General features: G+C 31.8%; 8 protein-coding genes and 1 pseudogene across 21 annotated transcripts; 6 read left to right on the top strand and 3 right to left on the bottom strand.

Annotated features, from left to right (window-relative positions):
* Positions 1-6795: 6795 nt before the first annotated feature.
* LOC129304252 (uncharacterized) lies at positions 6796-8021 on the top strand. The gene is made up of 2 exons (XM_054943952.1): positions 6796-7308; positions 7402-8021. Exons 1-2 carry the CDS (start codon positions 7157-7159, stop codon positions 7781-7783), a joined length of 534 nt encoding a protein of 177 aa, XP_054799927.1. The 5' UTR covers positions 6796-7156; the 3' UTR covers positions 7784-8021.
* Positions 8022-30879: 22858 nt separating this feature from the next.
* Positions 30880-33067, top strand: LOC129304113 (protein phosphatase 2C 37-like). Its single transcript, XM_054943757.1, has 4 exons — positions 30880-31570; positions 31672-31986; positions 32230-32335; positions 32434-33067. Exons 1-4 carry the CDS (start codon positions 31070-31072, stop codon positions 32790-32792), a joined length of 1281 nt encoding a protein of 426 aa, XP_054799732.1. The 5' UTR covers positions 30880-31069; the 3' UTR covers positions 32793-33067.
* An 8113-nt stretch (positions 33068-41180) lies between these two features.
* LOC129303567 (protein HESO1) lies at positions 41181-48635 on the bottom strand. 6 transcript variants are annotated; one of them, XM_054942960.1, is made up of 10 exons: positions 48226-48635; positions 47745-47892; positions 46748-47041; positions 45040-45204; positions 44491-44669; positions 44318-44413; positions 43879-43948; positions 42350-42477; positions 42055-42165; positions 41181-41806 (listed from the first exon to the last, which is right to left on the bottom strand). In XM_054942960.1, exons 3-10 carry the CDS (start codon positions 46884-46886, stop codon positions 41387-41389), a joined length of 1308 nt encoding a protein of 435 aa, XP_054798935.1. In that variant the 5' UTR covers positions 46887-47041; positions 47745-47892; positions 48226-48635; the 3' UTR covers positions 41181-41386. The 6 variants fall into 6 exon arrangements, with proteins under 6 accessions (XP_054798935.1, XP_054798933.1, XP_054798936.1 ...); XM_054942958.1 differs by lacking the exon at positions 47745-47892 and having other exon boundaries at positions 48212-48635; XM_054942961.1 differs by lacking the exon at positions 47745-47892 and having other exon boundaries at positions 46748-46850; positions 48212-48635.
* An 8063-nt stretch (positions 48636-56698) lies between these two features.
* LOC129303126 (probable methyltransferase PMT11) lies at positions 56699-62318 on the bottom strand. Its single transcript, XM_054942201.1, has 9 exons — positions 61450-62318; positions 61054-61203; positions 60700-60970; positions 60141-60251; positions 59361-59520; positions 58226-58483; positions 58016-58138; positions 57727-57804; positions 56699-57272 (listed from the first exon to the last, which is right to left on the bottom strand). The coding sequence occupies exons 1-9, from the start codon at positions 62119-62121 to the stop codon at positions 57065-57067; spliced, it is 2031 nt and encodes a 676-aa protein (XP_054798176.1). The 5' UTR covers positions 62122-62318; the 3' UTR covers positions 56699-57064.
* Positions 62319-66341: 4023 nt separating this feature from the next.
* On the top strand, positions 66342-71732 carry LOC129299324 (BTB/POZ and MATH domain-containing protein 3-like; annotated as a pseudogene).
* Positions 71733-83550: 11818 nt separating this feature from the next.
* On the top strand, positions 83551-89936 carry LOC129303202 (ultraviolet-B receptor UVR8). 5 transcript variants are annotated; one of them, XM_054942337.1, is made up of 11 exons: positions 83556-83969; positions 84838-84914; positions 85002-85086; positions 85365-85496; positions 85671-85892; positions 86041-86277; positions 86721-86764; positions 87917-88099; positions 88412-88502; positions 89182-89225; positions 89416-89936. In XM_054942337.1, the coding sequence occupies exons 1-11, from the start codon at positions 83759-83761 to the stop codon at positions 89536-89538; spliced, it is 1449 nt and encodes a 482-aa protein (XP_054798312.1). In that variant the 5' UTR covers positions 83556-83758; the 3' UTR covers positions 89539-89936. The 5 variants fall into 5 exon arrangements, with proteins under 5 accessions (XP_054798317.1, XP_054798312.1, XP_054798313.1 ...); XM_054942338.1 differs by having other exon boundaries at positions 83558-83969; positions 84841-84914; XM_054942339.1 differs by having other exon boundaries at positions 83558-83969; positions 86047-86277.
* A 13791-nt stretch (positions 89937-103727) lies between these two features.
* Positions 103728-107294, top strand: LOC129302876 (mannose-1-phosphate guanylyltransferase 1). 5 transcript variants are annotated; one of them, XM_054941760.1, is made up of 6 exons: positions 103734-103887; positions 105006-105096; positions 105230-105357; positions 105898-105960; positions 106042-106281; positions 106369-107294. In XM_054941760.1, the coding sequence occupies exons 3-6, from the start codon at positions 105247-105249 to the stop codon at positions 107038-107040; spliced, it is 1086 nt and encodes a 361-aa protein (XP_054797735.1). In that variant the 5' UTR covers positions 103734-103887; positions 105006-105096; positions 105230-105246; the 3' UTR covers positions 107041-107294. The 5 variants fall into 5 exon arrangements, with proteins under 5 accessions (XP_054797734.1, XP_054797735.1, XP_054797736.1 ...); XM_054941761.1 differs by having other exon boundaries at positions 103742-103887; positions 105019-105096; XM_054941762.1 differs by having other exon boundaries at positions 103757-103887; positions 104920-105096.
* A 2351-nt stretch (positions 107295-109645) lies between these two features.
* LOC129302878 (uncharacterized protein At2g39795, mitochondrial-like) lies at positions 109646-111400 on the top strand. Its single transcript, XM_054941764.1, has 3 exons — positions 109646-109968; positions 110620-110963; positions 111115-111400. The coding sequence occupies exons 1-3, from the start codon at positions 109702-109704 to the stop codon at positions 111272-111274; spliced, it is 771 nt and encodes a 256-aa protein (XP_054797739.1). The 5' UTR covers positions 109646-109701; the 3' UTR covers positions 111275-111400.
* Positions 111401-114068: 2668 nt separating this feature from the next.
* LOC129302913 (delta-1-pyrroline-5-carboxylate synthase) lies at positions 114069-124015 on the bottom strand. The gene is made up of 20 exons (XM_054941817.1): positions 123738-124015; positions 123276-123347; positions 123050-123153; positions 122819-122921; positions 122452-122613; positions 121343-121620; positions 120694-120844; positions 120420-120584; positions 120231-120308; positions 119678-119767; positions 117844-117930; positions 117641-117727; positions 117443-117539; positions 117217-117320; positions 117031-117106; positions 115636-115786; positions 115412-115480; positions 115122-115188; positions 114970-115040; positions 114069-114394 (listed from the first exon to the last, which is right to left on the bottom strand). The coding sequence occupies exons 1-20, from the start codon at positions 123795-123797 to the stop codon at positions 114322-114324; spliced, it is 2145 nt and encodes a 714-aa protein (XP_054797792.1). The 5' UTR covers positions 123798-124015; the 3' UTR covers positions 114069-114321.
* Between the last annotated feature and the right edge of the window lie 3730 nt (positions 124016-127745).

Here is a 127745-nt window from a genome sequence, read left to right as displayed (position 1 = left end):
TTTTTAATAAATTTTATCAAGATCTAACTGTCATTATTTTTTTCTAAATCTTTACTGTTGTCCTTTCTTTATATTTTCATTATGGTATGGGTTCATTGTGCAATCTAGCTAATGTATAAAAAGCTTCAATTACAGCAACTAGGTTTTACTTTGATGAACTGATGATTATGAAGAGAGTTTACTTTGATGAAATGATGATTATGAAGAGAGTTTGACTCTTGCGTGCGATATGATCAAAAGGATAGTTAACCTAATATCCTCTTATTGAGAGTTAAAATTCCATCTTAATCTAGGAAATCCTAATTTACCAGTGACGATACTTCCAGTAATCAAAATATTATAATTCTGGCCAAAAAATAATCAAAATTTATAATTAAGTGGGATAGCATAAGAACAAATTAAACCTCGCTCAAGGAAATAATATCATTACTTAGACTAACCAACTATATATAACTATTGATGATGATATATAATAATTAATCAAAGATTAATATATGAAGCTAGTTAGCTAGCTAGGTATTAAGTCCTATATTAGAGGGATTTGGAAAGAGTCTTGAATTTATAAGCAAGTATACTACACATCCCACTAAGCTATTCAATAGGCCACTTGTGATGAAGGTGTCACAGATTGGCTTGAAGAATTATCACATCTCACATTAAAAAAACTTAAGAAAGGCCCTAAATATGTAAGTAAGTGTGTTATATACCCTACTAAACTAGCTTTTGGGGGAGAGAGTATAATAACCTCTCACATAGGTATGGCTTGACAAGTCAAAAGTTTGAAATTAATTAATGATGATATACTTGTTGTATATTGATTGGCTTTGAATTGGAAATATTCTGCTACACGAGCATAAATACAAGAGTGATACGTCCATTTGTTTTATGTCATCGACTTAAAAGGATCACTTGTCAAGATTAATGAATTGTGGCCTTTGTAGTGTGTACCATATATAGGATTAGGAATAATTAAGATTTAATAGATTGACAAGTTTCATATGAAGTTAGCTCCTAGCTAGCTTAGTCTGATTTAGTCAGACCAGTTCAAGGAAATGGTCGTTCTCAATTAATTAATTAATTAATTAATTAATCAATGTGCCATTTGCCATAATATTCCTTCTATGAACAAAAGTCCACTAAGGATATGAAAACGGACAAGAACTAGCTTTTGCCAACTTTATAAGTTGACTATTGTGCTTCTGATGTTACAGATAACAAAATTTGAAAACATAAATAAACATTAATCACACTGATCATGAGCATTTTAAGCTTTTTGCATTATTGTGAGTATATATATTGGATAACTACTATTAACTAGACAATTAATTAGTGACACATAGAAAGATTCCTTTTGATAACAAAACTAAATTTGAAAACATAAACATTAATCACACTGACGAACGTTTTTTCTTGCATGATATCAAGGTTTTTTTATGATTGACTAATCTAGAACAATAATTTTTTAATTATTTCAAGTAAGGATCGCAAAGAAATGAAATATTAGTAGTAGATTAATTTTAGTTTCAATTTCTGTCCCGTTCATTTTCTTATTATTATTGTTTTATTCTTTTTTACCCTAATCTGGCAAAGTTTTTTTCTTTAGAAAAATTATGTATAGATTTTAGGTAATTAAATTAATTACTTATAATCTTCTGAATTTAACTTATATATTACTGATAGATCATCTAAAGAATTTGTACGTAAAAACATGCAGGTGGATAAGTTGTAAATTTTAAAATTTGACTTGTACACATGATATATAGGGGAACTTGTAAAAAATTTTCCCCTCATTTCATGGTTTAGGGTTTAATTAGATTTTTTTTTCACAAATCCTCTTGCGATATTTATTAGTCAAACCTAAAAAATTAAAATTTATCATGTATGTTTTTACACAATTTCTCCAAAAATCTTGTTAGTGTTAAAACAAATCTAGAGGACTTATTAGTAGATAAGTTTCTTATATATGACTCAACGGTAATTGCCCTTTTGTTTCTTTTTACATCCAAATTTCAATTTAAGATTTACCCGTATTTCTTAGATACTCATGTATTGACCCTTCCAAGCGTGCCACATCTCATAACATATTAAAATATAATTTTTATTTCAAATGAATCCACACGCATATTTTAACAAGAATTTTATATTAATAATTTGACTTAACGCTCCAATTCTAAACCAAATCACTTAAAGATTTTGATTCAATTATCATCATTGATGATTCTTATAGATTTATAGTATAAAAGATACAAGATTGCTCTCCAGGTTACCTTACCAAATACATTGAAGCTCATATTTATTTTTATTTTTTCAAAATTTGAATAAGATACTAATTAACTTTATATCCAGTTTAGGTTAAATAGAATCATCGGGGTGTCAAGCATGATGCTTTTTTTTTTTTTTGTGTGAGGGCATGCAACCAATTTTGTTCAAAATATTGAGTGAAATTTAGTCACCAATCATCATTAATTTGAAGTTAATTTTTTTTCACTCGTTAATAAGCCTAAAGTGATACTACTCCGTTTATATTTGTCACAAAAATTATCATTTTTTACTTATTTTTTATATAAGCAGAATCACATATTTCAATATTTATTAAATATTTTTTAAATGATCCTTTATAATTTATATTAATAAAAAATAATTAATGTATGCTTATATTGATTAATATAAGATATTTCAATCTAATTTTTTTATTTTTAAATATAATTATTATAATTAATTAATTTTTTTAAACTGTACGCTAAAAATTTTTTCTTTTGTGTATAAAAACAGAAAGTATACGTGTGAGGTACGTAAAAACTAAAAAGCTAAAAGAGTCTGTGCGACTTTATGAATGACACATGCAAAAGTTGAAAGGTGCCGTTGAAAATGATTAATGATTGTACTATATTTATAAACATACATGAATAAATATATATATATATGTGTGTGTGTGTGTGCAGACCATAAGGAAAGGAATCACCGCAATACTTCGAAATAGCAGACGCATACAAGTTTCCAACAGTATTTATCTCCCTCTCTCTCTATATATATATTTAACTTCTTACTTTTCTTTATCCTTTATTTTTTGCCCTTTATTATTTGCTCTTGGCCAACGTACAAAACAGCATGTACATGCCTTTATATTATTCTCCTACTTCTTCTATCTTTGGTGGCTTCTAAATACAAAGCCAAGAGAAGGAAGAGACAAAATAGACGCGCCTTATAAATATAATACTGTACTGGAACAGAAACAGTAGGCATAAATTTAATGCTCAAATTATTGTTATGTGTGTGTGAGAGTAAAATACCATGACACCCGCTCTATTTTATCTTAATTACAGATACCTCCCTTCAATTTTTGAAAACAATACAAACCTCTTCTATTTAGAACTGTTACAAAATACAAATCTCTCCTCTATTTTTAAGATTTCATTTTCATTTACCCAAATATTAGTTAATTATTAACTTATATATGTTGGATCAAAATACATCTTTTCATATAAATGTTCTCCAGAAAATATTTAATTACCCCAAAAAATTAATGCATATATTTTTACTATTTTATTTTTATTTTAAATTTTTAATTGTATAAACACATTTATTTAGAAACTTAAAAAAATAAATTTTTAAGTTAAAATAATATTTCAAAATTAAATAAAAATTTTTCCAAAAATTAAATAAGGTTTTAATATAATAAACTACTTATATAATTTATGTTTATTTTAAAAAAAATTTAACTTTAACACAATTTTTAAATTATTTGTTTGAATATCGATATGCTTAATTGCTTAAAGTTTTTAAAATTTGGAGAGAGATCGTAGACATATAAAATATAGGGTAAATAAATAATTTTAAAATTTTCAGCATAATTCCAGATAAAAATTTAAGTATTTTAGAGTTTTTAACGAAATATTCTTAACAATGTTAAAAAATTGAACTACGATATAAGTTTTGAAAACAAAGAAAAGGTTCCTGTAATTTTGACAATATAAAAGAGAGGTAATAGTATATTTTTCCTTTATTTGTGTGGAAAACAAAGAGAAAACAGTGCAAGAGAATATGTGGAAGAGGAAATGACAAGTAAGACCTAAAAAAAGATTAATGTTAAATTAAGATTTTTTAAAGATTGTAGAGTACTTAAACATGGGAGAAGGAATAATAAATTTTGGAACACTTGTCATGAAAAGATCCTAACTTGATATCAATGTTTGTGTAAGGTGCTTATTAGTCATTCTCCTTACGTGGAAATTGTGGATTTACACAAAAGCTCACATCTCATATAATATAATAATTATGCTTACTCACCTTCTTTTACATTAAATTTTTATCAAATGTCAGTAAAACAAATAATATAAGAGAAAGATATGGATAACAATATTCATTAAAACATTAAATCACATAACTTGTTACATTTAAAACCAAAATAGCATGACAATGATTTAAAGTTAATTATTGAGTTACATCAATCACAATTACAAATGTACAACTTAAATTGAAGTATACATAAGATATAATATATCATAATAATAATTACAAGTGACATCTAAGTTACAACAGCAATAACGACAAATAAGTTAGGTACAACATCAAGTTATTGTTGTTCTTCTTTAATTGAGATGTTTGAAGCTATTGACTCTTCTGAAAATAAAATAAAAAACATGATATAAATAAAAATTATTAAATAGATTGATATAAAAATAAATTATAATTATACAATTAATATATTTAAAATAGATTACCTTATACTGTTTACTTTGTATCATTAAAATTATTAGTATAAAAAATTTTAATTTTAAATAGGGATTTCAAATATTAAAATTATAATTAATATAAGAATAAATTATATATAATTAATACTTTCCCTATTAAATAATGTAAGATATTTTTAATTGAATATAGTTACTTATCTTCAAACTAACACTATCTTCATAGGGACACTTTAAAAACACTAAAATATTTTACATTTTTAAACATCCAACCTCTTAAAAATGCATTATATATTTTAATGGATGGAGTATATTTAGTACATATTTTTAAAATAAAAAATAATACACACACACACACACACATAAAATATTTGGGATGAGATGGGACCTTCGGAGGGCAATCCCATCTTCCGCCTCGTCCTATCCCATCGTAAACCCCTCTCTATATCATCCCACAAAGTCCCATCTTTTTTAGGTTAAGAAAAATTTGTCCTGATACCAAGATAAACCAAGTCGATTGAGTTGAGTGTAAGGAAAAATTATTGTCAAAGTATATATAATCACTATATAGATATGCCTCCCATCTGCATTATTGTGATTACTCACTATGCTCTATTTATACTATAAAGAATAGCGCTGGGCAAACAGGTTACATGCCAATCGACGGGCTAGCTTGCACGAGCTAACATTTTTGCGGGTTAGGTTGGGCCAACCCGCCAGATATAACGGGTTAAAAAATTCAACCCAACTTATTTTCTAGTGGACTAACCAACCCGTGGGTTGGCCTGCAAAAATTATCAATTTTTTTAATAATTTAAAATTTATATAATATAAATATCTATGTATATATTTATTTATTTCATATTTTAAAGCAAATTATCAATTTAAAAACTTATAAATAAATAAAATAAATATAAAATTCAACCAAGCAAATTTATTTTGCTAGATTTTTACTATCAATCATCTTCTCGTCTAAGTGTGCTATCTTTGTCACTAAGAAAAAAATTTGAATATAAACTCATATTATTTTCTTAGTGAATTCATATTTATAATTTTAATCAATAGATCTTATTAATAAATAATATATATTCAAAATATTTCTATAAAAACTAATAAATCATCTTCACAAACTATAACAAAAATTTTATTTGCAAATTATAAAAAGAATTTACACTATATTTTAAATGTAAAGAACATATTTGAGAGTCATAAATTATATATTTAAAAAATATTATCATTATTATAGATTTATAAAAGATATAATGTAATTAAAAAATAAAAAAATTTAAAATATGCTAACCTATGGGCCAGCTCGTTTTAAAAAATGCGCCGATTTTTTCAACCCAACCCGTCAAATTGTACGAGTTAAACGGGTTAGTCCACTGGCTCAACCCGTTTTTCCAACTCTAATAAAGAGGAAAAATTTTTTAACTTATTATTTTACTTTATATTGTCATTCCATTCAATTTTAACAACAAATTTTATCATTCTACTTTCATTAAATGTTAGGAAAAAAAGAAAATATGCTGTTAAAGAATATATATTTAATAAAAGTAAAAAATAAAAACTTATTAAATTTTCAAACAATGTTAATGATTTTTAATATTTTTTTATTTCGGTAAAATATGTTAGCTGTAACTTGTACTCCCTCTGTCTTAAATTATAAGATAATATTTGAGACAAGATTATGCATACTAATAAAGCTCAATAATAACATTCCACAACCTTATTTTTTCAAAAAAAAAAAAAAGTAAACATCTCAATTCTCAAAATGTCCTTCGCTTAGTATAATTTTAAATCTACACACCCAATTATTACATTACAATTATATCTATTCTTTCTCCTCTTAAAAGGTAATATAGAAAAGTATGATTAATAAAATTTTATTTTAATCAAATTATTTTATATTTTAAAATTATGAAATATCTTCAAAGTTGTTTTATCATTTAGAATTGAGGAAATAAATAGGATGGGAGAAAGTAATTGAGATGATCTGATGGAACCATGTCTGTGTTTTGTGTGTGTTTGTAGGGTTGGTGGAAGCCCCTAGAAAACCAGTTTCTATCATATATACTGAATTTTCTTAATTACGATGTGAATACAAGACTTCTCTCTCATTCGTGTGATGCGAGACAGATGCTTCATTAATGGCCCCACTGTATACATTTCCAAAAATAAAGCAATTAATTAAGATTGAGCCTCTCTAGCAAGCAAACCCAACGAAGAACCAACAGTAGTATGGTTCACTAGAAAAGCCAAAAGAGACGCAAAGCTTATTGCTACAACACCACCACACCTTTTCGTTTCTTATTCTGCCGTCTTCAGCTTTTTCATTCCCCATCTCTCTCAGCATATGTAGCTACAATACACTCTTAAGTTGCTTTCATTTATTCAATTCCTCTCCATCTATTTTTTCCTATATAAAGCTTCCTTCATCAAACCTGGTTCTTGCCTTCACCTTGAGAATCATGGAGGGATTTCATCCTCATCATCACCTTCATCATCATCAGTACTTGATGTGGCTCAAGAGGAAGCAAATGTTAAAGTCACATATCGAAGCAGCCACGTCTTGGGGAGAGAGGGCTTTTATTGCAGAGGACGCAGCTAGGATACTTGGTGGGTACGTATGGCCTCCCAGATCTTACTCTTGTAGTTTCTGCAAAAGAGAGTTCAGGTCTGCTCAAGCTCTTGGCGGTCACATGAATGTTCACAGGAGGGATAGAGCTAGGCTCAAGCAGAGCCAAGGTGGTGGTGGTGCTAGTGTTCCTCATCTTCATCATCATTATCAGAACGTTAATGATTGTAAGGGATCTTCTGATTCAGAGGTAATCGAGGTCAACGGAAGGGAAGAAGATTATGTTGAAACAGACTTGTCCGTGGGATTACTACCTGCAGCTGATGAAGATGCTTTGAGTTGTAAGAGACCTAAGACTTCCAATATTTCTTCGGTACAGCTTCCTGTCTTCATCAAGCCATTCTCATCAAACGATCACGCGGCAGGCCTGGTATTCCAATCTGCAGAAATGGTAATTGGAGTTAAGAAGCCTAAAATGGAAGATTTGGATCTTGAACTCAGGCTGGGGAAAGTTAAGTGATGTTATATTAGTGCTACACTTCACATTAGGTTGTGCTGGTGATGCTATATAGTGATGCAATTCCCCATCTAGTATCTAACTTTCTGTTTTTGTTTTTTCTTATCCTTTTCTATCAATTTGAGGTCTATGTGGGTTTTTTTTTTTTTTAATTGCCAAAAGGTCTATGTGGGTTGATACTCTGAAATCTTGATTTCCCAAACTAAACCTGAATGGAATGACAAGGTTTACTTTCCGGAAATGTTTGCAGACTCTTTCTATTTTCAGTTCTCACTCATCATATCTATCTATATATATATATTGTTTCTTGTACGTTCATATTATAGAGTTGTTTTCTCTTTTCTGCTTCTGAGCATAGAATCAAGGGCATGGTAACTGCTCACAGATCAGTGACGGCAAAAGACAAAGGAATAGAACGAGTTAGTAATACAACTAAAAAGGCTGGATATGACTTTCCAGCTCATCTCACATGTGTAAATTGTTTGAAAATATAATGAAGTATTGAAGTCGACAACTCTGATTGATCCGCTAGCTAGGGTTTCCAAATAGAAAGAGATGCCAGCCAAGAAAGATGAGCAAAGATATATGATCTTCAAGAATCAGAAACCCAAGACGGAAATTTTTTTTTTAATGTATATATTGTGAAACCAAGTGGAGAGATTTTTTTTCAATTTTTTTTTTTTTAAACTATAAAGTGAGAGATTTCTCTCAAGTCTTGTCTTATCTTCTGTTTTTCAAGTACAGTTCACGCCAAGAAGTTACGATACCCGCAGTTAACTGCTAGTTTAACAAGTTCAGACAGAAATATCAGAAAAGTGATCAAAAAGGAGGGAACTTTGACTGTAGGATAAAGAACTGACAGTATGCACATGACAATTAAAAGTCATTTCAGCTATACATCTCTGTGTGTGTAGATATATTCCAGAAAACTAACAGTCTCTACACAGAATGAATGACCCGCGTGTACAGGTGTATGTACTGCGTACTACGTTCCCATTGCAAATTGCCATTATCAAATATGCACATGCTAGCTGACTTCGTTCCAATCCCTTCCGATCCGTTGTTTTCTACAATTTTCTCCTATGACACTTCCAAAATTCGACCAACTACAGGGAAACAAATTGAATGTATATATGTGTATATATATATAATATCAAGAGTACAGAAATATAAATTTATAGCTGGTTCGGCATAGAGAGGACATACATAATATCACATCATTGACTTGATTCCCAAGCCGTTGTTGTTACCATTGGCACGAAGCACGCATATACACATGTTGTATAATTGGATGCTCAAACAGATAATTACAAAAGAATGTCGAGTTTAGCGGATTATACAATGACCTAATCAAGTGTACATGATGTTGAAATGAATGTTTCTGATGGTAATTAATAGCATATCCAGTTGAGTGAATTTCATCTGTGTAGCTGTTAAGAATTTCTCTTATTACACCGGCCAAAGGCCTCAACCAACAAACTAGGTAGGAGCCTAAAAATGTCCATATATTCATTATGTTTCGAAGCTCGAGACTTTTCTTCTTATAGTAATATCAAAAACTGTTATTAGCTAGCCACCTTATATTATGTGAGACCGACGGTTCGTCGAGAATACACGGCGACGTCACACTACTGTCTGTTTCTTCAATCTTTCTCTGTAAGGAAATCTGATGAAACATCTGTTTTGACTTAATGTTCTTCTCATCAGCTTGCAGAGAGAAACAACAACAGAGGGGCATTCCTTTGTGTAAATGGAATTAATAAATTCCTCTTCCCAAAATATTTTCCTATTATGGCCCCTGACCGTATGAGTTTACTTCTCCTCTAACTCTACCTGGGTCCACATAGACACATACGGGAGAAAGAGTGATTAATGCAGCAGATAGAAAGTGGGGATTAATTAGATAGTCTGATTCTGAGAGTGTATCTTATGTGGGCAGCTCACAGATTTAGTCAGGGAGCTCACATGGGGCATGATGATGTGTACTAAGCTTTCGATGTCTCCGTGGGGGTATCGATAATGGGAGAGGAATTCAGATACGAGAATGAGGAATTGAGGATATATATGTCATGTATCAGTTGGTTTGGCAAGTTTTGTTTCTTTATTTGGGTCGCTTTGAAGAATGAAGAGGATATGGAGTACTTGTCGAAGTAGACCGAAGGTTTGGTCTCTATCTACAGCTAGCTAGGCCAGAGAGAGCAGTTCAGATCAGCGAAGGCCCAGAGGTGGGGTTTGACAAATGCAGCAATTCCGAGCTAGCTAGCACGTGTGTGTGTAGATATTAATTAGAGCTTTGAATTGTGAAAACAACTTTACAGACATTTCGTCATATAATTAATCTGCATATTGGGGTAGTGAAAGACACCTTGACACACGCGCACGCACACATGAATGACAGACCCTTCACGAGCTTCTTCTTCTTCTTCCTCCTCCTGCCTTTTCAATCTCAAATTCCTAGAACCTCCAATGAGAATCTGGTTTCATTTTTTGTTCGTTTGACAAGAAGGAAAAAGGGTTAAAGCAAGCACGCACACACGTATGTAGATGCATGTTCTGGATATCCGGAACCAATATTTATCGTTTCGTTAGCGTTTTGCATAAAGAAGCAACTGGTATAAATCCTACACCTGTCCTCTTCCACGTAACGCCAATGTGCATTGATCCAGGGCTCGAACTCAAAATCTCTAGTCTTTCAGTTTAGCGGTTATTATCCTTTACCAATTGAATCAAAAGTCCTGGGTTTTTTTCATTAAACTTGAGTATTCCTGATTCAATAGAGCTAGGAATAAATTACACTTGATGGGCTACTTGTTTTAGTCTTTTTGAGGGCTTATGTTTGAAAAATCAAAAAAATGTAATGTAACTGAGCTTTTAAGCTCAGCCCATTTAAGGCCCAAAAAGACATGTTCGAACTGTCCATTTTTTAACCAGCAAAAAATAAAATATTTTCAATTTCGAAGCTAAATTTAAGCTTTAGAATATATGTTTGTAATTTAAAATAAAACATTTATATTACTTATTTTTTTATTTTTGAACATTATAATTTATATTTTTAAAAAAAGTATGTAATATTATAATGTAAAAATTAAATTCTTCAAAAATAAAAAAGGATTTATAGGTCCAACCTTAAGCCTGATCAATAAGGGTCAAGGTTAAAAAAATGATCAATTTTAAAATAAACAGGGTTTTTGGACCTAAGTCAATATAAGACAAGCTTGCCCATTTACCAATTTAGATATTTAGGCTAGCCCAAAAATCTGAAATGTTAGGTTTAGGTTTAATTATATAAGGTTTTATATATATATATATATATATATTCGAGATGTTTTAAGCCTGGTCTAATAAGTTTGGCTGAATAAGCTCACCTCATCTGAATCACGGGCTCTATGCATGTTAGCTCTTGAGAGAGGTAAATTACATCACCAACAACCCAAAAGTCGGCATATAAATTCCAGAATAATAGGGTGAGAAGGAAATTAACTTTTATAGAGTTAACAGTTAAGAGCCGACTGATTATTCTGTTTTCTTTCTTTCTTTGTGTTAAAATTTTTTTGTAAGGTTAGAAAACAAATACAGTATATGATTTATTGATAAATTAGCACACAGATGGGTGGTTCTAATTTACATTTATGGGCTTGTTCACCAATGTAACTTTCTTTTGCTTCTAGTTAATCAGCTAATGTGGCAGTTAAGGTACTGCCAACTGAATATTAACACGTATTCCCAAATGACAGCGGGCATATGAGATTTTTGTGGTAGTTGGGCCTTGCTTTGTAGGCCCAAAAAATGGAATGGGTTAAAACCTTTATTGGGCCGAGGGTTGAAGCCTGCTTTAATGCTGTGTATGAGTCACGCAAAATCTCCTAAATATCTGTCGGGCTTTGCCCTCTTAGGTCCAAAAAAAAAAAAAAATCTCCTGCATAATCATATAAATTATTAATTTCTCAATTTTTTTATCATGATTAATTTCTCAATTTTTTATTTGGTAGTAATTACAAATTATTTTTTTGATCAGAATATTTCAATATATAATTTTAATAAAATATATATCATTACATGATTTGATTGAAAATATACCATTATTCATGTCATGTGATCATGCTTGTCAAACTCATGAATCAATAGAGATGTAAACTCAAATTTTTAAACTCGTAAAAGTTTATCTCTATTAATAAATAGACATTCAAAATATAAAATTAAATAATTAAAATATAAAGTATAACTCTAATTTAATTTAAATATATTTATAATATAAATCATTAAAATTAAATTCATCTACATTGATAGATTATCATGTTCAAATTGGAAATCTAAAAATAGGACAACTTATTTTTTGTTTTCAATTTTATTAACATTAGTTTTTGAGATTTTTTTTGAACTAGGTCCTGTTACTTCCATGAATTAGTTTCTACACAGTATATACCTAACTAGCTCAACTTGGTAAAAAAAAAATTGGCAAATTTAGCAAGTTTAATTGAGTTTTTAAATTTCTAAATTTATGAGTGAGTTGATGTAATTTTATAAATTAGAAATGTAAAAATGATAAACTCTCAAAAAGTCAACTTGCAAGTTTAACCAAATTTACATTTAATATGAATTTATGATTGAGTTATCATAATTTTGTAAAATAGAAATATAAAATTGATAAATTTAGATAGTTAACTTTAGAATCTGACAACAATGTATTTAATTAAGATATTTTATTCTAAATAAATTCTATACTAATCATCATTATAGTAATACATTTATTTTATTTTATTATTAAGAAATTTCAACAATATAATATTTTAATTGGATAATTTGATGGTGTATAATATAAATGTAATTAGCTTTATATACTTAACATACTTATATACAATTAAATTATAACAAATATATCTTAATATGTTAATAAAATTAATAAAAAATTATTATAAAAAATAATCTATATAAAATTCACACATTTTAATTTAATTAAGAACAAGTATAATAAATATATAAGGTTGAGTATATAATTCTTTTTCATGTCTATGTGTGAAAGAAAATACTGGCTGTTGGTTTTGAATAACACATAATCTTATTATTTAGGAGTGGGAAATAATAATAGCTTCCCATTTTGTGGGGGTTAATATTTAAAATTTAAATGGTATATTGTATTAGTCAGTGAGATGTGTATTATTTTGTTCTTGTGACATGTGTGAGAGAGAAGGAAGAAAAAAATGAAGAATCTCCCGAAAAATCGCAAGGAGAAGATTGTTTGGGAACATGCCAGCTCGTGTTTCATTTTAGCGTAAAGACCTGGACAGCCACGAAACGTGTCGTAGCTTGGAGGGACGCTGTCAATTTCATGTTGACTTCCGCCACCATGCCTGATTAATCGGCAACACCTTTCTATGCTTATGTTCATTCGGGAAATGCTTACTGAGTCAACTTTTTTTGCTGCTAATAATTACAATTAGGAGACTGAAACTACAAGAGAATCAAGAGAGAGAGAGGGAGAGACACCCAGTTTTAATTTCCACAGCAGATTTTGGGTGAATTTGGAGAAAGATTGGCATACTTGGTTTTGTCATCAGCAAAAATTTGAAAACATTTTATAATAAAAAATATATAGAGGGCACATGGACTGCCGAACTGCTTGGCGTCTGACAATAAAATTGGAATTGCCAATCTTAAATGAAACAGGAAGAAGGTTTAAAAATAGTCTGGGAAAATGATTTTTTTTGGATTTGCGCTTTTATATTAAAAATTTTTATATTAAAAATTTTATATTAAAAATAATTAATATTTTTATATTTTTATATATTTTTATATTAAAAATTTTTATTCCAAACTAATTAATGATTTTTAAATTAACATTGTCTTTTTGGATTTGCGCTTCCTTAATAGTTATTTCATTTAAAAAATATATAAGTTAATTTATTCATTATGAACACTTTAAAAAAATTAATTACACATTGAAAAATTTAAAACACCTTACATTTTTTAAAATCACTCAAAAAATACTTTATATTTTTTTGAGGGAGGAATTACCAAGTGATTTGTTTGGAGAAATAATAATCCCCGAAATAAATCCAACCTTTCCCAATTGACCCCCAAAAAACAATGAATGAATGAAGCTGGCAGAGATGGAATATCAAATAGGACATTGAGTGGTTGAGGACAAGTCAAATAATTTCACAGAACAATATATTCATTAATTTTTTTTTCGTAAGGGAAAAAAGAAAAGAATTAAAGGCGGCCAGTGGTTAGGTTAAGGAAAGCTATTACATGGATTTATTTGTTAAAAAAATTCCAAGTATGTTAATTACATATCCATGTTCATCTCCATTCTTTGTGAAACAGGTTATAAAATCATAGTTCAAATCACAAGACTATTATTAAAATTCTAGAGGTAAAAAAACATTATTTATGTTATATTTGGTTAATTATCAAGCTGGGATTTGAAACTGAAAAGTAAGGTTGGTGGCAAAATTTATATTGGGATAAAAATTGGGCTCAAATAGCTTTTGGATTCAAATGATGGTGGGTGGAAGTAACTTTTTACGTGCCTCAACTCCGATCCAGTTTTAATTTCCGCAGCAGATTTTGGGTGAATTTGGAGAAAGAGTGGCACACTTGGCTTTGTCATCAGCAAAATTTGAAAACATTTTATAATAAAAAATATATAGAGGGCACATGGATTTGCGGAACTGCTTGGCGTCTGGGAATAAAATTGGAATTGCCAATCTTAAATGAAACAGGAAGAAGGTTTAAAAATAGTCAGGGAAAATAATTTTTTTTGAAAAAAAAAAAGCTCTTTAAAATATGTAAATCACATTGATTTCTTACAAAATGTGATAATTCTTCTCAAAGCTTTAAAATCTTTTGTAAAATGACTATAAGCCTCCAATTAAAATAAAAAAAATGAGTGAGTAATTACACAATTTACAAAGCAGGGCTTGTTATTTGTTACTCCTTCCATCCCTGTATATAAAATATTTTTAATAAAATCACATAGATTAATGAAAGTTAATTATTTAATTAAAAGTATAGTAATATTTTAATTTTATCCTTAATTATCATAAATAAAAATAAATTTATTTTTAAAATAAATTAATGAGAGTATTTATTTTTTTTTAATTTAATAAAAATATAATAATCCATTCATTAAAAAATATATCAATAATATCTTATATTTAAGAATAAAAAAATAATATAAAAAATTTTTATATATAAAAACAAAGAAAGTATCTTGTTTTAGTCATGAATAAAAAAAATTAGTCACTATTTAAATTAAAATAATCGTATTAATAACACTCGAAGGTATTATAATCATTATATAAAAGATATTAATATAAAAAATAATGGAGGAACGATGATATTCGAGTGAAGAAGCGGCGCTTGGATTAGAGAGGAAGAAGGGAAGTCACAAAAACGCATTGGAAATTGGAATAGTGAGGTAGGGAAGGGGGGAGAGAGATATTTGTTGAAAAAGAGGAAGGGGGACACGTGGAAGATGACTGTATCAACTCATCATTTCATTCCTCCTCCTCCACCTATTCCCCTCTTTTTACTCTCTCCCTTGGACTCCTCATTACACTGCTCGCTTTCATTTCTCCAAAGCAAATTAGAGGCTCAGATGCTAAAGCTATGGGATCTGCTGCTACTTATTTATACCACTTGACTATGTAAGATTATTAGTATACTGATCACTTGCCATCTATTATTCAAGGCATGCACCAATTAGACTATTCTGCTCCATTTACTTTTCAAATTGTCCCTCCCTCCTAAATCTTAAGAAATTATTTCACCTAAATTAATTTACAATATAAGGTACTTTAGTAATTTTAGATTTTTTTTAAAAAAAATTTAATCTCTATATTAATTAATGTGAGCTAAAAAATATAAATTAACGAATTACACTTTTCTCTCACCTCGTCATGAAGGATACAAGAGTAAAAGAAGATATGTTCCTTTTTTATTAAAGATATGTTATTTTTTTATGAAAATAAAAATAACTACTTATTTTAGTGTGTAAGATATTAAATATGGTTAAAAGTAGTGATATATTATACTCCCTCCATCACAAATTATAAGACGCTTTTAAAAAAATCTTTCCGTTTCAAAATATAAAACACTTTAAGTAAATTAAGGTTTTATTAAATATATTAAATTTAATATTATCTTTTCTCTCTCTATAATTAATTTTTATTTTCTTTTAATATATTAAATGATAGATATTTTTAAAATTTATATTTTTATTTTAAAAAATAAAATTATTAAATATATTTAATAAAATTTATTGATATATAAAATTTTATTTAAAAATATTTTATAATTTAAAATGAAAGGAGTAATTTGAAATGGACACAAAAATGAGAAGTTGGCGGTTGTTGGCAATGGGAAAGGGAAAGAGGCGAGAGGAAAACCAAGTACTACACGTGGAGAAGAGGGATGATCACCCGCAGCGTGCCAGCTTTTCTTCTTCTTCTTTATTTATTTATTTATTTATTTATTTATTTATTTTTTTGCCCAACTGTTGGCTAAAATTTTTAGGTTGAATTAATAAATTTTAAAATTTTTATTGATTATAATAAAATTTGTTAGAAGTAATTTTTAAATAGAATTAGAGAAGTTCTGTTTAAGAAGAATGTTCGTGAATTTTTTTAAATATGTTCTGTATTTTAAATTAATATTAATTGATAAAAAATGTGTTATACTATAAATAGAAGTAGAGCAATGATTCAAGCTAAGCTCAAAAATTTTTAAGATTGAGCCTAAAAATTTGAAAGATTTTATTTACTTTAGGCTTATTGGGGGTGCTCAAATAAATGCAAAAAAATTTAAGTGAAGCATGGGTCTAAATACCTGAATTTTTTTTATTATTAATAAAATAAGAACAAAAATTGAAAATATTAATTTTTTTAAAATAAAAATTGAAATTACATAATAAAATAAAAAAATAATATCTAACAATTTGAGTATTCAAGCCAGCCTGAAAGCTTGAGATTTTAAGCTGAACTTAGTTATATAAGTTTATATATTTGAGTGTTTTAAACTCTGTCCAAATAAACCTAATTCAAATTATATCCAACTTCTAAGCCTCTTAAATATCATTCTAGGGTTCAATTTTTGGAAGTATGTATAAATTACTTGAAACAAGATAATCCCTTAAACGGTATTCAAATTTTTCAAAGAATTAATCTCATAGTTACCGGCTGTGGGAATACTTAGATCAATAAAAAAACAAATAGATCCAACTTGCCTAAATTAATGGCTCTATATTAATAAAAATACTCATTCAAAACTATGAGATATTTTTTGAGGAGTTAGATGTTTAAAAATGTTAGGCATTTTTAATTTTTTGAGGTGTAATTATTGTCTTTTTTTAAAAAATGTTCCTATTGATAATGATTTTATATTTAATATAGGATGTTTAATAAAAATAAATATAAAAAGATAAAGTTAATTAAAAAATAGATAATTATTTTATTATATAGTAAAATTTAATTAAAAATAATTTATATTTTTAAATGAGAGTATTTTTTTATTACGCTGCGGTGTTTGAATGAGAAGGTGCTTCTGCCATCCTCAATGGCTCCTTCCCGTCCTGCTGCGGCATGTAAATCAGTAATCACATTTCACGTCCCGGACGACTGTCTCATCTTTTTCACCCACTTTGAGGGAACATGTAGACGGAGTCACGCGTTGTTCAGTGCCATCAGGTGAACTTGGAAAATTTTATTTCATTTCATCGAATTTGTTGGGAATAGCACGAATAATAAAGGAAAAAAAATAAATAGAATAAAATAATTAGAAATTATAAAAAAATTTAGAAAAAATGATAAAAATAACAGAAAATTTAATGTAAGAAAACCTCGAATATCAATGATAAAAAACTCACAGGCAGAGCAAAAAATTACGAATTATAATAATTATCTTTACTATGGATAATGGAGAAATAAAATAAATATAGAACTTCTCATCCGTTATAAATGTTAATTTTAAATAATAATAATAAATATTTTTTAAAATTTTAAATAGACATATGATAATCTCAACAACCTTCCTTCGAACTCCAATTTAATAATACCCGTCATTGTTAAATAGTTCCAAAGGTAATCAAATGCTGCAAATATCAATTAAGCCCAAGCAATATTCAAACCTATCATTTTTAGTCAAATGAATAGCACTATTGTTGTCACATAAAAACATTGATGGGTAACACCAAGTTCAATAGCAAAACCTTGCAATCAAATAGTTTCCTTTATATTTTCAGTTGCTGTTATATACTTTGCTCCAATTGAAAATAATGCATAAATATATTGAAGAGATGCTTTCCAACTAATAGAAAAGCAATAAAAGGTAAAAATATAAGTAGAAAGAAACTTTCTTCCATCAAAATCATGGCTTTGATTAAAGTCAGTAAAACCAACATTATTAGATACAACCTTATGCCTATCAAACTCAAGACCAACATCGAAAGTATCTTTCAAATAATAGATGATCCATTTAACAGCATCCCAATAACCCTCTTCAAGACTGTACATGTATTTGCTTATCACATTCACTACTTATACACGACCAGATCTAGTACACACCATAGCATACACAAGACTACCAACAACACTTGCATAAGGAACTCTTGACATTTTCTTAATGTTCTTTTTGAAATTTGTGCAAAGATTATTAGATATTTGAAAATGAGTAACAAGAGAAGCAAACACAGGTTCACACTAACTCGTATTAAATCAATCAAATACTTTCAAAATATATTTCTTTTGAGATACAAACAATTTATCAACTTGATAATCTGTATAAATTTTCATGTCAATAATTTTTTTTTACTATACTAATGTTATTCATATCAAACTTCCTATTGAGTTGTTGTTTCAATTTGTCAATAAAAGATTTTTTTTTGAAGCAACAAGTATATCATTGTCATAGAGCAACTGATACAAGAAGGACTCATGAGAATATGATTTAAAATAAACACAATTATCATTTTTTTTTGTTAAAGCCTTGCCTAATCATAAAAGCAACAAACATTTTATACCACTACCTAGAAACTTGTTTTAAACCATATAAAAATTTCTTTAAGTAACAAACACAATGTTTCTTTTCAAGAATCACAAATTCCTGAAGTTGCTTCAAATCACCTCATTGAGTTCTCAATATAAAAATGCTATTTTAACACCAAGTTGCTCTAACTTGAATTTAAACAAAGCAACAAATGTAAAAGCACACGGATAGAGATATGATGAACAACTAAAGAAAAAATTTCATAAAACTCCACACCTTTTCTTTCATTACATCCTTAAATAACTAACTGTACATTTTACCTTATATCTTCAACCCTAAGGATACCATCTTTCTTTTTGTGCATCCATTTACAACTTAAAGTTTACATCAGTTTCAAGTATCATTCTTGTGGAAACTTTCAATTTTTTCATTCATTGCTAGTAATCATTTAGATGAAATAGCATAAGAAATAGTTTTATAAGAACCAAAAGGCTCAACACCTTTAAGGATCTCTTGCACAATAGAAAATACACACTCAACTAATTCATCATCAGCGTATGAGGCAAGCCTTTTAATATCCCTCCTTGGACAATCTTGAGTAATAAAATATTCTTGCCCTTGATGGATAAAAGAAGTGGTACTTGTAATATCATTATATATTTGATCATGACTTCTTCCACTAAAGGCAAATTCTATAATAGAGAAAAGAAGTGGTGGCTTTCACCTCTAACTTCAACTTTTCACTAGTATTATGCCTATTACTAGCACCAGTAAAAGGAAAAAACACAAGAATTTTTTTCATAAGAAAATAATACATTTTCATTAAATGTAACATCTTTACTAAGAATAATCTTCTTTATACTAGAGTCAGAACACCATAGTCGATATCCTTTTAATTCAAGTGCATATATAACAAATATATATATTTTAGCTTTTGGAGCTCTTTTACCTCATTAACATATACATATATAGGACACCAAAGATTCTTAAATTATAATGATTAATAGAGTTACCTGATCAAAACTCTTCTAGAACCAAGTAGTAATATGTGAGGCAAATGATTGACCAAATAATATGCAGTGGATGTAGCTCCAATCCATAAATCATGTCAATACCATAACCCAGCATTAGAGAGCATACAATGTGCTCTCTCAAATAGAATCTTGTTAATACGTCATGCAACATTATTTTGATGATAACTTTATGCAAAATGTTTTATGTCTAGGAAGGCCATTATTAGCACAAAACTTAGCAAAATCATTTTCATAAAACTCTAACTCATTTTCTATTCTCAACTTCTTAATCTTTCTTCTTGTTTGATTATCAACAACAAAAATTTAATTTTGGAAATAAAAGAAGGCTTCGTTTTTACGCTTGAGAAAATAAACTCAAAATTTAAAAAAATAGCCATCAATAATGGTTATCATATAATGACATCCTTTAATAGAAGGATATTTTGAAGGTTCCCACAAATTAGAATGTATATAGACAAGAATACTTTTAATGTTACGAGTTGCAATAGAGAAATTAAATTTTTTCTATTTCACAAAAACACAACGCTCGCAAAACTCCAATGCACAAGTACTTTGACTACATAACAAACATTTGTTACTTAAAATATTCATACATTCCTCGTTCATATACCCAATCGCATGTGCCATAGTTTGGTAGTGTGAGAATCATTAAGCATGAATTTTGAAACAGTCACTGAACCTATAACAGCAAAACCTTGCAAAGCATATAGAACACCATGACTATTACCTTTCATATAAAGCAAAAAACCTTTGGAAACTTTAAGAATTTCACACTTAGCTGAATACTTATACCCTTAAAATTTAAAAGTATCCAAGGAGATTATTTTTTTTTCTCTTAGGAACATAACAGATATCAAAAAGATTTTAACAATAACATCATGAGTCTTGATTTGCACCGTACTAATTCTTAAAATTTTATGTTCATTATCACCACTCATCAAAGCAATACCATAGTCAACAGGTTCAAAAGTGGTAAATTAATCTTTATGAAGATATGTATGAAAAGTATAGGCAAAATCAAGAATCCAAACAGTTCTATTCATCCTATCAATAGAGGAAACAAACATCAAAACATCATCATTTGATGAGAGATCTCATGACCTAGTTTCTTGCAATAATTACAAGTCTTATTGTTGTTGTTGGATTTATGTCTCTTGAACTTAAATCTAGATTTTTTTGGTACTTTTTTTTATCACTTCTCCCCCTCACATTCAAACCTTCACCTTTGTCCTCCAAACGAACTTCAAGATCAAACTTTTTTTTTTCAACAATATATTAGATTTTATTTCTTCCAAGGTTAAGAAGTATGAATTTCTGTATAGGATAATTTCTTTAAAATGTTCGTAAGAAGGAGGCAATAAGACAACCAACAAAAAAAACCTTATCCTCATCTTCAATTTTGACATCAATATTTTCTAAATCCATAGTAATGGAATTAAATTCATCAAGATAAGGATGAATAGAAGTATCTTTAACCATATGAATTATATATAGCCGTTCTTTGAGATGGAGCTTATTTGCTAAATTTTTTGTCATATAGAGAGATTCCAACTTTAGCCACAATCACTATTAGAAAAATGAAATTTTTCATTTTTCATAGTTAAATTGCATTTTAATGAGGGATTTTATCTCTCACTAAATTCATAACTAAAAAAAGGCTCGTTAAATTTAGCGAGAAATTATATTTTTCTTGAGGGATTTAGCGAGGGATTCAATCCCTCGCTAAAATTAGCTAGGGACCGAATCCCTTGCTAATTTCTCTTTAATACTATTCAAAATTTGATAACTTTAAAGAGGAATTAATCCCTCATTAATCCCTCGCTAAATATGCCTATATTTAAAAATAATTATGCCACATCACCCGTCATGTGTGATGTCAACTTGTGACATGTCACCAATAATCTCGTGCCTTATCAATCACCATGTCACCTACCGTCTTGCGCCTCTCACCCACCACATGTGCGATGACTTATGACACGTTATTATCCACATTGCGTCATGTCACTTGCTCCTTATTATATCATATATTCATCATGTTTATGCTAAAGTCAAGGCTTAAACCCTTGATCTCATACCTTTCAAGTCTTATACTCTTCTTCCTTGTCAATTGAACTAAAAGGCACCCGTAGTCATTACATAAGAAATTAAATATGTATATATATTATTTAACTACATAAATATATCAAATATATATTATAAAAATACACACGTATACATATTAAATTTTATTTTTAATTATTAATATGTTAAAAATATTTATATTTCATTTAAATTATTCTTTATATTATATTTTTAATAAAATATTATTTTATTAATGAAAATCAACTTAAAATAAATAAAATATTAAATAATTTTATTATGAATATTTTAGTTAATTTTAAAATTTAATTATTATTTTTAAATGAAAATAATTAAATATATAATTAAAATTATTGTCAAAAGTTAATTTTTTTTTTGCAGTAATTAGTTAGGGATAGAATTCTTCACTAATTATCTTATTTTAAAGAGGAATTAACAACCCTCATTATTTTTCTCGTTAATTATTTTATTTTAGAGAGGGATTGACAATCCCTCACTTTTTTCCTCACTAATATTCTTATTTTAAAAAGGAATTGGTAGTCATTCTCTTATTTTAGAGAAGGATTGACAGTCTCTCACTAATTTCCTTGCTAATTTTAAGTCAAGCTACGAAATCAACATATCTTACTAATTTTCACTCTAATTTGATATTTTAGAGAGGAATAGATAATCATTTGCTAATTTACATTTTTTTAGTAGTGAATGAAGCCATGCTAGTCTCATTAACTATTTCTCATATATCCTTCTTGGCATAGTTGAATGCCAGACTTTGTAAAAGTAGATGTCATAAAAAAATTTTAATTGAGAACCTAAGACCGCTTATGAAAGATATAATAAGCAAAAATAAATAGGATAAAATAATTAAAAATTATGTAGAAATTAGAAAAAATGATAAAAATTATATAAGAAATTTAACGGGAAAAACTCCAATGTGAAGGATAAAAAACTCATGGGCAATGAGCACAAATTTCACTATAAAAAATGAGAATTATAATAATTATTTTTATTATGAGTAATAGGGAAATAAGATACACATACAAAGCTTTTCATTTGCTAAAAATATTATCTTTGATAATAATAGGTATATTCTAAAATCTCAAATAGAGATATCATAAATTTATATGAAGATAATATATAAAAATAATCACAAAAGATTATAAAAATTTGAGTTATAATTTTAGTAATATTATATGTGATTGGAAATTAAATAATACTTGTGCTTATAACTGCGCCTATATTAAGATAAGATAACATCTATGTGAATTACGACCCATTTGTTTAAGATTAAAAAATAAATATTTTTTAGGTAGTTTAGAGATTTTATAGAAAGAGATTTATCTTGTAATGATTTTATAAAAAATATATATTATTTTATATTTAGTTACAATAATAAAAAGTGATATTTAATTAGTTATCTACAAATTTTATGTTATCTTCCTTCTTTTTTATAAAAATAATTTTTATTATATTATTTTAAAATTTTATGATATTATTGCATATTTCACTTTTTTAAAATACTCTATTTCATCAATCGCATTTAATTATTTATAAAAGTTACTTTTAAATTAAAAATTTTCTATTTTTTAATTTTTATTGCTTTTAAAAATTTAAATAATATATTATAATAACATACAAAATAATTTAAAAAAATAAATAATTTTTTTATGAAATAAACTAAATCAAATGGGGGTTAATAAGCTCATGATGATATGGGCACTACTGTTCATGACTGGAGTCATGTGCATATGTATGACCCCTCATCAACTTTCGCCTTTTCCATTGTATTAAGAAAAGGGGCAAAATGTGAGTCCCTATTATTGCAGAGTTTCAAAAGTAGGTCATTTTACTTTACAACTTATTTATGTCGCATATTTTGAAATATATATTTCGTTCAATTCATAATATAAAGAGTTTTCATATAAATAAATTTTCTATTTTCATAAAAATATATATTATTTTATATTTTATTTTTAATTTTAATTATTGATATATTTTATAATGAGTAAGAGATATATTTATATAAATTTTGAAATCAATAGGTATAAGGAGTAAAATGAAAATTCTTTTATATATATTATGTTGCTGAGAGTTTAAACTAAAATTAGTTAAAAAGAATTATTTATATTTTGAATTAGAGGGAATATAACATTAATTAGTAGAATAATTTTTTATAAATCATTAGAATAAAATAAATTAAAATAAATTAATAGTAAAAACATTAAAATATTCCTGAAAAAGAAAAATACTTAAAAAAATTATAATTTTAATAAATAAAATACATGATGAGACAGCAAGCACAGGAATTTTGCCTCTTCCAAAGTACGCGTGTCCTAATTAACGAATATTTCCCTCTTCTATTCTTCGCACGTAGCCGTGTACGTTGCGCCTTCTCGTTGGACATGCCTACTTACTTCCTCAAGTCCCTCTCCTTTTTTTGATTTTGTTTTATAAATCGTTCTCACTCTTTTAATACTTCCTCGATTTTAAATTATAAAAAAAATTTATATAAAATTTTACATATTAATAAATTTTATTAAATACATTTAATAATTTTATTTTTTAAAAAATAAAAATAATTTTTTTAAAATATTTATTTTTTAATATATTGAAAAGAGAAGTGATAGAAATTAATTATAGAAAAAAAAGAATAATATCAAAATTGATATATTTAATAAAATTTTAATCTACTCAAAATATATTATATTTTAAAATGAAAAAAGTCCTTTAAAAGTTTCATATAATTTAGGACGGAAGGAGTATAATAAATTAATAATAAAAAGAAAATTATATACAGAAGCTCCATATATTAATCAGTTGTTTCTAAACTAAATTATGATTTTTTTCTCAATTTTAATTCAAGTTATATAAATAATTTCGTTAATCTTTAAAACTTGATAAAATATTTAAATTTTAATTTTCTGCGAACAAATCTCTCAAAATAATTATTCTATTACTTCTTTTTTTTAACAGCTTATTATTCTGTTACTTCACTGTTAGAGTTTAATGTATTATTGATCAAATACTTCTTCAAACCTTACTTTCTTTAGAACAGCATTCTTCAAACTTTAGGTTTCGTGTACGGAGCCCCTTATTCCTTGAGTTGTATATAGATGAACTCCTTGCCATATGATATTATTTCAGTAAAATAGTGGACAATTTAACAATAAAAAAGGTTATTAGCATGAATATAAAAAAATTAGGAAATTGCAAAATTTTAAAAATTAGAGGTCATTTTGACATGATTCAAAACTGTATCCTGCACCACCATGGAAAAACTTTAAAAAATAAAAAGTCAATTAAAAGAAATATATACACCTAATGCAAAAATAATTTATCACCACTATTGCAAATTGATCATCAAAGGAAAACATAGTAACATTTTTTAATTAAATAGCAACCATGTGAGATTCCAATGATTAGCTCTCCCTCCTTCCCCTAAATCTAGTCAAAGATATATACATGCATACGCACACACACATTGTGTGTGTTTGTGTGTGTTATTTATTTACATGAATTGCACTTTTAATGACACGTTGGTCTCCATATCCAAACAAATCTCTTCAAAGTAAACCAAAGAAATTGGCTTGATGGCTCATACATGCACGCATCTATATTTGACAGATGTGTATATAATGGCCCCATACAGCCAGCTAATCAGGGTTTCCAAGAATAGATCATCCAGTGAACGAATCATTTAAAGAAAATAATTAATTATAGAAAGTTTGAATCAATTCCTTACGTCATAAATCGACGCTACGTTGGAAAATTAAACAAATCAATATCTATTGATCTTGATTTATCATCTTCCTAATCCTTTCTCCTATGACATTATTATGGTCTTGCCTTGCTTGCTGGGATTCCTTGACAGAAACATTAGTTATCTTTTCCTGCAACAGAAATTCCAAAATATCAGTAGCATTTAGATGAAACATGCAGGGAATAATATCCTTTATTTTTTCCCCTGTGAAATTATGAATTGATTAATCTTGACGAAGGAACAAGACCCGCACCTTACGGAACACTAATTTGTAAACATATTTTTATACGTATAATTAATTAATATTTTTTACGCACCAACAGTATTAGTACTAGTATATTTTAAACACGGATCAATTAGAAGATATATAATGACATGTATGATAAGTTTCACTTTTTTATTTCATTTTTAATGATTCTTCAAATCCAAGTATCCAACCCATCACATGTAAGATAAATAAAAGGGAAATGTGTAAAATACTCAAAAAAAGTTCATATAAGAGCTTCTAGTATTTTTAAGTTAATAATAATACATGAATACCCATTAAATTTATAAAAAAATACTAACATTCCCCAATATGTTAAAATTATGCAATGTTGACCGTTAAATTTTAATAACAGTTAACGTCTGACCGCCGAGCTATTGTAATGGACTTAAGAAGGTTAATTTTTTTAATATAAAATTAATGGATTCATACCCATAAACTAATACTGTATATTGTTGGTTCAATGATGTAAGAAGCTCTTTGAAAAAAAAATCTCAAATATTTGTAGACCTTAAGACTCCGTTTGGTTGGGCGGGAGGGGAGAGGCCTCCCCTCCCCTCCCCTCCAAAGCCTCCCTTTTAAATTGGGGGGAAACTCCCCTCCCCTCCCCCTCTCCCTCCTCCTCCCTCAAACCAAACAGACCCTAACTCGTGGCTGGAGCTTACCTCTTCTCTCCGTCTTTATGAGTGTCTCTCTATGAGGGGCTGCTTAACCATTGTGAATAACGTTTTTAATCTTAGAGGCAATCACTTAGCAAGTTGATCCGGTGAGTCATTGAATTACTCATCAAGATACGATTTATAAAGCATGTGTTTTCGAATTCGGCTTCTGCGCCTGGCAGTTCCCATCTTTACTCACCCTGTTTAGATGAGATATTGCGTCATGATCTATCCCTTTGTTTTGTTTTTCATTCTGTTGCTTTATGCTTTGTGTTTTTCCTTGATTGGTTCGTTTCTATGTTGCTGCTACTGTATCAGATTGATTTAGCTTCTTAAAGCTAATGAATATATCTGCTTCTTTGGCAAAAAAATTTCCAACCCATCAAAATTTTCGTTGACCAGGACAATACCACATCCTTTCTTTTGGAGAAAAAGAAATGATTTCCCCCCATCAAGATTGATTAAAATACTAATATTTGTTAATGTGTGGTTCATAAACCAAAATTTGTCGCTATTAATTTCAACCCACGATTTATTTAATTATTTATGCATATCACTTTTTAGGAATGATTAGTCTCGCCACACATTTAATTTCACTTTCAATTAAAATAGAAATGACACCGATGCCTTGTCATATCGGAAAACGATGTGAAAAATCAACTCATTATTAATCATCAAATATATATATTTTAAATCAGGTAGATATTTTAGTGAGACGATCACTCACACATGGCATGCCTTCCCCGAGATCGAAATATGAATCGAACTATTCTATTCCCTTAATTAATTAAAACAATGGCAAGACCTTCCACAATCCACGTACACACACACACACACTGAATTAAAGAACTATTATTTAGCTTTACAAACTGATAAGTTATTGGCGATGGTTTTTTTCCTTTATCGTTCTGCTATTCGAAGTTTTTAATCTAGTTGAGAACTTACATGCATCTCTTCAGGCATATATAGGACTCCAACTCAAGATTTTTTCATTAAATGAGAATGAGTTTCTAATCAGTTGATCCAAGTGGCCGGTGATTATGATTGTTTTCTATTTTCACGTTGAGGGTATGTAAGAGCCGTCGAGTGGCATGACCCCATGTGGTTCACTGGTGACTAATAATTTATAATTATGGCATAAGTTACGTTCGTTAACGCTAATTAAATAATTAAGAGGGAGGCGGGGCGGGCGATATAGGAATGTGATTACGTGGAGTTAGGTGTGTTAATTACGGGGACAGGTGTCAGGGGGCGAGGAAATCAGAGAAATGTGGGGGGCTATTTCGGGATTATAATAATTGGAGTGGTTTATTATTATTTACAGCCGGACGACAAAAATATATGGAAATTGCAAAAGAGGGGTCGCGGGGGTGGGGTGGGTTTGGCGGGGAGGTAACACGAACGCTTTCGGCTCCACGTAGATAGTGGCCACGTGTCGGGGAAGCAGTAATGGGGAGCTCAGATATTCTGCAAGCGTCAATCGGTTTTGACATGCGGTCCCACACGTGTCCAAATCTCGCTTGTTACGACGATCGCTTTCATTGGACAACTGGAACGGGCGGAATAAAGCGAACCCTCTCTCACCAGTCTGGTTTCCAACTTCCACGCGCTCCCTCTGTTCACGCTCCTCTTTTCTCTGTTTTTGTTTTTTAAATTATAAATATAAATATAAATAAAGTACAGGTGTTGAGAGAGGAAGGGCACGTGTCAGGGTAGCCTCCATCAAATGCATCCTCAATTTTTTCATGATCCCTGCGAATGGGACTAGCAACTCTTAGGGCTGCACAAAGGACTGGACAGCACTGGACTTCACCCTAACCCGAAGTCCGGTCTCTTTTATGAAAAAGACTGGGTTAGGTAACCCGTAGTCCAGTCTTGTCCAGTGATAACCCGAAGATTAACAGGACCGGACTTGGTCCATAGGACTGGGAGACTGGTCCTGTCAGTCCAGTACTCACTCAGCTTTTTTTCCCTCTTTTTATTCTATGAGAGTCAATAATATATTCCAACATAATAAACTCAATTAAGATAGTAAAAATACTTATAATAATAATAAATCCATAATAATTTCTAACAATAAGAAAAAAAATATTTTTGTTATAGTCTAAATTATTTAAATTTATAAACTTTAATAAAAACAGTACTCAAAAAATTCAACAACACTATATTACAATAACAATTTAGAAACAAACTTAATAAATCTTTATGCAATCATCTCCTTAGCATCAATTACACTTTAAACATTTGTCAAAAATAAATTAATTATAATTATAATAAAAAAAATTAATAGGACTGGACTGGACCAAGTGGTCCGGATGCCTGGTCTCTTGTCCAGTCCAACCCGAAAAAATAGTCTGGTCTTTTTAGTCCTTTTGGTCCTGAAGGACCAGTGACTATACAGACCGAACAAGACTGAGACCATCTCGGGTTGGACTGGACCAGACAGGACTGGGAGACTTTTGCACAGCCCTAGCAACTCTATATGACTCACATGGGAGGTGGGAAATGAAATACAAAGCAACTTAAAATAATAAAATCAAGATTTTTTAAATAAAAATTTTATTTTACGGTATAAAAAATTATTTTCATTTCATAGTTAAAAAATTAATGCTCCCTCCACCTTGAAGCAACTCTCAAAAGATTGAGAGATATAATTATTTAGTTAAAAGTAATAAATTTCTCAATAGATATAAATTGAGCTCGTTCTCTTTTTTTCCTAATTAATTAATGTGAAGACATCTTTATTAATATGCATTTTTTTTCAAAAAAATAATAATAAACACAATGGACAGTTTGAGAAAATGTCTCATAAAAAGGAATCGCTCGGAGTTGCAAAAAGGTTTATATAATTGAAAACGAAGGAGCATTATTCTACGTTTTGATTCTTTCGAGATTAAACGATTATTAAAATTAAAATATTTGAAAAAAATCAGCTAAATTGAATTTAAATTGTTGGAAATTATTTATTTTAATTGAATGAATTTCTTTAACAGAATGATGATAAACATGGAAGTTAGACAAAAAAAAATTCAATTGAAATTCAAAATATTGCCAATAACACGTTTTTAAAGATCTGATATAAATATTTTTATTTATTTTTTACATGATTGCATTTATTTTCGCTTTTTCTGGTAAATCAATAGCTTTCTTCTTCTTCTCCCCCCCGGGGACCTTGTTTATCCTGCTTTGCTTGATAAATTTCATGTCATAATTCATACTAAAGAAGATTAAACATGAACGACACACACAAACAAAAAGTATAAGCAAAAAATATTTTATGGTTATGATTAATCTTGAAATTCAACTTGTTTAAATTTTGTCATTTTAAAAAATCCAAAAACAAAACCAGGAAAAATGGACACAAACAATGGATTTTTTTTTTAAAAACTGAAGGCAATAACCACTAATAATAATAATAATAATAATATAAAGACAATCTGAGCACAAAAAAAGGAACAAAACGAACAATACCAACACAGGGATCCCATTTCTTAGAAGATCGAATAGAGATATAAGATGTTGATTTATCAACCCACCTAGGAGAGAACATTAAAGCCATTATATTGAGAAAAGTAACCAGTAACCACTACTGTGTTTCTCGTCCTTTTTAATTTATTCTTATTCTCTTAAGGTCATCAAATCATATTACTAACGAATATCCATAACAAAATCTCTCAACAAGAAACCACGCAATTACTCTCAAATACAAAAGTTTTAAAATGTCAACAGAACGGGTAACCGGGGGGGAAAGGAATTCTGAAGGCGCGTGTTCTGTCCATCCACGGAAGTGAACGTGGAGACCAGAATCAAACAGGAATCTCGTATTTGACGATCGTGCCACGTGGTGACATTTTCGGACGAGTGTCATAAGAGACCTTTAAAAGAAAAAAAAAAAGAAAGAAAACGGGAAAAAAGGAGGGAAAATTGCGAGCGAGAGAGAGAGAGAGAGAGAGAGAGAGAGAAGGGGTGGGGGGAGGGAGTGAAACGATTGTGGGGAGTGAGAGAGGCGGGGTAGTCTTGAGGACCACATGCGTGTCAGAAAAGGAAGAACATTTCAATCAAGCGTGGTGCGAAATGATTGGGCCACGTACCCCAAAAACGAAAAAGCACTACACGTGGTTGAATTTTGATCAGCTTGTGATGCCACGGACGGTGCAGATTGCGTCTTGGTATTCAATCGTTCGACGTCATACCAACTGTATCTGTCGGATCATGCCCGTGACGGTGACGGGCAGCCTGCCCGTGATGAAATGTGGCCCCCAGGTGAATTTGCTAGCCCTCCCCCCTCTCCCTAGAAAAGCTTCTGCCCCGCCCATTTCAATGGGTCTTTCCATCCAGCTCTCAACGGATCTCCTTCTCTCTCAGTTCTCTGTGGCCCTTTCGGCTTTTCAATTCTACTCCTACTTCTGTTTCTGCTTTTGATTAATCCTTGAAGATCTTATTATTTTGAGCTCGGAATTTTGTGTGGGTTTTTCCCCCCCTTGTTGCTTGGTCTATTTGGCGTGTTTTGGGATGGCTGGGATATGCTGCGGTGTTGTTGGAGAAGGTGAGACCCCAACTCCAATTGAGCCGGGCCGACCCTCTCGGCGCCGGAGGTTGGATATAGTGCCTTTAAAACTCATGGCTGACATGGCCGTGCCGCTGCCCGAGACTAGCTTGAAGCGCCAGAAGCTGGATCTCTCTGCTAGTTCTCAGACGCAACCAAGAGACTGCGTAAACGCGGTGGAGAATTGTAAATCTAGCGGTGTTGAGAAGGAAGAAGAACAGAACGAGGAGGAACACAAAGGGGACGAAGCTCCGTCGAGGGTTTCTTCGTTAAATTCAAGTGCTACAAAAGAGTGTGATAATGAGAGTATTAACGAGTGTCCAAAGTTTGGGGTTACATCGGTTTGTGGTAGGAGGAGGGACATGGAAGATGCGGTTTCAGTTCGTCCTTCGTTCTGCCAAGAACAGGGTCAAAATCGGAATGAGCTTCACTACTTCGGTGTGTTCGACGGCCATGGTTGCTCTCATGTAAATACTTTTTCCGTCGAAATTGACTGGCTCTTAATTGTTTTAGTAGTCGATCCATCTGGTTCTTCTGGTTCTTAGTTTGGTTTCGTTTGTTCGAACAGGTTGCGACGATCTGTAAGGATAGGTTGCATGATATTGTGAAGGAAGAGGTCGGTGGAGCGCGAGAGGATTTGGAATGGAAGTCTACGATGGAACAGAGTTTCGCTCGGATGGACGAGGAGGTGCAGAACTGGAGCCAGAGCAACCAGAACTCCACCTGCAGGTGCGAGCTTCAGACACCTCACTGCGACGCTGTTGGATCTACCGCGGTTGTTGCCGTTGTTACGCCGGATAAGGTCATCGTCTCCAACTGCGGCGACTCCCGCGCCGTTCTCTGCCGAAACGGCGTCGCCATCCCCCTCTCGTCCGATCACAAGGTGGGTTTTAATCTTGCCAGTATTTAAACGGAAATAAAAGAAAGGTTAATCTTTGGATTCTTGTATGATATTCAAATTCCCGGTGACGCGCTGGGATTCGGAAACTTGGAACTGTGTTATTGCAAACCGATTCGTTGGCGCGTCGCGGCACGCGCAAATCATTTGATTTGATGGTGCCTCGTTCCTTCCGTCACGCTTTCTTAGAATCGCGCGTGCTGATTTCGCTGATTTCCGTTTTTGCAGCCCGACCGACCCGACGAGTTGCTCCGAGTTCAAGCCGCTGGAGGACGGGTCATTTACTGGGACGGTCCTAGGGTTCTCGGAGTCTTGGCAATGTCCAGAGCCATAGGTGAGCGAGATTACTCGTTGGCACCCAATCGCAAAAATCGTTGCATTTTAGTATATCTGAACTTGAAATCCCAATTAACTAAACGCTCTTATGTGCAGGCGATAATTATCTAAAACCGTACGTGATATCGGAGCCGGAGGTGACGGTGACGGAGCGGACAGACGAGGACGAGTGTTTGATACTTGCCAGTGACGGGCTGTGGGACGTGGTATCAAACGACACCGCATGCGGGGTCGTACGGATGTGCCTGAAGGTGCAGAAACCGCCGTCGCCTCCAAGATCGCCGGGAAGCGACGTGGCGGTGTACTCCGCCGTGGATGGTTCGGACAAGGCTTGCTCGGACGCATCCATCTTGCTGACTAAGCTAGCTCTGGCCCGGCATAGCACGGACAATGTGAGCGTGGTGGTGGTGGATTTGAGGAGAGAGAAACCAGGCGACGATGGGAACAATAATTAAAAACAGATCAAACGGAGGATAACGAAAAACCGAACTTAAGAAACCCATTTGGAAACCAAAGCATGAAGGGAGAGAGATCAGAAAGAATTGTGACGAGAAGGTGAAGGAGAATGGAAGTGAGATAAGAAATTTCAGAATTGTAACATTTGGAAAAATGAGCAAATGATTACAGGAAATTGTAGGTTAGTGAAAATCGCAGTGTCAACAAAGCCTTCAAAATCAGCGGTTGACACGCTTTTATTTGTCTATATATATATATATATATTTGAGCTCTATATGATTGGATTTTCTCTTGCACTGTGTCTGATTTTTTGAAGCAAAATCTGGGTTTTAACATTTGATGTCTTTTTTCCCAGTTGCTAAATATCTTGTGCTTCTCCGGTTAATTTCAAAGTATCAAGTCGTAAAATGAAAAGCGCTCGAGGGAAAAAACTAGTAACTCTTAATATCTCCGTGCCTCCCCATTTTTCTGGGAGTCTTTTCAAGATTTTCTAAAATTGAGGCCTGTACATCATTTGAGGGTGAGATAAATCATCGGAAACTTTGATTTTTTTAGTGGAAAAGGCTGTGGCCATGACAACGACGAAGACATCCAACCTTTTCTTTTAATATATGGAAAGAAATAAACAACATAAATTATTTTGGGGAGTAATTTGGGAAATTATCATGGCGCGGGGCCGTAGGACAGCAGGCAAGAAAACAGAAGCAAGTATTCTGCTCCTGAACACACCGCCAGCATCATCTTATGTACACTACTTTTCAGGTACATGAAGCTGTAACTATGCATGGCCCAAAATATATATATATATAGATATATACACGTACATCTTTTTTTGTTTCAAAAAAAAAAAAGAAAATTCAGCAAAACCTCTCACTCAACATAATTTCAGTTAACTTTTTAAATAATTGAGTGGCTGAAATAAAATTAAAGAGATAATACAAATGATCTTATTCTTCTTGATAAAGTTAAAGCATGAACAATTGATGGATGAGAAATAAATAATTGATGCAAATAAAATATATACTCATTAATAATATATTAATATTATGAATTTGTAACTCTTCTTTCATCTCATCTTTTCTATATGGGCTATTCCTATATCTTGTTTCACCACGGAGGCAATAACAATAAGATCATTTTAAGTTTGTTCTTTGATTTTATTTCAATCGCTGCAAATGTAAAATGAAATTTTAGAGTTTTGTAAATTTTGGCTAAAATTATGTTGCGTTTAGGGAATTGACTGAAAAAATCCTATTTTCTTGACGCAAGGAATATGTTTCACTGTCTGTCTCAAAGTATTGAGAACAAATAATAAATATCTTTTAATTAAATTACTATGGGCAAAAAGAGTGATATTCAAATTTAGAACTTTACATATATTATCTGCATATATTATTATTATTATTAAATAAGAAAATACAAACATAATACTGGATTTAACTTTAGTGTACGAGAACTATTCTTATTATACAATTTTTTTATGCATGGCAAGAAGTTTGATGTAAATTATAAGTACAGTATAATTATAGCGACTTTTATTTATACGTATAAATACTTAGTTTGCAAGTTGCCAAAAAAAAAATAACGACATCAAAATGATGAGACTTTAGAGGGCGTGGCTTTAAAATTGTTCACAAAATTTAATTTTTTAATCAAAATGTAGTGGAGATTTAAAATTTTTAGTTTCAGTTAAAATAATATATCACTGTGTTTTTGGCCCATTTTTGCAAAAATGACGGACACAGGTGTCGCATGTCCAACTAGAAGACGGACATAAAATTTGATGACCAAGCTCTTTAGTTTGGGACCCCCTTGAGTTTTGAGGCATATCGATGAATACTAATTTGTTATTTGGGTCCCATCATTTTCTTCCTTTCTTTTCCATTTTTCCCTTTTCTTTCTAGAATTTATAAAAAAATATTTATATTTCAAATAAAATGTAATTCAAAATAGAGTTCACTCTGTTTATAATGCATTGCATAGATAATATGATTCATTACATTTTCTGGGAGTAAATTACCATTTTTTTAATTTCAAAATTTTATTTACACGGAACTATTAAAAAAATAACACTCCTTCTACTTTTATTTTGAACCAAAGCAAAAAAAGATGAACAAATTTTCTTAACAAAAACAAAAAACAAAAATGGAGGGGTTTAGATTGAGACAGGGAAGAGAAGAGAAGAGAAAGAGTTGGGGGGGTCACGTCCCAGAAAAGAAAAGAGGAGGACACGTTGCATTTAGTGTCAACATCTCTTAGCTGGACTCTCAGATTTCCTCAGATTTTATGCTTCTTTCCTCTGGCCCCACCTCCCCCTTTTTTTGTGTTTTTTTTAAAATATAAATATATGATATTTAGTATGATGGTCATAATTCCTTTGAGTGAGATTAATTATTAAACTGGTTTTTACCCCTTCTTCTCTTCAAAGCCATTCATATTATCTCTCTCATTTGTCAACATGAATTAGAACAAGCATGAGAGAGAGAGAGAGAGAGAGAGAGCAGTCTCTCGTGCTGACCTTAACAAAAGTGTTCACATTTACATTTAGTTTACAATCATATTTTTGGAATAAAATTACCTCTTACTCTGTCCTATACTCTTTTAATTTTATATATAAATTACTATCAACATATTTTATCAATATTAAAAAAATTTTAAAATTTATTAACTCTATCTTAAAATTTAATAAATTATTAACTTTTATTTCTATTAAATATACATACTTCAATAACATATTTTCTCTCTCTAATATTCAATAAAAAATAAAAAAAATTGTTATGAGAATTTAATGACGTAGCTTGTAAATAGGATCAAAAAAATCCTTCTTTCTATCCTATAAATAGGACTAGAGAGAATATTATTTATAAAAAAAGAGAGAGAAGATTTTGTTTGCCCTATTTATAAATCATTTCATTAAATTTTTATTATAATTTTTTTATTTAACCTCTATTGAATATTAAAAAGAAAAAATATATTCTTAAAATATGTATACTTAATAAAAGTAAAAAAATTTTAATAGAAATAAAATTAAAAAATTATTAAATATTTAGAGAAAGTTAATAATTTTTTAAAAATTTTAATTTTAATAAAATATATTAAAAGAAAGTTATAAATAAAACTATAAAAGTATATAAGAGGATATATGAGCTGAATAAAAGAAACATTATATCCCCACCATCCTTGACCAAACGCAATTCCTTGACTCAATTCTCCTTGTTGCTGACATCCATTATCTTCCCCAGATTGGAAAACACCACCATGTGTCTGATGGGAGCACCTTATTCTCTTCACACACACACACACACACATTTATAAATATCAAAATTATTAAGTTCATATTTTCCATGGATGATCTAAATTTAAATGAAATATCAATGTACGAAAAAATGTGTCACTATCACTTTTTCACGACAATTTTAATTTGAACAGATTATTTGAGGTGACATGGATGATGGCCCAAAAATATAAAATGAAAATAGGGATAGCCCAGATAATGAAAGTGGTGTGAAATATAAGCAGTGGTGTGATAATTTTTCTTTTTTTGAAAAAAAAAAAAGGGTGATATTTAGTGAAGAATCCATAAAAAAGCCAATTTAATTGCTTTTGGGGCGGTATTATTAGAGAAGATCCTGAGGAGAACAAAATCAGACAGAAGGGGGTGGAGCTTGTCCCACAAAATACTCTCATCAATCATCATAATAGATTCTCATCAACTCAACACTTTTCTTATTAGTCAATCCCTACATCTATGTGTACTTCGACATGGCCATATATGTTCCCATTATGTCCATCTCATAGCTCTACTCTGCCATAATTTCCTCCACAAGCAACCATTTTCAAAATTTCATCAACTTCTCTTATTCAAAAATTACATACCTTACATGTAATAACTTTCTTTAATTTTAAAGAGAAAATGGACACCATAAATGTTACTCATATAATAAGAGACTGTGTTATCTTAATTATTAGTTTTGAATTTGAATCCCGAATATAAAGCTGTGTTAAATATTAATTGGGAGAGTTTTGTCACTCTTGTGGTGCTTTTTGACTTAACCAAAATTAATTAAAATCCAATGTAACCTTGAGGTGCCAAACTCAATTAATGCAGGCAAAATTCTATAATTAATGTAGCATAATACACATTTCCATCTAAATTTTGACATAAAAAGTGAAAGAGGACTGGTATGGGCATTTGAGTTTGATCTAGTAATCAAGAATTTAAATGGAGAGGATATGTGAAACTATGTATGTAATGAAAGATAGTTCTCTCTAAGAAATTTGTCAAAGAAGAGGAAAATAATTTCCCATTAAAATATCAATATTTCCACCAATATTACAATAACAAAGCATAAATTAATATAAATACTAGAATTTATAACAAGTCTCATTGTTCACAAGTCAGGAATAATATTATGCTCTTATCTTTCTCCATATAATTCACTGAAAAATGTATTTAGTTATAATTAAATGAATTTTACTACATATATGGAAGCAAGCAGTCACTTTCTAAGCAAAAACTTGACATGAGAAGCCACTGAGCTTGGAAACAAAATAAAGACTCTTAACAATTGGTTTAACTTTAGCGGCTAATCTGGTTATGTCTCAAAAAAAAAAATGATGTTCAATTTTGATGTGATAGAATTTAAGTAGGTTAATGCGTTAATCAAGCCAAGCACGGAATCAACCCCATCTCATCAAATTTTCTGCATTGGCCACACAATAATAATGGGATGAGCATTTCTCAATTCAATAATTTCATGCCCTATCTTCTACACCTAATTGCTTTCTTCCCAAGTGTCCCAATCACCAAACCCCACAGATACATCAAAGCTTCTGATGCAACTTTGAAGATTTGGAATTTGGAATATTTATTTATGTTAAAAATTAAATTATTATATTTTATATTCCATTTATCTTAATTTATAAGACATTTTTTGAAATGACTTGGTGTCTTAAAATTAGAATTGTACAAAAGTCTTCCGGTCCAATTTGACCCAATTTGACCCAAGATAGTCTTGTCCTGTCCGTTCTGTATAAACATTGGTCCTTTAAGATTAAAAAAACTGAAAAGATTAGACTATTTTGTCAAGTTAAACTGGACAGGACACTGGACATTTAAATCACTTGGTCTAGTTCTGTCCTATTAATTTATTTAATATAATTATAATTAATTTATTTTTAAAAAATGCTTCAAGTATAATTGACATTAAGAAGATGAATGTATGAAGATTTATTGAATTTTTTTATAAATTATTGTTGCAATGAAGTGTTGTTTAAGTTTGTTGATTATTGTTTTTGTTAAAGTTATAAATTTAAATTATTTAGCTTGTAATTGAAATATTTTTTTCTTATTGTTGGAAATTATTATAGATTTATTATGATTATAAGTGTTTTATTATCTTAATTGGATTTATTTGGTTGAAATGGATTATCATCTCTCATAAAGGAAAAGGAAAAAAAATAGTTAAGTAAATACTGGACTAATAGGATCAATCTTATAGTTTTATAGACCAAGTCCAGTCTTATTAATTTTCAGGTTATCACTGGATAAAACCGAATTATAGGTTTCCTAACCTAGTCTTTCTTAAGAAAAAGATTAGACTTTGGGTTAGGTTGAAATCTAGTATCGTCCAATCCTTTGTATAGCCCTAGTTAAAATATAAGACAATTTGAAAAAGATAAAGTTTCATTAATGATGACTATTATAATATGAACCCTCGTTATTTCACTTGTTATTACAATATAGAAAGATTAAAATTGTAAATTATATTTAATAAACTTTATTGATATATATAATTTTATTAAAAAATTGTTTTATAAATTGAGATCAAGGAAATATTAATTAAGTGTCATAGGCAGCCTCAATGTTCACATATGTTTTTGCCCCCTTTGAAAGTTGAGGTGAAAAAGTTAAAAGAAGTGGGAACCATTGAGTGTGCCTTGATTCTTTTTTTATGCCAAAATATGTCTTGATTCCAAAAACATATTTAGTGTTACCAATTCGTTCAGCCACAAGTTTTGCAAAGGGATTAAAAAGCGTATATTACAAAGTCCACATGAATTTTAAAGGTCATAAATGTATAATAACCACTCCCTCCGATCATAAATACAGAGCAAATTTTTAAAACTCTATTTGATCTTAAACATAGATTAACGATGTGACAGACTGATAGATAAACTTTTTAGAACATTAGCCCTCCTTAACTACAAGAAGTTGTTGGGACATGCTTTTGTAATTTCCAAACAGCCTTTCATTATGGTCATTAATTTCAATAAAATATAAAATTTAAGAGTCACGTATACTATCACCTTTTAGAAATTGTGAAATCAGTTAACTTTTACTTATAATTTAAATAAGAAGAATGCTAGAGTGCTATGGAAAAATTGAAAAAATTATGGCCTGTTTGGTTCATTGAATCAGAGAAAATGTAATGTAATTTAAAAATAGAGAATGAAATATTATGTAATGATAATTACATGTGTTTGTTTGGTATGTTATAAGATAAATACAATTTTTCTAAGAAAAAAATAACAAAAGAATCATGAAATGTCCGTTTTACCCCAAACCACAAAAAAAAAAAAAAATTCCCACTCATCTTCCTCCCTTTCCCAGTGATGGCTCTTCGGCAACATCACGCTCAATCTGGAAAATCAACCCCTTATGCCAGTACAAACCACACAAATCAACATAATCAAGCCAAAAAACCAACCATCTGAAAAATAAAACCAAAGATAACGAGGAATGGAGGAAGATGTGGATGAGGAGATGGGATATGAGAATGGTGGTGTGAGAGGGCGGCGGCAAGGTAGGCTTCATACTGGTGGCGTCATGATCGGCTTTAGACAGATGATCTGTCTTCGACACGGCAGTAGTGAAAATGAGTTGAAGGAATTCTCAACAGAATGATTTGTCTTTCACGACTGCTAGTGCCGTTCTCGCATCCTTGACGGAATCCCCTGAAGGCTGAAGCTTCATCGTTGTTCTCATTCTCGTCTGCTCGAAGGAGGCTAAATATGGGTGGACTGATAGAGGAGCTGATGCGCGATGCTGAGAATGGAGGGATGGTGGCGGCAAGGGAGGAGGGAGGCGAGTTCAAAGGTGGAAGGAGGGTGAAGAAGAAGAGAGGGATATTTGAGTAAATTGGTGGATGGGAATGGGGATTACGTAGGTTTTTTGATGTAATCCCTATTACCACATCTAATGTAATTGGGATCATTATGTAATGACTTTTACAAGTAAAATGTCAACCAAACAGTTTGTTGATGAGAATTGCATCAGGATTATATGTAATCCTCTTACATTTAATCCAACCAAACGACCCATTAGAAGCTATCCACTGTGTGTGTCATAGAGATTATCCATAAGGAATAATGTTGGAAGGGACATGTGGGGAATAATAATTGAAAGGCATTATATTTGATTATATTCATAAAAAAAAAGTAGAAGATGATCATGTCTCAACAGATTGAGACCATTTGACGAACTGTATTGATTAACAGAATCAGATTCTATGCATGTCAAGCCCTACACGTTTTCCATTTTCTTTATTGACAAGGATCCCATGGAAATGGAATACTTCATCATTCTGATTCCATTGATTTCAATGTTTAACAAAGAAATTTGTTTAAAATTTAAAAAACAACCCATTTTGTTAGCATTAAATCAGTCATAATCAATTATTTGCCGTTCTTGTTTCTTTTTTAACCATCAGGATTCAGGCATCAGCATTGTAGTCTTGCGCATTGAGATTTTTTATCCCGTCCCATTACTTCCATATAGTTTTATTATTATCAGAAATATTTATATTTTTAAAGAACTATATTTGTTTTTAATTTTTATTTGGTAATGCAATTTTATTTGTTTTCAATCTGAACTTTAGAACATACAAAACAATTCACCCTAACCTAACTTAAAATTAAAAGGACTACTAAAAAAAAATTGAAGGACCATGGGTGTCTATTTTAAGACCCAAAAAAATCACGGGCCTATGATGGCAGTCCTTAACTCTTTTTTGAGCTGATACTCTTCGGCTTCTATTGGGCGTTTGACACTTTTTTGGTCTAAGTCCATTAAGCGCATTTTATAGCATTCTCTAATAAATTATGAATTTTAGAATAAATTACTATTAAGAATATGCTTTTTCTCATCAATATTTGATTAGAGAAAAAGACGTGATGAAAAATCAATAACATGCTTTATACATATTTTTTTTGCCAGATTCTTTATAAATCAGAAGCTTACTTTTTAAAAAAAAAAAAAAATTCCTCCATGCTATGTTTGCTTACAGAACATAACATCATCTTTGTGGCCATTAGTCTTTTAGATTTGCTTAACTTACCATTCTATCTCAAGTAGATTTCTTCGGAAGCCATTTTGTTTCAATTAATTCTTTCAAGTTGTAAATCCAAGATTCATGAAAATACGCTTTAGTGTGTTATGTCCAAGGAACGACATGAAAAGATAAATAGAAACAACAAATTAGAAATAAGCCAGCTCATAGATTAAGCGACAAAAGATCTCATTCAAAAGAAAAACCCAAAGGGTTACCAGCAATACGGATTCCTGACTCTCCCTTGCAAGCAATTCACCACTTTATCGGGTCTTCTGCCTCCATATCTGCTGGCGTTGAGGTGCCTGAACATGTCCTCTTGAAGTATTATTGGAGGATGCTTCCTGATTCACGTGCACAAAATGGCGGTTGCTGTGTTGGGGCCTATGCACCATGGCTCTTGATGGCATCGGCCCTTGCGGCCAGATTGTGCCATGATGGCGGGGTGGTGTTTGTGGCGAGATTGCCTGATGATAGTACCCACCGCTGTAACCTTGGTTGTTAGAAACTCTCATAAACTGAGCTACATGTGGTGGTACTAATTCCCTTATCAGGGAACCTCGACTTGCATTCACTGAAGTAAGGCTGCGGTGTGTCGACTTGAAAGCCTCGGCTATCTTCGTAAGTTGTCCTTTGCTGACAGACCTTGCAGAATTTACCGGCTGCTCCAGAGGATCCTCAATCTAATCAACCAAAGGGCAGGAACAGTATCATCAGCACAGCAGTAGAAAATATGCATGTGATATTTAAGTGCTAGTCATATTCACTTCTCCACAGGAACACTAGTGTGAGATATCAAGTGCTACACATCGGCATTCCAATCGACCAGTGAAGCATCTCTGGGGACTAAATCATTGGACCATACTTCCATAGAAGGCTTTGTATCAGGAAAGAAGAAAGAAAATAAATGTCTAAGCAAAAGGAACATTACAAATATGGCAAAAGTCTTGGGCTGCCATCTCGTGTTGTTATTTATCAGCTCCCACTGTCCATTATAAGTGCAGATTCCCTCCAATTCTGCCTTGGAATTGATATCACTAAACTGCAGAAAATATCCAAATATGATTAAATCAGAGATATCACCAAAAGAGATGTTCTATGAGGAAATGAACTCATATCAAGCTTCATCAACTAAACCATGTACAATGAATGAAATTTACACAAGAGTATCAGTAAAAATTATCACTGTAAGGGAAAGATATAAAACCATGGAAATGACCATTTACCTTTTCTAGGAATTCGATGAAAAGTTCAGACAAAGGTTTCCTATTAATTGGTCTGGGCCTGTTTGATAAAAACTTTATGTTATTCTGACATGTTTCTTCAATAAGTTTCTCAGCATCAGCCCTAACACCTGGAATGCATCAAGGAAAAGGTCATAACAGTCTACACATGTAACTAGACAGTAGAAAAATATCAAATCAGTTTTAGTCTATACAGGTAACATGACAAGTCTAAGTTACATGCTTCTTTAAGATATCAAAAAATTACCAATCTCCACGCACATTTCAAAATTTCAAAGAAAAGATAGGAGATAACTTGATGCTCAAATGCAGATTTTTCAAAAGGCTCAGAAAAACCTTCATAGTTTGCATCCCATGTGCAGTGTGTCCTAAATCCATCTCGATTAGAAAATGGTCTTATCATTGATGGTGGAGGGATCGACCTAATTGTAACTCAAGCATGTTAGTCATACTGGAATCTTTTTTTTTTTTTTTACCTGAAAATACTGGAATCTATTAAAACAAACAGATTAACAAAGTCAGGTGGGTGTATTGTTTCATAAAAAGACGTTTTCCTGTGCACAGGAGGTGGGAGATCTAGGTGTAAAAACACAAGCAAATATGACCAATTAAGGGAAGCGAGCTCCAAGATCTTGCTTTCTCTAGAACTTCTCCCCCAAGGGGTAGAAGATGATGATAGAAGAGAAGAGAAGATCAGAAGAGAGCTAGGGGCTTGAATAAGAGTGAGTGCTAGCATGCCCCTTGAGATTTGACATTGGCTAGTGCTCAAGATGATTCAGTAGGCTAATAGCCAGAGGTTCAAACACCAATGACTAAGGAGTAAGTTTGTTTGGTAGCCATGCTGCACTACTTTTTTTTTCCACCATGCCCCCAACAGAGCTGCACTCAAACAACATTAGAATTTTCTTGCAGGATAAAAGAGTATAGGCTGGTAAACAAGAAACCGCCTAAGTGCATTGGCTTTATTAGGGTTATTCCTATTCATGAATAGCCACCAACAATTAACAGGTGCTTCGTGCCTCTTTCATATTCAATTTTTGCGAGCCCCAATGATTAGGAAAAATAGAGACTTTAAACAACAGGGAAACTTGCCCATGAGCCTGTGGCATGCCACTTTGTCATCAGAGCTGAGTGTTCATCAACACTAAATGTAATCTATCTCCATAACAAATACTAGCTGCAGTCCCCCCAGAACCAATATATGGTCCATTTCATGAAACATGTGGAAAATCTCAGTTCTTCAAAGTCATTTCTAGAACAAAATCTCACAAGTGCAGTGTTCAAGCAAATGCAAGGAGAGAAGTAGCTGCAGGAGCATGTTGAACTCTAACACTGCAGTAAGTTGCCTACATTCACAAAAAATTTCAATATTTTGTATGGATGGATATGCCCTGAACATCCAAGAGGTAAGTTTATTTAGCTTCTGAGCAAGACGTTCAGCTTACACAAAAATCACCTTAAAATATAGACAAACAAAAGAGAATAATGCTAAGATTAAACATGTAATGTACCTCTAAGATCATCAGCAATATTGCCAGGGTATATATCTTTAAGTGGGGGTAAAATTGCAGGAATACATGTCTGAAATTGACAGAAAAAATTGCAAGCATAAGAAGGACAGAGATCCATATATTGATTTTGAGGGAAAAAAAAATAGCTGCAAAAGAAACGAGCTTAATGTGGATTTGGAAACTCTTATTTGATAACATATCATCATACAGAATTGGACAACTAGGATAATGCTACTATCATTTTTTGTATCATTATGAAAGTGAAGGCGCTATCACATCATAGGAACTGCAGTTCATATTATTAGATGCAAAAGAAAGTATACATGACATTCTTGTGAACTGTCTGAAAAGTGAACATGAGACACGCATGGAAACTTTCAGCAAAACACATTCAGATTAATGAACACTGGCATCAATAATAAATTGTTGTGATAAATACCTGAAAATGAAATATCACAAGTAAACTGAGGGAATAGGAATTGAAAGTTCCAGTTTTTGAGTTATTGATTTTATGCACTTTGGCCCATTCCTTGACCTACACAAACTAGAAAGAGAAAATCAAACAGCAGCATTTCATCTAATGAAAATCATTACAATACCACAACACTGTACCAGTAAAACCATATCATGAAAGCGACTATCCATCATGCTGATCCACAGTAAAACCTTGGACTTCATTTGACCCAGCAGGTTATCAATTGAAATATCACAAGATATGCCCTGACGGTTACTTCTAAATTTTAAAATGGGAACCCGTGCATGGGAGATGAACTGCAAGCTGCTACAGCCACCTGTAAATTATTGTTATTAAAAAATAAACCGAGTGTACTAAATAAACTAGCAAGTTTCATATGTCCCTCGCTGCTTTACTATAATAACAGATGTTGTATCATTTCTCATCACAAGCAGGAAGAAAGGTATGGTAAACAAGTAAGCATTAGAAACAGAATGACAAGATAGAATTTTTTTTCTTCAGTTCCAGAAGCATAGTTTAATTTTACTCCCTTTCCTTAAGCAGCTAACTAGAGAAAACATATACGATGATCTAAATGGTCAGAATTTTAGAATGGGAGAAAAATTGTCAAACAAGCAAGCTAAAAGAGAAATATGTCTACTAAACAATTAACAAAGTGACAAGAGCTCCAAGTGAAAGAAATTCACCTTTTATCCTTAAAGCTCTTAGAAGATCCCCCAATAACATTTGTTTGCGTTTTTTCCCAGCAGAAGAAATATGCGAACCATTTGGTAGCTCAATTGAAATATCCAAATCACTCCATCGTGTGAAGAGATTTGACACAAATGATCCAAATGGCTCAACAGTTGCTCCTGCTTCACAAGTGAAATAATATAAGTACCACTACCCATATTATCATAACCAGTAAAAATAATTGCCAAAGAAACCTGTAAAAATAGGTGTTTGGCCATTAATATAGGATATATCATACAAATTGCCCCTACATATGCATAGGTGGAAACAGTCATCAGTTTCTTCAAAGGGCCATAAATATTTGGTACTTGATGGAGACTTAGGCCTAAGTCCTACATAGAGAAGCATGGAATGCTATTTGGGGCATTAAGCGAGTTAGTTCCCCACCTCAATAACTAGCTTTTGGGAGGGATTGTCCTATCAAATTTGAATGTTAACACCCATCAATTGGTATCAATGATAGTGGCCAATAGTTCTAGAAAGGGAAATCTACAACAGACTTTGAGTTCTGACTAACAAAGGATTTTGATTGGCGACAGATTTGAGTGAAGTGTTCACTAAGCGAAGTATTGCAGAGTGCAGCTACTTTGTAAGGGAGGTTCCTCATCCCATTTAAGTACTCATCAATACACATGAAAGACAAAAAGGAAATGGTGTGCCTAAAAATTATTGCATACTGTGAACCTTACAAAACAAATATGGTCTCATTTGCTTTTGCCTTCGGGTGAGGGAAACAAATAATTTTATAATTACAATCCTGCATAAGTAGCAGAACCTTAACATAGCTTGCAGATACTTCAGGATATAGAAACAACCATAACAATGATGGGTAATGTGTTTGTGTTTATGAGCAACCTAGATTTTAGAAAAGTTTCCAAGAAGTAGAAGAAAACTGTTTATCATTTTGACAGGCTTGATGACCAAAATGTTAATTCAGCCCAAAAGTCCTATTCCAAGAGAAACAAGATGAAGGCAATAAAAGGAGGGGATAAATCAATTCAGAAGTGTTTTCCTTGGAAGAGATTCTAGCCCTTAGAAAGCTAGAAACAATCAGTCAATGCCCTTAGTTTGCTTTCTGTGTGTGCTCTCACTGTTTAGCTTAGTGTCTTTATGGAAGGTTAATACCCAAGTAGTTTGATCCTTTGCATGTCGTATGTCCTGTATTTTTCTGGTGTTTATATACATACATATATATACATATGAAGAAGTGGGGTTTCAGCTTAAGCTCTTCTGTGATGTTTCTATCCTGTGCCCAAAACTCTTTTTGAGCCCTATCAAATTGGTGTCAAAGCAGTAGGATTCCATGGCTAATACTGGAATGAAGGCAGAATAGGGATTTTGGTGTAGGGCATGGTAGGTATCAAGAGATAGCTGAGTTTGAGAAGTCGGTAGACAGACTCACCACTCATGTGTTGGTGGCTGAAAGAGATTAAGTTATGGCAGAAGTCCAAACTTCAACTCCAGCAGGGAGTAATTACAAATAGAAAATGTATCTTATTGCAAGGAGAGCCCCTCCAATATAATGGATTATTCAACAAATAAATGTTTTAACTGTTTTTTTCTTACTTTTCTTCAGGATTAACATGGTAGGGATGCAAGTCCTAAACAAAAAGAATTTTGGGAGGGTGTTGAGCAGAGACAAAGCTTAAAAGTAAAATTCACCTCTAAAGTTCTCCACAGATTCAACAACTCTTCGTAAATCCTCAACAATCTCAAGCCGCACCACCCAATCTTCATGTAAGGGCGTGATCACCTTAATTATATCCTTCAGAACATGATCCAAGACAATATGTCCACTCATTTTTGTCACTTAGGTCCCAAAGAAATATCAGTAGCAATGATATGCAGCACTAAATGTAAAATATGAAGGCACAAGGATAACAATCTATGAGCTTAAGCATCCGGGAGCATTTTATGACAGCACATCCTTGACAGCCATAAAGAAGCAAATATGACCTGATAATGACATAATTTTCATAAAGTTAAGGAATGCACTTTGTAAATCTCTTACACACAACATTGAGTTAATTAAGTACACAAGAATTCATACAGCAGATACTTACATCACAAAGATATCAGCACTATAACTAACAAGTACAATTTGGATTTAGTGACTTGTCTATATGCACCCTTTGTCCCGACTTTAAAGGGATGTTTGGAACTGGTTTGTCAGTTACTCCAATATAAATACCTGAACTTGTGATCCAGTGTTTGGTATGTGTGACAAGCTATTAAAAAAAAAAATCATTGAAAAGGTACATAGGTGATACAAGAATCTAAATTGTGGAAACTTATATTTCCAGGTATTTGATACTAGGGATGTCTTACATACCAGAGTAAAAATTGTTAAAGAATTACTTTTCTAACAATCAACCTTAGATATTCCATGGACTAGAAGAACTCGAAAGAAAACGCAATTCATAAAAGACTACTGCTACAAGAATATACAAAAGAATGGAGCATGTTCCCACTTCTACAACAATTTAGTCAGATCATATCAAGGCAGCACTAAGGTATGAATATAAAGCCACAGAGTCCACAACCATCTATGTAGGTTCCATGCAGTACGTCCACATCATCAATATCCGAATTGACAGTAAGTTTGAAATATATGTGATCATACAGACATGCCAATAGAAATCAATTATGGCTTCCTTACACTGCACAGGACAGCACATCATGCAATCCTTCCTTTCATTATGCTTGCATGCCAGTGGGCAGGAACAGTTTTTGGGAGAAGAACTGATTCTAAAATCATTAGCGCGCAGTAACAAGAAGATCCCCCCCTTTTTTTGGGTGTATTGATCCTGTCTCATGTGGGGATTTGTAAGTTTCGTCAACGAAAATTAGCAGAAAAGTTCAAGCAATATTTCAGAAGTCAGCCTCTCTAATCTCCCACACTAACTCGACGTGCTAAAGAAAGTTCGAGATTCAAGAACTTCACATAAATATTTCCACATTGTCGTTTCTCAACACAGCGACCGAAATCCATTAATCAATAACCACAAAGAACCGGATACAGAAGCCAAATAATCATCACCCAGGCTTTTTTATTAAAAAACAAAGAGAAGAAGAAGAAATAACAACCAGCCAACGAAATAGGGAGAAAGTTGAGAGAGAGGATACCGAAGAGAACGCACAATCAAGTAACTTCACCGGCATTATTCAGAATTTAGCCACTTTTGCAGGAAAATCTGACGATTCTTCAGGTGGGAAAGGCCGAAAAAATCAAGTGAGGCTCCTCGTACTCGTGTTGTTTTTATACTGAGTGAGAGAGGAAGCAACTTTGCTGGGAGTGAGTACATAGTAACAGTTGGTATAACTTAGTCGCAGGGGTTTTCTTTCTATTGGACAGAGAAAAGGGCAAAAAGTAGAACTGGGTCCATGTGAGTCGACGCTTTAGATTTATCAACTATCAACTATCAACTACATTACCAGAGTACGCTGGTTTTCTGGAAATTCTACTTCAAACCGAGAGAGATGAAATGAAAGAGCGGAGAAGTGAGGACAGACCTGAGACCTGTGTCGGAGATTAGGGTCTGAGGAGTGAGATGTGTGCAATGAAATGAAAAATGAAAAATGAAAAATTAGTAAATGCGTACAGCCGTAAATAATGATGAATCTACTAAATTTTTTTATTACATTATGAATCAACGACTTTTTTATTTTTTGGGCCAGCGTGATAATTATAAATTACATACTAATAACTTCTAAAATTTAAAATGGACAAAAGAGCAAAATAATCCTAGGACTTTTCTTCCAAGAACACTTGAGATCCAATTTTTTTTTAGGTGTAATGTAGCCTCAAAAGTTTCAAACAGTGTAATGTTACCCTGTCATAATGTTGACTAATAGTTGACCATTAATTTAACTTTAACTATTAAGTTGGCAACCATGTGGCATTTTTAAAAATTAAAAGAAAAAACAGATCCTTTATGTCTAAGACAACAAGAAAATTTACAAGTCACACTAGAGGAATCCACTTTAAAACTACCCAATTGCGTGGAAAGAAATTGCTTCAAAAAAAGAGCAAGTAGGCAAAATTGTGAACTTAGATCTAATAAGCAGGCCAGCAAAATGTGAACCTATATTGAACAAGCAAGAAAGCAAAATTAAAGCATGGCAATTCAAATACAAGTTCTTTCTCACTAAATTTGTAACCCACATAAGCAAATACAATCTTCAAGTCATCAATAGATCCTTGCCCAAAATATGTTAGCATCCTCTACATTTCTCTGATTTGAAGCTAATTAAACTCAATCAATCTTCACTCGAATCATGCTCATGGACATTTCTCCATCATAACCCAGGATCAAAGGTGTTGAGCGACAAACAAGTTTTAATCATTATCTTCATCGATGCAACTGCTTTGCCTTTATCACCATACTTTGCACGACATTCTTGGTTCCTTCATCACCATCTTTACGAATATGATCCTAACAAGCTTGAAGGGAAGAAGTGAAAGGGGAGTCAGCCATCATCATTAGGGTAGGAAGAATGGGTTAAAGAAAAGGATGAAGGTTTACAAACGGGATCTGGATTTGCAAGAGGAAGAGGAAGAAGAACGAGGCAGGAGAGGAAGGCAAATATGATCTAGGTTAGGAGAGGAGTGAAAGGGCAAAGGTGAGGATTAAAGAGAGCCAACTAGATCTAATGAAAACCTTGACCAGCAAGAAGAAGATCAAAGGGGCACTTTTGGTGGAGAGAAAAGCGCTATTGGCCACTGTGAAAGGGAAAAGAGGCTTGGCAAATTCAAAAAAAGAGAGGCAACACCTGAGTTTAGTTCTTGATAGATTGAAGGTGTAACATCCTAAAAAATTTAACTTAAAGTTAATTATGTTATTAAAGATAAATTAGATAATTGAGAGCTAATTTGGATTAAAATATAATATACGAATGGCTAATAGGTATATTGAACCCTGATTAGGACTTAAAATTAGACCTTTGGTGGTACTGGGTCATATTTGGGCCCAATTAGATGGACCATGTTCGGAACTTTAATTTTTGGTCTTTGGCCGACATTAAAAGTCTCTTAGCTGCAATTAAAACTCAATTTTTAAGCCTCTAGATCTACATTTCAGCTCAAAAAATTCAAGTTAAGTGGGAGTTCGAAAGTGAATGAGGAGAGCTCTATTAGGGTTCGTTGTAGGCATGTAATTGAGTCTATTTAGATCTTCTAATCACTTGGGTAAGGGCATACAACACTTCTCTTCCTCTCTTATACATTTTTATCACTGTTTTTGGATAATTTTTTGGGAATCCAAAAATAGGTTGTGACTTTGCCTAAAATTCTAACTTTAATGGGATTAATGAGTGTTTATTTAAGTGTTTAACCTTTGGGTTATGATTTTATTGATGTTTTAGGATTTTAAAGTAGGGTTTGGAGTAAACCATTAAGCTAATTAATTAAGCCAAAGGGGTTATGAGTTATTAATGGTGTTAATTAGACTAATGAGAGTCTAAATAAACTAATGAACCTAAATATAGATTTGGTTATGGGTAGATGAACATAATAAAATTTTTGAATTTAGCCTCTGATTATAGTTAATTAAAGATAATTAGTTATTAATGACTATTAATATGTTTGATTGTAAATTGATCATTATTGGTTCTATTAAGCTTATTGGAGGCTTCGTATGATATTCATGGTTACTCTTATTTGGTAAACTAAGAGTTGAGATAACTGAAAATTTAATTATAATATATAATTGTGCATGTATTTACATTTTAAGCATTATCATAGATGACTTGAAATAAGCAAAATGAGCTCATGAATGAATATGTTAATTTTCAACTATTAGCCAAATATGAACTATTAGCTAAATATAGATGTATATGATATTAGAACATGAAATGTTAAGCCTAAATTGACTATGACATGAATGTGTGTTAGCATGATGAGTGATTGTAATTGATGATATTTAAAGAGTCATAATAAGCCTGCATATTTATGATGAAATGCTTGGTGATTATGTCTATATAGATGTTGTGTGGTATTTGAAATATGAATTGTGGGTTTGGATTAGCTATAAGTTAATTTTATGATGATCTATTGTAAATTATGATATGGTGTGGACTATAATAAGCATGCAATTTTTAAAAAATTATGAGGATGATGAATTATTATGATATACATGAGTTTAAATTCACATATGTTGATGAACTTGCATGATCATAATGGGTAGGAGTTCACCCTAATTATAAAGGGATTATGATAGAAAATCCACGTGGTATAGCCTCTACTGAGTTTGCACACAGTGGTTGGCATACTTTATTACTTTATGTGCTTAATATTACCAGCAACCTATGGGTGTGGCATAAGATGGGCATAATGCTTGGTATCATCGATCTTGGATTAAACGGTGTGGGTTAGGCACTTATGACACCTCAAAATTTGAGTAGGGGAATCCATAGTCTGAGAGTAAATATGTGAGCCTTTAGCTAGGTAACCCTTCATAATTGAAAAATAGGGCTAGTCTAGTCACTTGAGCTAGACCTATATAAGATAATAACTCATAGATTCGATCAGATGATATAAGGAGTGGTATAAGGCGGTTACATTTAATCATGCAAAATACATTATAAAGATGCATTATGAATAATGTTGGCTTGCTTTATATGATACTAAATTCTTAATTGTTGTGAATGCCATACTTTAATATGCTTGATTAAATACTTGGTTACTGAGATATTTATCTCACTTTCATAGTTTAATGTTTACAAGGGAGGATCAAGCTAAGAGCAAAGGGGAGGCCTCTGAAGCTAGAGATTGAGTAATCAATTACAATGTCTCTAGTTTTATCTTTTTTATGTAATTTAATTATAATATTTCCTAACTAGGAGTCTTTCATATTAACTTATATTTATTTGAAGTCTACTTGCATTTGGAATTTAAACATTGCATTTAGTCATTTTTGGATTGTCTTGGCTATGGAAAGGTCCAAATCCTTAATTTGACCACTGTATTGTGCCAAAATAGTTTGAACAAGTATATCTTGATAAGTTAGATAAGTTTAACATGCTTTGAGTGATTGTTTAGCTTGAATGTAAATAATTGCACTGTCACCCCCTTATTATGTGCCTTATGATGGTTGGGTGGTCAATTCTTGTATTTAGATTTGTTTGATAATTGTGACTATTTAGATAAGTATATTAGGACTTATTGAGTATGGTTCAAGCCCTTGTGTGGGCTAATGACTTATGATTTGAGACTTGGATGCTTGGCTGATGGTTTAGAGGTAAAAATGTGAAATTATGGTTTCAGGTGTCTAAATTCTTCATCTGATGTCAAATTAACCTAAAACAAAATCATTCATTAGATTATAAAATTATTGATGTGTAGGCTCTTGAATTGCCTTAATTGGAGGTCCAAGTCAAAAGTTATGCTCATCGAAAGTTCATGGTTATGGAGCTGTCATGACAATTGCTGTTACATCTTTGGCTGTAGCTTATGAATTGTTGGCTGTAGCCAAAGGAGTGGCCAAGACCATTTGCCTACAGCCAAAATGGAATTGGCTGCAGTCAAATCTTTTTTGAAAGTGTCAGCCGTAGCTTAATCTGCTCTAGCCGTAGCTAAGTGCCTTTGTTAAGTAAAAATGACTCTTTTGACTTTATTTTGATTTGTTTTCAACTCTAAATGCTTTTCATGCTTTTCAAATACTTTTTACTTTGATGTATAATGGTTGATATTCTAAACTTAGTTTTCTAATTAAATGATTTATAGAATTTCATCTCTATAAGATTTTCTTACCTAGCCTATTTGAATTTTTACATACCCAAAGTTAATTCTTTTCTTTCCATGACATCTTTTATTATTAAATTAATTATAAATATCATGTTAGCTCTACCTTAAGGTTAAGTATGTCATAATTATGTGTTGTAGAAATGGAAGTTTTATAGAAGGGGTTTGGAGAAGATGAATAGTATGGACAATTTATTCAAGACGATTGACAGCCCTATAAATGATTGATCTAAAGTAGAGAGAAAACCAATGTTCTTGGGTTTGATTCTGGACAATTGAAGAAGATGAAGACCACATGTACTTGCTTTTTTTTTTTGAAATGTTACATGACAAGTCAAGTCAATTAGACGTTCAACAAACAATCAATTATAACAGTAGGGTGACATTGCACAAATTTTAAAAACTTCTAGGGTGACATTGCACTTAAAAAAGGTCTAGGATATCATGTGCCCTTAAAGAAAAAAGTTTCAAGATATTTTTGCCTTTTTGTCCATTTTAAATCAATCAATATATCTATAAAAATGATAAAAAAAGATAATATCATTTTTTATCATTGCTTATATTATAAATAATGTGACCAATGTTATAGACCATTTTTTTTTAATAAAGGCCATAGTATAACCGTGCAAACTGCAAAGAGACTAAGGTTTTATCATATCTAAAGCCATGAGACTTTTACAATCAGGGGCAAGTTATCAAAGATGAAAATATCCAAATCTTTATAAGATATCTTATAGGCTAGTAGATTAATGTATTTGTTGGTTTTCCTATAGATATGATCAAAAGCAATAATTCAATCTCTTATTATGATATCTCTGATATTCTTATGATTACGGAGAGGGGATGGGTATCATAGCAGCTGTTATCAATAAGTAATAAAGCCTTCATGGAATTTGAGTAGACATTAAGTTTGGAAAGTTTCTCATTATAGCAAAGGTTGAGACTTTCTAAAATTCCCAATAGCTCAGTTGTTATGCTAGAGTAATACTCAAGACTATTGAAAAATCCTTCAATCTCATATCTCTTGTTATCTCTAGTAATGCCTCCATAAGCAGCATCATCATTAGTATCAATTGAGCAATTAATGTCAAGTCTAACCTAACTAGATTCAAGAAGACTCTATTTAACTTCATATCTATTGTCTCTTTTACTCAATTAGTTGATCTTAGATTAAAGCTTTAGGTCATTCATTATTTGTTGAGTGCAGGAGAAGGCAATTTTGCTTTCCAGAATATCATCTTTAAAGTAGATCTTCTTGCATCTTATCTTATAGACTTTGAAAACACAAGAATCCATCAAGATTATCCAAATGGTTTAAACAACTAGATATGATAAAACAAAAAATCAATAGTTCAAAAAATGATGGTGCGAAGTTGATCTAGCCATTAGCCTTGGAGTCATGTTTATTTGTATTAGGCTTATTTAGATTAGATTTACAATATCCAAACAAATTTAAAAATTTCATTTAACCAAGTTTAACCTTAACACCTAAGCCTTTTAAATTTATTTGGGTTGACCCGAATATTTAAATTATTAAATATTATTTTATTTTATTTTTTGAGTCAATTTTAATTTTTATCATAAAAATTAAAATTTATTGAGCAACATAACATTACAATGCACTTTTTTTCCTATTCTTATTAAAGTGATGTCAAGCATTGAAAGAGTGAAAATAAAAACATATAAAGTAAGCTCATGTATTTATTTTTTCTTAATATTTTTAAAAAATATTCAAAACAAATTAAACAGTTATTAGAACATTAAAATCTTATATAGGAGTATGAACTAGGCGTTTGGGAGAAAATTTGTGAGTACTAATAAAAGTTGATGCGAATGTTAATTTCAATTTATTAATAATTAAAAAGATTTTTGATGTTTGGGCTAAGCCTATCCAAATTTAGACTTGGTCTAGATTTTTTTTGAGCGTACTCGTGTTAACTTGTCAGGCACCCAATTAACGGCTCAATCCTCTTTGTGAAAACAGCATGTTAAGTTGAACTGTTAAAAGAAAAAAATAGATAGATACATAGATAAAATGTTAGTCTAAACATTTTGATGAGCTCATTTACAAGTTAAACCCGCAACTGCCATCACAAGAAGGAGCGTGAAGGGTGTGACGAAGCATAACTTGATGCATGGATAGTTGCAGCTAAATGTATGAGAGTAATGTGGGTATTGCCGGATCCAAATTCTCTTAGAAGCGCCTTTCCTCAGCATCCCTTGGCATCTCAAATCTCAGCTCTCTGATAAATATCTAATGTCTTATATTATGTCACATCATCTAATATAAAATAATTTTATTTTAAAAATTAATTCTTTTGTTAAATTGACTTTTTATTTCATTTTTTATTTTTAAAACTTCTTTTAAAAAATTACCCTATATATTTTCACAAAAAAAACTTATAGTTCGACTTATTCAAACTTTAATTTGACTTATTTAATAAAAATTTGTTTAAAAAAAATATACAAGGTAAGTTAAACTGTAAGCAAATATTTACAGTTTGGCTTATTCAAACTTTGGTATAATTTATTTAATAAAAATCTATTTAAATAAATTTACATAATAAGTCATATTGTAAGCAAATACTTATAGTTTGGTTTATTCAAACTCTGGCCTGATCTATTTAATAAAAATTTATTTAACAATTTTCTAGAACAAATTAAAAGAATTAATTTTTAAAATAAAATTGTTTTTACCTGAGATGATGTGCAAAATATGGGACATTAGATATGTATCGGCGTGCTGAGATTTGGGATGTTGAGATGGCGCTTCTGAGAGGATCTGAATCCGGGTGTTGCCATACATGCCTTGTTTGTAGTTTGGTAGGCATTTCTCCCCCACTAACCTAAAAATAAAAACGGCGTCTTAAAAATTATAAACAATTTATAGCTATAGTAAACATAATATTCTTCGCAGCTGATTGGTTAGGCATCAGTCTCATCTTCTGAATAAAAATAAAATTAAAATTTACTATTATACAAATTTCAAAAGCTAATAAGATTTACTGTTAAATTTCAAAAGTTACTCTCTTCGTTAAAAAATATAAGGCACTTTTTGAGGAGTTAGATGCTAAAAAATGTAAGGTATTTTCAACATTTTGAAGTGTAATAATTGCCTTTTTTTTCAAAAATATTCTTATTGATAATCACTTTATATTTATTGTAGAGTATTTAATAGGGAGAAATATAAAAAGATAAGATTAGTTTAAAAGTAGGTAACTACTTTTGATAAGTAAAATTCAATTAAAAATGTCTTACATTATATAAAGATGCAACGTCTACATGCTATAAACAGTTCAACTGCTCTCAAGATTTGCGTAAATTGATGGATCCTCTATAATTAGTTAATTACGAACAAATGATATCTTCAGTGTTGAGATTTGAATTGCAACTTGCAATCCATAATCACTGTCATGCAATGAGGTGTGACAAGCATGATTTGGGGGACAAAAAGGAATTCGACTAACCGGTTTGACTAGAAAACTAGTAAATTAATGTCTACTAACTAGTCTATTCCTGGAAATGGAGAAAACTTGAAATTGACGGAAACCCATGAACCAATTGAACCAGTTATACTTCTTAGCTATGCTTCATGCATTCATATACCTCGTAAGCACTGCAAAGAAAATAGGTAAGAAACATGTGTATGTATATCAATCTCGTTTTTTGAGGTATCACAAATACGTTTTTTTCCTTGGAACTAATACCCTTGTTCACTTTTACCATGTTACAGAGTTCGAAAACTAACAGATAGGAGATACCATACGGCTAGAGTGTTCCTGCTGTAACGAATGAACCATAATAAGCATGGAATTATTGAAAAAAGAAAGAAAGAAAATGGTGGAATATTATCAAGAATCAGATGAATCCTATTCAGAAACACGTAACCTGACATTGAAAAATTGGGGAGAGAATACATGAGGAATTGCAATGTTTGCAATAACATCAACAAACAAAATAACAAATGCTAATGTGAAACCTCTGCACAAAAAAACAAGTTGAATTTTACAATTAAGTTAGATGATGCATTCTAATCTATCCAGCTATATTGGTATCAGACGTCGAGTGTCAAATAAAGAAATGCTCCTGGCATACTTTCACTCCCAGAAGCTTGTAAGGAAGAGAAGAGACTACTTGCAGCAATGTTTCCGTGCTTCTCAAATGAGTGTGGTTCTGCAGATCGTTCCCATTGCAAAGATCAAAGGAAAAAACCAGTATGTTTCATACACATCACGGATTCAAGCCCAAAGCAAGCGCTTATCACCAACCAAGACCCTATAACTTGCATGAGGTCCCTCGGCTGTATCTCGCAATGTCACATGCCAGCCTATTGCCTTAGCAATCTCTTGAAGTTCATCCATGATGGCCAGGGAATCACGGATATATACCCGCCCTCCAGGTCTCAGGATCCGATCCATCTCAAGCATAATTGATGAAATATTGCATCTGATGCAGTAATATTGAACAGATAATAAAGATCAAAGAGAGGCCACATGCTCTCACAATACCAAAAGCACAAAAGGACAGCCCTACTAGTTTCAGGTCAGAAGTCACTTAGATTATACGTTTTAAATGGAAAATGGAATATGAATTTTACACATTACACATTGCGGTAGTAGATTTTCCTGGGCATAACACTGTTAAAATCTGGAACAATGGCATGTAAATAAAAAAATCTCTAAGTTGCAGACGGGAGGGTAAAACAGATTAGGAAGCTGAAAAATATAAGGAAATACGGGCTTTAAGTTCGCAATACTCACTGTAATACCATTTTCCAATTTGAGCTAGAATATATTGAACACGGACTTTTTTATTTTTGGCACAGGACCCAGGGAGGCAAAAAACAATAGTTATCAACAAGGACAGAGATCACAACAGTGACAAGCAGAGAAAGAGGTACCTTTTTCTCTCAATAGAAAGCAGGTTTGCTGCATGCAGTAAATCATAGGTTCTGGGATACGTGTCAAATGGTTCACACCTGAATCACATTTGGTGAAATTTTAGTACATTTTGACGTGATCACAAAAGACTATGGACAGATTTGGAATGGGATTCCTCCCACAGGTTTTCCAAAGTGACACAGACAAGTAAGATAGCACAAAATATCTAGTGAGTAAAATTAAGCGAAGTCAATACAGCAATGATAACAGTTAACATATGATTAGATTGAAATTACTTTAGAAACATACCAGTCATGCATAACTCCAATCAACCCACGGTCATATATTACAGGCAAGGTGTTTGGGCCACTAACAGGGACGACATTCATAACCCAGCTGTCAAAATTCTGATCAATTAACGCAGCTGCAAATCTGTAAAACACACAATTAAGATGAAGATACTGATTTGAAAAATCATATACATATAATTTCAAGTGCATAATAGGATAGTTAATTTACCCTCCAAAACCAGCTTTCATGTCCATCACATTTCTTAATCTCATCTTCTTCCAGTGTAATGCACGAACATAGCCTCCTATTATATCATTCCAGTATTTTGTCTCTGCCAGAAAAAGCTCTTTTCTGGATATGAAGGCATCAAATTTTATACTTTGAAGCCTACTAGGTGGAGCTTGCAAGCGTGCAGGCCACCTTGTAACATTTGCTTCATATCCATTTTCAGGCAATCGAGAGATGCATGCTTTAAGATTAACATACCTAAATTAATCATGCAAATAACAAGTTCAACAATAATGAGCCAGTAACAAAATAAGAATAACATGTCTAAAACGGCTATCCTGGGGTTTGACCCAAAAATTTTAAATTGCTAACATAGAACTAACTCTGGTCTTATTTTTGCTTTCCCAAAGCTGGCATAAAAGGTAAGCTCGTTTTGAAAAATGGGACTATGGCATTGTTAGTAGAAATCCCAAACACTTCCTCCCTGTTTAAAATTTCATAAACAAACGACCCTGGTATACATTATCACTGGAACCACAGACGCCGTACAAACATCCTCTCCTACACGTAAAAAGACATGTAGAATGAAGGTATGAACTAGTTCTAAAAGATGAGGATTAAGGAATTCAATATTGAACCATCACCGCATTTAAGGCATCTCATGTGAGATTTACCCCTTAGAATGATGAGGGGAGAATAGAAAACTTGTGTATACCTATAATGCCAGCATGATTCAATAATTATCCTAAAATAGCTATTAAAAAGGCATCTTATAGTAGTCAAAATCAATCCTACGAGAAGGAACATAAATGCTTGCTTTGTCAACACTAACCACTATATACATGATCCTTATAATAATAGTTTTAGTGTATCTCAAATTTAATCACTTTGAGAAATTTACCCGAATCTAAAGGCCATTACACATTTCAACATCAATGAAGGAACTATATCCTACTCCCTTGGGCAGTTTCAATTTACATATAACCAAAACCTAGCTTCTTAGTTAATTGACTTGATCTTGAAAAGCTCTACAATCTACATTTTAGGATAAATTTATGTAGTTTGTCACAATGATCATAATTGGATAGAAACGTCATATTCTCTCATCTAGATCAGGAAAGCAAGAACACCATACCAAACATTGTCTGGGTCATCACTTGGATCACATAGTGGAGGACTAGTTCCTGTCTCACGGGTTAGATAGCAAGTGTTGTCAGAAGGTTTCTGCCATACCGCAATATATCCATCTTTTTTCAAAAACTTCCAGCAGAGACGAGTTGTAAGATTGAGCATCTCTGAAGATAACATATTCCATTGTTACATGCATCATAGATGCAGACAACAATATATATATATATATATATATAAGTCAGCGCATTACAAACAGATTAACTCTTTAAAGGATGATCATGGGAGCCAATAAGCAGATATCTAACACCATATTAGACACTTCTCCTCTGACACCATCGAATTTATGCCATTGAAAGAATGATAAAGATAAACGAATTTGCAAGGAAACATATTACGTGAAGAAGGTTAGTGTCATTGCTTTTGAATAACATATGAATTGTTAAGGGGAAGTCTAGATCATATTTGTGATATTATTAAAGATTATTCCTTGATTCTGTCTGTCTGATGTTCTGAGAAACTGACGGAAAACAAGGTAACAAACAACTTGATTTACATTTCATGTCCAAAAATGCCAATATTAACAAGAAAAATTGTGATATGTGGCCTTTTAACAGATTACATGTCAATTCTTTCAGCCATCCCAAAGGTCTGAAACAATTTGATGCACATATCACGTCAGAAAATGTTTGTGTTAATAAAAAATGCACAAAGCTGAGCAATTCAACCAGCAAATCCTACAGATATTGCTGAAAGCCTTCAATAAATTCAATGTCAGAAATATTACCTTCCCATTGTTCTTCCAAAATTTCCTCATGCTTGTAAACTGGCTGGGCTGCCCAGACAAAGTACCCTCCTGCCCTTAACATCCTATTAACTTCAAGTAGCCACATCCCATCTTCATGACAAGTAACAAAGAGAATGCCCATTAGAAGAACTCCAACTGAGCAACTAACAAAAGGGTGGAAGGAATAAATGAGTTTAGATATATACTTCATACAGCAAACAAGTGAAAAGCCTATTTTTATGTTCATTAACAGAATAATGTGGGGTTAAGAAGATGATGAATCAGCATTTACAATTTAGCAGCAGTTTTGTCCAACAGTAACACATCTAATAGGAATAAGCTCAGGCTTCAAGAAAAGTGACTACCTAACATGAGAAGAAAAGCATCAAGCATCATAAAGAAAATAGCAATAATAATGCTTATTCTGCAAGAATTGACAATTCCAACTTGCTATCTTTAGTTTGGTTAGCTGTTATATATTTCTTTTGCCTTGTCATTTTTCTCCCCATTATCACCAAGGACTGCCAGTACCACAATGACATAAGGAAGAAGAATATACCATCTCGAGTCCAATTGATTCTACAGCGAGAACAATGTATCAAGTCAAAAGCTTGACTGGGATATAATAAACGTCTAGTTGCAAATGCTGCCACCATTGCAGGTACATGGCGCTCAAGAGCAAATTGGATCTGATTCTCATGAACGTCTTTGGGAGCAATAGACATAGTGAGTACATCTCGTGATAATAAGTACGCACCAAAACTGGCTACACCACAGCCAACATCGAGAACAACTCTTGTATTCTGACCAAATGCGACTTCAGGAATAATCTAGACATCAAGATAAATAACATCAGAAAAATCAATAAATAGATCTATTATGCTGAATAAGTCAAATCTAAGCAGGTAAGTACCCTAGAAATATGATTCAAGTATTCATCTGCCCCGTGAATGAATTGTGTACCACCTCCTGGAAACTTAAACTTATCTTTGTCTCTGGAAATCCAATTTTGACCCCCTTTGTCCTCCACGAGACGAGTGTGTGGAACATTACTGTACCATACCTGCACACAAAAAGGCAAGAAACCTCATAGAGCGAGATAAAAAGTGCGAGATAATCAATTAACCATCAGAATTTTTCATCACTAATTTTAGTGTGGATCTAACTAGCGCGAATAGAAAATAGCCGTCATGTTCTGACTTTTTTTCCCTCGAAAACCAAACCGTATGTCACTTTATCAATAACGAAAGAACAATGGAGTTCTGTGACTTTCTGCCTTTGAATAGGAACGAATTCTTGCGCAGAATACCTCATCTCGACTTCTCGGCCATGGAATTGGACTACGATACCCTTTAGGCGCCGGAACCAAGCAATTCAAAGATCGATCTTTCTCAGGACAATGCCTCTCGAACCTTTCACCCCTTTCCGTCGACTTCAGCTTCTGAATTGCCTCTCTATTATCTAAACAAGGTATATACTCACTCATGGTCCGCGGGCATAAACCAAACTTCTTTATTGTGAATTGGGGAGCAGACGCAGAATTCTCCTGCGTCTCAACTTGAGTCTCATTGACCCAATTATCGACCAGTTCCGGATCGAAATCCCCAACGTCGAATTCATCAGACATTGTGCCATTCTCGTTGAGGATCCCGAATGTCCGAATCGAAGCCGGTGGAGGTGGTGGTGCCGGTGGAGGGGGAGCTTGGGGTGGGACGAGGGGCACCGCTGCTAGGGTTTTCTCCGGCTGTGATTGGGTCTCATTCTGAGCAATGAGGGCAGAGATATTGAAGAATTTGTTGTAATTCGGGGACGTAACAACCGTAGTAGGCTGCTGACTCGCAGTGGTGAAGAAGACGAGTTGCTGGGAGCCTTGGGACCAGTGCTTACCCAAGAAAAAGAAAGTGGCGGTAACGAAGAAGAAAGCAGCGATCTTAAGGAAAGAGGGCGTTCTGAACAAATCGCCACTGATAGGGGGTTTCATGTTTGGATTGGAATGCAAAGATCTATGTTGCGTTTCTCCAGAACTGCTCCTCCTCCACTAGGTCGAAGACGATGATGGAAGAGAAGAAAGAGAAGGGAAGAGAAGAGAGCTTAGCTGGTTGAAGGAGACTGAGAGTGAAAATGCATTATGTATCACTAATTGCAGACTTTGATGAAGCCGTGAATAGGCGCGGCCGAGCTGAGGCGTCAGTCAAGGTGATTTGTAAACGGAATTTCTATTAAGGGTCCGTTTGGTTTCTAAGCTTTTTATAATATAAATATGAACATGATATATATTAATTTACTGATATATACTTAGTAGTGATAATTAATATTTAATTTTGATTAATTTAATGATAAACGATCTTTCCTGGGCAAATACTTACCGCCACCGGGAAGGATTCTAATGTGAGTAAAGTTTTTTAAGGTTCGGTTAAAAAAAAAAAAATGTTGTGTGTAATTAAATTAAAAATAATTTCAGATTCTTTTCATCTTTTGTGTAAAAATTTACTAGTAGTATATAAGAATCATTCAAATGTATTTTCTTTTTTTTGATACAGCTAGTAGTCTAGTACAATTATTTTTAAAATGGCAGCGTCGTTTCCTTTTCTGGTTGCTTGTAAAAGACTTTATAGATACACGTTATTTTATCAAGAAACTTTTATTAAAAAAACATATTTCTTCTGTTTAAAAATGTAAGATATTTTTTAAAGAGTTAAATATTAAAAAATATAGCATGTTTAGTCTTTCAAGATATAATTATTTTTTTTTTTCAAAAGTATTCCTATTTATGGTAACTTTATATTTGTTATAGGGTAATTAATAGGGGTAAATATTAAAAGATATGATTAGTTTGAAAGTAGGTGAAAACTTTATTAGAAGTGAGATTTGATTAAAAATATCTTTTATTTTTTAATGAATGAAGTATTAGTTATTTTTAGTTTTAGGGAAAGCACAGTCATCAATCCATATAGGTTAATAGAATTTTACTTTTAGTTTTTATAATTGTTGTTCAATATTTTTAATCCTTATAATTTTTAAAAATTGAATAATGTTTGTTTTTCATGTCCTTATAATTTTAACTTTTTCAATACTTTTATTTCCTAAAAGGATTAAAAACAATAGAGAAAAACTATATAAATTAAAAATAAAAACCAATAAAATTATAGGGACCAAATATTAGGTTTTTCTTTAGTTTTATTGAGAAATAGTAAGTAGTACTGATAACTACTCATTCATTTTTATTTACAGACAAGGAATTAAAAAATATAAAATCAAGAAAAATAATGATAGAATTATAATTTAATTAAAACATTCTTCACTCTTCCATTTCTGTTCAGATAGGCAAGAATCACAAGGGAAGGAAAGGGAATTAGGAGTGAAGTCCACATTGCAACATGTTTGGTATTTTGCACCTATGATTTTAACAAAATTCAAGCTTAAAATTTATTTAATGGTATGTTTAGATTAATAAAAATTTAAATTTAAATCAATTATCTCATTTGTGTACACACAAGTTTAAATTTTTTTAAATTTTCGTTCTGAATTTCAACTTATTTATTTTTTCATTTAAAATTTTTTTAAATTTTTTAAATAAAGGATCTTACACGCATTATTTTAGTGTTTGTTTTTTCGTGATCATGCAAACCTACCATCTCCCTTCTACAGTCGTACTTTCTTCAAACCTATAGAGCGTGCAGAACCAAGCGAGCTTCAATGAAATAGAACTGCGTTATAGGGATCAAGCCTGAGCGTGAACGTCTAGCCCAATTTGTAGTTTCGGACTCCCCTGGTCCTCTTCCTTGTCCACCACGTCACCATTTAACCAGGTCACAGACCATGTGGGTTTATTTATCCACGTATCCTCCTTGTGAGGGCCACCTCAATTGAATTTAATGATCTTGATGGGCTTTATGACTGGAGGGATTAATGAGGCCATCTTTCAAAATATGAGAATCTAATTTCAGCAAATGGAAGTACAGTGGCTGATTATTACATGCTTTCTTTACCCAGAGATTATTACATGCTTTGACTCTTCTTTGTCATACACATGATCGTAATTGGGAATGAGAGCCGAATCTAATGCGTTGCTCAGTCAAACTCATTTTGATAAAGATTGAAACTTAAAAAAGTGACATTTAAAAAAAAAATCAATTTGACTAACCCTATCCTAATAAATCCCTTGAACAATCAATTTAAGCTTATTTTTATTTTACCTTAAAAATTAAAATATTTTTAATTTTTAATTTAAATTTAAATTTTAAAATATATGTTTGTATTTTAAAATTAGAGAGCACCCTTAATTAGCCTGGTGCTTTTTTTTTTTAAAAAAATGACGATTAAGAATCCCATAAGAATATTAATAATAATTACAAATATTTAATTATTAAAATCCCTATAAGAGATCATAATCCTTGAATACAATAAATTATCTTTTATTTATTAGCTTGAGATTTACAATGAACTTTTGTAAGTTCTCAACTAGCGCTATAAAGATTTTCAAGTATCTATTATTGATTTCCTAAATAATAGCTAAAAAATTATAAGTGATTAACTTGTAATTTTTAACTAATGTTACAAATAATCTAAAGTGTATGCAGTTGTTTTTCCAACTAACTATTCGCATTTTTTTTTAATTGCAAGTAAGGATCATGATTTATTATTAAGATTTCAATAATTTAATGTTTATAATTATCGTTGATGTTCTTATAAAGTCTCTAATTGCCATTTTTCCTTTTTTTGTCAAAGGATTATTACTTCCTCTAGATCACAATATATATTATTAGTAACTAGTTTACATTTTATGAAAAGCATTAGTTGAAACTTTATTTTTCTAAAAATATCCATGTCTTCAAATTTTATGTTTTTGAGTTTTTTTCTTCGAATAATATGTACAAACGTGCTTGCAGCTTCCTTCAATTTTGTTTCCTTGAGTCAGGGCCAGTCCAACAATAATGTCCTCATTATCATCAAGATTGACATACACATGAGATGGAAAGTCAAGGTTAATCGAGAAAATATAGGATCAAACAATCAAGTCATCCACTGTTTTTGAAGAAGATGCGGTCAAAATCTCACTGCGATCAAGCTTTAACAATGGTAGCCTCTCTCTCTCTCTCTCTCTCTCACACACACAACTTTTAGTTTGATCTCTACGACTGGGGATGCAATGTAAATGTACACACACTTGTTTGAACATCTCTCCCTCTCTCTAACTCTAGCCCTACTTGTACAGTGCATGGCATTTATCACTTTCATTTGGTGTCAAAAGTAGGTTTTCATGAATATTCTAATTCCCATAATGAAAAGGAAGAGTAGGTGCCTCTTTATTAGGTACTCATATTTGACACGTTTGTTATTGAGCTATGCACTCCTCCGTCCTTTGTGATTTCAGTTGAAGCAACAATGGCAATGATATTTGTTCACACTGTTTTGAAAACCGGACCGGACCGGCCGGTCGGACCGGTCGGACCGTCGACCGGTCTGGTTTCCGGTCTGGTTCAAAGGAAAAAACCGTTTTCAGAGTTGAGCCGGGTTGAGCCATTTCGAACCGGCGGTCGGACCGGGAACCGGATCCGATTTTCAAAAACCGGACTGTTCAAAATTTTTTTTTTATTTTTTATCAAATTTTTTTAAAAAAATGACTAATTTTTTTAATCATTTGATATTATAGTGTATCATATAGCTTGTTAAGTCATAATAAACTTAAAATATTTAAGTTTTTTAAGTTAAATAGCAATTTTATATGTATTTCTTATATTTAAATTATTATATACATATATAATTTTTTTTTAATTTAATTATTACGTCACCGGTTGGACCATTGGTCCAACCGGTTGAACCATGCGAACCGTGAACCGCTGACTTTTCCGGTTCAATGTCCGGTCCGGTTCTGAAAACACTGCTTGTTCAAGACCAGAGGGAAAATAAAGAGACAGAGCAAACCAAAAGCAAAGCTTCATGGACTGCTAAAAGCAATAATAGGATGTGCAAATTACATAGGTTTATTTGGACAAAAATGGAGCTTGCACAATTTGTGATTGACAAGGTTTTTTTTACCATCTTCTTTCACTATTTAAGGGGTAATTTTATCTTTTCATATGTATTAGAAATAACAAGGGACCTCTAAATAGTTAAGCAAATTTAAGGTTTATTTGACATTAACTTATTTACATAGGACTCAAATGTGATTTTCCCATTCTCATTTAAACTAAAAAGAGACAGTTCGAACCTCCCCGTCCGCAGAAGCAGAACTGTTTCGCTCATTGTTAACTAACCTCCCACTCTCACGGTTTCTGAACCACAATCAAGGTTTCACCATTCTTCGCTTTTGCTGCAATTTTCGTCAAAACGGTTCATTTATCGCCCTCTTGGGTTTTACTTCACGATGTCGATAAAACCTATGGGAGCCTCTAAATTGGTTTAATGGATGGGTGACTTCAAGCCATTCTCAGACTCGGGATCGGCCTCAGTCTCACGGTCAATCAGCGAGACTGTTGATGGGTATCACCAATTTATCATAAAGGGGTATTCTTTGGCCAAAGGGATGGGTGCTGGGAGGTATATAATGAGCGACACATTTAGTGTTGGTGGCTACGTTTGGGCAATTTATTTCTACCCTGATGGGAAGAAGCCAGAGGACAATTCCATGTACATTTCGGTTTTTATAGCCTTGGCGAGCGAAGGAACTGACGTTAGGGCTTTGTTCAAGTTGACTCTGGTCGACCAGAGTGGGAAAGGCAACGGTAAAGTGCATAATCATTTTGATCGCCCGCTGGAGAGTGGACCTTATACATTGAAGTATAGAGGCAGCATGTGGTATGAATTGAGCTTATTTTCATTTTTTTATTGCATTTTCATCTCGGAAAATTGTGGGTTATGGTTAAATTAAGTCGACGATTTCTCTGCTACCAGAAATTAGGTTCGAGGCAGAATAATGTTTGTAAAGTATGAAATGTAGTTGGATGTAGTTGTTTTCATGAAGAACTTCAATTCAGTGCTCTCAGTTTTGGTGTGGACTGTGAACTGCCGCTAGGGACATCCATTATTATTATTATTATTATTATTTTGGTTGCGCCTGAGTGTCCTCCTATTCGAAGCAATACTATTAATTACTAACATGTTTTATTAAGTAGTGTGAATTGTGCTACTGAAGCTTTCTTATGGCTAATTCGTGAAACCTTGTGTGATTGGACTAGATTTTTATGGCCTTGTTTTGCCACTTCGAAACAAATTTGTTGCAGAGAGTTTCAAAGATTTACTTTTTAAGGTTTGGGTAGTTGTTGATGTAATCTAAATTTATGCTTAAACCTTCCTCTGATGTAATCTCGTTTTTCACTTTGGATAGTGTGATGTGATATTGACATTTTAACCGCCTAGTATCAGCAGTATTTAGTGGATCTTATGCATTTATACTTGAAAAGTATACTTTGTGTCTTGTGACTGCTGTATATTATAACCCGGAGGGGGAAGAATTACCTTCAAATGTTACCACTAAGTGTTGAAACTTACACTGTCCTTTGCCATTAAAATGATACGGCTTAAATTTTCTACACAATGCACCTTTCTTTGTTATTTCAGGGGTTACAAGCGTTTTTTCAGAAGAACATCATTGGAAAATTCAGAGTATCTGAAAGATGATTGCCTTGTTATGCATTGCACTGTTGGTGTTGTGAAAACTCATTTTGAGGGAGCTAAACAGAGTGTTTTTATATTACAGCCTGACATGGGTGAGGATTTTAAGGGTTTGTTAGAATCTGAAGTTGGATGTGATGTAGTTTCTAAAGTTGGGAATGAAAGCTTCAAAGCTTATAAGTTGATACTTGCTGCCCGATCTCCTATGTTTAGAGCTTAATTTTTTGGACTTGTTGGGGATCCTAGCAGGGATGAAGTGGTGTTAGAGGATATTGAGCCTTTTATCTTCAAGGTACTGCTTTTAAATCTATGCATGAAAGCATTTGTATGGGAGAGAGAAAGAGGGGAGGGAGATCATCTTCTCTCTCTTTCTCTCTCTTCTCTTGGCATGAAAGAGAGAAATATGTCGATTCAAAGGGGGCCCTCTAATTTCTTTGCAATTTGAATATCGGACAAACAAACCCTTATGAATCATGTGCTTTGACCTATAGTTATAGAAAACATTTTTTCCAAGTTAAAGAAACTATAAAGAGCGTGCCTTTTTATCCTCTCTACTCATAAAGTGAATGAAGAGAATTCACACACACACACACACAGAGTAACACAAAAGAATATCGTTGTGTATGAAGTTCACACCTCATAATTAGGTATTTTGGGTCCACTGCTCCAATTTTTTCTCTCTATCTCTTTTTAAAATGAATGTAGAGGATTTGGGCTGCAAGGAACCCTAGTTCAAAAATTCTAGGATTGCACTCAATCCAAGCATGTCAAATCCTTGTAGCAAAACACGCCACTTTGTCTGGCCTTATGTACTGTTCCTTACAAATGGTAAAGAGCTTACCCCAAAAATTTTATACGATCTTGTGTTGAAGTAAAAGATGACAGATTATCTTTTACCAAAAAAGAAAAAAAAGATGATGGATTATCTTTAAACTCCTACAACGCACCACATGCATGTCAGGAATCAGGGCTTTATGTGGCCTAGGCACCTCCCTGTAACAGATTGTTGGTGTTAATCTGCAGTCCAAAGCGGAATTTTCACCTTTAGGAATTTTAGATCATCATGTTAAAAAAAGGTCTTGAAATAACTTTTGAATTAGAAAATGATAAAATTGTGTCAATATGTTTTAACTAATTGTTTGAGAATTATCGAAGAGAATGCCAGAAAAGATTCTTTAAAGGACTTTATTTTCTCATTCCTCCTACACATGGAAAAGCCTGTGTGATCTAAGGAATCTGAGGGTCTAAAAAATATCAGACATGAGACTTTGTACTTCTTTTGTAGCATAAATCCTTTATATCATAAGTCCTTTGTATCAAACATGAAACTTTGGCCAATAGTGTGTCTTACATAAGAAGCATCACAACTTGATGAGCATGGCTTTGCTGTATCTTTATTTGGTTTGTCTTGCTTGTTGATCTCAGGTAAAACATGCAATTGACTGTTTTTCATACTTGCACAGATAGTAGCAATTTCAGGTCTTCCCTTGTGTCTTTATTTCAATAGTAAAGCTATGGGTGGAAATTGAGCCATCTTACCAAGATTGTTGTTTCTAGGATGCAATTTTGTTGAGTAGAGTGATTCATATAAAGAAAATGGCAAGTTAGCATAACTCTTTTATGAAATATTTACCATTGTTTTTGGAAGTCATTGTGGTGCAAGTTTTGGCTGTGGTGTTGGATATTTGTTTCTAAAGTGTCCTCACCATTTATGATAATTTCAAAGGGAACCATTCTTTCTGATTTTCATGTTAAGTGGGGTGATTGAGGGAAAATCCTTTTATATGTCTTTGCAGGCAATGCTTCTCTTCATCTATACAGATAAACTTCCTGACATCCATGAGGTTATAGGCTCACTAGCTGTGTGCTCACAAACTGTCATGGTGCAACATCTATTGGCCGCTGCTGATCTGTATAATCATGATTGGCTGAAAATGCTATGTGAATCAATTTTATGTGAGGAAATCAATACTAGCACTGTAGCAACATCACTTGCACTGGCTGAGCAACATCACTGCCCACAACTTAAGGCCTCTTGTTTAAAATGTGTTGCAAATCCAGCAAATTTGGGAGGTACATGTTTTTCTAAGAATAGGAACGTGAAAATTCTAGGTTATGTTAAATTATGATGCTTTTAGCATTTACATTTAGAGTAAATTGCACTGATCTTTCATGACTTATGACCCCTGACTTAGTTTTGAAATATTCATAGACCTGCTTTGAAATGAAAAGTTATCCTGCACTTTAGCCCAATTTTAAACGTTGACTAAAATACCCCTAGTTATCCTAAAAATACATTCGTTAAGCTTAAAAAAAGAATTAAATGTGGGGTATTTTTGTTAAATAACAATCCAAAAATCAATGCTTACAGAAGATATAAATGACCTTTGACTGGAATAACAAAACTCTCAAAAGTATTAAAAGAAGTCAAGGTATGGCCTTATCAATAACAAATGCCAAATGATTAACTAACCTTGGGAAATCCAGTGCCTAAAACCTACACAGCATTTGCAAAGAAAAAATGAATAGAAAATGACAGATAAAAAGCCAAAGGAATCTACAATAATCAAACGAAGGGTGAAAGTTATGACAAATATGCCAATATATAGTGCATCTTTTCAGTAGTATAAATAATTAATCATCATTCTCCTGGCCTCCAATTCCACATATCAAGAGGCAAATGATAAAAGAAAAGCGTGCAATTGGTATTCCGATGGTATCATCCCATGCACACCAAATATACATCACAAGTTATTAAACAAAGAAACGAAATGGCATGAAAATATAATCGATCTGAAAAGCATGATGAAGCACCAAGAGTGCCAACAAATAGAGTAAATTATACAAACCTCCGATGAGTTTGATTGGATTTGTATTAATCTTCCTCTATTTTCAAAATATACACAAACTTTCCTTGAAACAAAATGCTACCCTATACATTGGTGCTACACCAACAACAAAGCTTATCCCGTTAGGTGTGGTTGGCTACATGAATCGCATTATGTGATTATGTTATATCAACAATCAATTATTTGGACATACCATTCATAAAAAAGTCCTGTCCAAAAACATGAATGTTCATCTTGATTTTCTACTTCTCTTTACCGGACTTGACCCTCTAGTGCAATTTTTAATTTTTTTTAAGCCAAAATATCCTCCATTTAATTCTTTCTTTAGCTTAAAGAATGTCAGTTCAGTTTGCCATTAACTGCTTTAATGTCAGGCAGTCAGTGGATTTGTTGTTGGTGGCATTAATATTATTTAATATGTATTTATGCATATATTTTCCAGGCATTTTATGTAAGGTGTCTTTTTATCATTGTTATGCACCTTGGAATTCAGATTCTTACACTCTGACTTGCTGAATAATTTTTTTTCAGTGGTAATGCAGTCCGAAGCCTTCATGCACTTGAAGGAGAGCTGCCCTTCAATGTTGTTGGAGTTGCTGGAGGCATGTGCAATGGTGGAAGAGACACTGGGCAAGAAGAGGAGTTGCAGTAACATGTGTGGGCAAGATGTAACAGATGGGATGGTTGAAGCATCGGCTAATCCAGGTGGCAGGCATGTCAAGAGGCGGATGTAGATTGCAAATCTGATTTCCTTTCCTGTAAGTTGATGTGAGATGATTTCCTTGATTTGAAACTGCCTGTCCATACAAGTGCTTCTTTGTTTTTCATTTCCTTTCATAGCTTTTTTACGCCTTTTGTTGTTTTACCTTGGCTTGTCAATGTGCGCATTTCACCAGTGGCTGCACTGGAGTCTGGAGAGCAGCCTCAGTGATAGTATGTGTATTAGGCTTTATGAAGTTAATGAATCGTAAATAGCTTATGTTTTGTAGCCTTGGTTTTTGATCGTCTTCTATGAGAATATATTTTTTGATCCACTGGGTTCGGATCTTCTCTAGACCTTGTTTGTGAGGAATTGAGTGATGTTCACTCAGTAAAATCCCCGTCAGTTTATAATTTCATTTTAAGCTAATCAAGTTTGGGCTTCCATTTATTTTATGTTTAAAGATGAGTTATATCAATATGAAGATCATCCATATTAATATCAATGTAAATTATAAAAGCTACAGTAAATTACATTACCCGTAATGAATTGTGTGATTATTCATCTACAATGCATAAAAGGGTGCATGGCTAGTTAGTTTAAAGAAAAGTTATAAGCCTGAAGAAAGAGTTCATAATAACCCAAGTAGTTGTAGCATATATGATATCGGTCTCAACTTTTTTAAGTATTGCTCAAATTTTTTGAGAGATCAGTCTTACAATTGCTAATTGTAATGATATCTTGGGTTTAAAAAAAAAAAAGGAGAGTTCATAATACATAAAATAGTTAAGGAAAATTAACTTGGATTGAAGATGGCATATCAATTTATAAATGGCTAGATGTTAACTATCTGAATGTAAGCGTGGTTGGTTAATTTGAATTTGAATGTTTTCCCTTATATTTCAGGTGTTTAATAAAATGGTTCCTTTTGCTAAAATAAAATGGTTCCTGTACTTTTAAAAAACATCTAGTCCTTAAAAGGTTAAGTTGCGTTAAGGTGAATTTTAGGGATTAGGTTTTTAATGCGGACAGAATTATTATGAGAGCTAACTAATTAATTTTTCTTTTGGACATGGAATCTAATACTACAACGTACAAACGAAAATGACCCCATCAAATGATTGTTCAATGGAACATTCAACGAATATAACTGAATGAATTAATATAAGCCATGATATGATACTTAAGGACCATAATGCTCTTGATTGTGCGGATTTTGTAGCTTCGACGTTGTTCATTCCAGAGCCAACCAAAAGTTATCCTATGAATGTGGGAACTCGAAGTTTATTACTTATATAATTTATATTTCCACTAATAACAGCAGCTCAAAATAAATTATTATTTATTCATTTCAAATATACGTAAGTTTCTTATTTTATCAAAATTCCTTTTTAATCTTTTTATATTTAAATTTAAATTATCCTTATTAAAAATTGTAAATAATATACTATTCCCTCTAGTCCTAATAATAATGCAGTTTTAAAATTTTATTTGATCCTAAATATAGACAAAAGCTTACTTCCTTGAATCTAAATTATAAGACACTTCTAATTATATTTCACATATTCATGAAAATAGCAATTCTCTTCTTTATATGAAAAAATGACAATTCTTTTTCTTTTTGCTCTTAACCTCATTGTTATGAAGAATGAGGAAAAAAAAAAGTATGGTCAGATTATATTTCCACGCCCATAATACAAGTAAATTTAAAAAAATAATTTTGAAAATTATTAAATATCCTTCAATTTATTAGATCAAGGCGAGTAGTAGCTAGTTTTATCCACTATTAATCATCTTTAGTTATATTAAGTTGCATTTGCATTCGGTGCTCCTCAAGCGCTCATCATTACTATGTCAAATTGTGGCCTTTCATTTTAGCTTGAAATGATCTCAACTGCTCATTTTAAATTAATTTTTAAATATTATATTTATTAATTTAAAAATTATAAAAAAATTGATGTTAAATTTGGACTATCTAAGATATATTTATATATGTAAAAATAATAAAAAATTATAATATTAAATTGAGTCATTCAAATTATAGCTGAACTATCTAGAGTACATCTAGATAGTCAAAATATAAAAATTACTCCCTCCGTTTAAAAATGTAATGCATTTTTAATTGAATCTCATCCCCAATAAAGTAGTTACTTACTTTCAAACTAGCTCTATCTTTTCATATCTATTCTCATTAAACACCCTATAATAAATATAAATGTATTCATCAATAGAGGCACTTTTAAAAAAGGTAATGATTTGGTCAAAAAAAAGCAATGATTATACCTCAAAAGAGTAAAAATATTTTATATTTTTAACATCCAACTCCTCACAAAATATTTTACATTTTTTAATGGAGGAAGTATAGAATTTTTTAACTTTAAATTGGATCTTTCAAATTGAATTTGTACTGGCTAGATTGATAATAAAAAAATTGATTAAAATTTTTTATATTTTTTCAAATTTTTATTTTGATAAATGTAATTAAAAATAAAAAATTTTAAATTTAGATGGTTCAGATCTCATTAAATATTATGAGTATCATGGTTCTCATTTTTGAATGAATATAGAAGACAGTCCAGATTTAACATCAAAATTTTTTATAATTTTTATATTAATAACTATAATATTTAAATATTTAAAAATTAATTTAAAATAAACGATTGAGATCATTTTAAGTTGAAATGTAAGGCCACAATTTGGCCATGTAATGATGAGCGCTTGGTGCTCATCTGAATGCAAATGCATGTCAAGTTACTGGTAAGGTTTTAACTCCTAAACATACTTTACTAGATTTAAATTTTCTCCTCTACTCTTAGATTTGGACTTTCTCCTCTGCAAAAGAGAACAAAGAAGATACTAGTGCAGGTTTGGATCGTCAAATTAAATTTAAAAATTTAGATTTAATAATTTTTAAAAATACATATTTAATTTAAATGGTTTAGACTTGCAGTGAAGACGCAATGAAGAAAAAACAAAGAATAGAAACCCACCCCCACTTTATTATGGTCATTAATTTTGTTGAAGGGAAAAATTGAAAGTTTATTTTATTTGACAAGTTTAATAATATTAACTATTATTCTTTAAGAACTATAAAGTTAGTTGATTTTGTCTTGCGATTAAAAAATTAAAATTTAAGAGAATACTTCTTTAATCCTATTTATAAGAGAATACCCTTATTAGATATATATATATATATATATATTTTAACAACATATTTTCTCTCTCTCTAACATTGTAGGAAAACTCAAATTGAACTGGTCGATTCAACTTATGAATCGGTGACTCACTCTCTTTTTCGATCTAGGTTTTCACCTAAATCGATCAGCCACTGACTTAGTTGACCCAAGTTTAACTCGAGATAATCCAACTAACTAGGTCAGATTGCTGGGTCAGTTGGGTCACTTTTTTTTCTTATTTTTTTAAAATTGTAAAAACTAAATAAAAATTAAAAAATTCAACTTAAAAATTAAAAAAGCAAGGCAATAGGGGGTAAGGCAATTAAACCAAATTTTACTGTCTTTATTTGCATAAAGGACCTTAATTGTAAATTTGAACTTAAAAAATTTAATATTCTTATAAGTTAATTGTGCCTTAATTATTTTAATATTTCATTATTTATTGTTATTCACTTGTTTGATTGCTACTAAGTATTTATGAATTATGATTGTCGTTGTTGATAATTTTAGTGTTAGTGATTATTAGTTATAGACTTTTTAATGATTGAAATGTTGTAAATTGTAATGGTAAGAATGAATATTTAAAAAGTTATATTTTATTATTGTTAGACTTTTATATGGTTGTAATTTTATAATTATTATTATATTTGTATCTTGTATTAGAGATTAATCTTGAATTTAGTTGAATATTTTCATGATTAATGTCTTTTTATTTAAATTATATTATTTTAATCATGATCGATTTGCGTTCAACTACCAACCAGTAACCTATTGGCTTAACCGATTTAATGATTGATTTAGTTTTCAATACCTTACTCTTTGACATTCGATAAAAGACAAATGAAAAAAATTGTGACGAAAATCTAATAAAATAATTTATAAATAGAACAAAAATAGTTTTATATCTCTACTCGATGAATGAGATTAGATGTTGTATTTAATATTTATAAAGATGAAAAGGTTTCATCTATAGTAAAATACTTGCTGTAGTTTTTTTAATAAAGAAATTACTAGTTACTCTCTCCATTTAAAAATATAAAATATTTTTTTAGGAGTTAGATGTTCACAAATATAAGATATTTTTAGTTGTTCAAGATATAATTATCGTCATTTTTTTAAAAGTATCCCTATTAATAATGACTTTATATTTATTGTTGGGTGTTTAATAAAAATAAATATAAAAAAATAAAATTAATTTAAAAATAAATAATTATTTTATTTGAAATGAGATTTAATTAAAGTTGTTTTATATTTTTAAGTGGAGTATATTTTTATTGCTTCCCAAGATTGCTTGCTGTTTGGGATGGGACTTGTGGGAAGCTGTGCATGATAGTCGGCGGGTGTGGTTGTTACTGCTACTAGTTACCCACCACCTTACGATGCGGCCGACCATAGCTAATTATTACTCGGTCACTATCAACTGCACGGAGAACGAGAGCACTTCATCCAAAATATGCCCAATTATTGAATTACTGAATTATTGAGTATTCAAATTATTGATGAGTGCCTGCGAGCCACATCATCACCAACTAGGGCTCAGATGCATGTTCGTTAAAAACATGACACGTGGACTATAGAGGGCCGAGTTTGAGCCCAAACGTTGAATTTTATTAAATGTCTAGTTTCCACAAAAATTAGTGGCTCACGGTGGCAATGGCCTAAATTGGGTGACGTGTCTCTACGAGTCTGATTTGGGTTGGGCCCATGGACCTATATTCCGAATTGGAAATCAGTCAGAGCCCAATCCATGGCTCTCTAACTGTAGTTTTCCACATTATCTGCGGTGATTGTGACTGTTTTTGGATCTTCCCGTTATCTAAGTTAAAAATTAAAATAGTTTCACGATTAAAAAAATTAAATTATACATTACTTTCTTAAATTTTAAATCATGTACATATAACCTTCTTAATATTTAAAACTTTACAATGAACCCCCTCAACTCTTATATTTGTACAAATAACTTTATATAATTAATTTTATACATTAATTATCTACATATAACTTAAAGTTTATGAAGTTATTTTTATATCAATTAAAGTTTAAGGCACTTAAATGCACACAAAATAAAATTTAATGGGGTATATAATTGATGGTTAGGGGTTATTTGGATAAACTATGAAGTTTAAGAATGTTTATTATTAAGTTTCAAGTGTTAAAGGATTATTTATATATGGTTCAAAATTGAGGGAAACTTTGTATGAATTAACCTTAAAAAATCAAAATGTATATAATATAAAAAAGGTTAATTTAAAAAAATGAAAATTTAAAAATTAAACCTTATCAAAAGCCAACTTTATTTTTAGATAATTTCACATTTATAAAATGCGACATTGAGACATTTTGAGACTTCATTTTTCGACAATTTTAATTTTACTAAAAGCCCCTGCACGCGCGCGTGCTCTCTCTCTCTCTACTATAATTTATAATATTATTGATTTATGATCATGTTATATGCTTTGAATTTATTTCACACGTGTGCGCGCATTTAATATTGTTCAATTGTAAGTCTAATCAATTAGACAAGAAAAATGAGAGAGGAAATGATTATTTTTATCTCAGGACTGTACAAATAAGGTTATAAACATGCCTAAATTTAACTATGAATTAATTATGACCCTCAATTTTAAAATTTTTTTTATTATCGCCCTGTCATTTTCTCATCATCAGTGGGCCCCACATGATATTTTCTTACTATTTTTTATTATAAAAATTTGAGTTGAAGGGCAAAAATAACCTTTAATTTGATAAAAATATTTAAAAAATAGTTAAAGCTATTGACGAGTAATAGATGTTAAGTGTTTTAAATATCAAGAAGATGATGGAAGAAATATTTAAAGTTGAGAGTTACAATTGATGCATAATTAAATTTATAAATATTTATAATTTTTTGTTTATAATTTAGGAACAAAAATAATTATTAACCCACCGTAAAATCCCACTTCCCTTTTTCGGCTGAACATTTGGTCCAGATTTCAAAATATATATTTAAGGTTTTATGTTATTTGATGGAAAAATTTAGGAAAATTATATATATATAAAGAAGAACATCGAAATAAGATGAAGAGAGATCATGAAAGCAAAATTTTCGAGCTGAAAGGAATGTCAATTCATTGAAATAATAATAAAGGGGGGGGGGGGGGGGGATAAAGAGGGGTAATAATAGAAGCTCGAGGCTCTTATAATTGTTTCGTTTGATTCGTGAAAGTACAAACTGTACCACTCGCATATAATAGAATGCGACTTTTTTCAGTCTAGTTGCTAGTTTGTGAATCGCGACAGTTCCATAATTAAAGCCTCCTAACTATATTTTCCTTGGAATGGATTCATTTTTCATTCAATTATTTACAATCACAACTGCTATCTATTGTTCAAGTAAAGATGCTTTAATGCACAACAAATGATCAGGAAAAAAGAAAGCAATTTAAAATATTTGTTTTAAAAGATAATTTTGACTCTTGAGCAATAATGGAACATTTTCCCATCTCTTTCATGCATTTGGATTCCACGTTCATTCAATCATTCATCAACGTTATGGTTTTTTAATCGTTTATATATATATTTGATTTAATGTGGATTTCGTTTTCTAGTATATCTAAATTTGAAGGCGACTTTTTATTTTGTATTTTTTCAAAGTAAAGAAATCGGGAAAATAATTTCAATCATGTCTTCTCTTTTTTAATAAACACATCTTTTATATTTTTAAATGTATTTTTTATGGTTATATTAGAGCAATAGTTTATTAGTTTTTACTTTTTTAACTACAAAAATTTTAAAACCAAAATATTTACTCACACATTTTAATAATTTAATTTCTCGTGACGTCACATTATTTTCTTCGTCCTATCTTAAAAGTGAAAATTTTTCACTGAAATTCAACAAAATTCCTAACCATTTTATTTTATATATGCAGCTTACTATAACTTTTTTTGTATAACCATTGTTTTAGAGTTGGTATTTCAACATGTTGTCTTCCTTTTCATTTGTTAACTTTAACAACATTAGACTGGTGTTACTCCAAAAATTCTCGTCTCTTTTGTATAATTTTGGATATAGGAACGTTACTTTTTGATTAAGAGAGAGTTACTCCCTTTATTTAAAAATGTAAAATATTTTTAATTAAATCTCACTTTTTAATAAAGAAGCTATCTACTTTTAAATTAACCATATATTTTTATATTTACTTTTATTAAACATCCTACAATCAATATAAAATTATTCATTAATATGGGTATTTTTTTTAAAAAAAGGCAATGATTACACCTAAAAAGATTTAAAATACTTTATATTTTTTAATATTTAATTTTTTAAAAAATGTCTTACATTTTTTAATGGAGGGAGTACATTTTATTATAGTCATCAAAATAATTTATAATAAAATTTAAGCAAAACTACTCATAAGAATTTTGAATGGTGTTTATTGATAATGAAATTTTAATTTTAGTTATAAGAATTTTCATTGCTATTCAATAATGCTGTGGATGAAACTTGAAGTTGGGAAAAGAAAACGAGAAAAACGTACAATATGCTTAAACATAATATACAATTTCATGTATTTTAAAAAATAATTGAAATTTAATCTATAAATGAATCAAACCGAACAAATTCAATTTTAATAAAAAATTGATCAAGTGTTATTTTTTATATTTTCAAAAAATCAATCAGTTTGGTTTAATAAAAATTTTGATCAAAATCCAACCAAGCAACACTTTTAAATCCCTTTATTTTTTCAAAGGAAAATTACATACAGTTCTCCTTAAAGAAATAAGTCAAAGATAAGGATCAACAACAAATCTTGTTTGAGAAAAAACAAGTCATGTTCTTATTTTAATAATAATCTATTTTATATTAATCTTTATCTATTATTAATTTTTTTGAGGGGAGCTGGATGTGATTTTTTTTTATTTTTTTAAACAAAGTACTTAGATGCCATTGAAACTTTTAAATATTATAAAATGCAAAAAAACAAAAAAACTAAACTCTCTCATTCGCCCCTTGAAAAAGAGGTGGATGATGATTCAGATGTAAAGATTTCCCTCTAAGTTATGAGAATAAGCTCCTTTTAAACATGCTTCGAACTGCCAATCGCCATTATAAATGCATCTAGCTTCAGTAATAATGTCAACAAAGTGGTGGTTCATATCATATAGCCTGTTTTATTGGAACAGAAGAAAATCATTTATTAAATCTGTATATAAATTTAATAAATTTTTAAATTTATCTTTACTAAATATAGACACTTTACTTATGTATTTTCTCTCACCCAAATTTGAGGGAGATAAAAAGAAAACTTGTGATAAAAAAATAATAATTAAAATATATTTTTAATCATTTAACTTCATGTAATTTTTCATTTTAATCTCTTAATTTTAGGATGTAGTAAACGAGCACGTAGGCTTTTTTTTGGTTATGAGATTCCACGGCATTTTGCCACCTATTCTCTGCTTTCATCTTCTTGTATTAACCAGCCCGATCACCTCCCCAATTTACACACCTTGACCGCGAACAGGTGAGCAACCTTGTTCTCTCTTTTGTGGTCAAAGCAAAGCTAGTCTTGTCAGATAATTTATTAATTTTCAATATTTTAACTTTAATATTGTTAAATTTATCAATAATTTTTTTAAAATAATCATTTGAAATCAAGCATATTAAAGTTAAAGGATTGAAAAATATTTTAAAAAATTAAAAAATTAAATTAAAATTTTATATAAAGTTAAAAGATTAAGTGTACATTTTAGTTAAAAATAAAAATATGATTTATAAATAGTATTAAAAAATCATTAATTGTCTCGGCTAATATATGGCCGTGGCTGGTGATTAGAACAAGTGAAAAACAGTGATAGAAATGGTTAGAAAGCGACTAAATTCCATTGAGTTTGTAGTTGGACGGCAACCTACCACACACCTTCCTCTTTTTGTGACTTTCATTCTACTTACATACCTAACCTTATTTTCCTCTTTCCTTCCCTCGCTCTCGCTCTTCCTCGCTCTCTTGTTTTTTTGTTTCACCAAACCACATTTATTTGTCCAATTCCAAAAGGCCAAAAACGTTAAATTGAAATTAATAGTCTCTTCAAAATTATAGAATTCACAATAATTTTTTCTTGGAATGTAAAAAAATGTTGAAATATCAAGTATGCGTTAACTTGACATGAGAAAAAAGTTTTACATTTGATAGAGTTGGATTAGGAAAAATATATATAAGTGAAAAAAAAATTATAAGCCCAATATCTTAATATTTTGGATTAAATTATTATGACATAATCACTTATATGTGTCATCTTGAAATTGTTAGGCGGCTTAATTTTGTTCTTCCACCTCTCCAAGATGCTTCTTGATCCAAACAACAAATCAAGCATTTTTTTTTTGGCTTGATCATCAATAAAAAATCTCTATTGCTCCCTCTCCCTCCCTCTCTCTCTCTCTCTATATATATATATTAAAAAATTTTAATAACTAATAACAAGTTTTTTTAAAGAGAGTGACAATAAATCAATGATAGTTAAGTGCCTAAAAATATTTTCTAAAAAAATAAGATGCAACTTATCAATTCATATGATTATAAGAAAAAATCTCAGTTAGAAGTGGAGTGTTAAAATTATTGAATTGTAATGATTTGAATTAATATTCACAATTTATTATTTAAATTTTTTATTGAGAATTTAATTATCATTAATTTATTTTTTTAAAACTTAATTGTTATTCTCTCTCTTTTTCTCAAACCATTCGCATGGTCATCTCAAATAGAGGTCAAACAATTGTTTAGGTACAATAAAACATACTAAGAGGAGTCTAATAGGCCTTGGGTCATAACGAACTTCCTTATACTCCATTTGTTAAAAAAATTATTTTTAATCAAATCTCACTTCTAAATAAAGTAACTAGCTACTTTCAAATTAACTCTATTTTTTTATATTTACTCTTATTAAACATTCTATAATAAATAAAAAGTCATTATTAATGAGGGCACTTTTGAAAAAAGGTAATGATTATACTTTTAAAGATTAAATATGCCCTACAACAATCAACTTCTTAAAAAAATGCCTTATATTTTTTAATAAAGGGAGCATTTATTTTGTATGATAATTAGTTCTATTGAATTTTTAAGCATGCGTGGATATAGCATTATTGAAATTTTAATTCTATCCAATATACAAATAATCTATTGATGCGTATTACTTTCAAAAAAGAAAACGGGACGTGCAATTACTTTTTGAAGATTAACACAATGAAATAGCCTTAAAAAACTGATTGTAATCGTTTTTTCCCCGGGTGCAACTACATCTACATGATATTTAATACAATCCACTATACTTTCAATTCTAACTTTAATATCTTTCGGTATTTTTTTTTTTAAACTTTCACAAGTATCAAACTCTTGATCTTAGTTAAAACTTAGTTAAAAGTTAATAAAATGCATGGTAAAAGTATTCGAGTTGGCAAAATTGTTTAAAAGATTACTATGTTGAAGCTTGAAAGTTCAAAATACACATGTCCAGTTTATTTTTATGTTATCAAATAGGCAGCGCAATAAATAGTTTTGTCTTAAATATGAAAGATCTGAAAGTAGCAATCACGAAATCTCTGAAACGGGGAGAGCCCGGCTTGTGTTAACGATTTGGTGGCTTGCATTGATGACTTTGATTTAGAAAAAGATGGCGAAAACTTGTGTCACCACTCACAAGCATGAGTGTGATTTAATCGGTCACAAAGCATTTTTCCTTTTTTAAAAAGGGCCAAAAATATAATAATGGGAAGTTCACGTGGTATATGCTAGAATCTGCTCAATTTGTAATATGAAAGGTAATCCAACAATTTGTAATACAATATTAATAATATTTGACCTTTGATTAAAAAAAAAAACTAAATGCAATTTACATCAACCACTAAGCTATGATTTAATATGGGATAATGCAATTTTTAATATCTAAATTTTATTTTAATTATCAATTTAATCCATAAACTTTAGTTTAGTATAACTCAATGCTTTTAATTATTGAGTTAATGAATTATAATAACTAAGTTGTATTAAGTCAATAAATTATAAAAATTGAGTTATATTGAATCAAAAAACAATAAAAACTGAGTTTTTCAAAGTTAAGAAATTATAATGACTAAATAATTTTAACTTAAAATTTAAAAATTAGATCAATAATGGAGAAAAATTTTGAAGGCTAAAAATTATATTTTTCTCGTTTAATTTTGAGATGTTGATATTATTAAAAAATACATAATAGGTTAAAGTTTACAAAATTTTTAGAGACAGAAAATATATAATATTTATATAATATTGAAAAAAAAAAAAGACTTGGAGACACACTCATACCCTTGTCAGCATCTTCCATTCGCCCCGGGTATGCATCTCTTTTTAGAAAGTCTATTTAATATTAATCATTTTCACTGAAAAATTATATAAGGGCTCCATTTGGTTGTTAATTGATGCTGTTTCTATTAAAAAATATAAAATATTTTTTAAAAAATTGAATGTTTGAAAATACAAGACATTTTTATTATTTTAAGATATAATTATTAATTTTTTTTAAAAATATTTTTATTAAATAAATTATTTTATATTATTTTAGAATGAAATACTTTATTAAATAAAAATAAATATAAAAATATAAAATTAATTTAAAAATAAATAATTATTTTATTAAAAATTAAAATTTTATTAAAAATATTTTATATTTTTTAAAAGAAAGAAGTATAAATTTACCACTAAACATGAACATCGTAATTTTAAAACAAAAAAATTTCAATAACGAGAAAACAGTTGATGGGGTCATTGATGACGTGTCAGCATCTTACGGTACCGCAGAAATGTGTGGCCACGTGGTAACACACAATGATTGGACTTAGCGTACAGGGCTCCCACGAGGCGGGATAGTAAAACTGCCACGACAGTTCTGTAAAGAGGGTGAGGCTTCCAGAAGCTTCCGCCAGACTCCTGGCCAGAAATGGCCGAAGCATCTAGGGGTCGTCATAGCGCCACGTGTACACTCAACCACGTGATCATCCGACGTGGCCTCCCCATTCTGCTGAAAATTATACGCTTTCCTTTTGTGAACCAGCAAACGTTAACTAGGGCACTTTCCGTTAACTCTCTTAGTCCACCCACGCTCGCCTCCGATTTAACCTCTCTCTCTCTCTCTCTCTCTCCCGGAATAGAAACTGCCACAACCACTACAAAGCCTCGCCTAAACCTTTGACTTTGTGTCTTGCTTTTGCTGTGATTTGTTTTTTTGGTTTTAATTCCTTTTCATTTCTGCCCCCAAATTCAATATGAATGGCAACGGAGATGAAGCAGGAGGTGACGCGGCGGCATTGCTTGGACTCAAGGTCTACATGTGGGGTTACCTCCCTGGAGCTCTGCCGCAGAGGTCGCCGCTCCTGACGCCGCTGCCTGTTAGGGTTCCGGCTACGGTTGGTCCTGCTGGTTACTCTTGGAAGGATGTTTGCGGTGGTGGTTGTGGATTCGCCTTGGCTATCTCTGGTCTGGTGCTTTCTCTCTTCGATTTGCTCTCTCTCTCTCTCTCTCTCTCTTTTTTTCTTTCGCCTGCTTGCTTGCTGGTGGTTTTTATTTTTCGGTTAGAAATATTGTGCTGTTTCATCACTTGCCTCTGTTTTTTGTTGCCTGAAAATGTCTCGGTTTGGAATGAGAACTTCCAAGTTCGAATTTTGCATTTCCTATTTCGTTTTCCTGCTACTGGGAGGAAAAATGCAACTCATGTAAGCATGTAGTTACCCAAGCTTCATTGTGATGTCATTGTCAGCAGAGTCACATTTTTGTTTTCGAGGCACCGAAGTTTCGTTCTTTTTCCTTTTTTAAAAGATAAATCAATATTTTTTTAGAGAACAATCAAATTTTGTTCGATTGAATCATTTGTTCTGAACTTAAATTGTTCTGGCACGATTTTCAGTTTTTTCTTTTTTACTTTAATTTTCTTGCTCCTCTGCCTGGCATCATTCCCTTGTCTAATTTGTCAAATCCAAGCAGATGAAATTAGTTTTAATTATATTCTTCCCCCTCACTCCCGTTGGGAATAGTGCCATTATATTATAATATTGTCATAGTTTTCGTTAGACTACATGACATTATGTGGATTGATTGCAAATAATGATTTTCACCACTTAGGTATTTCTGCTCTACCATTCCGTTACATTTATTGTCTTGAACAAGGGAATGACATCATTACGAGGGATGCTTTTGTATTTTAATATATTTGTAATTGCAAGGTTGTAGTCATGTGCATTTTTGTATTCCTCCTAAATATTTCTCTACTAGATATTTCTCATTAGGTTTGATTTACATAAATGGTGTATATATTTCTTATACGTTCTACATCCCTCCTAAATATTAGCAGAGTCAGGAAAGCTCATCACTTGGGGATCAACTGATGATCTAGGTCAAAGCTATGTGGCATCTGGCAAGCACGGGGTAATGCTAACATATATGATGATACTATTTTCTCCACTGTTGATTTTTTTATCAGCTAAATGACATTTTCTAGTTTAAATGGTAAAGGAAATTCCTGAGCCTTTCCCTATTCCAACTGAAGCTTCTATCGTAAAGGCTGCAGCTGGATGGGCACATTGTGTTGCTGTTACTGGTAAGATCGACTTACTTATTTTGTTTAGTGGGGTGAGAAAGAAGAAAGGCACATTAAAATGCGATGACACTGGAAGGAAGTTCCAAACTATGAGAACGAAGTTATATTTAAAACCATCTAAGCTTTAGGCTTTAAATATTCTTGTGGTTAATTTTTAGTGGCAAATTTATCCAAGGTGGATGCAAGAAAAAATCTTCCAGCTAGGCAATAGACATTACACTTAGCTAAGTTTTCCACCTACTTTCTTCCTAGAAGTATTTTTTACTGTTCCTTTGCAGATGGTGGTGAAGTTTACACATGGGGATGGAAGGAATGTGTTCCGTCTGGGAAGGTATTTGGCGAATCGTCAACAGGGGTAACTCCTGAAAAGGATTTATCTGAAAGGCAGAGTTCATTATTGACAGAGCAAGGTATGCTTGACCTCTTTACAACAGCAATTGGTCTATAGCTACTGTAACTCTTAGAAAGAGGTCAAGTTAATTGAGCCATACAAAGAAAGAAAGAAGTATTGGCCCCTTTGTGATAACCAAAATGGAATACTTCCCTTTATCAGTGTTAACTGATGTAAAGTGTTTATACTACAGTGAGCCCTCGCTCCCAAGGCTCAAGATCAACTGGCGGAACTTCCAGTGCTAGTGGAGATGAAGGTACAAAGCGAAGGAGGGTTTCTTCAGCAAAGCAAACAGCTGATAGCTCATCATCTGGTGATGATAATCTGACAGCATTTCCATGTCTTGTTGCACTAAACCGGGGTATAAGAATAACAACTGTTGCTGCTGGTGGACGCCATACCTTAGCATTGTCAGGTGATGACTTTGTTCTGGACTATTGATAAACCCAAGCCAAAGATTTGATCTATGCTGTGATCTATGCTTTTTTAAAATATGGTGCTTAATCATGTGGAGGATCAGTTACGAGGTGCTAAGTATGTCATTCATTCTAATTTTCTTAAAGTTTCAGATATAGGACAGGTGTGGGGATGGGGCTATGGAGGAGAAGGGCAGCTTGGCTTAGGCTCCAGAATACGCATGGTGTCCTCTCCTCATCTTATTCCTTGCATTAATTCTTCTACATATGGAAAAGATAGATTTGTTGCACTTGCCCAAGGAAGTGGGGGACAGAATTTTAGAGTTCCTGGAAGTTATGTAAAGGGAATTGCTTGTGGCGGTCGGCACAGTGCAGTCATCACAGGTACATATGTTTGGTCTGTTAATTATTCCAGAACACAATCTTTTCTGGATAATTGTATTTCAGTTGCTTCAGAGAACTAAAACTGATAACATTAAGCTTACTTAGTTAAGGAAGAAATTCACCTAGAAGGTATTGAGGAGTTCTCCATAGGGGCTTTGTAGAGAGAAAACTAATTCCACTTAAGATGGAATAATTAGACCAGGAATTGTGTGATTCAGAGTGTGTGAGTGTGCCTGTATTTTGGGGGGCCTGGTGGAATCCAATTAAAAGTCCATAAATTTAACAAAAATTAAATGAAATTTTTCTTTCTGAATTCTAGATTGAGATTCAAATGATTACAATATAAAAATAGGACAAGTTACTTTGTTTTAAAATTATTCTGTTTTCTTTACAGTTATTTTCATATATACTGATGTTTTAACATGTTTGTGGTGACCTGACAGATGCTGGAGCTTTGCTTACTTTTGGTTGGGGACTATATGGACAGGTAAACTAGGGATATCAAAGGAAATTTACTGAGTTCTTCAATCTATCTGTCATCAGTGTATTTCCAATTTTTATTCTTGTGCCTGCGTACAAATTTTCTTATTAGAGTGAATCTGTTATAAAGTTTATACACGCGCACAATTTATGGTGAAAGTATTTGGGCCTCTTTTAATCCCGATTAATTTATGATTTTGACAGTCTTGGCCCTTTGTTGGTCTATCATGATTCAATTGTTTGGGAAGGCTTATTTGTGATTTTTTTTTAGTGTTCCGTAATTCTGTTTCTGCCCTTTTTATCTGATGATGGGGAGGGCTTTGTCACCTAGAAAGAGTGAATGGGTTTAAGCACACTAAATCAGAAGGTTTTCAAAAAGGGGAGAAATATCGTTTGGGAAAAAGTATATTTTTAAAGTCTTATCCATTAAAATGTTTTGGACATAAAGTTTGCCCAAGATTTTTTTGGGATATGTTTTTACTTGAAAGGAAATTCTTGTAAGTTTTGACAAGAATAGTGCATGTTTTTCCCTGTAATGCCTATATTAACTACTGAATTAAAGCTTTCATTTACCAGCTCGTCTAAAGTGTTTACTTTATTTTTCATTTGAAGTAGGTATTGCTTTTACCTTTTCCTTTTTTTTTTCTTGGAGTCATTAAATAATCTTCTTAGTTAGATCTTGGGAGGTATCACGGTGAACTTTGTTGATAAGGACCTTCATTGTGTCAGAATTATTTCAGTTTGTATGTTACCGTCATATCATTTCTTATTTTTGCATGTTAATTCTGCGAGCAATGTGAAGTGATACAGTACACTTGATCTTTCCAAGACAATGACTGTCATTACTACATAATTCCGTGATTTTTCCTTTTTATAGTAATCAAACTTTTTGCACCATTTTGACATACTCATCTACATCATTGCTTGGATTTGCTCGGTGGTTAACCATTCTTAGTATCAAAATGTAGGTAAAGTAGAAATTCGTGGACAAAAGCAATGTAGATGTTGAAGATGAGGTCCACTCTAGCAAGGGATAATTTGTTCTATTCCTTTACAACATCTATCCTGTTTTTCTGATCATAAATAAAATCTATCTTACCTTATCTTCTGGAATTCTGGTGCCTGGTATACTCAGTTAATTTCTTTTGTTTTGGTCAAGTGTGGGCAAGGAAGTACAGATGATGAGCTAAGCCCTGCATGTGTGTCTTCCTTGTTGGGTATCCGAATAGAGGGAGTCGCTGCAGGACTGTGGCATACAGCCTGTGTGTCTGCTGATGGTGATGTATATGCCTTTGGTGGAAATCAGTTTGGCCAGCTGGGAACTGGTGATGATCAAGCTGAGGTAAGCTTTACTTTTGGTTCATCCCATAGATTTATCACTGCTGCTCATGAAAACAAAAATAATGCTGGGTTTATATATATTGCCAGTGTTCTATGGTTTGCTGGTTTTGAACCAAATACTTTACGCACCAATCATAGTGGATAATATGAATTAAATTTTTCTAGTTTAACAAAGAAATGCTCAACCTCTGTACCTCTAAAACTTTAATTATAATTACTATAACTAAGCTTCATGATACATGTCAAGTTCACAAACTCTATTTTCAGGACACTCTGCTATAAGTTTTAAATGTTATGATGAATTTTGAAGCAGACTCTACCAAGGCTACTGGATTCTCCAAGCTTAGAAAACCAGCATGCAAGGATTGTATCCTCAGGGGCTCGCCATGCTGCAGTGATAACAGGTATATCATATGTGACACATAGGCCTCCTCATTTAATTTTCATAATAACCTAAGCAGCGCTAGCCTTCCACCACTGAAGTCAGTTTAATAAACTTTATGTCATTGTTAGACTTGAGTACCTACTAGATTTTCTCCTTAAAGTCCGGTAGTTTGCTGACAATAACAACTTACAAAAGCACTGTAGCATCATTTACTGAACACACAATTTTCCATTCGTTTGTATATAAGTTGAGTTTGCTCATTGTCCTCAAATGTTTGGTTGACTTATCTGTTCACAATGGAACCAAGGGGAATGGTATCGAAGTAAATATATTTTTTATCTTGTACCATACACAAAGGCATGGATGTAAGTCAATGATTGTCAGTGAGGGTTGGCTTGAATTGTACATGGAATTTTCTACTGTGTCGTAATTAATTTGGCCTTTGATGATAACCCTATTCAATCAAAAAATTGTTTGCAACAATGAAGTGTAACTGAATCAGATGGTGAGCAACAGCACAATCTCAGGCTACTGAATGGTGTCTTTACTTTTTCTCGCAGTCATCTCCAATGGCAAGACTAGTTTATCAGTGATCTTTGGATCTAGATTTTGTTGGCACTAACAAATATAGAAATTATTATGTCAATTTTTAATTGATTGTCATTAAATAACCTTGTTTCTTTTTTTGTCTCTTCAAGAGGAAGGAAAAGTTTTTTGTTGGGGATGGAACAAGTATGGACAGGTACTTATATCATGCTTTGACAATTTTCATATGTATTTCCTTTTTTAATTCATGTTCTAAGTGCTGAATATATATAATTTCCATTTGCCTAATTACGTACTTTAATTGAGAGTGATTTTGATGTGTGTTGCTGGCATTCTTGATTCAGCGTTGTAATCTTTTCCATTTACTTGTTTGTTTGGTATGGCAGCTTGGCCTTGGTGATGTGATTGACCGTAACATTCCTTCTGAAGTCACCATTGAAGGATGTGTACCTAAAAACGTTGCATGTGGTTGGTGGCATACTCTTCTTCTGGCCGAGTCACCTACTTGAATATGCGGCTTCCTGCCGGCCTCGACCCAATTTTGTTAGTTAGAATATCTTTTGATTGGTAAATCTTGAAGAAATATGGATATGTACATAAAGTGGCGTTATACATGCACATAAATAGATGCAGGTATTTTTTCATGGTTTGAGTCACCATGACTGGCTTTAGATTTAACATCACCAGAGTTTTATCCTGGTTTGGCTGCTTGGAAAGGAAGCGTTGGGTCCGTTTCACCTGTAAAATCATCTCATTGTGTATAGTATTATTGTATAATAAGATGTTGCCTAGGGGATAGATGCCACTGTAATCGGAGTGAGGGGTGTCCCTTTAGATTAGTTGACCCCTTGAACAAGTAATGTACGTGTTTGCTCTTTTAAATGCAAATTTCGGCGCTTTCTCAGTATATTGACGGTGAAAGCACTGTGTTATTTACGTAGTTTTCTGATTTACAGGATGCAGCTTCACACACATCTCATTGATGATCAAGAAACTTGCATGCCACATTGTTAATAAGTGATTCACTCTGAATATTATTTTCATTTTTGTTGGAGAAAGGATCAAGGACTTTCTTTCTTGGTTAATGGTTGGTGGCTTTCCAGAGGATTAGCTGCCCTGCATCTATTCAAAAGCACATTATTTTCAGTTGCATGCTTTAAGACTCGTTTCATTCTTGTCCTTTCCATTTGTTGGATGTCTCATACACTCTCTCGTGTTCATACTTGATTTGACTGCTATACTAAAGAAGTACTTTGACTTGCAAGCATACTGAGGTGAGTTGGAGTTATTCCTGGCAATTGGAGTTTTATGTTGTAGATATCTGTCTTGTGTTTATGCCTTTATGGTTTGAGTCTTGGTTTGAAGAGTTGAGGTCCTTTTTTTTCAATAAAGAGATCCTCAATTTTCTATCAGGAAGCGACGATGTTATTGTCATTTGTGAATAACGATCTAATTGGGCCATGGTGTTTGTGTCCACAAGGCCAGCCCAATAGGCCCACTATTTTGTGCCGAGAAAAAACGAGATTATATATCTGATTAAGCTTTATTTCCCCACTATAAGGTTTTTTTTTTTTTTTTTTGGGGGGGCGGGGTCAACACTTAGTGGTGATTTAAGATTGGATCTCTTAATTAGACACGTTTAACATCCCTATGAGGTATTAGTAGCTCTTGCATTTCTAACCGATGCACCGATCATTGAGGTTTATATGGATTTTAGTTATGGTAGTTTTAGTCATGTTCAACGTCCTCCTTACTACTGGGTTTAGCATAAACTATTGGCTGGTCATCAGGAATTGTGCTGATTGCCACGCTTGCCGATTCCAACATAGTATAAAATATGATTTTAAAAAAATCATGCTTACAAATAAAACAAACAACTACAGTTAGATAATAATAACTAAAATATAATAAATGTTATATATCTCGTTTTTGTTGATAAGGAAATATTCCTTTAGTGCATTGCACCAACGCTCTTTTATGTCGTCAGATATTGTGGGCAAACAAGGGGATTTCAATTTCTGAGTAGTCGGTGCTAATGATGTTGCCTTGTAATCTCACAAATCTGACTAACTACGAAGCTTTTGATTGATTTTGATACTAAATACTTTTTTTTCTTTTGAAGTATTTTTCACGTTTAGGGTACAAATTAGTAACTACTTTCTCTGACTTTTTTTTCATGTCATTTTCTCTCGTAATTTGAAGATATGTTTTTTACTTTCGAACGCCAGATTATTTAAATTCAATTTTTTTTTTTTGGGATATCTCTGATGCATGCACCGCAATGAGGGATGAATCCATAAAAACGACGTGGAGCCTAACTATCAATTCAATTCTCACTAGAAATGTAAATGAGCTTTTTTCTGGGTGGGAATGGGATTTCTGGTAATTTTCCAATTCCTCAGTCAACTGCTTCCATGAGACTGTCTTGGACCATTCATGCACTTCCACTTCCACTTCCACATGCTCAATTCTGATGTAATGTATCTTCAACAACAAATAGCTTTGTCACTCTGCTTCTCATAACCCACAATAATTGTGTAATGTTATTGTACTATATTAATGATCAAGCTTATATATATATATATATATATTAAAGTATCATTCAATTATTTCATTAGATTGTTATCAGTGCCTTTTCTCTATCCTTTTTCATATATTTTAAATTATTTATTTCACTCTCTTCCACAGCATCTTTTTAAAGAAATTCTTTATATATGTCAAAATTATTTTAAACAATTTTTTATCACATTTTTTTCAATAAATGTTACACAAACTCTCCTCCGCATATGATCATTATGAATTTTATTTTATTTGTATTTCTACACATCCATCATAATATCCTCACATAAAATTATGTAAAATATCAAATGGAGAGCCCACTGTAAACAACTCCATGAAAAATTGTTCCCACTGTTTGTCTGTTTTTGGAGATCCACCAGGAATATTGGCAATAGGCTGAAGATGAAGGGTTGATGATATAAAATTGGACTTTTAGTTAATTTTTTTTTTTTGGCCAAGCAAATTTGACTAAAGTTTGAAAACTAATTCTCTTGACATATTGGGGCCGAATTATTTTCTTAAACCTCTTGTTACTATAGCTTTTTTTTTTTTTTTTCGAATAAGAAGAGTCTAGTTGACTAGAATGTACTTATGTACACTTGTTGCTTTGAAAGCACTTTTTTTTACAAATTATTTTGTTATTATACATAGGTATCCTCCTATTAAAAATACTTTTATTCAAAATATTATCAAATATTAAATACAGGCATATCTGTTAATAGAAATTTAAATATGAGTTTATTATGTTATGAGAGATTAACTCTTTTCATTAATCTCAATTTCTGATCTTTTTTTTTTTTTTGGGATAAATTTGTTGGAAGGGAAGGCACGCCCTCAATGTCACTAGACAAAGAACTGTTTTTTTTTTTTTTTTTTGTTTTGGGGGCCTGAACCTTGACAATCACTACTGGCATGGTGAGGATATTATAAAAGCTTGATCCATATTGAAGATTATTGATGCACGCTCATATGTGTTGATAAAAGCCACTTTCATATTAAATTCGCGAATTAAATTAGGTCATTTTCCATTATTAATTCTCACTGTTTTTTTATGAACTAATTCTCACCACTAATAGTCCTTTGAGTTTACTTTTTGACCATCAAACTTAGAAATACATATAAATTGAAAACCAAATACAATTATTTACATATGAAGAAAAAAAAGCTTACCGTTTTTAAATTATACAGAATTTTAAAAGTAAACTATATTATTGATGAGGTGTGAATATAATATTACTTACTATAAATTTTGTTGTATATTGATGATTTAAGGAATGAAACTTAAATAAACATTCCTATTAGAAATCGAAAATACCAATTTAACAACGTGCTTGTTTGGAATTTCATTTTGTTGGCCTAAACTATAGTTTATAAACTTAAAAGCTAGTTTTCAGCAAAAAAATATATTTTGGTTAGAGTAGTTGGTAAATGAGCTTTTCTTTCCCAACCATATTTTGGCCAAAAGCTAGATTTTAAAAATTTTATATTAATTACGTTGAAATCTAACCATTAGCAATATCTAATGCATTTTAAATTTATTAAATAACCTATTTATCCTTTCATATTTTCTTTTGAAATTTGATATTTTTGTTATTTATAAATTTAACATTTTTATTATTTGTAATATATATTTATTCTTTAAATGGATATAATTAAGTTTTTTATTATTTAAAAATATTTTCTACATTAATACATTAACTCTTTTATTTTTGTAATTGTAATTATAATTTTAATATTTTGTTAAATTTATCAAATTGCATACTTATGTGAGATGTATGTATGTATGTATGTATGTATGTATGTATGTATGTATGTATGTATGTATACAACTCATGTCCTTTTTAGGTTTTTTTTACCAACTCATGTATTTTTTAATTATTATATATATTTAAATCTGCTTTTAAATTATATCATTTAAATAAATTTTAATTTATCAAATTTACTTTTTATGAAAGAGTATTCAAGCATAAATTATATTATAATAATTGACTTTTATTCAAACTTTAGTTTGCAAACTATTCTGGTTAATCTAAACAAGCCAAGTGTCTCTTCCCCCAAAATAAATTAAACTTCATTTGTATTATATGGAAAGATTGGGAGACGGCTTGCTAATAAACATGATTTTAAATTCCAAAGCAGTTGCCCCCTTACATCAAGCAATTAGAGTGTCCTTTTTTGCCAATAACATTTTTCATTAACGGCCCTTCGTCCAAAATCACTCTATTCATTCATAAAGGCATTATTAGCTCTTGAAATATTTTTTTTTTCAATCCAAAGCTCGTGAAATAATTTAAATTATAGTAATAATGTTTTTATTGCATAGATTTGTATATTCTCTTATTAAAAATAATCCTGTTTAAAATACAGTTAGACATTAAATATGAACATATCTCTTAACAAAAAATTATAGGAACAATTCTTTTTTTCAGTTTTTCCTTTAGCTTCAATTAAGAAGTGAAAAGTCTTAAAGTGAAATTTAGTGTAACAATGATAGAAAACTAGATAGGAATGTGTTTATATGATTGAATGGGTTCTTCAATTTTTAATTATTTACTTGGTGCATGTGAAGCTTTTTTAAAAACGTGACTTATATTTTGAATGGAGGAAAGTATGTATTATATGATTTTAGTTTTTTAATTAATAAAAAATAAAGAATATCTTGATTTAGAAGAGAGTGCACTGTGTGATTTATAACCAATCATTTTGACATAACTTGATAGCTTGGTACTGGTCATTATGGAAAAGAATTTCACACCTATACCTCATATGAAGGGCAAGGATTGATAATGAAGAATAGAATCAACTTTTTTTTTTTGATTTAAAATGGGGCATCCAACCTATAAAATTACACAAAAATCATTCATGGGTATGCAATACCCATAATATCTTTATATAGAAACTCTATTAACCCTCTAAGACGACAACTAAGCAATTGTAAGTCAGTTTGCTAATTAGCCAGTACAAAAATTATCCTTTCTATAAGTATGTGAAAACTGTATACCCAACAATCATCTATAAGTCTTTATACAACTCAGATAAATCTGTCATTTATATAAAAATCAATCATCATATTATACATTATAGTCATCACAGCAATATAATCAAACTCAACAATCACTTTCTTAAGACCCAATCATTCCACACAAACCCAAAATCATCTTTCACGCAAACAGCAAGATTACTATCAAACCATTCATCAAGACCAAGCGTAAAATTTTTTTGCATACTCATACATGTCAGCAGCTGCTTCCATATTTTCTTACTACACGGACAATCTCTTGAGGCATGTAAAGTGTTCTCCTCCACCCTTCTACATCTGCAACAAACAGAAGAGCCTCCCAATATCCTGTTATGCTTAGCAGAAGTTAACAAACTATCAGAAACAATAAGCCATAAAAAAAAAAATTATTCTTCTCAGTCCTTTCCATTTCCATATCCTTTGCCATTTTCTCACTCCACTTAAATTGTTAAAACCACACAACGGATTGTACATATTAGCTACTTTAAAATTCTTCTTCCCTCTACATCCCCAAACCACTATATCTTCACCATCCTCCTCTGTAGGTGGTAATTGAGCCATTATTCTACACACAAACTCTTATGGCAATAGTCTCCTTAATTCCTCAATTTTCCACTTCCCATTACTATTGCCCTGCTTTGTCGCTGCATTCACCAAAATCCAGCTGAACATTGCAGAAATCTCGCAAACAGACATCTCCCAACCAATTATGTTTCCAAAAACTAAACATCTTCCCATTATTAACTTCCTATCCAATGTTCTGTAACAAATATGACCACAATTCCCCAAGCTTTTTCCAGAATAGAGTAAACTTTTGTTGAGAAAAAAGTATGATTATCTATGTTTATGAATTTTTTTTTATGACAAATAGGTGTTCCTATTGGAGACAATCTCAATCTTACTCAAAACATGGCTATGCATTAAATATGTATATCTTTCTCAACCAGCTATCCTATTTATGAAATTCCTTTGACAATTCAACATTTGAATATGTGAATCAAACGATTTGGCTTTGAAAATATAAAATATTGATAGGAAATATTTGTTTTTGAAATCTACTAATATTTCTGTGTTTCTTTTCTTAATAACTTTGCATTATTTGATTTTTTTTTGGTTTTAAAATGATGTATATTATATATATATATATATATATATGTATGCATTTATGCATGTATCAATACTACAATTTACCATGTAATGTACTCGTAGTAAAGAATTCATATTTCTAAAATACCTAGCCTTTAAAATGGGGGGGGGGTAATTGACTTGGAGAAAGTGTGCGTAAAACTTTAATGAACTTTTTATTCTCTTTATATATATATAGCCATTTGATATATAATATTATTGGGTTAAATTTGAGTATTGTTAGATTTGAAATTTGATTGAGGATAATTTTTTAAAGAGTTTTTATATTTACAAAAACTTAAAGTTTAATATATGCATAAGTTATCATATATTTTTTTCACTAAGGCTATTAACTCTTTTCTATGATTCTAACTATTATTTTTTAAAAATATTTTACATGCTCTCCTCGTTAAAAAGAGAAAAGAGAAAAAAACTTAATTTAAAAATTTCTAATTTCTAGTAAAAGTTAGTGTTTGAATTAAGAGATGGTGAGGCTCTTCATGTAACACCCTAAAATTTACAAACTAATTTTTTACAAATTATTAATTCAATAAATTATTTTTTTTCATTGAACCCTTATCATGGTAGAAAAATTTCTACCATGATACATCCAAGATAATATATCACAGGTCTTAAAATATCTCAAAAAGCAATTAGAACTATGAGGGACAGACAGGATCCTCATGACATGATATTTAAATTAGGTCATGAATCAAGAGGGACAAACATAATCCTCTTAGTCATATAAATGCATTTAATAAAAAGGATTAGAGTTTACATGTTGTCAAAATAAGAAATGTCCTAGGTTGGCACAAGATACATTGCATAATACAAAATAAGAGGCAACGTAAAAGATGGTGTCTCATACACCAAAGTTACGCCTCTGGTGCTTTTTCGGCCAGACTCGCTCCTGTAAAAATGTTAACCACGGGGAATGAGACTTAAAAGTTCCAGTAACTAAAAATTAATATGTAATAATGCATGCAGATGTAACTAATCATGCGATTGCTAAGTGGGCACACAAAACATTTAACCGAACAATATTTTCAAACAAACCGAACAAGTATTTAATTGCATGACTGCACCTTATCTCCTCCTTTCACCATGCTCGGACGCCAAATCACCCGGCCAAAAGTGAGTTGGACACGCCACTCATTGGGTCCAATGAGAGCTTACCACGTGGTAATAATTAACCGAACAGAAATTCTCATTAACACCATATATTAAAATACCCTGACAAGTCATGCATCATTTAAATATCTAAACAGGAATATATCTGAACAATAATATCTCATCATGATGAACAAAAATAAATTTTTGACCCACTTGGCAATAATTTCAAACAAGTATATAACAGTATTTATTTTCAATAATTCATAATTTTTTCCAAACAACAAGACAACACATAGCCATTCACAAACACACTCATCACAACACATTAATAATGGTTACCTTGTGTCTTGAATAACAAGTTCCCCTTCACAACTCCTCTTTCACTACTATCTTTGTCAATACACTCTACATAATTATTTCATAATACTATATATCAATTTTACATTAAAATTAATAAATAACTCTAATTTAAGGAGTTAGAAAGTCTTAGACTTAAAATTTATATTAACACTAATTTAAGATTTATGCCTCATTTAACTTCCCAAATTCTTTTTCTAAAATTCTCATACCTTAATAAACTATATTTAAATCTCAAATCACTTTTAGTATCACAATTTCATCCATTTATATTCTAAAAATCCGTCCAAAAATAAATTAAAAATTTTAAAATTAATTTGAAGCCTCAAATCACCTTTTTATAGCCTCAAAAATACCTATTCATACTTAAATAAATATTTAATAATCAGATATTTATCCTTATATCTCAGATTCAACATAAATTCAACTATATAGATCTAGAGTTTAACTCAAAAATTCTTAAACATGAGTTTCAACCTCAAGAAAATATTCTATAATATTTATTATACCTCTAAGAACTTCAATCTATATTTTTAATCTATCATATCATCAGATTAACTATCCTATAGAAAAATCCTAATCAAAATATTTGCTCTATTCTACAAAATAATTATATCACTAGAAAGCTAATACTATTTAAAAAATAACTATAAAATTAATTTTATAATTAAATAATTTTTTAAATGCTAATCTAAATAGGAAAGTTGGAGCATACCTGAAGAAAAAGAAAATAATCCCCCTTGCAAGAAAACGCCGAGCAACGTGAGAGGAAGAGAGAAAAATAATATAAAAATGGGATTTTAGGTCCCACAATTATATTAAAAAAACTATAGGTTTGAATTTAATTATTTAAACTTTTGGGCCATTACTTACAATTTTTATAAATTGCATCTTGAGTCATTAGTTATAATTTTCACAAATTGTAAAAGTTTCTTTTTCTTTTGCTTCCTCCTGCGTCTCCTCACGCCTGTGCTTCCTCCTTTTATACGTGAGGAGGCGCCTCACCTTCCCACATCTAATCGATGTGGGACTAAACCACCTTCCTTTTTTTTTTTTACTTTCTTTTCTCTTTTTTTTAACTCACACACACACCAAATAAAAATTATTTATATATTTTAAATCTTAAAATTAACATTTCTTATGTAATTTTAAACTTAAGTTTTTAATTCATAATTAAATACCTAACCATAATATTATTTCTAAATAACCTCAAATAATATAAATTATTATTATTGTCATTTTTTTTATTTTCAAAACTTAAATTCTATAATTTTTTTATTATATAAAAATCAGGATATTACACTTCACCTACAACGAAGGAGCTTCCTAATTTTTGTGAGAATCTTCATCCCACAAGCTGAGCTGTAATAATTCACATAATGGTAACTTTCATGTTAAAACAAGGAGTTAATTAGTAACACGACTCTACAGTTAATGGCGTTAATCCAACTATCAATTATCACTTTTGTTCACTCAACCCACTTAGTCACGATCTCAAATATCATAACTCCATGGAAAAATGTGTATGTATATATATATATATATATATATATCTCGCGCGCTTCCTATACACATACTTCCTATAATTTTTAAGGGTTAATGAGCGCGCCGCCACTTCTTATAATTTTTAAGGGTTAAAGAGCATCTTAAACTCTAAATTATTAGATAACTAGTATCTTGAATCTTAAACTTTTAAAATGTGTAAAAATTTATCTCAATTTTTAAATTCTAAACACTTGAAATTCCACCATTAAATTGAAAAAAATAATTATTATTTTTAAGGGTTAAGATGAGTGTCACATCAATATATGATTGGGCCTTATAACTATAAAAGTAACAGCTATTTTTTCTAATTTAACGGTAAGATTTCAAGTGTTTAAAATTTAAAAGTTGGGGATAGTTTTTTTTTTTTGCATTTTAGGAGTTTAAAATTTAAAATTCCATTTATGCAATAATTTAGGATTTAGGATGTTTATTAACCTAATTTTTAATATAAAACATATTCAGGAATTTTTGTTGGATTCTTAATATAAGACACCTTATAAAACATGGTGAAGAATTGATGAGTTATTTCCAAAAATGCCTACATTATTTAATTGATTCTTTTAGGTGGCATATTTTATTTTCAAATTTAAAGTTAATAACTTTAATAAAGGTATTTCTAGATTCTTATGAAAAAATTAAAAATATTCTTAATTAATTCTAACCACATATGTTAATTCACATAATTTAATTAAAAATATTTTATAAATAAATTCTGAAAGTATATAATTACACATACAGCATTTTTATTAGAACTATTGTTCAAAAGCACCGGCATACTCTTTTTTTTCTTAAAAGTATTCTTTTATTAAAAGTAATTATGTCCTTAGACTTTTTTATCATTATAAATTATAATTTAATTATTAATGAATGAAAATATGAATAGCGTTATTCGCTCTAATTTGCCAAAATGTGCACATTTTCTATCAAGAAATAGGCCAGAAATTAATTAATAAGATTCTCATCCTAAAGATTAATTATCACTATCTGTTTAATCATCATTGTCATATATACAGTAAATAAGATACATTATATAATTGAGATCAAGATGACCAGATCTTTATGTGACTTGTTATTAGGTCAAAGGGGAAATCAAAATGTCAACGCCTACTGTTAGGCCATTCACAACATCGTGTTCCCATGGCGCATAAGCCTTTGACTGCAATTTAAAGAAAACAAGAAATAAATAAATAAATATTAACTTTTCTTTTTCTTTTTCTTTATTCTCACAAAAAGTCTTCATATTCTAATTAATCTCAACACGGATTCAATTTCTGTGGGTTAAACTTAAGCATTGAACGCAACCTTCTCTGCCTTTATGTGATTTCAAATCCTTCTTCCCTACTTCTAACTCAGATTTTAATCGACCAACTTATACAACATCATTATAAATGCTTAACCCATGATTACCTAGCCTTGGATAATCAACAACGACTATTATAACATCATTATTACGTATTATAAGATGTAACGTAGTAGTTAATACTGTAAAAGATTGAAATCATTTCAAGTCTCTTTTTATTATATTTTATCATATGTTTGAATAAATATATGGTGTCTTTGTGGACTTGAAGTCATGCATGAATTAATGATACTGCCCTTTGTGGATTTTGTATTGTCAAAGTAAAATGTGTGTCCGTATGATGTGCATCGTTGTGAATGAGTTCACACACAACTTTCACAATTCACTCACAATTATTTAATTACTTTATTAATTCCGAGATTTGATACCACATATATACAACTATGACATTAATAATATTTTGCGTACCACGCCATTCGTTGTCGTTCAATTATTAATTGTAGTTCCAATCTTTATAGTTTTATTCAATTTTAAATAAAGTTTCTATACTTTATTTTATTTTAATCAAATATTTTTATTTTGATTGATTAAATACGTTATCCTTAGAGATTAAAATCCCTGAATTTTTCATTTTTAAAAAATTAAATTAGGAACTTTTATATGTTTATTAAAAGATTATATAATTTTTATAACGCAAAATTTAAACAATCAGATTATGTTTTCAAAATAATTTTTATACATATAAATTTTTTATAAAAAAATGTAAACATTATATTAACTCAATTTTCTTCTTTTTCACCAAAAGTATTAAATCAATTTTTTTATAAATTTTAAAAGTATTTTTGTTTTGGGAAAGTTAATCATTCATTAATAATTTTAACTTTTAGGGATTAGCATTTTTAAATAATCAAACTATAAAGGCTTGATTAAAATAAAATAAATTATGAAGACCTAATTCAAAATTGAGAATGAATGAATATTAAACAGGAATAATATATTGAATAAAGAAATCAGGTCAGAGTTTTACCAGATCAAGACGTAGTAGAATTTACTCAACTATCTATATGGGTTTAGAGAACTAGAGTCTAAGTTAAAATACACAATAGATGCATTGAAGATAGAAAGAGAAAAAGAAAAAGAACAAGCATTGTGAAAGAAGTGTTGGCTCTAAGATGAATTTTTCTTTTAGCCATCCACGTCTATTTACAATGAGGGGAGACAACTGCATAAAAAGAAAATATAATCAGTATTAATCCATTTCATTATGAAAAAATAAACTGATTGGAATAATTATTATTGCAGAGGAATAGTTTTTATTTTAAAATTTAATCAAAATCTAATCTCGCATTAATTTTCAATTTTGATCAACTCATTGTTACTAGAATAATGTGAGATCTATTGATTGCTTCCACATAATAATTCGATTAAGGGTGGATTCATAATTCCAACAGAGAAAAATTACAAGCACCTATGGATTAATTTTTTCTTAATTATTTATGCAAAGACAAAGACATTCAACAAATATTCAATATTCAATACAGATTTTGCACTTCCTTTTAAAAAAAGTTGAGAAAGGGATAAAGAATCTACATGGAATATGCTACTCTGGGTCACAAACCACTATCCCACTATAATAATTAATTACTACGAAATAGTAACGTGTCTTGTGATTTTATTATAAATATTATATAATTATATGAGTGAATGCACCCATAACTCATAATGCTTACAATTCTTCATATTCCCTAAACTTTTAATGAATGACTTAGGAAAGGCTTTTCAATGTTAATGCCTTATAACCTCTAAAGATTGCATGCTATATTATGATATCTTTTTTTATTTATTTGCAACATTAAGGTTAGGCTTTAATGATTGAATATTTATAAATAGACACCATGTACAAAATATTAGGCATCTAAATAAATAAAATATACTTCTTTATTTCTTCTTTCAATTCTTCTCTTCTTACTCTCTTTCTTCTTATTTTCATAGCACATCTCATTTTTTTTTTCCCCTAACGCATTATTTCTGACCATGATAATCCACAATGCTTTAAAGGAATAATCGAAAAATTGTGTTTAATTTTGTTCTGTCAAAAAAATTCTTAATTTTGCCAAAATTATTTTTAGAAGAATTTGGCTGTAACTTCAGAAAGTATTATTTGGGAAGATTTACTTGTAATTAGCGCCTTTCTATATTTTGTCAAAAAAATTCATTAAAGAATTCACATGGTTACACTTCAAAATGATATGAAAATAAAATTAATAAAATTAGGTTTAACAAAATGGGTTAATCTTTTATAATGGGACAAACTAAGTTTTGAATATTCATAAAAAGAATTGTGCACATTTAGCACTCAATCGTACTCAAATAAAATTGAATTCAAAAGAAGGGGATATTATCATTTTGAAGAGGCTTTAAAAAATAACAATAAAAATCAATTTTTGTTCAATAAAAAAGTTCATGATCTAATAACTATTATCAATTATCATATGAAAATTATTATTTCAGTCATTTAAATAAATTTAACAATTCAACTTTCAAGTTTTGTAAAAATATTTTATGAATTTTGTGTTATTGGGTAGAGATGTCCCGTTTTGTCAAGTTAAGGTTGCTTGTTTCAGTTTTGCCAAGAAATTTCCACCAGTAGCAAAAGTACTCTGATAATTGACAAAGAAACTAATTAAATAAATACGCAAACAAAAATAGCGCAATCAATAATCACGTGTGCGTTGTTGCGTCCAAGGCACAATTCAGAAATCCGCCAAATTCAGAAACAACGCAGAACCCACACCGACACTCTCCTCCCAAACAACGCCTTACCCTTCCACATCACTTCACACCCAAACAAACTTTATCTATTATCCTTTTATTTTTATTTTTTTGGTAAAAACAAAACCATATATTTGCACTTGTCACAAATCACGTGGTACTGGATAATAATACTAATAATGCCAACTAATTCATGTATAAGCTAAATGGAATTGACCTTTTTTTTTAAAAAAATATGTTTTTCCTTATAAAGTTTGATCTCAATACCTTTGTTAAAGGGTATTGATTATTGAATTTCATAATACCCAGTCCAATCCTCTGAATAAAATCATAATTTATTGTCAAAAACATTTTTCTATTTAAAAACATTATTTCCGTCAATATCATAGACATGAAATAATTTTTTTTTTTGATAAAATGACTGTCTAATTTTGTTAGTAAAATCATTCAATTGAAAGAAAAAATGATTTATTTTCTGAATCACAAGTGGAAATCAGGTTGTAATTGTAATTTTTCTAATACAAAAGGTTTGCCTGTAGACTGGTAAAAGATTTAAAAAAAAAAAACGGCAATGTATACAGTACGGAAAGTCTCCTTTTCATTTTTTGACCTTTAAGGAAAGTCTCCTCACATCAATATCATCATTATCAATAATAAGAACAGATCTTAACATAATTCATCAGCGATGATTTAGTCAAATACTCGTATTTCAAGGGGATAAATATTATTTATTCTTATTTTTGACGCATATTATTTATTGTATTTTTTGCCTGAATATTGTTTATTGTTTTTCTACAAACCGAATATTGTTTATTGTTTTACTTATTATGAATTTTAAGGAGTAAAAAAGTCAGGTGCAAGTTACAGGCTTAGAGATTACAGATGATTGGCGCGTATATAAAAGGATGACACGAAATCTTTTGGTTCGACCAACGCCATTGTAACAGCTCAGACCCCTGACGACCATTCCGTTGGGGGTGCCAGATTTACATCGTCGTCTCCCTCAAGATTGAGGATTAACAGATACTCTCTGATCGGATTGAGCTTCGGCAAGGGATCTGATCAAAGGTAATCAGGATTTGCAATTTCTTGTCGGATTAAGGTGAATCTGACAATGCGCTTGCCGTTATTTTCATTTCATTTACGTTTCTCTAGCGTGTGTTGAATTCTTGGTTCCTGTTGTCCTGTTGTTTCTTTGATCTGATGATTTAACCACAATGCTGTCCTGCTTGGACTTTTCTTCCTTGGATGCTTGAATTACGGTGAATTAAGTTGGAGGGATCTGTGCTAATTAGTCAGATCTGTTGCTAGTGTATCTGTTTGCTTATTTCTCTCCATTTCTCTGCCTTTTTTCCCCTGTTTGTCGTTTTTGTGTTTGATTGGTTGTCCGTTGAGTAGTGTCACATTTTTCCTCCCTGGGTTTGGTGCCACTACTGCAAATTTTTGGGACAGCCTTCTTGTCAGGTGAAAAATGTTATTAAATTCTGTAAGATAAAGTTTTGCAGGGTTTTTCATGTAGTAATGAGGAGAACAGAGAACCTTTTAACCCAGTTGCTATGAGGATTTTTCAACAGTCATTCTCCCTTCTGTATCCGGTCTTTAGAAATTTCTCCAGAGAGCAATATCAATGAAGAAGCAGTCTTTTGTCTACATTAATACAGTTTTCTTTGGTCAGGGAGGAAAAAAGAGGCAACTTCATGCGATTGTAATGTCATCATTGTCTGTTCTTATGAATTCATCTCACCTGCTTTCTTTTGTTTTGTTTATATTTTTCAACAATTCCATGAATTTAGAGTGATTGTATTGTCCTTTTCCAGCTTTCTTGTGGTGCTACGCATCTCATATGCTTAGGGTGATTGAATTCTTATGCCCTTAATTAATGAGCAGTACACTCTAATCTGAGAGAATCATCATATCTGGAACCCTTTTACATTGATTCCAGTTTAGATATAATGTCATTTATAGGGTAATTTGCCCCAGAATCAAACCATTTTTGTCATTCTCATCAAAAACTTAGCTGGCTTGTCGGTGGATCTTGTCTTCATTTACTTATCCAGCTAGCTTTTGCATGATCTTTTTTTTTTTCACTTTCCTTTGCAGCTTTATAGTTTTTTGATGACACAAAGCCGGCTATTTTGGTTGCTTAGCTGAAGTTGAGCATTAATTTGTGGGTGCTTACGTTTCAGACTGTTTTGGCAGATTGATTTTTCTTCCAGCTTTAGGTTTCCAGCTTTAGCTGCGTCTGTGTCATAGTCATCATAACACCTGTCAGCTCAGGTTTAACTTCCGTAGCAATGCTTCTTTCCTTTCCAGCCACTATTTAGAGGACACAGTGGAATCAATCTGCTATGTATTGAAATTGGTTCTCTGTTAGCGTTTATTGATCTGCTATTAATTTTATAATTTACAGACAAGAGGAATATCACAATGAAGGCACTGATTCTTGTTGGAGGCTTTGGCACAAGACTGAGGCCATTGACACTCAGTGTCCCCAAGCCTCTTGTTGATTTTGCCAACAAACCCATGATCCTGCACCAGGTTGGTTTTCTGAAGCCTCTTTCCTAGAAGTCCTATTTCTCTTGTGCTAAACTAGCAAAGTTGATATGTGCTTTGTTGATGACATTTTAATGCAACATCTGATATATTTATCTTCTGTATATTATGGATCTGTTACATTTTTGAAAATGGATCTGTCTGGTTCAAAAATTGACCAAATATGATGGGTTGAATTAGTTACGACATTCTAATATGCCAAACTATTGAATCTCTAAATTCAATTTGATCAACTTTTTTTTTGATACCTGTCTTCTTCCGGCGTTAATCTAATTTTGGTGGATAGAGCCTCCCTTTTCCTTGTTCCCCCTTAAAGAGTAAGGAATGTGCTTATTTGCTTGAGCTTTGTGGAGAAGGTATTCAAATCTCACTAGATGCAGTAATGACAGCCTCTTCTGTGAATTTTGTTCACCCTCACCCCTTTAGAGTCCTGTTTGTCTATATTTTGGAAACTTTTATGTCTATCTGTAAGTGGAAAAAAGAAGTTCCTACTAATTCTCATTTTTTATTTTACTTATTTTTCAGATAGAGGCTCTTAAATCTATTGGAGTTACTGAAGTGGTATTAGCCATCAATTACCAACCAGAGGTAAAGATCAAAATATCCTTGCTACATTATTTAGTCAATAATTAAAGAGAATTACGTGGCTGAAGTTACTCCCTATGGCAGGTTATGTTGAACTTCTTGAAGGAATTTGAGGCAAAGCTAGGCATCAAGATCACATGTTCGCAAGAAACTGAACCACTTGGTACAGCAGGACCTCTGGCGCTTGCTAGGGACAAGCTGATAGATGGCTCTGGAGAGCCATTTTTTGTTCTCAATAGTGATGTTATTAGTGAGTACCCACTTAAGGAGATGGTTGAATTCCATAAATCCCATGGAGGGGAGGCATCCATAATGGTGACAAAGGTGACAATACTGAATTGACTGCAAACTATGTAAGACTTTAATAGCTGTTTAGAGCATTCAATATCATTTTTCCATCTACTTGTGCAGGTTGATGAGCCATCGAAGTATGGTGTTGTTGTCATGGAGGAGACCACAGGGAAGGTTGAGAAATTTGTGGAAAAGCCCAAGTTATTTGTTGGTAACAAAATCAATGCTGGAATTTACCTACTGAACCCCTCAGTTCTGGATCGCATTGAGCTAAGGCCCACATCTATTGAGAAGGAGGTGTTTCCAAAGATTGCAGCAGAGCAGAAGTTATTTGCTATGGTCCTTCCTGGGTTTTGGATGGACATCGGACAGCCAAGGGACTATATTACTGGTCTGAGACTCTACCTAGACTCATTGAAGAAAAAATCATCTTCCAAGTTAGCCACTGGCCATCACATTGTCGGGAATGTCATAGTTGATGAGACTGCCAAAATTGGTGAAGGATGTCTTATTGGACCTGACGTTGCTATTGGTCCTGGCTGCATAGTTGAGTCTGGTGTTCGTCTCTCCCGCTGCACTGTGATGCGAGGCGTCCGGATTAAGAAACATGCTTGCATATCCAGCAGTATCATTGGGTGGCATTCCACTGTAGGGCAATGGGCTCGCGTGGAGAACATGACTATTCTCGGAGAAGATGTCCATGTGTGTGATGAAATATACAGCAACGGTGGTGTGGTTCTGCCCCACAAGGAGATCAAGTCGAGCATTTTGAAGCCAGAGATAGTCATGTGAAACCATGTTCAAATAAGTAGCATGTGGTTAGGAGGTAGTCTGAATTGTGTTGGTTGGTATATGTCGTTTTTCTTTCTCTTTAATTCCATTTCCTTTCTCTTTCCCTACAGTGTACAAGTCAGTTTCGTCTAGAAAGAGCGGTGCCATTACAATGTTGAAAGGTGTCTTTGTAAAGGTCCAAAATTTGCTCATCTGTCCAAAATTTGTGTAATCTTTAATAAGTTCCTTTATAATTATGTCCCTTGAGCAGTCAATTTTACTTCCTCTATATTTATAGTGGTTTTAATTCATTTATTCTTTAATCACGGTTTTGGTGGGTTCAGATTCTTCTGGAAACAGTTCAAGATGGAAGTGCTATGTCATCGTATAGACTTTATAGCAGTACTATTACTGACGACGATACGTGATCAAGAAAGAAATTGTTCGCACATAAAGCCCTTTTAGAAACTCAGCATATCGAGTGCTCATGGCGGGTTCATTTGCTTATTTAATTCTCTTTTTCAATGCAGAGACATGTATTATATGTATCATTGCAAATAAAAATAATTTCTGAATGCTGTGAATTTTCTTTCCTCTCTTTTTGCTTGGCAAGATGATTGACGAGGCATGGCTATGAAACTTAGGAGGAAATCTTGCATATGTTGGGGCCGAGTAGGCCTCTCGTGTCATGTTCATCACATTATGCTGGTCCAAAATTTGGTTGTAACTTGTAAGATTGGTCATTGTCTCTATTATTTCCAACGTCACATTCTTAGATTAGCATGAGCCTTGTACAATATTTTAAAGCAAGATTCTTCCGGTGACATTAAATTAGTGAGATCGTTTGAAGATGTTAGGTGTAATGAGAATCATTTGATAGTACATACATAGCTAATTTGATAATACAAATGACACAGTTGAATCCATTTTCTCTGGAATCTTGATACATTTTCTCTGTGTGACTCTTACGAAAGGGAAAGCTAGGTAGGAATGTGGTGGAAAGCCCATTAATTTAAACCTGAAGACAAGGTGGACGTTTAGGAAGCTGGCCGATAAATTAATGCATTCTCTATGTGAACTTTGGCAACAAAACAACAGCATACGAAACAGAGGTCTCAGTTTTTTGTGTAAGAAGGATGTTTTGGATGCATCTTGGTGCTTTCTGGGTACATTTCCTTTCACTGTCTTTTTCTTAACTCTTATCCGTCTCTGCATCTAACATGAGCTAGTTCTGAGTTCTGGCGCAATCTGTCTTCCACAACACAGCTAGGGATATTATTATCTTGGCGATTGGAAAACCAACAATCATAAAAAAAAATATAACCATTTAGACGTTTGATTAGTCTGAAAAATGTATTATGGGATATTATTTGCAGTGGTTTCCAAGTTACTATAGGCAAGGAAAACAGAGCTTTGATGCCGCAGATTCCTTTGAAAGGGTGAAAACTTGTTTTAGATGGTCCTCTGCAAATCTTCTTTCTCCTTTTCTTCTCATCTCATCTCCACTCTTAAATACTAAAATAAAGTTTTCAGATTTAAAATGAATAAATAATAGTTGAATAAAATAAACCTGTTTGATCATCATCCATGTCCGAATTTTGGAATGGAAGATGATGAAAGAGATTAGGCTGCTCTGTTTTTTCCTTTTTTTTTTTTTATGTACTTTGTTTAGCAATGTTCTCATTCCATTAAATTTTTTTATTTATTTGTTTTATTACAGGTATAAATTGTGCAAATTAAATTTTACCAGCTTAAAATTATTTGTTTATTTTTATTGAAGGGCACTTAATTCAATTAATTGAATGAGTTAAATTAACTTATCTTATAATTTCAAGTTTAAATCTTAAGATATGAAATTACGTTAAATAAATATGATAAACATATCCCAAAAAACATATGAAACCACTATTGATAATAACAATGTCACACAGTAAAAATTTAAATTAGCTTGAGATTCTGAGTATTCCTTATCTAATCTAAAGATGGAAGTGGGATGACGAAAAAGGAGGGAGGGGTTTAAAAGGAGCACCTTGCAGGGATGAGATTTAGAGAGGATCTGCTTCAGAGTGGACGGAGGAGGATACTTTCACTGGTTTTGGTTTATATTACTTAGCACTTACGATATATCAAAACTGTAGCTTTTGGTGGTTTTTCTTTCAGAAAAAAATAGGCACATGGATTGCAAGTGAATCTGTTTCCCAACCTAATGAAATTGATCTACAATTACATTCACTTTCATTATAATCATTCTTATATTTTTATTTTAAAGCTACATTTTTTTCCTCAAATAGATAATTAGTTTTTGAAAAGTTTTTCTTCATTTAAACCCTACTGAAATATGTTTAATAAAACATTGAATGAATAAATAATAGTTGCATCCAGCCTGACAAGTCTGTGAAGAAAGAAAAAAATTGTAATTGTAATTAATAATAAGTGATGATTATTGGAGTATATTATAATTTATAGCTTTCCTACAACTCTTATCCTTGAACTTGTTAAACAAACTTTTATAAACTTCATTTTTATAAATAAATATATAATTAACTCTCAGGGGATAGTTTAAAAAAAAAAAACAAAATCAAAAGAATTGTTGAAATTGTATTTTACCCCCATGTGATGTAATTCTAAACCCTAGTAAAACCCTTGGGGCGTCTCTCAGGTGCAGAGGGCTAGAAGCTGGAAATGGCGTTCTTCTCTGTGCTTCGCAAGTCAGCCTCTTCGCTTAGGCCTCTCGCAGTTGCGGCTCATCTGCTTAAGCCCCACCGTAGTTACCGTGCTCTGCTCTCCCCGCCCATCACCAATCACCTCCCTTCCTCTCGCAATCCCTTGTTCCTCCCTTGTTCTCAGTTCTCTTCTGCGCCATTGAAGAAGTTTCCTTCTGATGAGACCTTGCTTCGTGCCATCGAATCTGAAATCCGTTGCGCCGAGGATACTGACGACCACGACAGGGTATGTGTGTTCTTTTTTTTTTTTGGTCTTAGCATTGTCTTGCTGATTGGCTCATTGTCAACTGGTAAGATAATCGAGGAATGAAGGGATTTTAATACCCAACACGAATAGAATGATATGTTTGCAAATGAGCTGCTCAGACAAACAAAATTCACTCGAGGATTTCATTCTTATTAACAACGATTTATTTGTTTTTTCTCCTCTAGGCGGGTGAGTGATTGAATAAGGCTTTAGTAAAGTTGGGCTTCTTCAGGCCTTTTCTTAGTGCTCCCTAGATGTGATGCAGAATCAAACTTTAGTGATACAATCGGTGAAAGTCGGCTGCATTAGCCTATATGTTCAAGGATTGATGTGGGTTCTATTTTATGTTCCCTTCGCAAGCAATCAGATCGATCATTTTCCTTTGTTTTCTTCGGCCAAAAAGGGTTGTTGGCTTCTCTATAACTTGTTTCCCCTTTTAGTTCATAGAGTATTCGTCTAATATGCTTTTATTCATTCCAGTTCAATGGGCATTAATTTCTGTCCTTGTGGAAGTGCCTGTGATATACTTTGATATAATTTATTGAGAATCAATATTTATCCGCTGTGCAATATTGCGTTTTAAATGGATTGCTCGGTTACAACCCTCATTAATTTCCCCTTGTGAGACAGGTTGAAGACGCGCCAAGTGATTTTCCCTTTGAAATTATTGATAATCCTGGACAGCAGATTATAACACTCAAAAGAACATACCAAGGTGAAGATATAAAAGTTGAAGTTCACATGCCTGATCTAGTTACTGGGGAAAACGAGGATGGTCGTGATGATGATGATAATGAAAGTGAAAGGGCCAATCAATCTAGTGTTCCTCTCGTGGTCAGTGTCTCTAAGAAGGATGGACCCGTTCTAGAGTTCGCTTGTTTTGCTTACCCTGATGAGATCACGATTGACAGCTTGACAGTGAAGAATCCAGAAAACGCTGAGGATCAAATTCCTTACGAGGGTCCAGATTTCCAGTAAGGCCTTGTTCCTTCATCTCTCAGCTTAGACCTTTAATTTTCCAATTCAATGTTGTGTTCTTTTCATTCTTCTTCTTCTTCTTTTTTCGATAAATGTGTTCTTTTCATTCTAATTCGTACAAACATCTTTCACTTATTTATTTCCCAGAGATTTGGATGAGAACCTGCAAAAGGCCTTCCATAAGTATTTAGAAATAAGAGGAATCAAACCTAGAACAACTCAGTTCCTGCACGAGTACATGATCAACAAGGATAGCAGAGAATACTTGGTGTGGATGAAAAAGCTCAAGAAGTTTATTGAAGCTTAAACTAGAGTCGTTATTTGATGGAAGTGTGAGCTATACTGCTACATTTTTAATAAACAAGTTTGGAGGGGAAGATTTTAGATTTCCTATTATTACTTTTTATTCTAATAACATCATTTTTTTATAATATTTTTGTTCCATAGTTCTTGCTTCCCCAGAGGAGTGCTTTAGTAAAACCGTCCATTAAGCCATTGTACAAGCTGAGGGCATAAGGCCCGACTACTTGACCATGATTATTGTCCCCCTTAAAATTCTTTATATATAATATTTTTTGCGTTGGTAATATATATATATATATATATAAAATATTTTTTTGCGAATGAATTACTATTTTAATTTTCGACAGTTCTCAATCAGGTCTTTGAAGGAAAAAGATTGTTTTAACCCTGGTACCGTCGCATTGATGGGGGAAAAAAATTGCATTGATACCTAAAAGGAAAAATGATTGAAAAATTTATTTAAATTATATAAATGACATATTAGGCTCGTGAAATGGTATAATTTTTTTGGAGTTTCATGAAATGTTTCTGTCATTAAGGAATTAAAAGAAATGACACTTTTGCTCTTTATTTAAATTAAATAAATTTATAATTTTTCATTTATAATTTTTGTTCTTATATTAATAACTTTTATTTTTAAATTTGCAATAATTTAATAGTTATTCATAATTTTGTATATGCAAGTCAGGTGTTGAAAATTTATAACTTTTCATTCATAATTTTTGTTTTTGTATTAACAAATTTTGTTTTTAAATTCACAGCAATTCAATGATCATTTATAATTTTGTATATGCAGATTCTGATATACATCAGGTGTTGAAAATTCGTAACTTTTCGTTCACAATTTTTGTTCTTATATTAACAACTTTTATTTTTAAATTTGTAACAATTTAATAGTAATTCACAACTCTGCATACGCAGGTCTTGATATGCATTGAGTGTTAAAAATTCGTAACTTTTCATTCACAATTTTTATTTTTATAATAATAACTTTTGTTCTTATATTCATAATAATGTAATAAAGAATTATAATTTATCAACATCTTCTGTAAATTGATTAAATCAGCAAAAATAAATTATTACTCTAATCCAAAAAATAACAATTTTTATTAATTTAAATGACAAAAAAATTTTAAAAAGTAACAACTATCTAAGATTTTGTTGTTAGTTGTATGATCTATAATTTGCATCAAAATATTCTAAAATCCTTTTGACAAAAATATATGAAGGGTTTAATCTTCTAGTATTATATCTTCTCTTATCATTTTTATCCTCACACTCTCCCATCATATTGTATTTTACCTTCAATATTTTATACAAAATGTTCCCCTTTATGAAAATAATAAAATAGTTCTTTTTCAAAACTAGAAGCAAAAAAAGTCATTTCTTATACCAATTTGAAATAATAAAATAATCATTCATCAACATGTCTATTTCTCAAACATCATAATCACATATCTTTTATCCAAAAACAATTATTTTTTAATATTCATAACTTTGTATTAGTCATTTACAACTTTGGTTCATACATTTACAACATAATTAAAAATGATATATTATTTATTTATGAGTAAGCATTCATAACCACATACAGCAGAGAAAATGAAAATCTCAATCATGAAGAGAAAATAACAAAAATACAACAACAAAGGCTTTGCTTATCACTGTGTTGGGGAAAAACAATTTTAATACTGTATTAATTTTTTCGATTTCAAAAAGTCATTTTTTAGTCTCATTTTTAACAGCACAATGATAAATTAAAAAAGCAACAAAAACGATATGTTAACAGTAAGGTCGTCATAGTGTCAAAAAGAAAGAGAGAAAGGAATTGCGGCTAAAATCCTAATATTAACTATCAACCATACCAATTTCAAAAGATCAATTTAAACTTGAATAGATTGCCATGACTATAAGCACACAATCTAGTGATAGCCTAATAATGGAATTCCTAAACCATAGTACGAGAAAGCAGAGGAAGAAAAGGGAGGGAAGTAAGTGGATATGGATTTAACACCTGAAAGAAATTAAAGTGGAGGTGAAGGCAAATGAGAAGGAGAAGCAGATGGACTAGAAGAAGAGCATGAAGAAGAGGAGAACAAGAAACCAAAGCAAAGGCAAGAATGTGCAAGAATATCTCTACATTGAGGTTTGAAATTTTTGTTTTATTTAAGGATAATTTAATTATTTCTTTTAATTTCCTAATGACAGAAAAATTACATGAGACTTTAAAGAAATTATACCATTTTGTAAAATTAATCAATCATTTACATAATTTAAATAAATTTTTTTGTTAGTTTCCCTCCTTAAAACTCTACTTTCCTTCAATGTTCTCCAATAAATCATCTCTGTATGAACTTATTGCGAACAATTATCACAATGTGCTGCGCTCAGCCTTCAAATCAGCGTCCTCTTAACCTCTATGGCATCCTCTGCATGCTAAGATTGATGTCCTCCTCCGAGACAAGCTATGGATTTACGGTTTTTAGGGCATGAGTTGATGGTGCTTTAAGGCTGAATGTGTATTTGAACATTGGAGGAATGACAATTAAATTCTAAAAGATTAAATTAATGATAATTAGATCTCTAATATATTTTTTTAAAAAAAAAGTGCTGAAACTCTTGAATTTATAATCATCTAAATTGATCTTTTCATTCCATTGGATATTCAATTGATATCAAGCATATATTTAGGGCAGAAGCCACCAGGCACATCACAAATCTGAAACCATTGCTACCAATCAAGAAGCTGTAGTGAGGCTATTCTCTCCTTTTATGAACTAAAGATGATGCATGTACTATTAGCAAGCAAGACAGAAATCATAAATATTATATTATAATTATTTCCTAGATCATACATATACGATGGCCGTGTTGAAGAAGGAAGCCGTTGTCAAGTGCACCATTTTAGAAAAATACTGAAAAGCGACAGGGAATAATAACACACATTTTGCCTATTTGCCCAGATCTCGAGATACAGAAAATAAAGCTCAGACCAATCCCCTTGCCCTTCCTTGTTGATGAAGAGCGTGCCTTTACTTGCAAAACACAGGATCAAGTGGTAAGGTCCTTGTGGGTGTAACAAACTCTATCACCGTCAACCACTTGTCCACTTCCTCTAAGTACCCTGCACATGAATATGGCAGAAAAAGGTGGAATACGTAGATGATACCACATGTGCCTTCATGGAATTATAAAATGAATCTACCATAATATTACGCCTCAGCATGAAACCCAAGATGGAAATGGTGTGTTGCATGGATTAGAACTGTAGTTGGATAAGCTAATGAAATATATTTCTTATAGATCATTCTGTTATATTTGACTATTGTCATTATTCATGCAGTGGCAAGTTAAAATGGTCTTTGATACAACTCATTCATATTTTATCGATGAACTTTGATAATGACACTTAAAATGACCAATAGCATTTTACGAACTTCATTCACATTTAATATATGCACACCATTTGATTTGGGGGGAATAAGCATATGAACAGGATTAATGATTAATGGACAGCAGTATCAGTTATAAAGTCTACAAGCTTATCTACATTTTGGCTAATTGCTTGTTATACTTCATGTAATTGTGATTATTATTATTATTATTGAGGTCTACCATCTAAATAAGAGAACCATCAGATTTGCTGATTGCTTGTTAAGAAAGAAAGAGTTTCTAGTGCATATGAAAACCAGTAGATACCATCTGGTTGTTAACAATCCTTCAACTCCTACGGGACCCCGAGCATGAATCCTGCTTGTACTTATTCCAACCTATCAAGCCATTAAGAGCATTAAACTAGTTTACAACCTTAACATAATAGATTAATCATCAAAATGTGAAGAACATCATACCTCTGCACCCAGTCCAAATCGTGCCCCATCACAAAATCTTGTGCTAGCATTGTGGAAAACAGCAGCACTGCCAGCATATAGCAAACAATGTACACATTACTAACTTTGCAGAGTGTACTGATGTCTTGTGTTGCGCATAATAGAGCAAAAGAAAGGCTTGTTTACTAATGTGTAACTGCTTAAGACCATGTGCTCATAATGAAATGCTGTAAACCATTTGATTATGTGAAATAATTTCTTCCTTGCACTTCTTTCTCAGGAAAACAAACACAGGAAATGTATAGAAATACCTGTCTACTTGGCGTAGAAACACTTCAGCAACTTCGCAGTCCTCAGCAATTATGCAATCAGTATGTGCACTGCCCACGGAAAAGAAGAAAATGTTTAATATTTCCTTATAAATTCATTGCACCATTACGGATGTTATTTGAATTGAACAGAGCAGGGGGAAGAAAACAAATGAAAGCAACAGAGTTTCAACATGCTTCTTGTCAAAAACAGAACAGTGACATGCCTTCCATAAAGATTTATATGATCAATAGCTGAATGCACATCATCCACAATTTCAACAGTGCACGCCAATGAACTGTACTCATGATGAAATGAATGCGCCTTTGGAATATTCAACATTGAGCTTGCCTTGGGTCCTCCATATAAAGTAACACCTGCATATATTTTACGTTGCTTAGTCTTTCCGCAATGCAAACCTTTTATAAGCACACACGTTTCCTTAATATTCCATGTACACATTCATTTCACTAGAAGACAACAATCACCTATGCCAATATCTCCTAAGCAAAATGTTGTCAAAAAGTTAATAAGGATGAAACCTAGAGCCAATTTTTCCAATTGCAATATAAACTTCAGGTTAAATCAATTTTTTCAAGCTCCTATATTGCCATTTAAAGACCTGGGATTTCAGCCCAATTCAGATAATAATCATTAGAAGTATCAAATGCTGTAATCCAACATGATTGCTCCTTTAAGAGATATTTGTGACCTAAATAGCAAAGAAACAAACTGCAGATTGTTAAATAGAGTAGGCATCCAAATGTGCTTTTCCTTAGTTTTTCTTTTTTTTCCCCTTTCTGGGAATAGAAACTGATACTATCATCCAAAAAGAGAATACTTCTCCTAAAGACTTTTACACAGTACTAGTTGTTTTCAAAATGACTTTGATCAAGGCCTTGCATCTTTGCACAACTTTGAGCTTATCTCAAATGACCCTAGGATATGGAACTTGAACATAATTTCCAAGCTTCATCAATTTTTATTTTCTAACATGACTAGCTTGAACAAAAGTCAAGAAGACAACAGTTATATTGGGGAAGAATCATGTAGTTAAATCATATATATATATATCACATGTCTAGTTCAGAAATGCTTCCTTATGTAGATTACATGCTTGAAGTACAAAACCAGTATCATGCTGCTTACCCACAAATATCCTCAGCAACTTTCTTCCAAAAATAAAGAAAACTACACCAAATTGATATATCTGATAACACAAATCCCCAACCTTTTCAATTCAAAGATAATAATTCAAATTTGCAATCATCTCACAGCCATAAATCAGAATAATTGCTTAAATTTGCACAAAGTATTAAAGATTAAGCATTTAATTACAGCAAGAATTCTACTTTGGTGCTGGAAAAGCGTCAATGTTACAAGATACATTGGCTATTACTAGAGTTTCCCAGTTTCCCTATTAAAGCTATAAAGCTTGTTACAAAAACTGTGTAACATAACTCAAGTTCTGGGTGAAATCACATGGACAAGGAAAGACCTTTATCTAACTAAATAAAATCTAAACATAACCAGTAGAGATAATTACAAATTAGAGAAGCATACAAAGAAATCAGCTGCTTAGAGAACATATAATTTAAGGTACTTTACCCAAAACCCATACCTTCAGTCCGTAGGTCAACAATAATATCATGGAGCAAACCTTTCTTTGCTAAGTCCTTGTGAATAAGAAGTGTTTCCTAAAATTTGAATTTTGAGTAAGGGAAATAGTTATACATGATTGTGATCACTAAAAAGAAAAGTAGTTAGTATTACTAAGATTGCATTGTCATCCAGTAGTATGGATTACCATGGCATTGCAACCAGCTGGATAATCCACTTTTGCATCCAATACAATCCGCCTAGCCATTTCCATATTGGCAGACTTATCAACATAGACGTGGCAAATTCCATCTGGGTTAAAGAAAATGCAGCCTTACTAAGACAGACAACTAAATTCCTGAAGAAAAGGATCTAACATAGCATCCCAAGCACTGCTTGAATGCAACATTCAATCATAAGCATAATGGTCTTACCAGCATGACCCAGAACAGGAATTTTAGTGGAACTTTTAATGCTAGAGACAAGTTTGTTGCTGCCTCGTGGAATAACCAGATCAATCACATCATCAAGCTGGAAGATAAAATGCAGAGTTCAACTTTGGCTTAAGGTTATGATATTTGAAGTTAACCGTTTTATAAACTTGCATGAAGCTCATCACAAGGACTACTCACCTTAAGCAGCTCAGGGATCTCCGCTCTTGAGGTCACGAGTCCAATAAGTTTTCCACCAACAGTTTTGGGGATGGCTTCAGTAATTACCTGCAATTTCATAGGAATTATTATGCTAAAAAAATTATTAACAAGTCTGCCAAACCGGACATCTGAACAGAATAAAAGAAAATAATTTAGAATTATTATTTCGTTTGAAACCAAACTTTGTGCAAAATTGCATTTGATCGCTTAGCCTCCTTGCCTCCCTTTAAGAGAAGCCCATTCCCACTTCGAATTGCCAAGGAAGCTATCTGTGCAGAACAAATGAAGCCACTGATTTAGAATATCTATTAAAAATTCAATTCAAAGATTCAGCCTAATCATTTTTAAAAATGAAGTTAATGAGAAAAAATAAAAATAAGAATAAATTTATGTCATTATTTTCAGGAAAATCAGAAGCTTAATTCATAGTTTATATTGAATTTTCTTGGACATACCATGATATCATCTAGACTGCCAACTGGGAAAGGTGTAACAATAAAAGCAATCAGATGGAAGCAAAAATGAGAAATTTTTTTCCTTAAAAAAAAATAGCTTTAAATGATTAAGGGAAAATCACAAATAAGAACCTTCTAAGGGTGATAATTACAAATTAGGACCATGAAATAGTCAAATTACATTTAAGGACCATGATCTTTCTGTATAATTTAAAAAATTAGCTCATGACTAAAATATCCTCTCGTTAACGTAAGAAGATTTCCAAGTCAAATAGAGTTATTTCCCAGCCATGTATTAAGAAATTTCCAATCCAACTCTAATATTCTCAGCAGCAGCATTATGAAAACTTAAAAAAAAAAAAAATTGGTACGCTTGGACCAAACTCCAAGTCTGGAAGTTGAATAGCTTCCAAGTCAACTAGAGTTACTTTCCAACCTAGTATTAAGAAATTTCTAACCCAATTCCTTTGTTCTCAGTGGTATTTTTGTCAGAGGCAAATTTTTCTAATTGCAGATAAGGATGGTCCTTAAATGTAATCTGGCCATTTCATAGTCCTGAACCGTAATTTTCAGCCTAACCAGGTCCTTATCTGTGATTTTCCAATGATTTAACGAATAAGATGGCAGGATGTGTGAACATGAGAATAAGATGACCAATCCACTTTCACAGGTTTTCCACGCATAACCATTAAAAATCGATGCACTTCAAAACAAGGCAGTTAACAATAAAACTTGATATCTACAAAGCTATATATAAAATCAACACTGGAAGGCAGACTGATATTGATAACAATGTTCTGGAGGAAAAAAAAAAATAAACTTATTGTTGTCAACTGAGATGTTGATCTAAAAATGTGGAAGGGTGTGATATTTGTAATATGCATACTGAAACTAGTTGAAATATGCGATACAAAATAGTAACATGGAAACTATAAGAAATGTAATGGCTTAGTATTTCATTAATATTATACATTATGGACAGAAAGTTGTCTTTGAAAAATTAAAACTTTAAAGCTGGCAGCCAGCAGAAATATTATAAAAGGAGTTATAAAATCCACTGCTTTAGTTCATTAGGTCAATACTACAAAAGATGACATTTTTGCATGCATGTTCCAGGGGAAGGAGGGCAAGGTGTCTTGGCCTTACACTTCTACTGGTAGGAAACATGTCAATCTCATTTAACATATTCTTGTTAATTATATCACCAGGCTAATTTGAGTGCACATATTCATTTGTTAATCTTTATATAGATCTTCCTCTGTACTTGCTGTTTGACAAGGACAGCAATAATTAAGAGATGATAGAAATAGTTCCAATCTCTTGATCTTGAATGATGCCAAATTTCAAGATAAATAAAAGGGCTATGAAGAAAAATGTCTTAGTAATCGTGTGTATGTTGATGGCCAGACACTCTTAATGTTCCAGACTACTTAAGTTACATACAGTGCATGCTGAAATAGCAGATAACAAGATGGCTCTATCCTTTAGGGCATAATTGAGCAGATGTAAACAGACAGGAGAGAACAGCAAAGAAAGAAAAAGATGAAAATGTATAACATACCTGTACTAGGGCATCGGGGCGGGACTCAAAAACAATCAAGAGAACACCTAAAGGAGATGATGTTTTCTCCAGAATTAGCCCCTCTGCAACCTGGGTATAGGGGTGGCCATCAGAACTATCACAAATCAATAATTACCATAGTAAATTTGGTGAAAGCCTTTCCTTTTCTAGCAATTGCTAAATGTCATTTTAGGTGATGACCATAGTAGGCTTGCCAAATTACTTAATGAAAATAGTCCGAGGTAATTGACCACATGTTTCCCAGAAAATTAAATTGCAAACACTATAATAGACATATTACTACCAAGCAGTAATTATACTAGCAAGCTTTGGACAATTTACTTACACGAAATCATAGATAACATAAGACACGTGACATGTACTTCTAGCTTAGCAGCAAGATAAAATATTTATCGATGTAAAATCAAAATATGTTATTACTACAACAACAACAAGTTTTATTGCACTAGGTGGAGTCAGCTATCTGGATTGTTATTACTATAAGATGAAAAGTTTATGGTCCTACTTGGATGCAATAATCAACTTTCCTTACCTCTGTCCGCTTTAATACTCGACCAATTGGATCTTCCATGTTTGCAAGAGTTCTGATGTTCTTTGCAAGGCCTGCAATCTGTCAGTTAATAAAGTATACCATTAAAGTTTCTGCCGTGAGTTCAAATTTAAACTATACATACGTTAAGTTAAAGTTTAAGCAAGTTCTTAAAATGGTAGATTGTCTTGCCTTCCCAGGCTTTAGAAGCAGCCTAGCAACCAAGGATTTATCAAGATTTGCTTGCTGTGCATCAGCGACGTCAGCCTCATTTTCAATCCTTATCTCCTTTTCATTTGCTTCCAGTGCATCAGCTATATTTAGCAACACTTGCTTCCTCTCTTCTTTGGATAAAGCCTATAGAATTTGGATATTAGCTTGTTGAACTAGGATCTGTTCACTAAGTGCTCAGAAATATTTATGATCCGCCACACATTTTGCAAGTGTGAATATAGGGAGAGAGAACCTGAAGTCGTCTAGAGCAGTCCCGAGCTGCAACTGCCATGTCACGTGCTGATACCTCCTTTACTGGGACCCACTTATGAGCATCTTTATGGAAGAGAGTTCCAATACATTGACCATGAAGGACTTTAATGATATTTTCAGGTGCATAACCACTAGAGAAAACAGACGTGAAGAAGTGAAATCCTATTTGCAAAGATTAAGAACAGATAGTGCAGGTAGCATACACAGGATTTCAGAGCCTTATTGGTATCAGAAAGACAGAATGTTATATTTATTTTATTGGGAAATATATACATATATACATTATACACATATGCACATACATACACGTACTCACTGAAATGGAAGTGAACATTCACTAACTAATTGTGTGGTAGACAAGAAGATATACAAAGAGGAGGAAAGATAGGCTATAGGAGAACGAAACAGAAAAATGAAAAAGGACTTTACGATATTCACAAGTCATTGCCTCTCACTTCTAACATAACTTAGAAAATGGGATTGAGGGAACAGGGCAAAACTCCTTCCATCAAAAACAGGAAGAGGGAAAAAATTCCTTCAAAAATTATAACTTTGAAAAAGACATAACAAAGGCTATATTCACTTTTAGTCTTCCTTGGTGAACCACACGAAATAATGTAAAAGCATACCTGGTAATAACAACAGGAATTCCAGCTTCAGCTGCATTTACAGCAGCCTTTACTTTGGCAGTCATTCCGCCTCTTCCCACCCTAGACTTATCTCCGAAGGTAATTTCATTCTGATGCCTTTCCTTGATGTATGTATGAATAAGCCTTGACCGTGGGTCACTTGGAGGGCCACTATAAAGACCCTCTACATCACTCAACAGAACAAGAAGATCAGCTTTCAATTCCAAGGCCAATAAAGCTGATAAACTGTCATTGTCCCAAAATATACCAGAAGAATCCTGCAGAATGTAAGGTTTAGAAATACTTGTATAAATTATATAATTAATAATGGGAAGCATTAACTAATCATTCCAGAAGGCAAATTCCAAACACAACTTTCAAAACTGAAAACACATGTTCAAATAAGATTCAAATGAAGGATTTGCACCTTTCAAACTAATAACATTAAGAACCTAAGGAAAATGACGGGGAAAAGGCTATCCTACAAGTTTATTAAGTTTTATGACCTTTATCCGTATTGACTTAATTCTAACATATTAAAATATTGAACGAAAACCTAGAAACACCCCCAATAGAATAAAAGTTTAACCAAGCAGTTTGAACAATTGCAGGGTAAGTTGATCATATAACGGGAGAATTAGGCATTGACTGTAGAGGAAACAGAAAGTCAAATTCTATCATATGTATTTAGGCAGGCTTGTTGACATAATTTTGACTAAAGTTTGACTAATCCTAAAATAATCTAGATAAGACCTTGAATACAGCATCAACCTTAAGCTTAAACATAAAATTAAGAAAATTTATTAAAGAAAAGGGAAAATGATTCTGCTCTTGATTTTTTATTAGCTCAAGCTAAAGCTGATCACAGGATGAGCTTGCCCCAGCCCTTATCCTATCAATTTTAAGCAAATAAAATCCTATACAATGTAAATCTCAAAGAGTAGCACCTAAGCAGCTCTAGCCTTGAACATATCACCTGCAATGAATGCCATGAAATTCAGAGGCAGAAGTTTTATACAAAATGCAGGGGAAAAACTGAAAAGCTATACAATATTAAGCTCAAGAACTTTGTTTATCTATTTTGGCTAACAACAAGTAAAGCAACAAACCTCATATGGAGCTTTCCTAGTACTGACTGCATCATTCTCATTGAATATGGGTATGACTTTTAGTGCTAACAAAGATTTTAAAGTTTCAGTAAGTTGCTTTCTGAAATCTCTATCTCTAAAATCATTGTCTGTCACCAGAAGCTGAGCTGATGTCACATCGAGCTGCAGGGCAGGAAGAGAAAAGAGTAACATCAAACATCTACTGCACTAAAATCAGGTTACAAGCAGATAATGGAATAGCCATGTGAAAACCATCAAAGAGAGGAAAAGTAAAAACAAAAGAAGCCTGAGACGGAAACATGTTATTAAGTACAGGCATATGTGCCAGGGCAATTGGACACAAATGACATTAATTAGTGCCAATTACCTGAGTGAACAAAGCATCATATATGGCCATTAGACTGTTTTGTCCAACTGCTGCGCATGCTTTGCCATCAAGTTCAACTTGTGGCTTTTGTAGATCAGCAAAGCTACAAAAATATATGAAATAAACAAGCAAATTAATTATTTAAGTTCACTATGAATGGAAGAAATAACCATCTCCCAAATTTCTAAAACTTAACAGTGTTGAAGGATGTACTCAGGAATAATGTCTAACCTGCTGTTAATTAATTTCCTGTATCTAAGCCTTTGGCGACCAAGTCCAACCGCACCCGAGGACACCAAAATAACTTCATATCCTAGAGAGTTAAGCTCCTTAATCTACATTAGTTTCAAAATTCAATGAACAATTATACATGCCAAATTGAAAGGTCCGTGACAATCCATAACAAGCCAGACATTGATATGAAAAGTAAATATGGGTAACACCATTTCTGAGTTACCTGCTCACAAAGCGTCCCCAATTTTCCGACTGCTAATCTTCCATCTTTACGGGTCACAACAGCAGTCCCAACCTTGAACAATTAACCGAGCAACATTAGTATTTGTATCAAAGAACCACCCAGCCATAACTATAGGACATCATCCATCACATCAGCTTTAGAAACTTCAATCACTCGGGCTACAATCATTCGTCAAAAGGTATTAACAAAACAGTAAAAGAATTCAGGCATGTACAACTCTGAATTGGCAATTGTTAGCACTATCACTTAATCGGTTTTAAAAAACTACAACAAAACCATCACAGGGGACTAACAGATTCAATGCAACTGCTTCACACTTGGGCAGTAAACTAGCAAAGCGGCACTCAATTGGAAAAGACGCCATATCTCGTGCAACATAGAAAGCACAAGAAGAAGAAGAAGAAGATTTTGGAGAGAGTAGTGGAAGGTAATGCAGCTAACCTTGACGATAATGCGCTTAACGTCTTTGACGAAAGCTCGAGAAGGATCTGCAGCGTCCATGTCCAACGCAGTGTAGTTCAACGTCGAAAAAAAGTGGCGGCAGCCAACGGCAGATACGAAACAGCTCGAAAACGAGTGAAAGAGAGGTTGACGTTCAGGCAGAAGCGGCAAGAGAAGACAAGCTAGAGACAGCAATGCGAACTGCGAAGCCGCCCCTAGGAGGGCATTCGAGGAATTTGCCCAAATCTTGCACTCAACACACAAACTATTCGGTCACACAAAGTCACAGCTTTGTTTCAGTGTCAATCTCATCCCCAATCGGCTAATCCCCAACTTGTTCTAATTCCACGTGCGCAAATGCTTTATTTTGACATTCGTTTGAATCAATCAAAAATGTAACTTCAAAGTTCATAAAGTCCGAATACATTTTTGATCAAATAAACAACAATTATTCTTGCCCAAGTTCATCATTGTTCATGGCTAGCAATCATCATAGCCACCTTAAGCAAGGCTGGCAATTTTTAATTTGATTTGTGTGAAGTTGACGTTTTTCTGTACGAAAAATTAATTTTCTTTTGGATGAAACACAGCCCAACAATTAGTGAGCACTTGGAGGATTTTATTCGATTAGGTTCAACTGATGTTATCCAGAATTATTATTTTTTCCGTTTGGCCTATGTTGTGTTGATTTTGCATGGAAGCTATTTGTATCATTATTTGTGGGTTGTAGTAAATAAGGCTTTTTTCTGTAGCTGGTTTGGCAAGCTATTGTCATTGATTTGCATTTCCTATAAAATTTGAGATGACTTAATTTTCTTCGCTTTTTACACAAATTTTTTGTATCTTTGTATTAAAAAAAATTGCAAAGGAATGAATCAATGGTAATTAAATCTTTGATAAAAATTATTATAAAATAAATTATAAATATTAATTCAGATATATACAAACAGACATTTATGTTATAATTTAAGAGTTATATTTTGATACTTAGATACTTATTTATAATTAAAACTTATGAATTTGTAATAATTTGAATCGATATTTTTAACTTATTTTTTTAAAAAAATTTATCAATAACTTCACTGTTATTAAGCTATGGTCTTGTCCACACGCTCATTCATAAAGTTAAAAATAAGAATCAAAATTGAAAGCTCTATTTAAATAAAAGTTTGGACTTAAAAAATATAAGATTTTTAAGGTAATCAAGATTTTGGACCTTGCCTTGATAAGCTCTGCAAAAAAAAGCTTGGCTTGGATAGCTCTTCAAACCTTATTCTATTTTTTCCCTTCTACCTTAAAACGCAGTATTTGGTAAACTAGACGATTTCCATGCGTTGCACGGATTGAATTTAAAAAATTTGAAACAAATACCTTAAATACTATTAATATCAACACATAAGATTATTAAATTTTTAAAAATTCTTCGATTTAATCATTTTCCTTCTTTTTAAACATTTTGTTCATACATAATTTATCTTTGTTTCTCGAGTCTATGGTAAATTACAAATAGAATTTGAAAAGATCAATTTTTTTATAATTTCATCATACATGATTAAAGCGTGAAAACTTTTGAATAAGTATCCTTGCATTTTTTGAAAAAAAAAATGATACAGAAAATGTGAATTATATACTTTTTTTATATTTGAAATATATACAACATAATTATATTTCTTAATTTGATTTCATGTTTATAGCGTATTGTTAGAAAAATTATAACAAATGTTTTTTCATTGAAATTGTATATAATTATATGTCTAATAACTTAAAAATAAGAGAATTAATCTTTGTAAATTACTAGGGTTTGATATAAGAAAATTGTAAGTGATAATATAGATATAGCCAAGTCATATAGATAAACACCTATCAAGAATATGAAAAAGTTCTACAAATCAATACATTTTTATTTAATTTTGTGGTAATGGGGTGCAAGATAATGTTCTATCATTTAGTACAAGTAACAACAAATATGCTCATCAAGAGATACAACAAACTTTCTTATATACTCAAGTCCATTCCATTGGCACTCTATTAAAACAAAACAAAATAGAATACCAAGACTCAAAAATCGCAAGACACCTTTAAAGATTCTCCTCTGTCAACACTGAAAAAGTAAGAAACTAATATATCCCCAAGTAATAACATAAGATTCCATCCTTTAATATTGTGCTAATTCATGGCCCAAAATAATTGTACAAGATATACATATTTAATACTCAACAAATAAAATAGAAAGAGAACTTACAGACTGAAATATGCCAAAATTGTCACCATATTAGTACATGTAATTTTGGCTTTTCTAGATTTCACACATAACAATGCTGCCAAGTGTATTATTCTTTAATGATCAAGTAGCGAGAGATATACACATCCTCGGTCCTTCTAGTGTCTAAAAAATCTAGAACAGAGTTAGCAAATGGCTTTACAGCATTAGATTCTAAAACAAATCTCATAGCTTCTTTATCCTTGTAAGCAGTTTTAGCATATCTTGGATTGAATCTTGGCCATTTCTATCAAGACTTGTATTGTCGAATGTTACAATTAGATTAGGGTAAGGAATTCTATGCCCTTCAAAAACATCAGTTGATAAATTACCTGTAACAGGAGACAAATGGTAATTATGGTTGATGCTTAAATTCAAATACTCTCTATCTTCACATCTTTTCAATTCAGATATGTGCATCAAGTGCTACAAAACATAGACTTTAAAATAATCAGCTTCAAAACATCCTTAAGGATGTAGATGAAATAGTTCTGCAGTTCAGATCCTCAAAAGTAGGTTAAAATTTCTTGCCAATCTTAAATCTCCATGATATAATCAAATCTAAAAACAACACTTCACCTTGTCATTCTTAAATCTAAAATCAAACAAAATGGAAAAACACTTCACTTTGTCATTAGTTGAATAGATCTACATATAAACAACAATTCACCCTATCATTCTTAAATCTTCATGTTATAATACTCTATCTCTAAAAAAAGGAAGATGAGTATGATCAAGAATAAAGGTTTAAAATTGAAACATTTGCCAATGTTACAAAAGAAAAACCATGCGTTTAAATCTCAAAATTACAATTTTTACCATTCCACCAAAGAAAGAAGGATGACAATAATTGGGATTCAACATTCTATGAAGTTATTATCAGGCATCTTACAAGATCAGTGGTACCTAGAACCACGATAAAGATCCTTACAATCTACAAAATACCTTCTTTTTGCTTGTGTTCTTCCTCATCTTTCATCCTCCTTGTTTTCATTATCATCCTCCTCTTGAAAAATAAGCATTCTCTCTTCAAAATTAGTTATTTAGAAGCAAAATTATGAGGTCTGAATCCAAATTTAATTAAAGAATACAAACCTAATTATAATTTATCAAAATTATCTTTTGATAACAAAAGATCATCATAAAGACGTAATTAAACATGAGGAAGAATTGAAATTACAACAACATTTCACATTTACAGGGAAATAGCTGGGCTGAAAAAGGGGAACATAGATCCAAAAAAAGGGAAGGAAAAGAAAAATAGATTACCTGCGGCAGTAGGTCAGAGTTGAGATCTCTGCTGTCATTCGAGATGGTTGTGGAGGAGTGTCGCACCCTCTTCTTCTTTACTCGTCTAGATTTCTACATGCCTATATTAATTTCTACACACCCTCTTCTTCTATTATTCTCAAGTTTAATATCACATTGGAAGAAGTGCACTTTTTCATTAGAATGACTGAATAAAAGGAGAAAGCGATGGCAAGAACATGCAAGGAGAACAAATATGAAATATGAGAATGAAGAAAATAACCTAATAAAAAGAAAGAAACTAAAAAGTTATTGTAAAATGCGAAGGGAATGAAGACTGTCTTGAAAAAGTTAAAATTGAGATGGAAATAAATAGATGTTTAGAAGAGAGTTGGCTCTTGCTACGGTTCTACCGTGCAAAGAAGAAGAAAGATATATTTGCTGTCTCTCTCTCGCTTTGTTTCTTGCTTTGAATTGAGCCGTCGGGAGAGACCCATTAT

This window comes from Prosopis cineraria, unplaced genomic scaffold (genome assembly GCF_029017545.1).
Source record: "Prosopis cineraria cultivar Desert tree isolate PC_DT_omini unplaced genomic scaffold, ASM2901754v1 PC2, whole genome shotgun sequence".
Lineage (NCBI taxonomy): Eukaryota > Viridiplantae > Streptophyta > Magnoliopsida > Fabales > Fabaceae > Prosopis > Prosopis cineraria.
The sequence above is the reverse complement of the archived record's forward strand: the minus strand, read 5'-3'. Positions and strand labels throughout refer to the sequence as shown.

Bases quoted from the DNA above. Each gene is read 5' to 3' on its own strand.
- LOC129302913 (XM_054941817.1), bottom strand. From the start codon at position 123,797: ATGGACGCTGCAGATCCTTCTCGAGCTTTCGTCAAAGACGTTAAGCGC. The intron at 117,321-117,442 runs GTAAGACCATTA...TCTTTAACCCAG, and splicing joins TCCTGTTCTGGGTCATGCTG to ATGGAATTTGCCACGTCTAT. The intron at 117,107-117,216 runs GTAATCCATACT...TTCAAATTTTAG, and splicing joins CAGCTGGTTGCAATGCCATG to GAAACACTTCTTATTCACAA.
- LOC129304113 (XM_054943757.1), top strand. From the start codon at position 31,070: ATGGCTGGGATATGCTGCGGTGTTGTTGGAGAAGGTGAGACCCCAACT. The intron at 31,987-32,229 runs GTGGGTTTTAAT...CCGTTTTTGCAG, and splicing joins CCCTCTCGTCCGATCACAAG to CCCGACCGACCCGACGAGTT. The intron at 32,336-32,433 runs GTGAGCGAGATT...TCTTATGTGCAG, and splicing joins GGCAATGTCCAGAGCCATAG to GCGATAATTATCTAAAACCG.
- LOC129304252 (XM_054943952.1), top strand. From the start codon at position 7,157: ATGGAGGGATTTCATCCTCATCATCACCTTCATCATCATCAGTACTTG. The intron at 7,309-7,401 runs GTACGTATGGCC...GAATGTTCACAG, and splicing joins GCAGCTAGGATACTTGGTGG to GAGGGATAGAGCTAGGCTCA.
- LOC129303202 (XM_054942337.1), top strand. From the start codon at position 83,759: ATGAATGGCAACGGAGATGAAGCAGGAGGTGACGCGGCGGCATTGCTT. The intron at 85,497-85,670 runs GTATGCTTGACC...TTTATACTACAG, and splicing joins TTCATTATTGACAGAGCAAG to TGAGCCCTCGCTCCCAAGGC. The intron at 89,226-89,415 runs GTACTTATATCA...TTGGTATGGCAG, and splicing joins GATGGAACAAGTATGGACAG to CTTGGCCTTGGTGATGTGAT.
- LOC129302878 (XM_054941764.1), top strand. From the start codon at position 109,702: ATGGCGTTCTTCTCTGTGCTTCGCAAGTCAGCCTCTTCGCTTAGGCCT. The intron at 109,969-110,619 runs GTATGTGTGTTC...CTTGTGAGACAG, and splicing joins ATACTGACGACCACGACAGG to GTTGAAGACGCGCCAAGTGA. The intron at 110,964-111,114 runs GTAAGGCCTTGT...TTTATTTCCCAG, and splicing joins TACGAGGGTCCAGATTTCCA to AGATTTGGATGAGAACCTGC.
- LOC129303567 (XM_054942958.1), bottom strand. From the start codon at position 46,886: ATGAGTGGACATATTGTCTTGGATCATGTTCTGAAGGATATAATTAAG. The intron at 42,478-43,878 runs GTACATTACATG...GATGCATTCCAG, and splicing joins TATTGCTGATGATCTTAGAG to GTGTTAGGGCTGATGCTGAG. The intron at 42,166-42,349 runs GTAAATGGTCAT...TATTTTCTGCAG, and splicing joins TCATCGAATTCCTAGAAAAG to TTTAGTGATATCAATTCCAA.
- LOC129303126 (XM_054942201.1), bottom strand. From the start codon at position 62,121: ATGAAACCCCCTATCAGTGGCGATTTGTTCAGAACGCCCTCTTTCCTT. The intron at 60,971-61,053 runs GTACTTACCTGC...CTTGATGTCTAG, and splicing joins ACTTGAATCATATTTCTAGG to ATTATTCCTGAAGTCGCATT. The intron at 58,484-59,360 runs GTATGGTGTTCT...TGATTAATTTAG, and splicing joins GATGACCCAGACAATGTTTG to GTATGTTAATCTTAAAGCAT.
- LOC129302876 (XM_054941759.1), top strand. From the start codon at position 105,247: ATGAAGGCACTGATTCTTGTTGGAGGCTTTGGCACAAGACTGAGGCCA. The intron at 105,358-105,897 runs GTTGGTTTTCTG...CTTATTTTTCAG, and splicing joins AACCCATGATCCTGCACCAG to ATAGAGGCTCTTAAATCTAT. The intron at 105,961-106,041 runs GTAAAGATCAAA...TCCCTATGGCAG, and splicing joins CCATCAATTACCAACCAGAG to GTTATGTTGAACTTCTTGAA.